This window comes from Haemorhous mexicanus, chromosome 1, assembly GCF_027477595.1.
Source record: "Haemorhous mexicanus isolate bHaeMex1 chromosome 1, bHaeMex1.pri, whole genome shotgun sequence".
Classification (NCBI taxonomy): domain Eukaryota; kingdom Metazoa; phylum Chordata; class Aves; order Passeriformes; family Fringillidae; genus Haemorhous; species Haemorhous mexicanus.
In genome coordinates, this window is record NC_082341.1 from 18068875 (window position 1) to 18213053 (window position 144179).

Below are 144179 nucleotides of genomic sequence, written 5' to 3' on the forward strand. Positions count from 1 at the left end.
CAGAAGGAAGTGTGCAACACTGGAAGGTGAAATTTTGCCACAATATTTACTCTCTTCCTTGTTTAAAGCTGATAAAACCGAACACCTACAAATATCTATGCTTTCCATTGTATAGCATCCAGTGCTGTTGATTTTTATGTACTCAGGGAGAGTTTTCTCACAGTCTGGTGTTTGCATCTATTGACTTTGTAATCTATAGACAGACTCTTAATGAGCAGAAAAGACAAGAATCTCAGAGATAAAGCCTTGGAATAACAGTGGGCCTTTACAGCTTGTCAGTAGGAGAAAGCTCAAACATAAATATCTGATTTACAGAAGTAACACAACTTATTTTGATAGATTACATTGTTTCTGTTTCAAATTACTCTGTCAATCGAGAAGGAGGAGGTTAAGAGGTCATATTTTTTAAAAAAATGCTTGAAAGGGCCCTTTCAGGGGATTTTTCATAAATTTCACCCCCATCATTAATGCTTATTTGTGATATTGCAGAACCTCTACTTTGTCTGACAAACATGCTGATTTTGTGAAATGTTGCTTTACAAATCCCCTCAAGCAGACAGGAACAGGACCAAAGCCCCTACACGTGGACTGTAATGTAGTGATTTGCACCACACAGTAGCTCCTGACATGTCTTCCTCTCATCTTCATTTCAAATTTCATCTTTTTTCCCTCGCTGGGTGAGGCTTTGTTGCTGTTTTGACCTGTTACACTTGGGATCATACAGAAAACCACACCGGCTTTTTAAGCAGAAGTGAGGTCAAGGCTGAGAATCGTCTGTGTTGAAAACTTTTAGACCAGTGGTTAGCCATCAAGAGACGTGGAAGGAGAGAGGTTAGGGTGTAAAGTCTTGAAGCAAAGCGGCTTCAGTGGGGCTCTAGCTTCATTCCTGAGTATCAACTCAAAGCCCTGGGCCAGCCTATCTACTGGAGACCGAGCCTTTTGTCTCTCCCTTGCCCTTTACATGTCACGGCATCCCGCCGCTCTCCTGCCGCCCCGGGGCAGGGGTGGGCTCCGTGGGGATGCGGAGAGCCCCGCTGAGCCTCCGCCGCCGTTCGGGACCCCGAGCGCAGGCGGGGCGCGGGGAGGGCACCGCGGCCCCTCCGGCGGCGTGGGCAGGGCCGGGTGGGCACCGGCGCCTCCTGCTTCGGGCAGAGGCACTGGCCGGCCTGCGGGCGGCTGTGCCCGGAGACGCGGCGCTGGAGGCCCTGGCGGGTCCCTCGTCCGCCCCGTCCAGCGCAGCGCGGCGCCGGTGCCGCGACACGACGGCGCTGAGTCCATCGGCAGCGTGCGATACCAGGAGCGTCCTCCACACGCGTGGGGCGGCGAGCAGCCGCTGCTTGGCCCCGGAGCCAGCCCTGCCCGCTGAGCCTTCGCTTTTCCAAGGACTCGATTCCCCGGCAGCCGGCAACAGGAATAAATTACAAAGCCGCACTTAATGTTAGTGACTCTTTAAATGGAATTTTTCATTCAAACTTTGTCATTAAAATAGAAAGGCCTTTTGGTTGTGACCATACAGGCATAATAAATTGTATATGTTTGCGATACTGAATGAATCTTGCCCATATGCTGCACTGCAAGGCTACATGAATGAAGCATTTACCAAATCAGGCCCACCACATTAAACAGAAAAACAATCTTTATTCATGGTAACTTATCAGTTTCAATTAATCAACCTCAACAATAGAAATTCTGATGTGTTCAAGCAACTTGAAAGCAATAGGTCATCTCCAGGGCAGCCATGTTGTGTCTTTGTGCCTATGGCTTCAAACAAAGCAACATCTCCAATAAATGTACATCCCCACACACAGATGTGTGACTATATCTGTATAAACATCCAGGCGCACTGATGGCCCTGGTGTACACATACGTAGAAGCATTTAGCTTTTTGTCATACAAAAAGTAATTGTTTGTAAAAGTAATTTTTTTTTTTGGAGCTCCACAAGTTTAAACAAAAGAAAAGAAATTTCCATTGGATGACCATCCTTTCAGTTTCTCTGCTGCTATGTGAATAGCATTGTGCAAACCATTCCAATGGTATTGAAAAGGGGTAACCATTGGTTTGATTTGGTTACACGGTTTCGTAAAGAGCTCCCTCCCACTGCCTTAGGGTCTGTGAAAGGTCTGTGACCTGTTTAGAACTGCCAAGTGAAATGTCATGTCGCCCCTCCCAAATGGGAGTATCTGCATTCATTTGATCAGTATAAAAAATGATTGGGGATGGCGAGATCAGGGCTTTTGAATTGCAATTTATAGCAGTTTACAAAAATGCACATTGTTGGAAAAGAAAACGTGGAAGTGTTTCTTTCTAAATTGCATTACCTGTGAAATGTCATTAGTCTTTTTAGGATATTGCATCCTATTTTTTATGATCTCAGAGAGAGACTTAAATGAAGAAGTTGAGTGTTTGCTTGAGATACGAAGACACAGCGCACTACCTACAGCACCTGCTAAGTTTTGCCATCAGCTGCTGGAGGAAATGTTTCCCCATTCCTCTCCAGCTTGCGTCCATAGTTTTGCTGTCATCACTTGGTGGTACCGCGTATTTCATGAGATCTTGTCATTTTAGTGCAATGACACCAGGCTGCTGCTTTCTGGGAGGGTGGTTTGCTCATGTCCAGGGCTCAGCATCATCCTACCTCCCGCCGAGCGCTTTGACCACCGCCGCCTTGTCCGGAGACAAGCGCTCCGCCGAGCCCTTAATTTGTTCATCTTGCTATTGCCCGCACCTGAAAAGAAACAAAACCAAAGCAAACGAAACACAACAGCAAGGGAAAACGAAGGATCTGTTGCACTGATTTAAAACTATCCCTCCTTCAATGTGCCGTCTCTCAAGGCCGTACCCACCGGGGGCTGCGCCCTTAATGCGCCCAGTCCGGTGGCTGGGGCGCGGGAGCGCGGCTCTGGAGGAGCGCCGTGCCCGGGGCTGGGCACCTTCCCTTCCCCGCTCCGTGCCTGTCACAGCCCCCACAGCCCCAGCACTGCCTGGGGAATGTCAGCGCTGCTGGTCACCGCTGGCACGGAAGGGACCGCGCAGGGGGCGGTGGCGGGGCTGTTCTGCGAGCGGTGTGGGACAGAGAAAGGTGCGGGGGAGAGAATAGCGGGGGTACACGGCTGTTTCAGAGGCAAAAGCGAAGGGTGAAGGGGCCCCGGGTCTGCCCGGGACGGCGGGTGCCCTCGAGTGTGCTGGAGCCAGGCCCCGAGGACGGGAGCGGGCAGGGATGCTGGCTGCAGGGCCGACAAACAGCGCAGGGAGCCGAGGGCTGCTCCTTCTCCTCCAGGTGCCGGGTGGAAGGGTGAAGCTCTCCCTCATGACCTCTACTTCTCACCTTGCAGGTGCTCTGCTGCCAGCAGCGCAAGGGGTGGTGGCTTGCTCTGAAAAGGGCACCCCGCACTCCGGGCCGGCTCACCGCGGCCTCGGCCAGCGGCCGGGTCACCCTGGGACTCCTCTTCCCCCGCCCAGACCGAGCTAAACACTGCTTGCCTAAAGGTGACACCTCAGCACCACGGAGAGCCTTGGAGCGGCGCCGCCGGGACGCCAGGCTGCCGTGAGCAGCCCTGGCAGGTCCCCGCTGGCACAGAGCCCTGCGAGGGCACAGTGTGTCCCTGTGTCCTCTTGGGCTGATCCGGACCCCGGGACCAGGGGAGATGGAATGTCCTCGCCACGCAAAAGCTGCGCGTCAAGTTCCGCAACCAAGGAAGTGGTCACGGCACTAAGCCTGCCAGAGTTCAAGAAGGGTTTGGACAATGGTCTCAGGCACATGATGTGATTTTTGGGGTTGCCCTGTTCAGAGCCAGGAGCTGGACTTCTATGACGTTTGTGTGTCCCTTCCAATGCAGTATTTTCTATGATTCTATGACCACGTTGACTGGGTCCGGCACAGATGTTCTTTGTAGCTGTCACCCAAGGCTGAAACGTTAAAACGGGACAGATAAATTACTAGGAGTAAAAGCCTCGAGCGGCTTAATTGGGAAAAGCAGTCCTGGTTCCAACCAATGTCCGTACAATTGCACACTGCAGTCCACCATTATTCGAGCTTCATCTACTATGCACTATATACCACCGTCTCCAAAGGATTGTTGCCCTAGAAACTTGTTTTAAATCTCCAGCTATATATCAACACCTTGTTTTAGCAGTCCTTGGCTGAATTACAGTTACACAGTTTGGCGCTTCTTTCAAATTTCCTCCCATCAGTTTGGCCAAAGAAAGGAATTTTTCTCCTTTAGAAATGAATTGGCTTAATTAGTAAGTAGATTAATGGCAATTGCTGGTGAGTTGGTTTCCAGCAGAGTTTCACCAGAGAGGGTTAATCGGAGTCAGGTCTGGAATCTTTCCCAGAACTGGCTGCCAGCCATTTCCGTCAACCAATCAACCCCGTAAACAAACGCGCCATCCGCTGAAATAGAGTTTATTTCTTACTGTCATCCCCCTGGAGTCATTTCCCCAAACAGCCGCCACCTCGCCATGGGTTGGAAATGGATCGCCCTGAACTCCGGGATTCTAATTTTCAGTGATTTCTCCAAATCTTTGAAGTGTTTCTCCGGCGAAAAAATATTCGTTAGGCGTATCGGCATTCAATAAACAAGTAACCTGCTTCCAGCAGCCTCCAGCTGAGATTTTTCCCTTCTAAGAAGTTTATAATTCGAGGCAAAAGCAGTTAACATAGCAGGGCGATTCAAAACTCTTTTCCAAAATCTCAAACGTGGGGCAAACAAGAAAACATCAGCATTGACTTTGACAACTTTTTCAGCCTTTCCGCTTATTTTTTTTTCTATTCCGATACAACGTATTCATACTTCAGCTTGCAGCTGCATTAGTCTTGCAAAAAAAAAAAAAAAAAAAAAAAATCCCTGCTGAGAAATGCATATAATAGGAAAAACAGATCGGCTGGACAGCAGCGTAATTAATGCCAGAAAGGGCTGAGGCCGGTTTCATAGTTTGTCTTTTGAGGATATCAAGACGAGACCTGGTGAAAAATGACGCATGCTTTAACATTTCAGAAAGCTGGCAACTAGCAGCCCTTGCCCCCCCTCCACCCCTCCTTTTTTTTTAAACTTTATGCCTCTGAACAAAGGGGTCGGCAGAACTAGCTAGGTTGTAATGAGTTCTGTGTCCCTAGCACATTAAGTGCATCATGGAAACATATTGTATCGAAATAGTTTGGAGGAGAATACTGGGGATGAAAGAGAAAGGGTGCTTTGATCAGCTCCCTGGGGTCCTGAGTGCGCGCAGACCGACTTGCAAGGACTTATTCAGCTCCAGCGAGACACACTTACAACGCCATTCAAAGAAATTTGCATATCTGTAATTTATCACATTTGTCCCCAACATTTTTGCAAGGTAAATAAAAGTTGGCTGAATAAAAAATATCAATCATCGCAGGGCGAGGGAGAGAGGGAGCCGGGAGCAGGGCGAAGTGTTTGTTTAACCAGACTCCGTTTGGAAAACTTTTGCTGAACGCGGGGTAAAACGGACCCCGAAGCGTTTTGCAGTTTATTTCAAGGCAGTGACCGCGCTTGTGACTGCAATCGGAGCTCCGCGCCCCGGCCCAGCCCAGCACGGCCCGGCTGGGCCGGTCCTAGACCCCCAGGGCCCGGAGCTCCGGCATTCAGGGCCACCAGCCCCCCCACGCAGCACCGAGCAGCACCCCAGGCCCTCGGACCGCGCCTCGACCCCGCAGGTCCCCGGAGAAAGGGCTGGCAAAGGGGAAACGGGGGAGGTAGAAATGTAACTTCGGAAAGGGCCCCCGCCAAGGCCTTGTTCAGCTTCAGCCGGCGGCGACCGCACCGCCATCGGCATCTTCAACTTGACCTTGGCGAGGGGTCCGCGTCTTCGCCTCATCTGTCACCCGCGCCCGGTGACAGTGATGCATTTCACGCATTGTCGGGGCAGGGCACGGGGAGAGCCGTCGGGGACGGGACGGGCTGGCTGCGGAGCGGGTGCGCTGTGTCCGGGCGGCGGCAGGGAACAAAAGTTATAGCGAGACGTCTGTGCGGCTAATTCAGTGAAAGGCGCGTCCCGGTCCCCCCCGCGGGAAGGTCAGTGTCGCGGGCTGCGCTCCGCCGAGAGGGGGGCCACAGTGCTCCGCGCATCCCCGACCCAGTGCTCCCCACGCCGGCGGGCACTATCGGTCCAGACACGTCCCGAAGGCACCCTGTTTTCCCCCATTTCCCAAAGCAGCCATTCCGAGCCCACCGGCGGCGGTCAGGCGCGGCAGAGGCTCTCCGAGCCACGTTAAGACTACAGGGTGTCTCCCCACTCGCCCCAACGCGCCTCGAGCCGCTTCTCGCTTCAGCGGCAAGGGGCAGCTCCCCGTGGTATCGCCCGAGTGGGGGTCGGAGGTGTCGGATGTCCCCACCTCGCCCGGGGCCGTCCCGCCCGCCGTCCGCTGGGGAGCCGTCCGCCCGGGTCCGCGCCGTAGCTCATGCCAGGGCCATCGTTCTGCCCGGAGCCGGAGAGCGGGAGGCTGGGGCGGTGAGCAGCCGCTCTGAATCGGTCCCGTCCCCCGGTAAACTTGGGGGCCTGTGCAGCCGTCGGGGCGCTCGGCGGAGGTACTTCCCAGAACGGGAAACCGCCTTCATCCGACCGGGAAGTGCGGAGCTCCTCCGCCGAGGAGTCCCCTCTGCCCGGTCCCCTCATCGCGCCCCGGCATGGCAGAGGGCTCGCGGCCCCGTCGGGGAGCTGGCGGCGGATGCTCCCGCCCGTGCGACCCCGCCGCGTTGCCAGTCCTTGGGGAGAGGACAGCCTCCGCCCGGCGGGGCCGGAGGCTCGGGCCGCGCCGTACCAACTGGAAATCCCGGGATGGCGAGGATCAGGGGGACCGGGGTGGCCACGGTCCATCCGGGCGGGGCCGGGCAGGGATGGGAAGAGCCTCTTGACACCCCGGTGCTGTCCTGCGGGGCCCCAGAACGAGACCGACACGGCGGGACCGGGCCGGCCCTGCCTTCTCCAAGCCGCTCGGCGTTCCAGGTTGCGCAGAGCGGGGGCACGGAAAAAGCGGGGTCCGCGCCGATCCGGGGCGGCAGGGGGAGGCTGGGGACGCGGGGACCGGGGCGGGCAGGGAGTAGGCGCTCCCGTGGGCCCCCCGGGCGCCGGCTCCCGGCCGCCCGGTCGGGTATTGCGCCCGCAGACGCAAAGTGGAGCGCTGCCTTGGGAGCCGGCGCCGCAGCCCCAGGGGCCGCCCGGGGGGAGCCCCGCTCCTCCCGGCGTGGCCGCCGCCAGAGGTGGCCCCGGGGCGCGACGCGACGGCTCCTCGCGGGGCCCCCCCCGGGGCCGCCCCTAGTGCGGCGACCGCACAGGGGCGGCGCCGCCCTCGCCCGTGGGGGCTCCCGGCAGACGGGCCCCCTCTTGGAGACCTCCATGCGCAACGCGGGCCGGCGGGCGGGAGAGCCTCGCTGCCGCCGCCCGCTGCCGCTCGCCGGAGCCCCGACGGCGGCGGGTCCTCACCGGGGGCTGCGGCCGGGAGCCGCCCCCGGCCCAGGCCCGCCCCGCCCGCCCCCTCCCGGCCGCGGCGGCGGCGCGGGGAGCGGCGGGGCGCACGTGCGCCCGCGCGGGGTCCGGCCCGCGGCGAGGCGCGCGGCGGCGCGGGTCGCGGGGGCGGCGCGGGGCCGGGGCGGCGGCGCGAGGGGAGCGGCGCGGGAGGCGCGCGGCGGCGAGGGGGGCACGGACACCCCCCCGAGCCGGGATGGACCCCGGGCGCGGCGGCGGCGGCGCGCTCGGCCCCGCCGGGCGGTCTCCGGAGAGGCCAGCGGCGGCCGGGCGCGCCTCGCCTGCAGCCGGAGCCATTCATCCCCCGCCCCTTTGTTCGCCCTGAGAGTAACGCTGTGAATTAAAAGAAATGACAATATTTCGTATCTGCTCGCCCGGCCAGGAGAAGGGCCCTTGAGCCTGGCAAAAATCAGGCGGATCATTCATCGTGCCACCCCGCACCTGTGGGCTTGGCATTGAAAACCCCGCGGACCTCTTCCTATTCAACCTAATTATTCCCCTAAGGCGCACAATGGTTGAAATGGAGCAGGTTGGAGTCTGTTTATTGGTCGTAAATGTTTTTCTGAAGATCTTCTGAATCTCATTGTTAGCTCGTTGTTTGAGGCTGCCCTCTTTCTTTCAGACGAGAGTAGCCTTGGACTTTTCAATTTTCAATCGTAACATCTGCTTAATCGTACGGATCAAAATATGGAGACACAAAACATATGTAATGGTTGATTTGTTAAATCCTGGTAATGAGTTATTAACAAGGGAAAACAATAGGGCAGGATGGTGAGAGCCTTATGGTAACAGAGTCACTTTATGCAACGCCTGACGTTTCCCTTCTTGATAAATGGAACTAAGGTCTGAGCGCCAGGTGATAGCAAGAAAATCAATGTCTTTAGGGGCCGGCACCGAGACTTTTTTTCTATGTGAAAAATTAGGAGACATAAAATTTAATTGGCTGATCAGGGGAAAGCAGTGGTCTTAAGTTTAATTGCCAGTAGGCTTAGCGAGGGAGACAAAACAAGATTTGGGCCTGTTTGTTTGCTTGCATCCCAGCGCCGAGTCCAAGTGTATCGTTGAAAATGTGTTTTATTATAACACATGTCATGCTTTACAGTTCCCATATTGTGTAAAGACAATAGTTAATGGTACATTAAAGACAAGCAAACCATGCCAACACGTCTTGGACACATTGTAAGGGCCTCTCTCTTTGCTAGCTTTAGGCAGCTGCAGTCCAGGACCCAGAAGCACAAAAAGAACAAGTTTGAAATACCAGGTGCATCCGAGAGAACCACGACAGGGATTGATATGTTATAGCCCAGGACATGAACCTAGCAATAAAGATATCATTGCGATTGTTTGCGGCTTCCACGCCATGTAAAGCCGGAGGCGCCGGAGCAGGCTGCTTTCTGGCAGCGGAGGCTCTGCCTCCCCGGGCTCCCCCGGCGCCCTCCGCCAAACCCGAGCACCTGTTGGCCAGACCCCGGCCCCGTCGTGGGAATCGCCTCCCGCCCACGCTTCCAGGTCTCGGCAGCGCGGTTTGTTGTGGAGTTATTTAGGACCATTCCCACCGGCTGCGGGATGCTTTGGAAAGCGGGAGGTTTACCAGGGGACACTCAACTGGTGTTTGTTCGACCTCGCAGCTGGTACTCGGTGCCAGCGAGAGATGCGTGAATGAAAGAGGGATGAGATCCCGGGCTCGGGAGGCTTCACGTCCCGCGCCTCGCAGGGCGCTCACCCGACTGCCGGCAGATGAGAGGCCCTGGGAACCGCGGCGGGACGGGTTCACAGTGCCCACGGCAGCCCCTGCCTGCGCACAGCTCTGCCGAGAAGTCACGCACACCTTCCCATCCCTTTGCTGGCTATGCAGGCGAGCGGTCTGATGCTTCCCTTCCTTTGAGTGGGGGTCTTGTTTTTTGGGTTTTGTTTTTTGCTCTGGTTTTTCAGGTTGGGGTTTTTTGTTGTTTAGGGTTTTTGTTTAGGGTTTAGGGTTTAGGGTTTTGTTTGTGGTTTAGAGTTTTTGTTTTGGTTTGGAGTTTTTTTTATGGAGGATTGTCGGTTTCGGTAATTAAGTTTTCTTTACACCTGGGGCATCACGAGCGATGCTGGTTCCGGAAGCACAGCATCAGCCCGCACACCTAGAATCCGCACCTCCCTCCTGCGAGACTGCGGGAAGCAAACTGCCTGCAAGTGCCTCTAACACTCCCTCCAACCCCAAGCGGGGCTGGAGATTCCCCCCCCCACCCCCGCCCCTTTTGTTCTCTCCTACCCTGCCTTCTAGCTCCCGCCGGGCTGCGGGGAGCGGCGGAGGGAGGCAGGACGGTCCCGGCGCCCGGACGGGCCTCCCCCGCCCCCGGGGCGCCGTCGAGGCAGTGCGGGCGCGGAGGGGTGGCCCCACGGGAGCCGGTGCGGGGTTTCAGGGGGACAGCGGGGGCTCTGGGAGCGGGGCAGGGAGGCGGGGAGCCACTGCCCGCGGGACCTCGGCGGGCAGCGACAGAGGGTGCAGCTCACGGCCGCGGGGAGGAGGGGGCAGGCGGCTGGGAACTGGGGTTGCGTGGCTGTCAGTCACGCCTTCCCCACGCTGGTCCGTACTGCGCCGAGCCGTGCTCCCCCACCAGCAAACCCCCCAAAGCTGCCGCAAAATCTGCGAGCTGCGTTGCGTGAGCCGCCGGGTCCCTCTGGGCCCGGGGACCTGCACAGGCGGGTCCCTCCTGCCCTGTGCGGCGGATTTTGTCGCAGGAGCGCGGCGCTGGGGTGAATGGATGATGAGTCAGTCAAAAGGAGCTGTCAGTCTCTTTGAAGATTGCGTTTAAAGGGACTTGCCAAGTCAAGACGGGAGAGTGACAAGATAGAGACCCTGGTGCTTTACATGCGAAGGCCGGCTCTTCCGCTTCATCTGCACCATACTAAAGGATGTGTTGAAGCATTGAATCACAAAAAAGTGGCACGCCAAAGAAAAGGTGCCACATAACAATGATTGTAGTGTTTTAATTGTGGGGGAATCGCATCACCAAAGCCAATTGAGACGAACGAGGCTATACACAGAAGGAAACGGTACAACACTTCCATAACTTATAATTAAACTGAAGTCCGACTAACATTTGACTTTCTAATGAGTGTAATGAGATTACATGCCTGATGGAAGCATTTGTGAAAAAGCGACTTTCTGTGTTTAATGAGGTCCTAATACAGGACAAGATCGAATTATAGGTCGGCTCTTTTTCTCTCAAAGAGCCCCGTTTAAGTTCAATGACACCGGTACCGCCCGCCTGCCGCCGGACGGGGCGAGGCTTGAGGCCAGTCAGCCCCGCCGCAGCCCAGAATCGCACGAAAAGTCAGGAAATAAATAAGCAGTGACCCACCACCCCCCCCCACCCAGCCCCAGCCCCGGCCCAGCCTCGGCGTGTTTGTGTGTGTAAGTAGCTCCTCTAATTGCTATTGGAATAGATCCATGCCATCCGCGCTAGGGAACTAAATGTGTTTAACTAGGTTAATGCAATTAGCATGCATGCAACATATTGCTCCCACTTTGAGGCAGTTTTGAAAAAAAAAAAAACGAGAAGGAGAGATGTACAGTATATGATGAGTTATAATTATACCTTGGCTCACCCGGGCCGTTCCCATCCGCCTGGGCACCGCGCGGGGACAGCTCTGCTCCGGCCGCGGGCCGGGCTGGGCATCTGGGACTCTGCCGGGGGCTGAGCCGTCGGGGCTGAGCCGCGGGTGCCACGGGAAAATCAGCACCTGCGGCGTCGGGCCGAGCCCCCCGTCCCAGCCCGGGGCCGCCCCCCCGCTCCCGCCGGGAGCACTTGCAGCCCCCGGCCCGACCGGCCCCTGCCGCCCCCACCCCTCGCCCCCGGGCAGGTGCAGCCCAGCCGTCCCTTCCGCAGCCGGGCACGCTGAGCTGGGGCTACCAGAGCGATTCTACCACCAGTTGCACGATGGCTTTGCCATCCCCCTATCCCCCCTCCCCCGCCCCCAGCGGCAGCCCCAGGGCGAGGAGCGCGGGGGCTGTTTCCAAGGCGCGGCCTGTGGGAGAACCGCGGAAGGCTCGGGGCAGCCGGCAGAGCCCCAAGCCTGCCCGGCCCCCAGCCTCGTCCTTCCCTCCCCGGCAACTTTCAGGAACAGCTTTGTGCGGCTCTGGACAGCGCGCCCATTCCCATGGCGGCGCGGTCGGGGGTACAAGGCGGGGGACACACACCCTCGCAAGGTTTGTGTTTGGGGGCTCGGGTCTTCCAGCTGGAAACCACAAGCAGGGCTGAGACACTGAAAGGAGGGGACCTTCTAGATAGACAAAGACATCAGTTGGAAGCACTTCAGGAGAGGACGTCAAAAGGGGTGGAGAGAAGGCGAAAGCGTGTCTCCGCCCGTCCCCGTCCCCCCGGCGCTATAAACGCAGCCCGAGCCGGCGATGGGGCAGAGTGGGGCCAGCATCTGGGCTGAGGGTGTCACTGAGCCTTGGGGCTCACCCCGCCTGGACACCGGTCCAGGCGTTCATTGCAAGGCTTCCTCGGGATGTGGCGGGGCTCTCGGAAGCTGCTTCCCATAAATATACTGCTCCACAACGTACAATTCGGGTTTATTATTAACAAACACAAGGAGAGTCCACGTGCGGCAATAAATTATTTTCACAGGTTCTGACGTATTTCCCCCATTAAAATTAAAAAAAGAAAAAAAAAAAGGTGCTGTTGAAATAAACCTATTGCATATCTTTAAAAAAATCAAGATAAATTATATAAATTATATATTCAAAACAGACGATTCTACCTCATTAACACTACTCCGTAATAAATAGATAAATAAATTTGATTGCCCTTAGAGTCTGAATCTTAAATTACATTTACAATAGAGGTCTCTACATACAGCATGTACAGAGCGGGCGGGGGCGGGGACCACCCGCGCGGCGCCTCACGCCACGTAGTCGAAGGGGGGCTCATTCTCTATGTCGTTGACGGAGGGTTTGTTGTTCACCTTCCGCGGGTCCTCGGGGGTCCACACTTTGGCTGTCCGGATGATGTTTTGTTCCTTGAGCTGCTTTTCATCAGTCCACGACAGCGAGTGACCGGCCAGAGGGGGGAGTCCGTAGTCGGGGTCGCTCGGAGAGGGAGATCCTGGAGGGCAGGAGGGAAAAGGAAGGCAGGGGGTTATTGCTGGGGCCGGCATTCCTGCGGAGCGCGGTGCCGGGCCGCGCCGGGCCGTACCGGGCCGTGCCGTACCGGGCCGTGCCGGCCCGCCACTTACTTGTGCCGCGATGGCAGATGATGATTTTCTTGGGCTGGCTGGGGCTCTCGCTGCTGGCGCTGCGCAGCGGCAGGTCGGACTGCACCAGCTCGCTGAGGAAGTTGATGTAGCCGATGGCCAGGCGCAGCGTGTCCACCTTGGAGAGGCGCTTCTCGTAGGGCAGAGTGGGGATGTGCGAGCGCAGCCCCTCGAAGGCGTCGTTGATGGACTGCATCCGCCGCCGCTCCCGCACGTTGGCGGCCTGACGGAGCTGCTGCAGCTCCGCCTCGGAGCGCACTCGCCGCCGCCGCTTGGCCGAGCCCAGCGCCTGAAGCCGCCCCCCGGGGGACAGCAAGGCCTCGCCCGCCGCCCCGCAGCATTCGTAGGCGAAGCCGGGCGAGGCGGGAGACGGCGGGAAGGCGGCGGCCGGCGCCGGGCAGCGGTAGCCGCCCTCGGGGTCGCCGCCGTCGCGGTAGTACTCCTGCAGCTGCCGGCTGAGGAAATCCACGTCCGGCTCCAGCAGCCCGTCCGCGGCCAGCACGTCCCGCGGAGGCGGCTCGGAGAAAAAGTCCTCCTCGTCGAAGTAGGGGGGCGAGGAGAAGGAGTCCAGCCCCCCGGGGAAGTGCTCCAGCAGCACAGTCTCCATGCTGCTCCCGGGCCCGGCGCGGACGGGACGGGGCAGGGGGGCAGCCCCGCCGGGACGCGCCCGCAGCCGCTGTCGCCGGCTCGCTGGCCGAGCCGCCCCGGCGGTGGCGGTGGCGGGGCCGCCCCCGCCCTGCCCTGCCCTGCCCGCCGCGGTGTGGCGGGAGGCAGGGCCTCGCCGCCGCTCTCCGGGGAGGGGCCGGAGCCGCTGGCGCCGCGGGCCGGCACGCGAGGGGTCTTATAACAACATCCCCGGGCGCGTGCCGCCGGCCGCCGCCGCCAGCCAATCAGGGCGCGCCGGGGGGGGCGGGCCGCCCGCCGGGGGACCCCGCGCGCGGCCGGGGGGCGGCGCCCCGCACCGGGCGGGACCCGACGGAGCCCCCGCCCGGCACCGCCGCGGCCGCTGGCAACGGCGGGCCCCTCACGTCGGGCGAGGGGCCCCGGGGCGCCTCGGCACCTCTCCTCACGAGCCGCTACCGAAGCGCGCCTCTTGGCTTTGACACAGCCTCCCTCTCGGCACCGGGAAGCGTCATCCCTGAGCTTCTCCCGCTCCCCCAGGAGTGCCAGTCCCCGTCGCCAGCAGAGCTGCTGTCAGAGCGGGCATAGAGGGAATCGATGGGGCGGGTTTTTCGTGGCGTTCGAACTGAAGGCAATTCTATCGCAACATCAAGATACATCACGTCAGCTCTCGCTCCCGGCCGTGCATCGATTTTGACCTCATCGGGCCCCGTTGCGTTCTCCCTTTTCCCACTCCCATTGCTCCTCTCCAGACGAGCTCGCTCGGCGGAGGCTCTGTTAATAATTCCCTAACAGACCCTCACTGATTAAAGCCTTAAAAATTCTCACTAGAGTGAAATGGATTACCCGCCAGATTAGGAGAGGATTATCTCTGTCATTAGCGCTGCAATAGTTTGTCCGGCAGAGTCTGTCGAGGTTTATCGAAAGTGACTTTCCAGCGTGCCACCAGCGCGGGCAGAGATCAAACTCCTCGTGGAAACGTACCCGGGTCTATCAGCAGAGCAAGACAGGGCCAGCTCCGGAAAGGTAATAAATGACTGGACTTCAAAGCCGCTGACATCGCCGTGATAAGGGCAGGGAAACGCGTGAGTCACGGGAGGGAACAAAGATCTTTGCAAGAACCACTTGGAAAGTCCCGCCTGCAGACGGCCCACGCGAAAAGAACGAGAAGGAAAGGCGGAGACCTCTGCGCGAAGTCAGGAACGCGCCCACTCGTGGCCGTGGGACTGCTCCCACCGTCCCGGAAAGGGGAAGCTGAGGGAGTGTCCCGTTACAAGGGCGATGCAACAGCAGTGCAATTCCCCGTTCACGTCCACCCAGGGACCTCGGAGGAGACTGGGATGAGTGCGTCCGAACTCCTGTTTCCATTGACGCCCGCCATCCCTCGATCTCTCACCAGGCACCTCTGTCAAGAGCCAGGCTGCTGGATGCACATCCCCGCAGCGCTGCGGGGTGCCCCCGACACTGCCTCTGCCCCAGGCTGAGCCAGCCCCGCTCCAGGGGAGCCTTTCCGCCTCAGGCAGCTGCCCCAGCTTCCTCTACCCCGTCAGCCCTTCGCCCCTCACGCCTGTTTTCTGCACCGGCTGTCCCAAAAACGCCCGCAAGTTTAGATGCGGTCTCACTAGCGTCGAGTGCGGGCAATTATCCCTTCCCTCGGTCCCCTGGGCTGTGATGGTGTTCATACCGCTCAGAACTGCTGCTGGCATTCCGTGCGGCCGGGGCACACGGCTGGCTTCCGTCCAGCTCTCTGCCCGGTGGCCTGGTGGGGCCCGCTCCGAACGGCACCGAGCACGGCGGCCAGGAGGCCCCTCGGCGTTCCCAAATGTAGCTTGGCAGAGGCACCGCTCGCCCTCGGATCACTCTTCCCGAGCAGCCATGTCCCGTTGAGCCGAAGGACCCACCTGGGAGAGCAAACACAGCTTCGGCACCGCACCGACACAGAGATGTTTTCCCTTCCCCGCCCCGGGGCTCCCTGGGTGGTCGCGCTGCCCCCTTACACTGCAAGCATCCCTGTCCCTCCTTTGCCCTCCTCAGTGCTGGCTGGGTTTAATGCCTCGCGACCCCACGGTAGCTGGGTGTGAGGCGCTGGGGGGAGGCTAGGGGCCTGTCGTGGCCAGCCCTTGAGCCTGCTGGTGGGGGTGGAGAGGCCGAGTAGTCCGGGAGAGCCCACGGCCACCCCAGCAGCCCCACAGCCCCAGGAGCCGCCAGTTTATCCACAGCCTGTCCCGCAGTTGTGCTGCTCTGCCGAGGTGTGGTGCCCGATCCGCCCGGCCGCCTCCAGCAGCCCGGGCTTCCAGGCCTGTTCAGAGCTGGGGAACAGGGGCTCAGCTCCCGGTCCCTCTTGTCCCGCTGGGACACACCCGAAAGGGAGCCTGCTCCTTCCCCACCTTGGCCCCACGCAAGGCAGAAGAATCTCCTTTTTCAAGAGCAAATGTGCTTGAGTGCAGCCAGGGAGTGATGGCTACGGGTGAAGCACCATAGCCAGAAGCACAAGTATAAATCTAACATATACCTTACATCCCTCTCAAATCCATGTCACACCTACCACAGAACACACGGAAAATGAAGAATGCAAATCCCCAGCTACACCAAGGTGATTTCGGGGGAATTTCCTGGCCACGGAGCTGGCTCTGTTCCCTCCCTCCCGAGGAGTCATCACCCATGGAGTGGCGAGTCCTTGCTCCTGCCATTCTGGCTGGAGACGGACACTTGAAAGCCGAGGAGCAAACCATGTCGAGTGGCTCCTGACACCCCTGCTCCCGCTCGAGACATGCAGAGCCACATACACCCACCTTGCAAAGTTTCCCCAGGTCAGACAGGCTATGTGCCGCCAGATCCTGAAGGGGAATAACACCCCCAAGCAGGTTCTTTTCCCCAAAACCTCTGCCACCAGCCTTCTCCCAGGGCAGCGTTTTGACTACGTATGTCCCTCTGCTCGAGAGCATGACAAGGCGTCAGGGTATCTCTCGTTAACGCCGTGGTGAAGCATTTCCCGCCAGCCTTACTGAAGGTCTTAAGAGGTAAGAAAGAGGAGAAGAGGATCTCTCTTCTGTTGATCCAAGAGCAGCATATGCCGAGAGAGACTGGGGAGCCCAGTTCATTTACCATGCCAGTCTTTCCCCCTTCCCCAGGGCAGCCGCTGCCTGTTCAGCTCTGGCGCACGGTGGTTCCGCGCAGGCGGGGTAATGCAAATGCCACACTGGGGAGTTGGCACGACACCACCGGGCCACAAAACTCAGACAGGTAGCCTGGGAGGTCAGTCTGTGAGGTCTGTCTGTCCCTGAGAGGCAGCTCCGTCAGAACCGACGGCGAAGGGAGCAAGTTGCAAAGGGAAGCGGAGGAATATTTTGAGAAGCCACTGTTTCCAAATTGTTGGGAGCTCGGAGCTTGTCTTGAAACCGGTCAGACCTAACGGAAAATTTGGGAGCAGTGCCCCAAGGGAGGAAGGCAGTGCAGGGAGAACCCCACGACAGGCACGGCTAGCGCTCTGCCTGTGCGCTGGGGTGCGCAGGAAATGAAACATAGCTCCCCGGCTCCTCAGCGCTCGATGCGGCACCCGGCAGAAGCCGTTCCCTCGCTGCGCCGAACTCAGCCCTCACCCCTGCGGCAGTGATGGCTTTAAAGATGAACGATTCCAGTTTGTATATTTGCCTTTGGGAGATGAGTAACGTCTCCGAAGGAATCGCCTGAGGCGCGGGAACGTTCCTCTCGGGTTGCCCAAGGTATTACAAAAGGAAATCTGCAAAAACCAGGAACGTGTACAAGCGGAACCTGGGCCGCCGCACTGCACTTGAGCCACCACCGCCTGTGTCCCAAACTCCCTTTCAATATTTGTCCAGCACGGATGTCTCACCTGGCCCCGTTTTGGTCTCGGTAAGGACTCCTCCCTGCACCGCTCTCCAGCAATGAAAATGGATGAACAGCGCTTGACACTTCGTTATTTCTATTCACCGAGGGCAGTAACAAGTGTTAAGGGGGAGGGAGAAGGGGGGTGGAAAACACCTTTGGGCACCTTTGGGTGCACGCCAAAAGGCACATCGCCTTTCCCTCAGAGTCAATGACCACACGACAAGTCTAGCTGGCAGCCACCGGTACCGGGACTCGCCAAAGGTCCAGAGACGGGGCGGGACATGGGGCCATGCAGGGCTGCCTGAGGAGTCTGGCCCACCAGCACCCACTCCCGACGCTCCACGGTTCCACGCAAAGCCCCTCGCAGGGGAATAAGGAAAGGGCATGAAATTTGCATTGAAGCGACCCAGAGCACTCTCGGCTCTGACTGCTGGGGTGCTCAGCCCTGTGCACTCCCCCGCGCAGTAAATCGAGCCCAGCGCCACGGAGAGACCACAGAGGCTCTTCTTGTCTAGAGCAAGAAGCGCGCCTGGCCCGCCGCCACCTATCGCTTCCCGCTGATAGAGAGGCTTCTTCTCGAGGTCTCTCGGAACCGGGACGGGAAGCGGGGGCAGTCCCTCACCCCGTAGGGCTTGTGAAGTGCCCGACCTCCTGCCACGCTCTGCCCTTAGCGCTACAGGCTGCCAGATCCGGCTCACTGACTGTCCCAGCACCTGCCGCGGTGAACACGTCGGCCGGGCCCGAGGGTGCGGGTCCTGGCTGGCTTTGCACTCCCCGAGGGTCTGCCCCCATCCCCACGAGCACCTTCGCACGCCCACGTCCGGGCTGTCTTAGCGGCGGGCGCGGCGGTGAGTGTCTCCCTTCGGGCACCCACGCAGGAACACGGCACCGGGCCCTGCTCCTCAGCCCCTCCGCCGGGGATGAGCCGCAGGGCGAGAAGCGGCAGAGCTCGTCCTTGTTCCTTTCCACGTACACGGAGCCCCCGCGGGTGCAGCGTGAGGGGCGCGGCCCAGGGCGGGCAGGACCTGCCAGGCCCCTGCTGCCTCCGAGCGGCCCCAACCCGCAGGTGCCCCGGCTTCTACTGTCTGCCACGTTTCACCCAACAGCTGAGACACGGAAAATGGATAATGGGTGGCGTTAAAGGGGCAGCAGTCCGAGGTGAAGGGAAGACAGAGGTGCGGAGCGAGATCTGTGCCCCGCACACTGCCTTTCAGTCCACAGTCTTGTGAAGTAGCTCCAAAGTTATGTGATATCCCAGAATAACGAATCCTGTTAGCTGAAGCTGAGGCAAAACCCCAGGTCCCCAGAAAGTGCTCAGGTGCTTTTGGTTTCCCATCCAACTCTTATTCCTCTATTTCATGCATAATTTTCCTGACTTCTATTGTTGATCCAATACATGGGGGTCATTCCACAGGCGTGGATAGACAAGTCAGGAGAGCTCCATGCAGGCTCTACCGAATATTCTCAAATCTTCATATCCACACTGTCAGTGTTTGGTTAAACAAGAAATCTGAAGTCCATAAAGTCTCTGTGGAGTAAATTCTGAGTATGATATTTTTTTCCTCAACAGCTCACCTGCTGGGATTCTTTGGCGTGCTGCACTTATTCAGAGTTGCAATGTTTGATTGAGAAAGGAAGCAAGAGTATTTCAAAAGACGCGATCAGAGTTTGCCCAGTATCTGCGCAAATGATATTTACTGGGAAAGGTTTAGTGAGAAAAAAAAGCCCTACTGCAGTTCACGATACAAATTGACACTTTGTTGATCAACTTCTAGGAATTTTTTACCACTGAAAGGATAATTGAAATCACAGTTTCTGTTCAGTGCAACCTTGGGACACTGTGTTTTCATGGTAATAGACTTTTACATAACTTCCCTGGTTTGGAGACGAGGCGAGGAGTCCCGCACGCCAGGCACCAGGCAGAGCTGAGCTGCCAGGTACTGGAGACCCCAAAACACTTTGCAGATACGTCTGCGGGAGCTCGTTTTCTTCCCGCGGGCCAGCAGAACCTCACCAGCCCACAGCACCCCCGGGCTTTGCAGCCCAAGCATCCCCGGAGGCAGGTGCCCAGGACCCGGGCGGATTTCCCGGAGCAGGGACTGGCCCGGAGGGTGCGGAGGGAGCAGAGCAGGCCGTGGCGAGCCCACTCCTTCCCCCTCCACCATGTGAGGCCCATAAATAAGGCGGGGAAAAACTCTCCCCCCTCGGAGCCGCTACCGGGGCGAGCGCGGCGCGGCGGGACGGCGGCCCCACAAAGGCGGCGGGGCGGCCCCGGGCCCTCGCCCGCCCGGCGGAGGAGGCGGCACCTGCAGCCGGGGTCGGCCCGGCTGTGCGCCCTCCCCTCCGAGCCGGTACCTGGGCGCGGGGCTGGTAATGCACCATAGCGGGCTGCCTTTCAGGCTCTTTCAAACCGAGATCGCGGAGGTCACCGTGTCTGCAAACCCCCCTCCTTCGGCCGCTCGGGCCGGGGTGCCAGGGCGGCAAGCTGGAGAGCAGGCACAGCCCATGGGAATCCCAACACTTGTGCCGCCGGCTCCCTCGGCCCGCCCTTCTCCCCCCTCCCCGTCCCGAGGAACCGCTGAATGTATCAAATGAGCTGCAATCGATCTGCGGGCACGGGGGAAAATCAAATTATATGGTGCGGCTGGGCGGTCGCGGCAGGCAAAAGGTGCGGGCGGGCGGCGAGCGGCGGGCGGGCTGCCGGCTTCCCTCCGCCGGAGAGCGGAGGGGCTGCTAGCCCCAGCCGCGCTCCCACAGAGCCCTGCTTGGCTTCTCCTGCCGCTCCCTACAGGGGCCTGAAAGGCGGGGGTTCGCCCCATTCCCGCTAAACGCTGACCCCCGGCCCGCGCCCTCCTGCGCAATGTTCCCCGACGGGCGGAGGTGCGACCGACTACGGCAAAGCACGTGCGGGGGAACGGGATGGGGCGGACCCCAGCGAGGTTGGGCATGAAAGGTCTTCCCTTCTCTTCTGGTGCCAGTTTCAGGTCTCTCCCAGCTCCTCTCCCGGGCCTGGGGCTGGCAAAGGGAATCAGCCCCTCCCGGCATCGCTGCCGCCGGGTCCGTCCCGCACCTGCGGATCCCGGGGCTCGCTGCCCTCGGGACGCACCTCCCCGGCGAGAAGCGAGTAGGGCACCCGCCAGCCTGGACGGGCAGCACCTGCCGAAGCCGCGGGCTGTGAGCAGAGGGGTTTCAGACAGCGAGCTCGTACCTGAGCCCTTTTCTCGCCCCCGAGACGTGCGTACGGGGACGGCTCCTCTTGGGAAAAACCCCGCGCGGGGCCGGCGGTTGTCGGCGGGTCCATGGGAATCTGGCCACTTGTGCCGGCCGCAGCCGGGAGGGGGCTGTGCTTCCTTTACAAAAAGAGACACAATTAAGCAAAATGCTCAATGAACATTATAAATGATGTGCAATCGCCTCGCAGATTGCTTAGCAAATCAAATTATATGGTTGCTCACGGATGATTTCCATGTTCTTTAAAACGCAAACAGGTACTTTCTAATTCGGGGGGGGAGGAGTGTTGGTAGTTTTTTTCCTAGACAAAACAACAACAACAAAAAAGAGCAGCGCTTTAAAATTGCGAAGCAATGCCACACGCTGAAAGGCGACTGTGTGAATATTCACGTTCTCCTTTGTTCGCCCCTGAATTTCACAATAGCCCGGGAAGGGCACGTTCACTGCGCTCTTGTAAATTTACCAATCCTTGACGAAAACCGCCAGGCACCTGCTTGGCAAAGCACAAAACTGCCTACGTTTCCACCAACAATTTACTGTTTCATCAGCTTCTAAATTGACCCGTCAATAGAAGGGCTTAAAGTTAATATCATTTACATCAGCGGAGGTGGCCGGGCTCGAGGCTCCGCCGGCTGCGGAGGCGGCGATGCCGCGGCTGCTGCCCGGCTCTTTCTGCGGGAGCTGTTCAGGTGCGAGCGGCTCGGCCGTGCCCAGCCTGCGGGGCCAGCCGGGGCTGCCCTGCCCAGCCCGGGGCACGGGGAAGCCGGAGGAAAATACAGCCACGGTACACGGGGGATGTCGGGCGGGTGCCGGTTTTGCAGAACAGGGACGGCGCAGTCTCTCCTTTAGGGCAGCGCAGCGGAACGAGACCGCAACAAACCCAACTGGGCCCCGCAGGGAACGGGCTCCTCTAAGGGGCCATGACCGCCCCAGAAGGCGTGGGCAGGCTGGGAGCAGGGGCTGCCTCCCCGGGCTGCCCAGAGCCCCCGGTAAAACTCTCCTCGGTGCCCCCCGCTCATGCCATGCCGTACGGGCTGTGTGGTGTCCTTCCCATTCTCCCGTGGGGAATGCATAAACGGGGCCGCTGGAGGGAAGCAGTATGTAAAAAGCACATTTGGTAAGGAGTCTCTTATCTTCCAAGACACAAAACCACTCAAGAGAAGGGGAAATGGTTCCTTGAGACCGAGTCCTGACAGCACTGCTCTGAGGCAGGATCGCTCATTTGAAACACTACACAAGACTGTCCCCATAAGTGCTAAAGGGTTCGCTGAAACGCAGCAGAGCAGGGCACAGCTGGTGGAGCGCTAGAGACTTGCTTTACGGTGTAGCAAGGGCAGTAAGGCTCCCCAACACCAGCTGGCAGGAGGCTCTGTGATTTGGCATCAATTTTTTACTCCCGACAATTTCCAACAACTAAGAGTCTTATCCCAATGGGAAACAGAGCACTTCTTCATTCTGTTAAGCACCTGTGTTACGTCATCTCTTCCATAAATAAAACCAGCTCTAGATTAAATAGAAAAGAAGCTTTCCAGTCATTGACCCTTTTTGTTGGTTAGAGACTCCATTAATTTTCTATCCTCCTGCCTTGAATTCTTCCTCCCTGGTTTATGCCCATCTGTTCTAATGTGGGTGTTGGTTCCCATGAAAGATCTCAATCTCCGTGGGATCTTTCCTTAGGTCTCTATACACACGTTCCTTCCCAGCTCTCACTTTGCCAGGGCAAGCAAAGAAAGCTCAGGATTGGACTCCTCCTTTCTTTATCACCTTTCCCTGCCCTTTTCTCCATATAAGTTAATCTTCTGGGGTAGCCAGAACTGTAATGGTACACAGCTGTTCAGGAGAGTTCTCACAGCTCCTTGGAGAATGATGTCAGCATTTGCCTTTCTGCCAAAATCCCTCACTTTGTACTGCAAAGGTTGCATTTACCTTTTTCATGGCCGTGTTCCTTCAGTGGCTCATGACCACTTTGTCATTAGCTAGTGACCCAAGGTCTTTTTCCTCCTTTTCCTGGCAAGGACTATCAAGAGACAGCCATAGCACATGTTCTTAACACACATGCCTGTGCCTGAAGTGTGACCTCTTAACACTGGATTTCTTTCCTTCTTTGCCACTTTGATTCTCATAGTCCTAGGCTTCTTCTGATGATTGTTCAAGCCCCTTCCACTGGGATGCCTTTCTTGCTCCATGACTGACAAATATTGTTTACAATCCTTCTTTTGTTCTACAATTCTTCCTGAAAAATTTTATGTTTTGTCCATAAGAGCAGGGGGATTACTATCCTGGGCCATGGCATAGATCCATGTGATGAAGAGTTCTCGATACATTTCCCTCTCTCTCCCTTCCACAAACTTGTCTAATGGCTTTTAAAACTAAAATAATTTTATTTAAAGTATTAGGTACTATTTAGTAGAGCTGAGTTTTGAAATTATGATTCCTGTCTTGGAAAGAGATAAAGCTTAGAGATGCAGGAAAAACCAAAGACTTAAAAGCACCTTAAGAGTCCACATTCCTCAGGAATCTCCCATCAGCTACCACATAGCCTCACAAGGAAATACTCTACATTGTTGATGTTTTTTTGAGTAGTCTTGGGTGAATTATCATGTTAAAACTGTTGTGATGACTTTTGACAAGAGTGGCTGACCTGTTATGGTTGTTCAGTTCCAGGAAAGGACTTCTGTTGCAGATCCCTCAACCCCCACTTCTCAATGCAGTTATGTTTTTGTCCAGCCCAGAGTTAGACATGTTTTGGCTCCCTACTGAGCCCACTGGGTCTCTCCTACATTCTTTGTTGATCACCTGCCTCTCAATATACCAGGAGCCTTGGGGCTGTGTGCCCAGCACCTACAATTTAGGCATTGCAAAACCACATCTCTGCATCCATTTAGCCCTGAGGCTTTTATCTTTGTGGCAAATTATTAACCAAGTCAGGGACACGAAAAACATCTACACAAGGAGATGCTGCATTTCCTTTGGAAGTTGTCCGCACACTGAAAGTACTGTTTTACTCAGCCTGGCAGCTCTTCTCCAGCGTTCGCCTTCCGGGAGGCGTGGGAGAACATTGTTCATCCCACTCTATGAAAAACTTCCTCACAACAGAGATTGTTTTCATGTCTCTTCTGAATGACCTTTTCCTGAGACTAAGCAAATCCATATCCCTTCAAGTGTGCACTTCTAAAACATATTACCATTTCTATGGTGTTTGCTGCTAATTTCCCTGTACCATTTCTTCAAGTGTAGTGTCCAAAGCCGTACTTAGGCTAAGCCTCCCAGTGCCAAGTAGAGCAGAATAATTACCTCAATGTTTTAACCAAAGCACTGCTGTTAGTGTACCCTCAAATGACATGTTTTTTTGCATCTCCTATTTTGCATAGTGCATAGTTCATAACAGCCAGCTGATCCATTCCTGCACTACTGCTGCCTTATCAGTTATTCATTTCACAAATCATGCATTTGATCTGCCTTTTCTCCCAAGATTGCATTTTGTACTTGTCTTATTACAGTGCAGCGTATTGATTTCAGGCAAGCTCTCCAATCTGTGAAGATCAATGTGAGTCCCAGTCCTGTTCTCCAAATCTCCACTCCCAGCCAGTGCTCTCAGGAGTTGAATTAAACACTCTCTTTCCCTGTAGCCTATTTATTGTTGAAAACATTGGAGCTGCAACAGACACCTGCAGGACTCCACTTGGCACGTCCAGCTTTGACAGTGAACTGTGGATGAGCACTTTCACATGATTCAAACATTAGAGGCTCATTTCAATCTCTATTTTATTTAGATCTCATTAAATGGCTTTGTTTATCAGAAGAGTAAAGGCTTTGGACACTAACAGAGTTGACATATATTACGTATATGCCTTTACACACTTGTCTAGTTAGTCCTAAATAAGAACACTGAATTAATTGGAAGTGATATGTTCTTGATTAATCCATGCTGATATGTTTTACTGCCTTCTTATCACTTTCATGCTTACAAATTGATTAATAATTGACTCTCATTATCATGGTATCGCTGATGGATTTATACTTCCCAGGACTCTCTTCTTTGCTTTTTTTAGGCTTGTAAACAAATGCCTCTGGCATCAACATCCTCAAGAAAGTCCCTTAGGGTGTGAGTCCTCATTAACTTCATCCAGTCAGGAGCTGGACACTAATTAGGAGAGGGATTCGGTCCCTCACACAGAGCAATGACATATATGGTCTAGTACAATGTAAAGTACTACATAGTATCCAAAACTTGGGGTTTGCAGATATGACACAGGAGCAAAAGGAGACCTGCACCTTTCTGTGAGCTCAGCTGGAACTCCCATGCAGGCTATCCTTGTGGGATACCTGAGAACATTTAGAACAGGTTTGGGCACCTACATCTATGTTAATGTAACTGTCCTCCTAGGTATAAGGTGTTCATCAATAGTCAAGGGGAAAAGATGGGTACAACAAACCACCCTCAGGAGGCAACTTTTTTAAGGTGGAGTCTGGTGGCCATTGAAGATGCCACTCTTGGTTCACTGGGAACAGAAGGAACAGAAACAATTTACCTGCAGGTTAAAGGACTAATATTTAGGCAGCTACATGTTTCTCAAGGCACTCTGCCGTTCAAATGATTCAAAAGCCTAACAAGAGTTTTGAAGTACTCAAGCACCTTGCACTCAGTCTGGCCCATACTTAGTCTGGCTGATTTTTCAGCACTACTGAAGATATCCCATGTAGGAAGCTAATTACTTCAAATTATTTCTAGACCATCTTTACCTGCTTGTAGGTCACTAACAACTATGAAGAGAACTTGCACTGCTTAAACTTTAGCTGGTGTGTTTTTGTTGATTCAGAGGAATCCAGGGTTTCATAACTCAGCCTACCTACTAAATGCAGAAAACAGCCTTTCACTCACTCTCAGGTGAGGATAACCAGAGGAAAGCTTGTAGGGCACTCTGATCTGTGGCAACAGAGCCACATGCACCCAAGGCAGATGCATGAAGTAGTACAGACTATGAAACTGGAAATTTGCATGAGCTGGGTAACACCTCCCTCCAAATCTACAGACAGGACATTGGTGGCAAGAGATGCCTAACTCAACAATATGCAACAGACATATGCAATAAATTTGGAAAACAGTAAATATCACATCAGATATTAATTTGATATTAATTTAATATTTTGAACAACTTTGTTACCAAAACTCTCAAGACCTTTTCTGGACATAGCAAGTCCCAAAGGTGTGCGAGCACTGCAAATGCCCTGCATGCATACAGTCAGGCTCCTCTGATGTACAAGGTTACTATAATCAATTATAGCTTAATGAATGAATGAATGAATAAATTACATAGAATATGTGTGAGAAAAGGATAGCTTGAGAAAACAGCTTCTCCATCATCTGTGCCTTTATTTGCAAGCTGTCAGAAACCTGCAGGAAAAGTTCCACTGCCAGTATCTTACAGGCTGTTTGATTTAATCCATGCCTCCATCGGCTTCCCAATCAACAGAGCCAGCAAGGAGTTATCAAATCCAAACGAGCTGCTGCAATTTCCCACCGCAGCATGGGGACTGAACCTGAATTACCCTAGGCCACCTGTCCCCCCTCACCACTGCAATGTACAGTAGAGGGATTTAGGCCTTATTTGTAATCTTTTGTCTGCAGCCTTGTTGTTTGGGTGGGGCTGCACCTGTTCATGGCGAGTGGGAATCCCTTAATTATGGCTGTGGGACTGGGCAGTGAGAGCTGGCCCTGCACACTGGCACACAAAGGCTTGGGGCAATGCGTGTGAATTCAGTGCCCTCTTTCTGCCATGCCAGCATTCATTGCAAATCCTCCATAGGGCTTCACGGCTCAGCTGCATTCCCAGGGCTTCTGCCTGGTGTTTCACACACCAGATTGTCCTCTCTTTAGAGGGCAGAGATGCTGTCTCCCTTTATTTTGGATCCCTGGGGACTGCAATTGTTTAGGAATAGCAGCCAAGAGACAATAACACATTTTAAGGTGTATTTTTGGTTATAATATTGCCAGCTTTTTAACTGTTATCAGATGCAAATGGAGTTTACCTGGTAAACATATCCCCATGTCTTTGAAGGGTCGTGTTAGCAATGATAGCTTGAGCCACAAGACACATCCAGGTTACAGCCACTAAGGAGTCCTCAGAGATGCTGTTATCCATGGTGTCAACAGGCTGGGGAATGGACAGAGTGAGAGCAGCCATGCCCAGAGGGACTTTGGGGTGTTGATGGGTGAGAGGCTGGACATGACCCAGCCATGGGCACTCACAGCCCAGAGAGCCAAACCTGCTCTGGGCTGCATCAAAAGCAGCCTGGGCAGCTGGTAAAGGGAGGGGATTCTGCCCTTCTGCTCTGCTTTGGTGAGACCCCACCTGCAGTGCTGCATCCAGCTCTGGGGTTCCCAGCAGAGGAAGGACATGGACCTGTTGGAGCAAGTCCAGAGGAGGCCATGAAGTTTATTAGAGGGACTGAGCACCTGTGAGGAAAGGATAGGAAAATTTGGATTGTTCAGACTGGAAAAGAGAGGACTGACTTAATTGTGACCTTCCAGTACCTAAAGGGAGCCTACAAGAAAGAGGGAGAGAGACTATTTAAAATGGCATGTAGTGCTAGGACAAGAGAGAATGGCTTTAAGTTGAGAGTAGGTTTAAACTAGACTTTATGAAGAAATGATTTACTGTAACAGTAGTAAGGCACTGGAACAGGTTGCCCAGACAAGTTGTGGATTCCCCATCTCTTGATGCATACAAGGTTGACTGGGGCTCAGAGCAACCTGGTGTGGAGAGAGGTGTTCCTGCCCATGACAGGAGGATTGGATCCTTTAGGTCCCTTCCAACCCGAACCATGACTCTACAGTGGGACCTCAGTCTCTTCCTTCACTCACTCCAGTTACCTGCTGAAACCCCTCTCTATGGTGCCTCACTTCAGTGGGTACCTCATTCCCTTTCTCTCCTGCCCTGTGCCTTGAGTCACCGACTTTTGCTCCCTCTTTTCCTTCCCTACCCAAGATCTGTCCCTCTTCATTTCAAAGGTGACTGCCTCTCACCAAATGCTGGCAGAAAAGATGCTGATGGTGCTGCCAGCCTCCACGTTTTAATTCCAGAGACAAACACCACACAGAGCTCTCAAGAATATAAGTTTGTTCCTGGAATGCACTCCGGGGTGGAAGTGTGACCTGTTCAGAAGGAAACTATTATGTTCCTGACTGCAAAAATCGACCAAGTTTCCCTCAAGTGTGAACACAGACATCCTCAAAACTCACCACACCATAGTTTACTCCACCTTTTTCCAGGCCAGCTCTCCAGATTCCCCACGGAAAAAGCAGGCCAGGAGCGGGAGCCTCGGGACTCTGCCGCCACCTCGTGACGCCGCTCGGAGCGGGCCGGGAGCGGCGCTGGGACGGCTCAGCCGCCTGGAGCACCGCGATACGACTGAAACAGCCCCGAAAACGAGACATTTGCTTTCTCCCTAGCTCTCATTGAGAATGGCCTTTCATTTGCTGTGCTGCTGCCCCGTGAGCTGCACGTCTGCGGCCGCAGCCCGGGCTCGGCGATGCCCTTCAGCCGGCCCTGGTTCGGGGCTGGCGCCCGGCAGTGGCAGCCGAGCCCCGCCGCGAGTGACCCCAGGGAAGAGAAATAAAAAAGTGTTTAACTGGGGCTCCCTCCGTCTCGTCACAGCACCTGGACACCCCCTGCTCCCCTCGCTCCTTGGCAGCGTGCAGATGAGGGACCATCCCTCCGCACCTTCTTTGAACCTGCTGTAACAGCCACGAGGATAACTGGGGTTGAGAGCCAGCTGTTGCTGGGCTTATACGACAAATGAGAGATTCAGATGTAAGATTGATAGTAATTAGATTGCCACCTGCTATCGCTTTAATCCGTATCCCGGATTTTTAATTGTTAAGGGGTGGGAGGGGTGGGGGGGGTGTAGTTGGCAAATGAATACATGAGGACTATCTTGCAAGGCAAAAAGCATTAGGATTGTATCCCAGGCATCACAATTAGGGCTGCCCATTTTTTGGTTTAGCCTCCTCTGTGAATTTTGGTCTAATTTTCCAACATTTCCTTCCTGGGTTTTCTAGGACTTCTGCACTCTGTCCTTCCATCCATCCATCCATCTGTTTGTTTGTTTGTATGCAGTAAATTTCACTTTAGGCTTGGACAGCACTTTCCAGTTTGGCTTCCTGACAACCTCCTGCATCAAGTGGCCTACATTCATTGGTGCTGTGTCTAATTTTCATCAGGTTCCTCTCTGAAGCCTATTCCTCCTGGCTGTTACCCAGGTGAGCAGTCTTGCTGCAGTCAGTGATAATAGCTGTCTGTAATTAGTACTTAAACAGATTTGTAGGGTTGGGGCTTACTTCTTCCCCCCTGCTTTGGACAGCATCAATCTACTTTCAAGTCACGCTTCACGAGAAAAAGAGAACACCAAGAATTTTGAAAGGTTTGCTATCAGGTTCCACAAAGGGATATGCTTGGGAGGAACACGTTGGTTTTGTTGAAGAGACACACAAAATAGACTATGATTTGCATAAGGAGCTGAGAGAACTGAATGAGGGGTCGAGGGAAGGGGTTTCATTGACTTCAAAGAGCGTTGGATCAGATTCATGCAGACCATTTGCAACTTCCTTTGATGCACCAGCAAACTGCAGATAACAAGCCTCTCCTCTCTACATGCCCTGTGCGGGGCATTATGTGAAGAAGGACTTTCAGCCTGGCAATGGCACAAGCCACTCTTAGAAGAGAAAGTAGATCATGTAATATCTTTGGGGGAAGCTGTTTTTCCGAGGTGATTGAATGTTGCAGCACGTTTGAAAGCAAACGTGCCCTAGAGGTCACTGCAGAGCAGTCATTTGAGTCGCAATGTGTTTCGAGGGAAAATTGTCAAAACACTTTGGAATATTAGATTTATTTAAGGTGATTTTCAGTAGTAATTGTCCATCTCTCTCCAAAACCACCCAACCATATGCCATACCTCCATAGAGCAGGATCCCAAAACTCTACCCTGTTACCTTTCTCAGGCAGAATGTTGCCTCCTTCATGCCACACCCTCCACCTCATATTCCCATCTACTCCCTCTACCACACCTCACCCTGTGAGGTCCTCCTGCTGTGGAGCAGCCCAGTCTCATCATCCTGCCTGCATCACATCTCCCCAGCATGCACAGGCTGCCCCACTCACCCTGCCATAGTTCCATCAAATAGCTTTATTTGCCTTCCTCCATCCGGAGGAGTGGTTCTGATGGCAGAGAGGGATAGGTCCTTGCAGTGGTTGTCACAGGCTGGGAAGTCACCCCAAGCACAGCTGTACACCTCTGATCAGCTGTAGTTATCTGTGGAGAGGTGCTTAGGGGACTTTGTTAAATACTGTGGTATGGGTGGAGCAGAGGAGTTTTATTGCCTCTTTGGAGAAGTTCATCTGCTTCCTCCAACATTTATCAATTGGCAATTTCTGGCTATTCATGAGGCAGGTGTAGAGCAAAAAGGTGAAATTTTGCAGAAAAGATAAACTGGCACAGAGGTAATAGAAATAAAAATAGCAACAAGATCAAAATAATAAGCCATCATAAGTATTTCTACAGCCCTTTTCGTCTGTACAAGTCAAACAATTTTCAAGAACTAAAAGAATCAAGCCTCTCAGCAGAGCTCATACACCAGAAATATGCAGTTTCTTTCACCTATTGCTTAACTCCTGTCATCCCTGAATTAGGAGAGAGAAGCTGTTCATTGCTCAAGGCAAGGATGCCTCGTGTTTTAGGGTATGAGAGGCTAACTCAAGCTGTAAGACAAGGCAGCATTTAGAGAGTTGGCCACTGCCTTACAAAAAAGCCATGGATCTTTAACACCAAGTGGTCAGGCCCTCAGTTTGACGTCTCAGCTGATAAAACAGGAAAGGTGAAAGCAGGGGCAGAACCAATCTTTTAACAGCTGGCTATAGGAGAAGACAAATTTGTAAACTGAAAGAGGGACAAAGGAAAAACATTTACCCCCCGCTTTTAATAGAGATTCATTCATAAAACTTAAGTGAAGGCTACAAGGTCATAGAAAGTTACATTTTCCAGTTTTGGAAAATGCCCTTCTTACAGACTAAGCCCAGAGGCAGAGGCTGTTTTAGCTATTGCCAAGGAGAAGTGTCATGGAGGCCCCTTTTTTCCTTCTCTGGGGCCTAAGGAAACTCCAGCTAGATATATTGTACATGACTAGTTTTAACAATCTTTGTTCATAATGGATCCAAGCGTGAACCCAAGTGCATTCCCAAGAGGCCCAGGACTAAGAGGTAAAATGTAAAGCCTGAAATAGGGAGGGAACATTTTCTGGGTTGGGATAGGGTCATTCCCGGGGCAGTGAACGTATGCGGGTTCATTTTGCACCTGGTATTCTGATTAACAGTGGGCTCAATCTCCTGAACTTCCCAAGCATGAACACCTGCTTCTATCACTGTTCATATCCTAGCCCTTCACAAGGCTTTCTCCTTCAGTAATCCCAGGAAATGCATAGGCATCCCATGTCTCTGTCACAACTATCCCCAAGAGACTTTCACACCAGGGAGGATTGATCTCAGCTCTCCCATTTCTGAGAGCTCACAGACAGCTCTTCAGCTGACATCCACCAGCTGTGTCATCATCTTTCAGTGCTGACTCCTCTGAAAAGGAAAACACAAATTCTTGTTGTCCCTGACTTCAGCACTTTCCTCTGTGTTGCCTTTGCCGCTCCCATAGAAGTTGGGCAACAGTTGCTGTTCTTTCCTGTTCCTTTTCCTGCTATTACAAGATCCATCTTTTGGTCTGGATCCATCTTTTGATCTTCCACAAATGACACCTGAGCAAAGATGACCCGGTTGTGGTCCACGTTTCTACATCTCATGCATCAGTAGTACAACAGTGCAGCACAGCCCTTGTTTCCTGAATGAAGCAGGCTGTGCAAGAATTCCTTGTGACTTTTTTACCATCTTTCTCCTGACTCCTGTGGCAACTCCTCTGCCCTTGATGAGTTTTTCTGGAAGTCGCCTTGTAAATGTTGTCAAACCGTGTGTACAAAGCAGGCGAGCAGAATGAGCTCAGCCGAGGTTTGCTCTGGCACGGGATCGGACCCCGGAGCCTGCAGGGGATCCAAACCCCGGGGGCTGCAGGGGATCCAAACCCCGGGGGCTGCAGGGACTGGAGCCCCGGGGGCTGCCAGCCGGATCCCCGCAGTCACCCCCCCGGCACAGGCAGGGAGCTGCTGACTCGGACACGGCTGCAGGACCATGTGCTTGCTCATTTTTTGGGCACCAAGGGGAGAGAAGTGATGTGGAGCTAGGAGGGATAAGGCACAAGGTGAGAGTGCGTGGGGTCAAGAAAGCCAGAGCCCAGGGAGGAGGAGCAAGGAAGGATACCAAGGAGCAAGAGAAAAAAATAACATCACAACAAAAGAGAAGACAGTAAAAGGGAGCGCAATAATGGGCATGCATTTCTCTTTCTTCTGCCCCATGGCAAGCTGCCAATCTCTTCCACACAAATTCCTCAGTGCTACTAAAACCAGTCCCCATGGACACACCTGCCTTGAGACAAATTCTTTAAGTCTTGAAAAAATCTGGGCACTTCTTCAATAAAGCGCATTGCTTTTAAACTGCTTTGTCTTTGTGAATTTTGGCAGCAGCTCACACTTGGAGAGCTTTTGAGAACCCTTTCTGTAATCAGATTTCCCTGCCCTGCCCCAGGGGACTGTGGGCGAGTCACTTCCCACAGCTGTCCCTCAGCTTCCAATTCTGTGACGTGTGGCTCACCACTACCTCAAAGGGCTGGGGCGAGGCATCGTTTATGTGTGAAGAGCTGTGGAAGAAATCCATGAGGGTGCAGGGTGCTGAGCAGCACATGACATGTTGTGAGCGTAGTGTTACCATCAGCTCATCACTTGGGTATGGCAGGAGGTGGGGCAGGCCCTGGAGTAAGGTTTAAAACACTTCACTGCCAAGTGCAAAACTCCATAAAGTGAATGAAAGAGGAGGCAGTGGAGTCCTGTCACAGGACTCCCTTCTTTTACGCAGTAGGCCCAAGGTTTAAGACCAGAAAATATGAACATGCTTAGGAGTACCAGCTAAATACTCAGAAAAAAAGAACATCTCCAGTTTTTCCAGTTCCTTCTCATGCAGGCTATCTCCTGAGCCATAAGCTGGAGGTGTTTAGGGGTGGCAAAAATCCTGTATTAGCACTGACAATAGTCTCCCTTCTTTTCCTGTTCTGACCAAAATCAGACTAGGCTGTCCACAAGCATAAAAAAGAGTCCAAATGATTTGCAGCATGGTGCAATAGAAAAGAGCATCACTACAATTCTGTGGATACATGGCTGAAATAATGGGCATTATGATTTCTGCCCATTTCCACACATTCTGATTTTCTTCTGAGTGAAGTTTTTAGTAATATAAGAGTAACCTGCTCCTTCCGTCCTACTTTCTCTCTTTTTTATTCTATAAATTCCAACCAAGCCCTTATCACATTTGCTCTGAGAAAGAGGTCAAGTTTCTCTTTATGAGCCAAGCTGCCTGTGTTGGCTTAGACTTGGTTTTAATTCCATAGCTGGAAAACATATGCTAAGTTTACTTCCTCTTTTTTGGCAATAGACATGCTCTCCCCCCCTAAACAATCAATTACTAAGACAAGTTTTGAAAAAGTAGGGTCTGAAGATACAGATGCTGTCATGAGCCATGCAGAGTCTAATTCTGGCTTGGTTGCCAATTTAATTTGAAGTCTTGAGCAAGCTAATAAATTTTTCTCATCAAGTCTTCCCTCAGCAAAAGAGGGAATAGTTGGTTGCCTTGTAGAGATGCTATAAAGACTAAGAAAGTCATTAAATAGTTTATTTAATATGTAAAAAATCTCTTAACAATTACATCAAAACCTCAATTAGGATTTATAAACAGGCTATTTGAAACCACAATGGAATAAAAAGTATCACCATTGAAACTAATTAATGAAATGACCATGGTATAAACTCCACAGATAAGAAGAATGGAACATAAAGCTGCACTTTCCTGGCAGAGTATATTCCACTCGGAAAAGCAACTGCTCTTTGTTCACTATGGTGGAACAAAGTAATTGCAGACACATGAGGAAATTCTTGTAGCCTATGATACTCCTTGATAATGCCTTCCATTATTATTGGTCTTTATTTTTCGTGATCTTATAACACTTTGGGCCTTTAGTTGGGATCTGTTCTGATGTGGCTGGTACCATAGACACAGAAGAAGATGAAGTGCACTGCCCCAAAGAGCTTTTGGTCAGAGATCCCAAGTGCCCAACAGTTTACATTGCACTGGAAGGCCATGTACCCATTACTCTGATTTTACACACATGCTCAAATTTTCCCCTTTTCCCCTGTTTCACATGAAGCAGAACAAGGCTGCTTATCTCAGTGTCTGACTCCCCCCTCCGTGGGGGCCTCGCTGTGTTTGCTCGGTGACATACCAGTGTAGTGCAGGTCAGGTGCTGCTCTTGGAGCTATGGATCTGCTCATGTGATTATGTATCAGTAACACTGCACAAGCTGAACTGAGGCCTTCCAGGACTCTTTCCTCAGGTCATCCTGCTCCATGAGTGACGAGGCACCAGCTGCTGCTAACTCCTAACATCCAGTTGCATACAAAGATCTTTGTAGGTGTGAAATAAAAGTGCTCTCTGCTCTAGCAAGCTCCCTCTGTGAGCAGTAGGTACTAACTTGCCATTTTACTAAGAGCTGATCTCCACCAACCATGTCCATCCATCCAAGGTACTAAACTGAGTGCGGTTTGCACGTAGGTCTGTGTGGATACTTGTTTTGCCAGCTTCATGGCCTGTTTTGTTTGCATGGCACTTTAATTTGTAAAAGGTGTCAGTGAGACCTGGAATCTCTAGCAGCAGGAAAAACCAGGTATTTTGCCAGTTCTACTTTAGGCCACTTGCAGAAGTGAGGGGTATTTCCATTGGTATCCCAGCCAAATGTCACTCTTCTAAGGCAGGTGCTGGCTTCTTCCACCAGCACTTGGCTGAACACATGGACTCCATGGAAAACCTTCCCCCTTTCTGAGAGAACCCTCTCCTGTTAGGAAACATGAGGAGAGGAGAGAAGGCTGCCTGACTAAAGAATGCCTTTAAGGGTCAAATAACCTTTTCAGTTGCTGTGCAATGGATTTTAAGACAAAGAAACATACAAAGAGTGGATGAAAGTATATCAGGATAAGGAGGCACGTGAATTCAGATAGTGCAAAGACTGTGATTCCTGTACAACCTGTGAAGACCCTTGAGAGCAGAGACCTGAGCAGGCTGGGCATGCACAGCCTAGCCAGAGCAGACAGAAAATACAGTGGGTGATGCAAGGGCAACCCTGAGAGGCAGAGCATGATGCACACAGGCACAATAAGCAGCGTGTTGGTGCTGTTAACAGATACCTCTGATGGCAATGGGACTGTCACCAGCTGAGACACTACATAAAATCAGTAGCATCAAGTGTTGGCTTCACTCATGCTGCCTCACACCTCTGGTGGGCTTTGTGCCATTCTGGTTTTGGTTGGCTGTAGTGATGATTGCTTCTATGATGTTTTTGGATTTGTAGAGTTACGACTTCAGGGAATTGTACAGTTCCCGTCTAGAAAGCAGAGGAGAGTGAAAAACCACAGAGCTCCAAGATGGAAGGAGCAGAAATAAATTCAGTGCAGTAGAGGTCCATTTTCTGAAGACATTAAACAGCTTTAAGACTACACTAGTAAATGAACACACCCTTTTTATCACTGAGGCAACCAAAGTGGGGAGAGTGGAAACAGGCTGTTATAGGTAAAGCCAAATGAGATGTTGCCTAGTAACGCTCAGCAGGGAAGCATTTAAACCCAGCCAGTTTAGTGAATCTGATGTTCTGAGTCAGAGATTATTTTCCCTGGAAAAAATTCTGAAGGAAGGAAAGCTCAGTTGAATAGACATAGGATTTCTTTTGCATTTAGGGCAAAATGTAATGACAATGCTTGAGAGAATGCAGAAGTATTTACAAACTTATACAAGGAAGAACAGACAAGGCATCAAAAGCAACACTTTACCAAGCCTGGTTTTTTCATGCCAATTTATTTCCCACAAATACAGTAAATTCCATACTGATTTTTATTTTTGGATTCTGAAATACATAAGTGATAACAGTAGTCTGCAAATATTACACATATCATTACATTATTATAATATAATTGCTGTAAGAGAAGTTTCTGGAGCAAACCCTATTTCAACTCTGCGATTGGATACAGAATCAAAATAACTGATTAAAAAGAAGAAAGACTTCATGTCTCCACTGGTTCCATTGCCTGAAATAGTTTTAATTGGGTCCTCCTTCAGGACTTTGTGCTTTTATGGGTTCACAGAAAAGTCACTTGGCTCAGCTAAGGGTCTCTCACATCAGGGGGAAAAAAACCCTCTCAGACCTTATTTGAAGATTCATTTTATTTTTGCTTCCCTTTAGAAGGTTATGATGATTTTTTAGAAGTATAAGTCTGTCATGATCAGCCATGTACATGTGTTCCTGAGTGCCACAACTTCTGCTCAGAACAGGCAGTCAGGTTCAGGAGAGCACCTCATTTCAGCAGCCTCAATACAACTAATGTTGATAGCTGCAAATGTGAACTATTGCACAGATTATTTTTTTTTAATTAAAAAATACAATAAGGAGATCAACCCACCACACTAACCATGAAAAGACAGACTGACAAAGAGTTAAAACAAAAATATGTATTTTTTCAACAATGATAACAGCTGGAAAACAAAGCTACTACAGCATAAATACTAAAATTTGAGTTATATATTAAAAGCATGAGTTTTCCACAAGCATGCTGTACGAGCAGAGAAAGAATGTTCTGCAAGCCAGAGAGAGCCACTCCTCACTGACCAGAGCCTGGTTTGAAGTTTAATGAAACGCTGTTGATACAGAACCTCTGCCCAGAAGGTGTGGGTCCATCATCAAACACATGGCCTAGATGGGCGTCACACTACAACAGAAATTAGTATCATTTTATTTTTGTATTGCTGCAAAATGGCAGAATCATTTAGGTTGGGAAAGATTCATAGAGCCCATCTTTGACTGATCACCACCATGGCACTAATTGCTATGTCCAGTGGTTTCTTGAACAAAGAAAGTCACCAGGCATGGTGACTCCACCACCTCCCTCAGCAGTCCATTCCAATGCTTAACAACCCTTTTCATGAAGAAATTCCCCCTGATGTACAGCCTGAACCTCCCTGGTACTGCCTGAGACCATGTTCTCTTGTCCTGTCTCCAGCTGCCTGGGAGAAGAGCCCAACCCCCACCTGGCTGCACCCTCCTTTCAGGCAGTTGTAGAGAGGGATAAGGTCACCCCTGAGCCTCCTCTTCTCCCCCCAGCTCCCTCAGATTCTCCTTATCAGACTTGTGCTCCAGACCCTTCCTCAGCTCCACTGCCCTTCTCTGGACACACTCCAGCACCTCAATGCCCTTCCTGAATTGAGGGACCCAAAACTGGACACAGACCTCAAGGTGTGGCCTCACCAGTGCCGAGCACAGGGTTATGATCACTGCCCTGGTCCTGCTGGCCATACTGGTGCTGATCCAGGCCAGGGTGCCTTTGGCCTTCTTGGCCACCTGGGCACTCTGTGGCTCTTGTTCAGCTGCTGTTGAGCAGCACCCCCAGCACCTTTGCCTCCAGGCATCTTTCCAGCCACTGTGCCCCAGCCTGCAGCTGCAGGGCTTGTTGTGAGCCAAGGGCAGGAGCAGGCCCAGGCACTCGGCCTTGTTGGAGCTCAGAGCTCTGGGCTCTGCCCATCAGTGCAGCCTGTCCAGATCCCCCTGCAGAGCCTTCCTGCCCTCCAGCCAGCTCAGTGTGTCTGCAGGCTGCCTGAGGGTGCCCTGGATCCCCTGGTGTGGATCATTGATAAAGATATTAAACAGAGCTGGTGCCAGCACTGAGCCCTGGGGAGCACCCCTGGTGACCAGAAACCATTGTCACTGCATTATTATCATTGGAATTATGGACCAACAGTATTATTACTGTGCTATCCTGGACTAAGAAACTTCCATGATTAAATCACTGTTGAGTTGTGTGAGTGGGAGAGTCCTGGGGAGTGACAAGGAGTCACATCTTGTCAGTGGGCAAGTATTTGCCCCCAAACAAGCAGATCCCAGGAGAAAAGGGATTATTGCCAGAAAATATAGGAAATAAATGAGAGGATCTAAACATCTCAATATGTCATGAGAATTACAGGTTAATTGTAGGTCACCGTAGGTCATTCTCACAGATCAACTGAGGATTCCCCTCTCAAATTACTGACATGAAAATATTAGACTCAAATTACTGACATGAAAATATTAGACACAGTATAGCTATCAGTGACATTATAAAATTAGGAGGTCTTCAGCTGAGGTACTTGAAGGTGCTTGCTGCATGTGGCTGCAAATGTGAACTCTTCTGAGATAATGGACTGCAGCAAATTTTTGGTACATTTGCAGATATACCTAAGCCTGCTGCAAGCACACTGAAGTACAGCATTAACAATCTTAACAGTTTACAAAAACAGACACACAGAGACATAAAAAAAAAACCCAAATCCAAGATGCAATTCATTAAATTCAATTGCATACTTTTATACCTGAACAGAAGTAAAAAACAGATTCAAGGTTGGGAAGAAATGGTTAAGGGAGGAAGTTGCTTAGAAAAAGAACCTGGGTATTACAGCAGGTTCCAAAATAAATATGTGTTTGTGTAATATGGTCTGTGGAAAGGTTAAAGGTGTAAGGACAGGAACACCATTTCTAACACATCTGAACAGTCTCTAACCCCTGCTTCAGGCTGGACCCAGCTGCAGTGCTGTGTCCAACCTTGCACTCTACTACAAGAAGGAAAAGGGTCAATTGGGAAGGAAGCAAAACAGAGCAACAGGACGGTGAGTGCACTAAAAAGCACTGCATAAAAAGGAACAGTTGAAGGAACTGGAACTTTCTAGTCTAGAAAAGAGATGACTGAGAGAGTCAAAAGATCTAGAAAAAATAGAAGGGTAGCTCCTGTGAAACAAGAGAATCCACAGAAACAGCTGTGGTGATGCAGGGCACAGCTACCACCTTGCAGGGCAAATAGTAACGGCTGCAAATGGCTTCAAGAGCTGGTGTCTCAATCTCTGAATATTTTAAGAACATCTACAGCAAATATTTAGCAAGGCTGAATGAGGAAGAACTGTCCCTGTGATAGGCCAAATGCATGGACCCTATCTCAGAGTCTCTTCTACCATCTCCAGTCACACCTTGCAGCACACCTTGAGTACATTTTCTGTCTAAGCTCCAGCCTTTGGCTATACATACACAATTGCTTTCCCCAGTCACATACTTTTCTTCAGCTCAGACTTGGAAAGAATGGCTCCAGTGACACTGTAATTCTCACTGTTGTATTTAGGTAGATTCATTCATGAGCACAAAGACAACTTATCTGCTAAGTTTTGTGTCTTTTTGTATCATCTCCAAAATTAACATACCTGTTTGCAGACAACTTCAGTTCTTCTTGACCCCAGTGAGTTATCTGGTCGTCTCACAATATTGGTGTTAGTTTCATCTCTGCCACAAGTACCATAAGCCTCAGAAAAAGATGGCCATCCAGTTCCAGAATTGTACTTCTTCTCTGAGCTGTAGTGGAAATCAGATCTTCTTGTTAGTTAATAACAGAGATGTTACAAAAGAGTCTGCTTCTGTTAAAGAACATTGGCTTCTTCCCTCATTCCTGTGTTGTACCAATATTAATATTTGGCACAGTAGAATTTTCTCATTGTCATCAAACTGTGCTGGGAACTCTTTTCCAAAGGGAATTCTCGATCAGTTCACAACAGGAGATTTTGTCTCACTGTTTCTATTTCTGTGTCAGGTTGGTATTTTGTAAAGCTTAGAAAAGGGTTTTTGTCTGACAGCTATGCTATACCAACATTATGTTATAGTGTTTAGCCATTACACCTCCAGAGCTGCAGTTTGAAGCCTGGCTCAATGCAGCAATCTCAGAGAAGAGAGTTTACAAGAAGAAATGAAGAGCAGACAAAGGCTGGGCTGGCCCACCAGACCAGGCTCGTGCCTGATGATGATAGAGGCTTTGTCTTGCAGTCAGCCATCAAGCTGGTTTGGAAAATCAAACAGAGCCTTGCTCAAATCATCAATCAACCAATGACAAATCCTCACAGCACAAAGATCTGCTTTTCCCAAGAGATAATGGCAGCCATAAGAAACAGTACAACAGACTGTCAGCTTGTGGGTGCCTCCTGTTAACATCCAGGGTGACCAACACTGTTTAGCTGCATGTTAAAACCCAGACTGCGTTGGCAAATATGATCAAAAGACATTTTAGGGATTTGGTACAGGAATGAGATAATGCCTTTTGTTTAAAATTGTGCAAGCTTTGACAACAATATGAACCTTCTCTTATCAAAGAGGGACCTAGCGTGAGTTAGAATAAGAAATTAAGATAGGTTCACATACTTCTCAGATTAGTGGTCTGGAGACTCACCACAACCATTTCCTCACGATTCCTCGTGTTTTTTTTTTCCAGTTTCGCAAACCCAATGCGCTTACTGGCATCTAGTGGTGGATGGAGACATCAGCACCACTAGCAGCTCGATCGAGGGGATTGAAAGGTTAGTTACGACAGAATTTAAAACCAAGTATGTAATATACATCATGTTTATTTTGGTGGGTCGTTCACGCGGCGAAGAAAAATCTGAAAATCTTAATTTCAGTGACTTTTAGAAAGATAAGGCAAACAAACTAGACAAAAAGCTTAAAAAAATCCAACCCAAAGAACAGTGCATGAGTCAGCATTTTTATAATCTGTACAGGGCTCTCGTTGAGTAATGCAGCTGTGGAAATAAAAGAGGATTTGCTAGCACAGAATGACCAAAGGTTAGTTTTTGTGTGGGCTGTTGCTTAGTCATTTACATCAACACACAGCCATGAGAAATGTTCTCCTTCCCCTCCTCTCCGCAAAACTGGAGATAAATAGGACACTGCACAGGAGCAGCCTGCTCTGAAGCAAATGCAGTTTGCAGATTCTGTGTTTGTACAACAAGGTCCTCAGGGCTCCAGGCCTGTTTCTTTCTAGCTCAAGAAGGCTCCCTGCTTTCCCTGCCACAAAACCACATGAACACTGTCCCTACCAGCCACCGAGTCCCCAAGAATGGCCTGGAGGACACATATCCATACATGACTTCAGAGCTTCCCTGACATACATCTGTTCTGTTTCTTTTTTATCAAAATTCTCTATTTTTTGACACAGTAATCCTTATGTTTATTCACACATAGATACAAAGATCCTCTTTGAAAACCCACAGAGTCAAGGAAGGTCTTGAACACTGTGTGGGTTTTGCATCTGACCCTGACTCTGTCCCTTACATGCCACTCACAGTACTTAAGTTTACTGTAGATGTTTTCCACTGCTAAAGGAACAATCTTTTGAGCTGTTAAACTAGCTCTCAACAGAAATGGTCTCTGTGTGGTTTTATTAAGAGTAATGTCACTTAGATTCCCTAATAGAAACATTTTAGTACCCAAAAATATTGCTGTTCAAGATCATATTTGTCCTTTGAAGTATTTCACCACTTAATTTATGGATAAATGGACTTTCCCTAAACATATGCATTAGATTAGACCTCGACACACCATTCCTCCAGCACATGTCATTTACTTTGATCCCTGTTTCAGTCGTCCTGGATGGAATCCAGATAATTCTAAAAAGTGCTTTTTGCTGTATGAATCTCAGCTGTAGGTTTATGGTTTGATGAAGGTTTGAGATTTCATTAAAGCACCACAATTTGCTATGTATAAAGGTTAGGGGTTTGTTCCACGTATTTCCAACTCTTTCAAATGTATATTTGGTAGCAGAAGGTATTAAATTCTGATTTAAATGTATACATGCATGTTTCAAAGAAAGGAAGAAATACTTCATGTTTACCTGCAGCTAATGATCTAATGCATTTGAAAAAAACAAAAATTCACAAGAACATTTTTAATGGACTAGGAAAAAATAAATATAATGAATGAAACTCTTATCCAATACCACTTCTCCCCTTCATTGCTTGTGTTCTCCACAGCATAACAACTCCATGGAAAATATATTTTCAGGTGATTTTTCACATTTAATAGTTTCCTTTTTTCCTACAAGATTTTTTTTTTCCTGAAAGTTTGAACTTTTTTGTCTGTGAGGCTTAGCATTATCTTGTGTTGCAAAGAAAAGTGCTTATATTCTCTGAAAGCTGGATAGTGCAAAGGGCAGCCTGACTGTTTGGTTATATTGCTGTTTTGTTACTAGTTTACCAACAGAAGCAATTCCCTCCAGTGTTTGTCTCTCTTCATGTGGGCCTGTCAATATCAATTGTCTAATATAAAAGGGGCCAAAATTGAAGGAAAATCTGAAGGAATGGAAGGAACTCTTCCACAGCTTAGTACTTCACAATTTCTCTAATTTATCTGAATTTTCCAGAGGTGTTTTTAGGTTTTATATTTCTCTTCAGTGCATTTTGTAATGCCGAGCTAACATCAGAAATTAATTCATTTGGACATATTCATTAGCAAACCTCTATGGAAGATAATACATTAAAGCAAATGCATGTTTGCATAACAATAGTTTTCTGCACTTGGCCAAAGGAAAATTAATTGTACACAATTATAATTTAATTGCTTGGTTTAGGTTTATTTTCAATACATCCATTACATTTTCCCCTCCTTTCTTTCTATCCAGATCTCTCGATCCTTAGCATCCCATTTGAAGTTCTGATCTGTGATTCATCCTTTAAGTCAGCCACATTTCATTCAGTTCTCAGTTGGGAATAAATAAGGGCTATTTTCTAGACCAAAAATATGAGAAACTGTCTTTCCTGGTTCAGTTACAGAGAACAGAACACTCTCTGCATATCCTACTCCAAGGCACTCTATTTCCTTTTACTTAGACATTAATGAAGTTGCAGAATATATAGTATTGTAAAGAGCACAGAGGTTAACTGTGCAATCATTTGCAGCCAGGCTTTAAAAAGTAGATGCAACCAAAAAGGCAAGAATAGTGGAATTTAATTTAGGGAACAAGGAGGGAGTGGGGGTGAAGAGAAGGTCTCAGCTGCAGTGTGAGGGACTCAGCAATGAGAACATCACAACAGTAGACAAAGGCAGACCAAGGCCTCTCCCCCCCAGCAGCACGAGTGGCAGAAGATGAGTTTGGAGGAGCACAAGAACAGAGCAAACACACAGTGATACTCATGCATAAATACATGTCTTTTGCAGCAGCTTGTGGCTTAAGGACCTCTTAACCAGAGAATTATTATCAACTAAAAAGAAGTGTGTCAGGAGAAATAGGCAGACTACAGCCTGACAGCTGTGTGCTGGCCACGGGCAAACCCTCATCAGCTCAAGGAAAAGGCATACCATGGATCTGTGTCACCACAGGCATCCTGGAAGACTTACACACAGCACTTGGGCACCCAGGGATTGTTCTTCTGACCAACACTTTCCATGCCATTCATGAAAAGACATTGCCCTTCCTACCACAATCAGTACATGTTAAAGATGCTGTGAAATCCAGAGGATGTTACCTGAAGAGGGGGGCATTGCAGCACACACAGCAGTATATTCCTGATTCTGTGTTATTCAGGTAGATCCCACTGAATGGCTTTTCAAATAGGAAGGAAAAAAGAGAAGTTAATAATGTAGGTCTTTAAAAGCTCACCATCTGGAAGAAGCATGTAGGAATCAGATTCAAAACAGGAGAAAAACCATAAAAAGAAGGCTTTGCAGGGGGGCTTTGAAGAACAAACATTAGCAGCCTGAAAAAATGAAGGGGAGGATGCCTTTGGGCTAGTAGTGAAGACTACCCCCTACCTCCACAAACTTTGAGACCAGTCAGATGCATAAATCATCCAGGTACCAAGGATGGAGTCATGACCTCCAGGAAACTGGTGAAATGTGCAGGATCCCAAAGGCCAGGGCTCTGCTATGGACTGCCACAACATTAAAGCGGCTTTACAAAGAGACTCTCCTCCTTCCTGCATGGTCTGGTACTGGGATCCTTCTTTTACAGATATGGGTTTGGGCACAGATCACATGGTACATGCTCCATGTGTGCAAAAGTCTTGTCTCTGGGCTAGGGACAACCAGCACTCCACCCACAATGCTACATGGCTTCCTTCCCAGAAGGAGGAAACGTGGAGACATGTGGGGTGGGTGATCTGGCACCTGAGGGAGAACCCATCTCCTGAAGAGAGCACTATGTTTAAGATTTCCATGGCTAATCTACATATGGTCATAAAAAGGAGAATACAGGATAAAAATATCTGAGGATCTCCCTGTCCTCTGGACGGGCCTCTACTCCCACCACACAAACAGTTGATCTGGCAGGAAAGTATCCCAGAAAAAACCCCCAATAAAATATGAAAAGAATGCAGAATGTTTTTCATCTGCAAAACAGCCTGGGTCAGAACAAAATCCACCCCGTTCCGTATGTTGAGTCTAACTTTCATCCACAGGAAGGCAGGGGAAATCCTGTGAAGAAACTGAGTGGTGAGAGCTCCCCAGGGCAGGTTTTTCTGTGCCCAGCAGGCAGAGGAGATGGCTCACCCTTGGGCAGCATCAGCCCTTTTGCTCACCGGTTCTGTTCCTTTTTCTCGTGTAACATAGAATTGCTCCGGAGACAATTTTTTTTTCCAGTCTGTAGCAGCAGCTGCTTCAGCTTGTTTAGTGAGGGGGTCTGTGTCTTCAATTAGATATAGAGAGATAATTTAGTAAGATAGCTTACATTCCATTGATGCTTTCCATCATCATCTCAGTTCTCCAAAAGTTTCTATGGGTACAGACAAAGCTCAGAGGGCAGCTCAGAGGCATGAGCAGGGACATGTGCAGGACTTTGCATCTGCTTTCCGTTTGGTGTGCTACATCCAGAGAGCAGCTCCAGCAAACCACTTGGGAAGGCTTGTAAAGGAAATGGGCACCTCTGACCCCAGGTACCACCCACTCTCCCAGCACAGCCCTCTGTCCAGGATAACTGGTTGGTCTGCCAGTGTTCCTCCTTCATGCCTGGATAGCACTAAAAGGTTTGGCAAACCTCTTGGAAACCCTCAGAAACCAGAACTAATGTTCATCTGTGGGCTGCGGAACATGGGCAACTTCCACAGGCCCCAGTGAAAAGTGGTGCTAAGAAGGAGGACTGGAAGAAAGCAGCACCTACAGCCCAAGAGAAATGAGGCCACAGTTAAGTGAGGGACACACAACAGCAGAGCAGAAGTCGCCCATCATGGTGTAAACCTCCAGCAACATGTCCTGTGAGTCTGTACACACCAAGAACACTTGCGGTAAAGAATTAATAGACGGGCTGAAAAACGGGGAGTAAAATAGTTCAATACTCTCCTAATCAAAAAGTCTGAGGTGGGGAACTGCCTCCCAGCCTGTCTCCCATCAGCACGGGATCCTTGATAAACAATCAGCTCCTGAGGAGGAAACACTTGCCTGAATTCATCTCTTGCAAGGCAGAGGTGAGACTGGGGGTGGGGGAGAGGGCAGGGGGAAGTTCATTTGAAAATGATAGTTTAACCAAATAACCTAGAGCTTAGCCTGCCAGTTCAAGACAAAAACCTACAGCATGCTAACGCAGCCCTTCCTAACCGGCCAGAAGACGGCGAGCAGGGGGTCCTTGCCCCCTCCCCATGCGGGTACCTGTGCCTCTGTGCGCAGCGCGGGCGCGGCCGGCGCTCAGCAGCGGGGAGCGCAGCAGGAGGAGCAGGCGGCGGCTCCCGAGCATCCTCCCGAGCGGACGAGCAGCCATAGCGGCGGGGCGGCACCGGGAAAGATTCCGGCTGTGTGTAGTCCCTGCGTTCCACCTAAAGAATCAGACCTCATAAAAGCAATGAGTAAAGCACCCGCTTAAATGCCGATGCAGCATTTGCAGGTAAACATTTCAATCACTTCTTACCGAGAGCAGCTTAAAAATGAACACTCTCTGCGGCCGTAAACGTAACAAAATCCTGTTGAGATATTTGCTTGCAGCTATTCTAGATTGTTTTTAAGAAGAACAGGTCTGGTACTTGCATACAAAAGCGCTCTTGCTGTCCTGGATGCGTGTTACAGGCATTGCTCTTGAGGAACGGCAAAGGAGCTGTGCCATCTGAGGGTTTCCTGCGGTGATTTGCAGTCACAGCTGCCTTGGCTTGGCCTATAAATATACCTGTAATAGGACACGTGTGTTAGTTTGTGTGCCCATCCTTAAAAGGTAGACCTAAACACAAGTTAATTTTCTAGGTTAAGCCTTAATACTACTGTCTGCTTTTCTTCCCATAGTTTCATTTCTGATTTGGAATTAGTTCATCACTTCAGAAGGATGGGGAAGGAAGTGTTTTGATTACATTGGACAACAAAGCTAATAATGACGCTAATAATAAACAAAGCTAATAATAAATTTATTTTAGTCTAATTATTCTAGCCCAATTCTAAAATCAAAGCTAAAAAACACTCATGTGTGATCAGTCCTGTATATACATGTTTGTATTGAACCATCCTTATGCCCAAGACAGAGCTGCCCCGTGGCAGCTGAGTACATCCAACACAGCATCTGATCAGTACCGCGGCTGTAATCACTGCCTCTGCTCGGATCCACAGAGTACTGCAGCAAAGCACGGGTATCAGCGAGGCTCCTCCGTGTGCATTCAGTGTCGGCAGTGGCAGGGGGGAGCAGGGCACACGGCTGATTTATGGCTTTCTCCTCTGTAATAAGACATGGTGGAGTGAAGCCCGAGTACCTGGACAAAACCCCTGGAGATGTGATGCCTGTGAGTCTTCAGGACTGTGATTCAGGGTGTTAGGAGACTAGTGCTGCTGGCAGGGAGGAGAGAGCTTTGCCACCCCACTTTGGTGCTGGCAGAAGGCAGCATCCATGCTATAGGCAGAGGGACAATATTTTTCCATGTTCAGCCATTTTGGCAAGTGATGATCCTGTGATCTTTCAGTGCACTTTCTAGCTAGCCCCTATGGCATCTTATATCAGTCATTTAGCCATGGTTTAGGAGGGAGGTGGAACAGGTTAGGGAGCCTTTGGTGAGGAGAGACCCAATCTGACACTTCCCCAGTTCTGGCAAGTGGCTTAGGGCTAGAAAGTGGTAGCAGGTGATGGTGTCACTCCCTGCTTCTGTCTCTAGCTCAGCTGTAGAAAAGAGGCATTTCCCTCACATTCCTGGTCTTAATCTCACTCAGATGGTGTTTGCTCCTGAGGACGACAGATAATCAATAGAGTTCTCCCTGAATTATCTGAGAAATGAAGGAAGCTGAGAGAAAGTGGTTAGTCCTGAAACTTGCATGTTTTCATGTAATTGACATCGATTTAACTGGTGCTTTTTTTAAAGACAAAATTAAATAAAAAATGAACTGTCAGTATCTTTCTTGCAGGTCTCTGTTACTGGTACCATCCCAAAATGCAGCGGTTTTGAGGCAGTGGGAACTGAACCAACACAGGTCTGCTGCTGTAGCATTTTCCTCAGATTCTGGAGGAGGGAAGTAGGGGTCTGGGGGGCAGTGGGAGCAGAAGAAGTGAAAGGCATCAGGCTCATCAGCCCAAACCTCTTCATCCTCTCAGTTACCCACTTCATTACAAGCCACTCCTTGATTAAAATGAGGGGGGGTGGTGGAAGAGGCAGATCCCATTCATCCCAACAGCTGTGATCCATATTTGAGGTGGTGCATGGCAGAGCAGGAGAAAATCCTCCATTTTCCCCTTCAACAGAAGCCTGACCTGCAGTCATCCAAACCAGCATGACAGGTCTTCCTCAAGTGGAAAACAACCCCCCAGCTGGAGGTAATTCATTTTTCAGATCTTCAGTGCTGAAAAACCAAATCATTGTCCTGTCATGCCTGTAATGTTGCCTCCCATGGTTACAGCACACACCAAGCCGTGTAGCTAGGCAGATATCCGGCCTGCCTTTCTCCCCATAGACTGTTCTGAAAGCCAATTAAACTGTTACTTAATTTTCCTCCTATTTTTTTTTCTCCCTTATGCACAAGAGGAAACATTTAAAAATCTCCCTTAACTACATTATGTAAATTTTCAAGTAAATTCTCCCTGAGATGTAATTCAGCAGCTTTGTTGTTAAAATGTCACCTGTCTCCAGCATGTACACAAGCTGCATCCAGGGAAGGGTCACTCATGCAAAGCACAGTGTCCCATTAGACATGTGTGGATGGGGAGAAGCTCCTCAGCTCCTCCTGTAGTGTGGCTCTGTGCCGAGGCAGCAGCAGCATCACATGTGTGGGCGAAAGCAGAAGGGAAGAGGGAAGCAGTCACAGCCCAGACTATCCTGCTAATATTTATTCAGTCTCCAGCCATTTCCCAGCTCAGGCTCTGCCTGGACTGATGGCTGTGGGGACAAGCAGAGCACCACCAGTAATGTCTGTGCTGGCAGGTACTGAGCACTCAGCCAGGCAACAACGAGTTGCAGAAGTGAAAAACAAAAAACCCTGTTCAAATTCAAACCTCTGCTTAAGCAGCTTTTGTTAATAAAGTCCCTTGACATTATCACGTATGGAAGAAAACACTTGAAAGAAATTGTGGTGGTTTCATTTTGTATGCAATTGGTTTTCCTTTGCTCTCTTTGTCAGACCTAATGTGTGTCCCCTCCTGTGGGGTGGTTCCACTGAAACACGTGGGAGCTCACCATGCAACAATTTATCTTGGACCTGTCATATGTAGGGTGCTGTGTGCCCAGGTGCCCGGGGAGTGAATGAAGGGTCTGACATGAGCCCTTCAGTGGTGGGTTGTATCAGTGGGGGGCTCTGTTTCCTCCACGGAAACCCTCAATGCTTTTGTAGGAGATATGGCAGGAATTCCACATCCTTCCTCAGCAGAGTCTTCTCTCTCCTCTAATAGACTGGATACAGCTCCACAGCCAGCATCTAGCCACTCAGATGTGATGAAACTATGAGCTCCTTGTATATGGAGATACTGTTTCCACATGGAAGCACTATCTAAAGATATGTGGTAGCGCTCTGGTGCTGAATTCCAGTCATGGAAAGGGAATTTGGCAAATTTTATTAGAAGCAGAAGTGTCAAAGTAACTTGGAAAAGGATAGTGCTGGTTTCCTCTGGACTGAATGCAGATCTGAACCTCCCTGAAGCTGATCTATGGATTCTGCTTAGATTCATTTATGGAGCAGCCTGATGTGATTCAGGTCAAAGACATCATCAGAAATAATGAACACACAACTTCTCACTTTGTTTGCTTTATGGTTTAATGTCTCTTTTTGCTAATCGTAAGCTGTAGGATACCTGATTGTTCTAACCTTTGTTTTTGGAAAGTAAGAGGTCATATTTGTGGGCTAGCTTAAGTGGGAGCCTTCTCTTGTAGTCTAAGGGTGGAATTTGAAGAGGACAGAATAGAATAGAATAGTTCCAGTTGGACGAGATCTAGGGGGTTGGTCCACTGTGACAAATGCTTTGAGTGGGATTAGACCAAATGCCCTCCATAGGTCGTGTCCAGCATAAATTATACTAGGATTCTAAATGCTTTGAGAAATTCCTTGCATAACAAGTGAAGGCATGAATTCAAAGTTAAATGGGAATTTGCAATCACTCCTTGATAGAAAACTCAACTCTGCAATTGAACCATTGGTTCAGCTAAAAGTAGACGGGCGGTCTGGTATGGAATATGTGTATCTTCAGGGGCAGCTATTGGGAAGCAACAAATCCAGGCTATTTCCCTGCATTACCCTGTGCATCCCCAATATCATGCCATCCAGTTCCTTGAGCCATGTGGACAGTAATAATACAATAATAATTGTGGACAGTAATAATACAATTCCACAAATTTGTGTGTGATTTCTTATCGCTTTTATCCCAAGGTAGTGAAGAACTGAGATGGTCCTTCCACACAGTACCCAAAGCCTGAACAGAAAATTGAATGAACACTTATTTAGCAGCAATTTTCTGTAGGTTATCTTAATGGATTTATCACCCTGAACTAAGCCCTGACCTTCTGTTCTAGTCTCTCATTACAAACACAGAAAAAGCTAATTCATGATTGCATCATAAAAAAGTAAAATATAAATGATTTAAGAGTACTGCATGCTTCACGCTCAGATTAGGAAAATGCCTCTCCTCCTACAGTGACTTCCCTGATAAGAGAGTTTGCCTTTTTCCCAGAAAATGGGAATTACTGAGGAATGAGGCTCACTAGAACAAGTTTTATTCCCACTCATTCATCTTAGATGTATTTTTAAATTTGGGATTCATGTAAGTGAAGCTGTGAATCTTCCTTTCCTTCTCTCTTAGGTGAGCCCCCAAAGATTTATTTTGTTGGAGAAACTAGCATTCTGTTCTCAAGGCATGAGCTGGTTTTCCATTTCATGAAAATGAAGTTCCTGGTGGCAATCTGGCCCAGCATACCCTGCTCCCACTGGAACAGGAGTTGGGGTTTCTTTTCCAGGACCTATCTGAACAAGGTGCAGAAGTGAAAAAAAAAAAACAACCCTGTTCAAATTCAAACCCCTGCTTAAGCAGCTTTTGTTAATAAAGCCCCTTGACATTACCACGTATGGAAGAAAACACTTGAAAAAAAAATTGAAAAAAATTATCTGAACAACTCTGAACTGAGCAAAACTTTCTCCAGCTTCTTGTGATATAAAATCTGGCCAGATCTGTGGGGACAACCAACTTAATGTGAGAACCTTTGGTGAGGAGCTTTTTAAAAGGCAGAGTGTATTGAGTCAGGGCTGCTGTGGTAGATGTTTTTGTCCATATCTGCTATGTAGGAAGAGGGTAGAGAAAGGATCAGAGCAGGCTCTAGGATTCACATGGACCTCTTGTTTCTACACCATACTGCCATTCATTTAGCAAGAAAAAATTCTGATAGGCCAGGTGCTGCTAGCCCATTTGTTAGTGAATTACTTTATTTTCTGAGTGCCAAGCAAAGATACCTCCCCACCATACCTAATGTCCAGCAGTGTTTCAGTATCAAAACTGAACATGGACCTGACTGAAACCTGTGCTACTCTCTACTACTGAATTTCTGTGATCAGCAAATACACAGCAAGTGGTAACAACACACTGAATCAGTGGCAGCCCCTGGATGAGGCAATGAACAGGTTCCCCTGAGAAGCTGTGGATATCCCATGCCTAGAAGTGTTCAAGTCAGGTTGGATGGTGCTTGGGACAACTTGATCCAGTGGAAGGCGTCCCTGCCCACTGTGGGGGTTGGAATGAGATGATCTTTAGGAGCCTCCCAACTCAAACCATTCTAGGATTCTGTGACTCCCATCCCTCCTCTGTCCCATGGTAACAAATGATACAGAGTCATCCCTGTGTAAATAACTCCAGATTTCTGACCAGAGGTTTTGCTCAGAAGCAGCATCGGACCAGTGTGATCCTTGTCATATGGAACTCTGCATCCTGAGCTCACCCTGCATTTCACATTATTTGTGTTTTAGACCTGAACACACACCACACAGATCTTGCCTTGTGGAATGGGCAGGGAGCTTACTTAGGCACAACATTAAATTTGGCCCAGTGCTGCAAAGTCCTAGTCCCTGTCAGTTCCTGATGCTGTCTTGTCATTGGGAGATCCTGAAGAAATTTAGTACCTGAATAGCCCAATATTTGGGCTTACAGTCCCTGACTTATTTTTGCACATATTTATACCTAGAAGCCAGCCTTTAGTCACTAGTTCTCTCTTTGGTAATGCAGCTCCCATTAATAGCAGGTGAATCTTGGATTAAACCCACTTACATTAGAAGTCTGCAGAAAAAAAACAGTGTAATGAAAAGAAACTGGCACTCACAGCATGTGATTCTTCTGTATGATCTACCCTGGATAAACTGTGTCTTAAGAGTGCCCATTTGTCAGAGAATTCTCCAACTTTGGAAATTAGGTATCATTACCAACATCTGTTATATCTTGGGACACTGTGCAGACCTCCAGTCTTTCATAATATGTTCCCTAATGCCAATTAAAACTAATGACTTGACATTTTGAAAAGCCTTTTGACTCTTTAAAATCTTTTTGACACCTGGCCTTTAAGGAATCTTCTTTCAGACTGTATCACTAAAAGCACCTTGTTCAGAGAAGCTCATACTAAAAAGGAATTAAAAACATGCTATGGTGTGGGGGTTTTTGTTCAAATCCTTCTTATAACTAGGAAGAACTGCTGATCTGTAGAAAATGGTGTGCAGATTTTGAATGGGATAGAGTTAATTTATTTCACAGTAGCTGGTATGGGGCTGTGTTTTGGTTTTGTGCTGGGGACGTTGATAACATGAGGATGTTTGTTACTGCTGAGCAGCCCTTACACAGCACTAAGGCCTTTTCTACTCCTTACTCCACCTGTGAGTGGGCTGGAGTTGCACAAGAACCTGTGGGGGGACAGAGCCAGGATGCTACCCCAAGTGACCAGAGGCATATTCCATAGCCTATAGTATCATGCTCATATATAAAACAGAGGGGAGAAGAAGGAAGGGGGAGAGCATTCATGATGATGGACTTTATGGTGTTGGTGGAGGTCCGCTCCCCGTAGGTGTTTAGAAAAGACTGGACATGGTACTTAGAACCATGGTCTCACTGACTTGGTGGTGTCTGTCAATGGTTGGACTCAGAGATCTCAGAGGTCTGTTCTAACCCAATTGGTTCTGTGATTTTGTTTGTCTTACTGAGTCACTGTTAACATGTGATGGAGCTCTGTTCTCCTGGGGATGGCTGAATACCTGCCTGGCCATGGGAAGTGGTGAATGAATTCCTAGGGTTGCTTTGCTTGCATGTGCAGCTTTTGTTTTACCTATTAAACTGAATTTTCTGATTCTTGCCCCCCACTTACAGAAGGAGTAGTACATGAGAGGCTGTGTGGGGCTGATGGCTGATGTTAAACCACAACAGGATGTAGATGAGAAAACACAAGAGATGAGTATCAGACACAGTAAGATAATCTAGGGATGTCTTCCTGAAACAGTAAGAGAAAGCAAAAAAAAAAAATGGAAACAGCAAGACTGCAAGCTGTGGGAGCAGCAGGCGTTGAGGTCTCTGGTCGGGTGTTTAGCTCAGCCTTTCTTACAACAAAAGAATGAAGTGACTTTGGAGCAGTTTCTGCTTCACAAGAACTTGGCACTGTGTTTTTACAGCAAACTTGCACAATACTGTCACCACAAAAAGGAAAGATGTTACCCTCTGTGGAGCCTTGGGACAGTTTTGTTACTTTTATGCAGCATGGATGAGGGAGTGAAAACCAGCAGCAAACAGCTCTTGCTGAAGAGCTTTTTTTGTCTCTTATTCTAAAATAAGCAAAGAGATCCTGGGGAGCCCAAGGATTTGGTCTGCTGAAGACAGGGTCTGCTGTGCTCACTTGCAAGGTAGGACCAGCATGAGGGGAGCTGGTTGTGGACAGCATTTGAGTAGGTGGGTGTAGCCTGGGCAAAGGGCTGCATGAGTAACAGGATCTGCTGCCTACTCTGATGTGATTGTTCTTCTCATCTTGCTGTATTTCCCCCAGCACCTACCCAACTCCAAATAAGAACTTGCTTCAATTATGCTTTGCACAAGGTTTCCATAGATGGTGTCTTAGCATATCAGTGAAACATCAATGACCTGGAAGAACTAGCTGGTTCATTACCATGCAAATAAGCACACTCTTCATGAAAGAAAACCTTTTACTAGCTCATTGTATCTCCAATACTCCAATTTCTTCCATGTCCTACAAATAACATTTTTATAGGTCAAAGACACATACGTGTGTATATATGGGTTAGGGTTATGTCTCTCTCCTGTAGGTCTCTCTCCCACTGTGTTTCATTCATTCCTGTGCATACTCTACCTGTACGTGCATTCTAAATTCTGCCTGGGTGACAGAGGACAAGGAAGGCCAAATAAAGTTATTCCACTATTTCTGATATGTTTCAGTGTCAGAGACAGTGTTTGTATAAGAGAAAAATAATAAGCTCATTAAGAGGGCTAAACAGCTGTTAATTTATCTGCAAAGATCTATTGTAGTAGCAGTTCTGGAGAGCTGCCCCATGTATGGGACTGGTATCATGTCCCATACACACTGTTGTATTGCAAAGGCCACAGCCAGTGCTAGAGCAGAGTCCTTTGATTGTTTCTCTCTGTGTTATTTGGGAAGAGGTACAGCTGCCTGGGAGGAGAGGAGGTACAGTGTCACAGCTGTAGTGTTAGAGGGTTTGTGTATTGGATGTGCCAGCGGGTGGTTGTAGAGGTGTATCTATGCTATGTGTTTTCATCTCTTTGTAAATGTGTTATTAAATCCCTAGACACACAGAAATCCCCTCAGCTGTGAAGTGCTGAACCTAGCAGAGTACTCTGGAAATGCAGGAATGTATTTGAGCCATGCTCTTTACATTCTCTATACTGGCCATTGTTGGAGATAGTTTACTTTCAAGGACAGACTCCTGGCTTGAGTCTGTCTGTCCATTCTTATGCTTTCTTCCTCTACTTTGCTGTGATGTGTTTGGGCTTTTAATTATATGGGGATCTTTTTTTTCTTTTTTTTTTTTCCAGTCTTTTGAAGGAAAATAGGAAGTGCCAAAGAGTTGTTGGGAGAAAGACCCTTGTATAAACCAGCAAGGTGGCTATGAATATAATAAATGTTTTAGTGCACTTTTCCGTCTTAACTAAGTTGACATACTGGCCAGTAAATGTCTACTGCCTCTGCAGTTTCCATTCTGACACTCTGTGTCGATAATGAGATGGATTTACAGAGAAATGAATCATGTAATAGAAGAGGTGCAGATCCATGCCAAGAAGCTGTTGATGAAATAATGTGTCACCATTCAAAGCCCACATTTAATAATAAAAGACTTGTTTTTCCCTGAAGACAAGTTTAGTGAGAAAAGTAACAGAAAAAATTTCCACTTACATCTGAAAATAAATATGCATTTTGTTCTGAGAGCTCTGGATTCTTCTCAGGACCCAGAGTTAGTCAGCAACAGAGATTTCCTGGAGGAAGAGCTCATTTCAATTTCTACAAGCATGGGAGGGCATGGTTAGAAGGACTGATGTCAAGCCAATGCTCTACTTCAGCAGTGGGTAATCAGAAAGCATTCGAAATGTCCCAAATCTATAAATTACACTGCAATTGTTCCTTGCTAGCATAAAGATAAAATAAGTGTCAGTTAACCTCAGTGTTCCTACTCCTCAGGATCAAGGGCAATAGAAGAGAAGCATGGAGGAGCTGGTACTGCTGCTGCCAGCAATCTGTTCTGCCTCAGCGCCTGCTGGGGGAAGCAGAGTCCACTTCTGCAGTGCGGTGGTTACCAGAAGCACCCCTCAGAAACAGGTCTCAGCCAAAAACTCATCTGCAGAGACTGGAATTACTCCCTTAGCCACAATGGTCCCAGACACACAGAACAAGCAAAAGCAGAGATTTGCAAGGCCAAAGCATTAGACTCTCTCATACCAAAACCTCTACTGGAAGTTGCAATCCCATTGATCTCACCACCACTTTTGTCTGCTGCTTTACTGATTCACATTCATCAGACAGGTAGGAATCGTACCTGACCTTTTATTAACACAGTCCAGATTCGTATTTCTTGATATGCAGATGTGCTATATATGTGCATTGTGCTTTTCAATGCCAAATCAAAACTAAAATTCTTTGTAATGAGTAGTGGGGGCAGCAGGGTGTGTATGTGTGTGCATGTGTGGTCTGTCACTTGCAGATGCCTTGGAAGAGACCATGCGGGAAGCTGAGCAGGGCACTTCATCATCTCTGCACAGTCAATATTAAGCTGGGCAGTTTCCATGAACAGGAGGAAAGTCTTTATGCCAGCTTCTCTCAGAAGCACAGACATGACAGTGAGGATGACTTGGGGGTGCCTCATTCAAATCAGGATCTTCAGTCCCCATCACTGTCCTGGCATAACCATCAACATGCCCTCTCTTTCAAGAAACTGAGCACATCTCAGTTGGTTTTCATTCTGTACAGCTGCTGGCCATGAGGCCATTTCTGTGTCGTTGCCTGGGGGTTACAGCTCTGGAGGAATGAACCTTGTCTCAGTTCTTACCTTTGCTTAAGACAGCTTTTCAGCCTGCAGGAGAGCACCTAATTATGAGGATCTTGTTCTAGGTAGGGTACAGGTTCTACATTTTACAATAGATATTTACGTGTCTAGGCAGTAAAACATAAGAACATTTCTGGAAGTGGGTACTGGAGACCCAGACTATCTTTTTTCCCAAAGGAAAAGCCTAATTGCTACTCCCAAATATTAAGTTGAAGAGGTTGCCCAACTTTTCTGTTTCTGTAGTCTATTAATCCTACACTCTTTTCTGCACGACAGCAGATCTTTAAAAAGGGATGCAGAGTGCTTAGTGGCCAGAACAGATCCTGCAATGAGGTAGCTGCAGACTGTTTTGTTTGTGCTTAGGAAGGCATCAAGCCTGACTCCTTCTGTGTGACTGAGCTGCCCAGTGAACTATTATGTAAAAGGAAATATGAGCCCTTCCCCATCTGCTCCTTAAATGAAGGTAGGCAATCAATTCCCTCAGGCACAACCCAAGCCAAATGGTGTGTGCTGGGCATGTCCTCGGAATACTCACCCAGCTGAGCCCTGTAGAAATGTTTAAACATTTTGCTTCCTGATTCAGTTCTGGAATGAACTGAATGTGAGCTGAGCTGCTCTTATCAAGGGTGGGGGGACTCTTCACCAGGCCATGGACACAATTACAGGTCTCTGATTAACATAAAATAAAAAAGTGTGGCATTTCTTGACGTACTTGACAAATAAAGTGCAGTTTTCAAAGTAACCATTCTAGATTGAAGTGTTTATATTCTACCTAGATCTTAATGCTGACATCCAAGTGCATTACAATTTTGAAGTGGCAGAACTCAGTACAAAGTTCAAAACTGTGAAAGACATAAAATATTTTTGGATCCTGCATTTCTGGATCATCAAATTCTGCATTATGCAATGCAGGGTATAATATTTGGTTTTATTTATTTAGATAATTATTTTATGTAAAGTGAGCTTGTATACCTAGAAATTTCCCAATTTTTATTTTGAAAAACTGCATTTTGTCTGGTTTTTTCATATTGATTTTTATTAGAAACAACAGAAATTGCTTTCTTTTCAAGACCTCCTCAAACACAGTAAGTCATACTTTAACATTATGGTTCCAATACAAAATAATGAAATTCCAGTGTAAGAAAACTATAGAAAATGATAGCTAGCAGGAAATTAATTCTTATTTTACTTCAATTTACTGGACTTTCAAAGTTGTGGGTTTCTATACCCAATCATACCTGTCAGTGAGAGCATATGACCTTCCATCAGTCTCCTACCTGCTACATAGCAATGATAAGAAACACATCCTCACTTTTCTCTCAGTTCTGCCAGCACATCCTGCATTTTGTTTCCAGATTTCATTTTCATTCTGATGTCTAGAGGACTGCTGAACATAAGGTTAAAAAAAAAAATGAACATGAGGCCATATAAGCAAATTTACAACATAAATTTAGATAAAATGTTCCCCTAAGGGCTACCAGGAAATCAGGCTGCATGTCAGAGGAGGAAGGAGAGGGAGTGGTGGGATCATGCTCATGAGCAGTAATGAATACAACAGATACAAACCTCCTCCTCAACCAAAGCAGTCAAGGCAAGTGACTGTGCTTATACAAACATTAAAAAGCTAAAATAATACAGACCCATTTTTTAAAATCACATTTTTGGTAGGCAGGAAGTAAATGCCTTGTTGTAGGTGTTCTGGTCTTCTGAAATTTAGTTCTGTTAGGCCTGCACTGGCCTAACTGCTGTACAGTACACTCTCTCAGTTTTCCACAGTAAACTCAATTGATAGTGGTGCTCTCTGAAATACTCCAGTACATCCCTGACAGTTTCACCAGGAAGTGCTTCCCAGAGTGTTCTAGCCAGTACCTTACCTCTCTTAAAAGCGCCGCTACTCTTCAGCAGCACCACGTTACCCGGGGCTGCAAGAAATACAAATTCCCTGCCTAAAACTGCTGCCTTCTCAGAGTCCATTTTATCTTCAAGTCAAAAATAAAGAACTTAAACAGACCACAAGCACTAACTTATCAATCATCTGTCTTTTCTGTGCCAGGACAAACAGTATATACTTTCATCCAGAGTATCTTATTATCTGTAAATATTAACTCTGCCAAGTTCTAAGAAATATAAATGGATTTTTTTTTTTCAGAGGCTGAAAGTATACTGTTATTGTAGTTCTAGTTCTCAGTTCTCGGGTTATTTCACACAAGAATTGTCCAGTTGTTTTTAAGTGTCTTGTCATTTCATTAGATGTCACATTTTTTTGCTTTATGGACATGAAATTCCTATAAGTGTGCATGGGATTTGAAGGAAAATTAAAAAGAAAAAGAATATACTGTTTTGGAATTTAACCTATTTAATAAATGTTGTAATGTTAGCATACACCAAATATTATTGATTACCAAATTTTAATCTGTAGTTTTGCAATTTAGTCTTCAAATACTACCAAAAAATTAACAACATTTCTAAGCACTGAAGCTAGATATCAAAACCTCATTCAATTAAACCTTTAAGACAACATACCAGATACACTTTTTTTTGATAGTTGGATATGAACCCTCTCATGTTTCATAAATACAGCACTGCAAACATAATTAAAATATTTATTTTGGTGATATTCATCAAGATTATTAAATGAGTTTGTATTGATCAGCCTTTGTAGTTCCTTGTTTTAGCAAACAGCCTGGTTCAAACATTAGATCTACAACATAGTCTTGAGGAGGAAGCAGAAACCCTTTGGGAGAGTATTCAACCAATTTAACTTCATTCCAACATCTGTTATACTTGCCACGAACTAAACTACAGCCAATGCCGATTCTGTCGGCTATCACCTAAAAAAGAAAGAAAAAGTAGTTAATTGTAGTTAATTCATGTAGCCTCTGTGATAAACAGCAAGGCCCAGTGATGCTTAAAAAAACAAAACCAACACCTGGAAGGCCTAGAACTTTCTTGAAACATACTTTATAAATTTCTCAAGTGTTCCAAACTTCAAACCTTTATTGTTGGTTTTGCATAGAAAGAGTAGGCTTTTAAATGTTATTTCTCACATATCCTATGTACAGCATGAAAAACATTCATTTTAACTCTTTTCAAACACTGATATGGTTATCAGCCCGTCCTTCAGATCTCAAATGAAGTGCAACACCCACAGTACCCAGAAATGTTTTTTGTCTACTTGGAAACTTACTTCTGAATAACATTTTGAAGTATATTCAAACAATGAGGCGTAGGCATACTGCACACATATAGCTATATGAAATATTAAGTGTAAAAAGCTAACATTTTTATCAGTGTAAGTTTAGGACTGTTGCTTCACTCCGAAGCACACTCCTTGCTTTTCAGCCCTGGAAATGTGGGAAGCAATGAAATGTGAGGCAAGTGTCTGCTAGATGAAACACCTGCCCTTCCTCTGGGCTGCACTATCACAGACAGACCTATAATGGTTTCCAGCTACCAAACTGCTTTTTCAACACACATCTGCTGTGAAGGAATGAAATTCTGCAAGATTTTTAACTTGTTACGAATGGACAGATACCCATTGCTTAGAGTGCTGTGGCTTTAAGAGAGATGACCTGTCCCTACAAAAGTTTCTTAGGACAGTGGAGCATAATTAATTCACACCCTCAGAATGTCATAAAATAAGTTGGAAACTTTATCGCCCTATGGATACCATAAATTTAGGGTTGTACACTTTCTCCTGTGTACTATTTCCTAGGTTCTTCCTTCTTAATGTGCTAGGCCCTTGATTCTCTGTTTCTTTCCATTCAAGAAAGAGAAAAATCCAGCCAAGGAAAAAGGATGGGGCAGATAACCAGGCTGCACCAGTACATCCTCATACAAAGAAAGAAGAAATAAAACTTCCCAGTTTCTTCTAAGAAACTAGAACATAGAAGCTGTTATATACTATCACAGAATCCTGGATAGATACCAAATAAAAAGTTGTCTCAACAAGTTTACATTTGCTGCACGGAAAAAGAAGGAAGCTGCATAATTCAATATTTTGCAGTTTACAGAAAATGTAAAATGTTTTGACTCCAAATCAAATACTTTGGCTTTTTGCCATTTATCAAGTATTCTGCTGATATCACTTAAGACAATTTAATGACAACAAGAATGTTTACAGAAAGAAGCGATGCTGGCTTTCATTCACTGGGAAATCAGCTTTGCTGTCAAAAAATTATGAAACTGTATACAAAAGATTTTACATGAATATAAATAATGTATCAAACTGATGCAAATATACTTTAGCTTAGATTATCCATTTAACAACAATATGGTATGTTGCAAAATAAATGATAATGTACCTTGAAAAGTAAAGCTCTGTGATAGAACGTCCCTCTTTTGATTGTCCCGATAGGCACAATGTTGCTTTTCAGGTCAAATTCTATTTCACTCATGTCAAGTTCCCAGCAGAAATTATGTAGTTCCTCTTTTTCAATAGTGCCACCCATCTTTTCTGCAACAAACCTGTTCCAAATGCATACTGGGATCAATTACATCTATAATTCCTCTTGTATTTATTGCAAAAATGTAGCACAATAAAATGTATACAAGCAAGAAGTGAATTACCTTTAAGACTGTTATACTTTTTATACTTTTGCCTAATTAATTTTTTAAATTCAGTAATTGATATTTTTAATATGCTTACTGATAAATACAGATAACCGTAACTCAGGTCATTCATATTTGTCACAGACCTAAATCAAGGTGCAAAAGCAGAGATTCTGGAGAGCTGTAGTACAGGCTCAAAGTCATCAGAAGAAGTCATCAATAACAGTGTAATTACTGAAGAAGTAATTACAGAAACTGATGATCATGTTTACAGGTAACAGATTAGGTGAGTTACATATTTCTCTCTCTAGACCTATCATTTGTTGGAAATACTAATAAAGGCATGAGAATATGTATGACAAAAATAAAGCCATAGGTAATGGTCCCAACATAGAAAAGCAGCTGTATTTATTGAAGGTACTTACCTTCTATGTGTGCTTTCTTATACTGAAGCCAATATTTTGGGGGTGAGCGGTATTTATCCATTTAAACAAATGGCTCAGAAACAGATCAGAACTCACTGTCAGTGCAAGCTCTGCCAAAAACACGTCTTTTGGGGGACTGTGCACACACAGGACCAAGCCCTGGTTTGTAAGTCTCCCCCCCCCCCCCCCACAGAGACACAGACACACACAGACACACACACACCCCTTAATCTCCCCTGTGCAGGTCAGTGTATGTAAAGACCTTTGTTCCCCTCAGTGTCTCAGCCACAGGCACAAGGGTTATTGAGGTCTCTCACTCTGGACTAGATGTTGCAGAGCTGACATGAAAATCATAAGCCATTGCTTCCAACAGGGAGCTAACCTGCATCCCCTCCTCTGCAGAAGCAGTAAATGTGTTCCTCTGCCCAGCACAAGCAAGGCAACATCTGAGGCCTCACTTTTCAAAATTTAGAGTTGAGGAAGCTTTGGTTGCAATAGCACGGGCACAGGGAGCTATCACCAAGCGTGTCAGACAGGGTATCTTGAAGCTGGGAATTACTGGGTGAAGCTGAGAGAGTGTGGGGCAGCACAGCAGTCCCTTGTGCTGTGTGTGCCCATGGCCAGCCCTCAACAAAGAGAGCAAGGCTGCCCCAGCCAGCTGTGTTTGTTCCAAAGGAGTCATCCAGCATTTCTGATGTCCCCTCATTTAGCCTGACCTCCTCCCCAATGAGCACAGGAGGAACTCCAGCCAGGCTGCCAGGCTGCTGAGGGATGCTGCAGCTGCCTTCTCCCCCACTCCCTATTCAACACATGCTATTCAGGCAGGTGCCTAAAATGGAACACAGACAGAAAAATCCCCACGGAAAACATTCTACTTGAATTTCCCATGATTGTTTCACTGGGTTGTGTGTCTGCAAGTACTTCACTGGTGTGTTAGAAGAGTGGATTTATAAGACAATTTTATGGATTCCACCTTGAGGAAGGCAGCATGATTTATACACAGCTGGATAGTTAAGGATGAATATCTGTCCTGTCAAATTCTGCAATCAATGGAAAATTCATTCCTCATATCACATTAGATGACTTCATTAAAAATGAGAGTTAGTAAAAGTAACAAATTTTATGAAAGTAAGTGGGATCTGATGCCAAACTCTCCAGATTCAGGAGGCAGCCCGGAAACTGCCAAGACATAAAGGTTAAACTATGGAGAAGATGAAAACAGACACACTGCTTGGAGGTGACAGTGATTGGTGCCCAGGCTGAGCAGTCAGTGCAACCAATGAATCACACGTTGATACCAACAGTCTGTACAAGCACTATTGCAATATTCTGGCACTATTAAATCATCAGAATGTTAATTACAAGAGCACTTAAAAGCTATATTAGAAAACTTGTATTATGCTTTTGGCTCAATAGAAAACAAAATACAACAGAGTTGCGGTCCCAAGGGGTTCCAAAACCAAGTAGGCAGGAAAATTGTAGGAGAACAGACATGATACATGTCACTTGCAACCATCCTATTAGGTTTGGGTTCTAACCATGTTTTTAGGCTTTGCAAAACCTGGAACTTTGGGGCTCCTTGATTATGTAGACGCTATATGCAGCTGATGTGTTCACTGGAAAGAATCAGTACAGATGTGTAAATGTGAAAAATAACCTGAAATTGTCTATGAGAATATTTTTTTTAAATGAGAAATTGATACTCTTTTGTTGCAAGTGATACTTTATTTTAAAATATATTAAATTAATTGCAACAAAATTAGAAACAAGAAGCTTAAAATCTAAATTTGTCAGCAGTCTGGAATCCAAAGCTGATTTGGATTCCACTTAAGCCCAGGAAAATAACTATTTTGAAAAAGTTGACTTAGGATAAGAAAACAGTTATTTTACCAGTTCAGCTTATGGAAATATGATTTGGTACTCACTGTGCAAGAGCCACAACCTGTTCCCGGGTAGAACTTAGTGGTAGAATTGTTTTGGAAGCATCATTAATGTAATCCATTAAAACGAAGTCAGGTGGTGGTAGCCAATGGGAATTTTCTAGCTTTATTTCCTCCAGGATTGTAGATGTAATTCGAGTAACTTCTGTTGGTTTTTGCTCCTCTTTTTTCCCTTTCCCTTTTCTTACATAGAAAAAAAAAATACACTTATCTAGAATACTGTATCCTCTAAAGTTCAAATTCAAACACATCAGTTCTCCAACAGGACATTTAGACAAATTGACTAGGGAGAGGTGGAAGGTAGGAGACATCTTTTCTCTTGATAACAAATATCCAAAATCTACAAAGCTGTAGAGAACACTTGTGGAACATGCCCACAGGAGGTGGTTAGGAACAAATGCCACTAGCTCCATATTAACATTGTTGTCAATTCTCATTTTATTTTTAGTTAATGGCTCTGATATGCCTTTCCCACGTATGGATTACATAGAGGAGGAGCCACTTACTTACCTACTATATACATATAGGGCATATTTTTAGTTACGGTTTAGTTTTGTATGGATATGAACTAAAAACCACAAACTCCAATGATTTTTTACTTGATAAAAATCTGGTCTTCAAATAAAGGAAAAAATGGTATCAAAAGCACAGCTCAAATCTTGACAGAACTTTCCAAAAGACAGCCTCTGTACTTGCAAGTTCAGGTACTTCAAGCATTATGCAAACTACAGCATGGCTTGTCAGAGAAAGATTTTACAATAATTCTGTGGTTCTGCTGGCTCTTTTTCAATGCACATGCTTCATATTTTCCTAATGCTCAGGATCTGAAAAATGGCTAAACAGGCATCTTAAGCACCCAGCAGAAGTATAAATGAAATGACTGTTCTGCTTAAATTAAATACTGTGCATTTCACAAGTTATGCAGCAACTATAAAATCATTATCTTACCAGAGGTATTATTAAGCTTTATACAATCAGACAGTTTAGGATCTTTCATTTGTGGGAACACATGAAACTAGTGTTTTGTAAGCATTGTGTCCTTTTTCAGTGTAGATCCTGAAAATTTTTACTGTGAAATACAGCAAAAGTTCTTTATTTTATTTTATAGTTCTGGTTCATTTTTTAAAATATGCAATACTTCTGGTGATCTTGGAAGGAAAAAGAAAAAAAAGAAATAAAGGACCATTAGTCTACATGGCTCCAAGACACACTATCACTATTGCATGCTCTTCAAATTATTCTTAAAATTTATACTATGAATAGCACTCTTAAGATGGAAGGCATTGAACAAAGCAAAAGGGCATACATCATTATCAGTAGTTGAATTCAAGCAATTTGTCTTCAGAATACTTTGCAAACTTTTCTTTAACCTATTGAGATTTACCATATTCACAAAGAGCCCTTTAAATAGGTGTCACAAAGCACATTATTTTAGAATGGTAACCAATTAAGATTTAATCTTCAAATTATAGAAAATTCACCACCCTCTTAAATAAACTGTTCTGGTTATTAATTACACTTACGCTTGGAAAAAAGCAGACAAACAGTTTTCTTTATCTAATTTGACTCTATCTAACTATATCCAGAGAACCTTATAATGTTAGATTAAATAGCTATCTACTTATCAATTTATCCATTTATTCATTATGGTTAAAAATACTGTGTTTAAAAAATCTTGATTTATTCCCAACTCTCTGGTGTCCAGTTTAGGATGTTTTCAAGAGAACAACATTTACAAACGCTATAATTCTTGTTTCTCTGCCATTTTCCCTTTTTCCCCTTCTTCCCTTCTATCCTTCCAGTACTTTCTTTTCTCTATGAGAAGTGCACCATTAAATTACAGTGCTATAGGAGAATTTGTTTCCTATTCTTATCTATTCAAATTACTCTAGAATCACACTTATTCTCTTCCTTTCCAATTTTCAGGAACAAAACACCTGAGAGAGGTGAGTTTGAACAGTGATTTGTTTGGATTTCTTGCTGCTGCTTTTTTCTCTCAGGTATGACTGTGTTGTGTTCCTTGGTGGAATAGCTGATTTATGATTGTCTTCCACACTTGCCTCTGTCTTACTCCTCAGCTCTTCAGTTCATCATATTTGTCTAATCCTTATCTCATAAGGAACTGTGGAGCTGCTGTCTTACAGCTCAGTGCTATAAAATAACCAGTAACCTCTACAGGAGACTTCTACTGCCCTTTTTTCTTGCCCTCTTTTTTAATCCCCATTTTCTTGCCAGTGGGAATTGTGACATCAGAAAAAAATCACTCTCATTTCTCAGAGCTGTCTTCCTAGTCACGAGACTACTTGCAGTGAAAGCAGAGGAATATTGCAAAGGAGAGCTCATGGCACTTTAATAGTCTCCAAGCTGTTTCTGATTCTTTGCAACTTTAGTACGAGAGTCCAACAGGTCACCAGAGCATCAGCTGGAGGAAGAAGGCAGTCAATACAATATTCTACCATCAAAAAGCAGCCATGACACCTCTGTTCTTTCCCATTTTGCATAGCCTAAATGCCCTGGTTCTCTTTTGAAAAGGAGCAAATGAGCATTGGGGAGTGTTTCCTTAAGTGCAGTACTGAAACATAGGAGGGAATAAATACACATTTATTAGTCTACATTAAATACAATCTTTTAGCCCAGTCAATGTGTATATCAGATATGAAACTGCCAGATTAAAAATGTTGCTGTCAATGAAAATATATGTCAAACTATCAACTAGGCACTTCCTCACATCTAATTCAAACATTTCCAGCAGACTATTACAACTGCCCTTTCTCTTGGCTTTCAACTATGGTTTATATAAAGTAGTATCACTTTTTCAAAACAATGGTTTTAAACAGTGTTCAGGAGTACTTTGCAAAATGCTGATGAACAGAAACATATGATCAAAGGAAAAAATACGTTGGAAAAAGTCTAAGCATGTTTGAGACTTGGAATCAGCTACTGACCTTCAAGTAACTCCCATATATCTCAGAAATTAATAATAATAATGATGTATGAATTATGGATTCAAAATGAATGACAATGGGGTTATAAATCATAGAACTTGATCATGACATTCAAAAGCAATTATTTCATACTTGAAGAAAGGAGTCCTTGTACCCCTGCAAGGTTTACTATGGGAAATTGAGTCAGGCATTTATTTTTTCCCAAAGAAAATTTTTTGCTTTTCAAAGGAGTTATGGTTCCAAACAGAGCAGTCATTTACACTGCAAGTGATATAAATTACATTAGAGAGCAACTATCCAAGTGTATCCTCATCACACACTGTAATAAACAAATATATTATCTTGTCAGAACAGGTCTCCCATCTCCTGAGACTATACAAACTGGCCTATGACTCTAGAGCATCTTCCAAAGTGAAGGAACTCCCCAATGGCACAGAGAAAAAATAACTGGGGCTCAGTATCTCCCCTTGCCTCTGCTCTCTTTGACTAAACTGGCAGAGGCACAGTGGGTCATGAGCAGGGCACGCGGGGCAGCAGGAGGACCTGGGAGGGGGCATGAACTGGGACAGGCCTCCTAAGGCACTCAAGCTGCTGTATCTACTCTGGTGCATCCTGAAACAGGAACCTTCCACAATGCAATTTATACAATCCATTTCAGGTATCCACTATAAAATGATTTACACTGAATTTCAGAAGTGCTTGCAGTCCAAATAACTAGTCAAATGGTAATGTCTGCCTTGTAAGTCAATAACTTTTGGACAGACTAGTCTGACAATTTGGGTCCTGATTTAAGTCAAAACCTCAAAGATTCACAGTCAGTAGCTATTATCTGTCAGTAATTTGCATGTCTGTTCTAAACAAATTGATATAATTCAAACATACTCAAATATAACTCAAAGTATAATACTTTAAGCCTTTTTCTCTAGTGCTGCTTTTGCTGAGTGAAATACCATTGTCCAGGTAACTTCTGATTTTCCTCTATTGGAGATACCACTGAATTACTGAGATCAAAAGTAGGTTTCAGTTTTGTCTTGATTTTCTTACTGCACATTTCATTTCTCAAGTGCAGATGCAATCATACACAGAAATATATAAGCAGTGTCAGAAATCAGCCATTATCTCTGTCAATAATACACCTGTACAGACAGTAGGGTATCAGTTCATGAAGGAGCTCCACAATAAAAATTGGAAACACAGTACATCAGCTCCTACAACAGACACACCACTTCTCCTTTTTCTCCAGCCCTGCAGCACTCAACATTTCCATCACCGACTAGAACTCACAACCCTTAGCCATTGCCAAGGCTCCCTTTACCATAAAGAAAGGAAAATTAGGAAGTCAAGCCTGGGACCCACAGAAACCAGCATGATAAATAGACACCTCACTAAGTTAGCTAACAGAAAAGGCAAGGACAGTTGTAGGTTGTATCACATTCCTATCAAGGACTAGAGACCATTCCACTGATGGCAAGGAGGTTCCATTTGGACTGCTTTTGCATTCCCCTTGAATCAGGCATGTACACCTGCCAGTGCAGAAGGCACTGTTTTGGTCACGATTGTGCTGCTGTTTTACAGGAAGGACAGTTGGGAGACCATGGCTCAGTTTCCTTCCACAGGAACAAACTGCAGGTCAAGTATTTTATATTAGACAAGGACTAAAAGCCTGGTCTTAGCGAGAGTGAGGAGAGTTAAGTACCTGAACAGCTCAAGTAAAACACCCTGTTCATTACACCTCATCGTTAGTGATCAGCTACAACAAACCACAAAGAGACTGCTAAACCCCAAATGTCTTGTGGTCAGCTCTCTGCAGGTGTGAGGGATAGACTCAAATCCTCTTTCTGTAAAAGAAGGAAATTAATTTTCCGCTACATGAGTAGAGGTTCTGATCTACTTGGTATGAAGAGACAGACTGCAGCACTGTACCTAGTGTATTGTATGGATCAGGACAAGTGCTGCAAGAGTGAAGCATTTTTAGGCTAGTTGCCTAAAAATTTAGGACAGCTCTGAGCACACCCTTCTCAGCTTTTAGTCATCTGTCAACTGCACTGGAAGAGATTTAATCTAGAAATAAGGAGGCCTGTAGGCAGTGTAGGAACATTTTATGGGTTTAGCTTCTAAAGTGAGAAGGAACTTCTACTGTAATTTCCCTGTGTCTTGGTTGTTAAGTAGTAAAATACCAGTATTTCACTGCTTCCAAGGGATAATGAAGAAAAAAAAGAGCAAATAAGTGTGAGCTGTTCAAATACAGCATGGAAAGAGAGGAAGAATAATCACTAAGAAACACAAAGGAATATTACTGCAAATAGGAGATGAAAGAAAGACTCCAAAAATATATTTAACATTGTGTTTAGGTATTTGAACTCCATTCAGAAACTATCTGTCACTATTTTCTCAAACTTCTATTTCTAGTGTTACAGCAATAACACAGCATTGACAACTAGTAAATCTGAGAACCATACCTTGATTTTTCTTTGCTGCTTCTTCCTGAAACAGATGGTGATACTTCTTGTACTTCTACAACACTGAAACAGAATAAGATATTTTTGCATTTGTTTGCAGAGTTAATATTTGCATGTGAAGCTATGAAAACAGAGTTTGGATTTTAAAGGACAATAAATACATTCATAGGTGTTATATAAGTGAAAGAAATAACATAACTACTAAAAACCAGACATTAATTCAGGGATCAAAAATAAAGTATGGAATCACAGAATGACAGAATATGCTGAGTTGGAAGGGACCCATCAAGATCATCATATCCAACTCCTGGCTCTGCACAGAACCATCCCCAAGAGTCATGCCATGGGCCTGATAGCATTGTCCAAATCCTTCTTGAACTCTGTAAGGCTTGGTGCTGTCATCACTTCCCTGGGCAGCTGTTCCAGTGCTCAACCACCCTCTGGGGGAAGAACCTTTTCCTAATATCCAACCTAAACCTCCCCTGACACAACCTCAGGCCACTCCCTTGGCTTCTGTCACTGGTCACCACAGAGAACATAACAGTGCCTGACCCTCCTCTTGCACTCATGAGGAAGCTGTGCCATAAGATCTCCCCTCAGTCTCCTCCAGGCTGAACAGACCAAGTGACCTCAGCCACTCTTCACACGGCTTCCCCTCAAGGCCTTTCACCATCCTTGTGGCCCTCCTTAAATGGTGTCTAATAGTTTAATATTTTGCTTACACTGTGGCACTCAAAGCTGCCCCCAGCACTTGAGGTGAGGCCGCCCCAGAGCAGAGCAGAGCGGGACAATGCCCTCCCTTGCCCTGCTGGCCATGCTGTGCCTGATGTCCCCCAGGACAGGGTTGGCCCTCCTGGCTGCCAGGGCACTGCTGGCTCATGTTCAACTTGCCATGGACCAGGACCCCCAGGTCCCTTTCCATGGCTTTGCTTTCCAGCCTCTCATTCCCCAGTCTGTCTGTACATCCAGGGTTGCCCCATCCCAGGTGCAGAATCCAGCACTTTCCCTTGTTGAGCTTCAATGGTTGGTGATTGCTCAGCCCGCTAATTTGCTGAGGTCTCTGTGGGGCCTTTCAGCCTTTGAGGGAGTGAACGGCTCCTGCCAATTTTGTATCATCTGTGAACTTGCTTAGTCTCCCTTCCAGCCCTGGTCCAAGTCATTGATGAAGCTGTTGAAGAGCACAGGGCCGAGGATGGAGCCCTGTGGAGCCCCACTAGTGACAGGTCACCAGTCTGATGTCACTTCATTCTCTGTTAACCTTTGTGCCTGAGCCAGGAGCCAGCTGCTCACCCATCACATGATGTATTTATCCAGCTCTGAGCTGGACATCTTGTGCAGAAGGACTCTGTGAGAGACAGCATTGAAAGCTTTACTGAAATCCAAAAATCTCGTTACACAAACAGGCTCCCCTTGATCAACCCCATGGGTTACCTTGTCACAAAAGGAAATCAGGTTGGATGAGCAGGACTTTCCTCTCATGAAGTTGCCCTGGCTGTGACCAATGACTGTGTTGGCTCTAAGGTGTTTTTCAATACCTGCCAGAATAATCTTCGCCATACCTTTACCAGGCACTGGTGAAGTGAAACTAACAGGCCTGTAATATCTGGGATCCCTCTTTACACACTGCTTGAAAATCAGGACATTCACTAGCTTCCAGTCAGCTGGGACTTCTCTGTATTCCCAAGACTGCTCAAAAATCATCGAGAGAGGTTGTACAATAACATCGTCCAGCTCTTCAGGATTCCTGAATGAATCCCACTAGGCCCCATAGATTTTTAGGGATCCAGCCAGAGTAGCAGATCCTGCACAATTTCAGGGTTGACTGGGAGTTGATCATTCTTGCAGTCATGGTCCTCCAGCTAAGGGTACCTGTTGGTCCATCATCCTTGTTGAAGACAGAGGCAAAGAATGTGTTGTTAAACACCTCTGCCTGGTCTCTGTCCCTATTTGTGAGAAGACTATCCTCATCCTGTAATGGGATATTGTTTTTACACTGCCTGTTGCCATTAATATATTTGAAAAAACTCTTTTTCTTGTCCCCCACAGTTCTGGCTGGCTTCAACTCCAGCCAACCTTTGGCCACATGAATTTTCTCCCTACCGTGGCCATCAGAGGCTCTGTGTTTTTCCCGTGTCACCTGACCTTGCTTCCACTGGGCATACACCTTCCTTTTCCTCCTTATTTTTAAGAGAAGATTCCTGTTCAACCAAGATGGCCTTCTGCCTTGTATGCTTGACTTCTGACATTTGGGAATTGCCTGCTCTTGTGCCCTCATGAGGTGATGTTGAAAAAGTGACTAGAACTGATGGATGCCAGCATTTGCAAAAACTTTTTCCCAGGAGATCTTACTCACTAATTCCCTGAGCAGTCTGAGGTCTGCTCTCCTCAGGTCCAGAGTCGAGGTATTTGCATTTTTCCTTCTGTTAACAGAGATTTTAAACTTGATCTCTTCATGGTCACTACGGCCAAAATGGCTTCCAATTTCCACTTGCTCACAAGATCCACCCTGTTGACAAGGAGTAGATCAAGGAGGGCATCTTTCTAAGCCTGTTCCATAAAGTTGTCATTCAGGCTTTTAGGGATCTTCTGGCCCAGATTGTACCAGCTGTGTGATGCTCCCAGTTAATTTCTGGCAAGTTGAAGTCTCCCATAGGGACAAGGGCAGTTGACTTGGAAGAGTCCCTCAGTTCTTTAAGGATAATTTGTCATTGTCCTGTCCAGGAGGTCTGTAGTGGACTCCCACGATGGCATCTGCATTAGTTGTTTGTCCCTTGATTCTTATCCAGAGGCTCTTGCCTGTGCCATTGGCAGCTGTGAGCTCCATACATTCCACCCCTTCTATTCCATACAGTGGCACCCCTGCACCTCTCCTGCCCTGCCTGTCCCTCCTGAAGAGCCTGGAACCATCCAACAGGGCACTCCAGGCACAGGACCCATCCCACCAGGTTTCACTTCTGCCAGCAATGTCAAAACTCTGGGACTGGGCCAAAGCCTGGATTCCCCTTGTTTGTCCCTCTTGCTGGGTGCATTAGTGTGGGCACATTTCAGGCGTGGTACATTGTAGCCAACACCTCCTGAGGCAGATTGAGGGATCCTGTCAGTGCTCCTCATGTACTGACACCCCATCCCATCACTCATCACTGTCCAACCTGGCTTTATCTCCTTCCCCCTTCCAGGCTGGTTTAAAGTTCTGCCAATGAGCCCTACCAGTTCCTGTGCTAGAACTCTTTTTCTTCTGAGAATGCCCAATGATGAACACAAAAGTAACTGGGGAGTAAGGCTGCTGCCAATGTGCAAAAAGCAAGAAGCTGTATCAAAAACAAAGAATGAAGACCTGATAGTTAAAGACAGCTTGAGGGATCAACAAAGAGCATGGAAGTCTAATTTGTCACAGATATTCCCAGACTTTACGGTGTCATATACAAGCTTAAAAGGGAAGCTAATGATACTGTAACCCAAATATGTGATGTGTTGACAGAGAAGAAGTTTTTGGACTTGCAAAATGTTGGTAGAGCGATCTTTGATCTGTGAGACTGTTTACAGGAAATGGCTCCCAGTTAAACAAGCCCAATACCAATTTCCTGCATTCAAATCTAAGAAGATTTGTTAGGCTGGCTTCAACTTAAACAGAGAAGAAATGCCCACAGGTTCTTTATCAAGCCTGAAAGCTTAATGCTTGGCTTTGTCCCACCCCTTGGAATGATGTGCTTAAAATTCCATGCATTTGTCTGTACAAGAGGACCATCAAATCATAGCTTTCATTGTCGAATGTTGACATTCAGCTCAGATGACATAATTATTACAGCAGATGACAAGTTTTGTTATAACTAATAAAACACTGGGTGTCCCATATCAGTAATCAAAGAGAGTTAAATGAATGAGTCTTCAAGGCTAAGATAAATAAAGCAACTCAGCTGAATAAGCTATTTTCCAAATTCTTATTTTATAAAATACAAACGTTTTGCCTCCTAGGACATAAAAGCACTGTGCTGGGAATAAAATAGACGTCTCTATTTATATATGTGTGTGTGTGGATAGATAGATAGATAGATAGATAGATAGATAGATAGATAGATAGATAGAATGAAGTTTGTACTGGAAACAGTGAAAACCATTAAAAAGATGAGCTATTACAACAAATACTAATAGATCTAACATGACTCACCTTTCTCGGGGTTTAGCATTAATGAAGATTATTGCCCGACGGTCAGTAAGCTCTTGCTTGCTTAGTTCTTCCAAAGACAAAAATTTCCCTCCATGTTTTACCTGCAAGAAAATTAGCATAAAATACAAGGGTTTCTGCTTAGTTAAAGATGCAGAGAAAAAAATCTATTTAAAAGATAACTAAACAGTAATTTAAAATTCCTAATCCTAAACCAAAGACTGTGTTAGAACTTATAAAGCTATTCAAAATATCTGAAATTATTTTCCTCTCAATTTGCATTGTCTTAATAATTTTTTCTTAGAAAAGATTGCTCATAAATATTTTAGCTTGTAGTTATTGGATGGAAGCATCCCAAATTGTTCCAGAATAAAGAAATGCTCCTGCCTCTGAAGGCTTTATGACATAGGATGGAATTTTCAAAAGCAACTAAGTGCTTTAGGAGCAGGTATTTCACTGATTGTCAGTAAGACTGGTATTTCTAATTTTTCTGAGTATTTTGAAAAGTCCTTCTCAGATTTAATTGAGCACAGCACTAATAAGTGATACTGGAGTCAGACTTTATACACAAACACTTATTTTGTGAGAGAAAGGGTCATGACCGAGTTTAAAATATGAACTCTTTGCTTCCTTATGTGAAAATTAACAAACAAAACGTCCATAGGTCATACAATGTCAAGTTAGCATTAAGTATAGTGCAGGGAAAGAGACCAGAAGAACTAAAGTTTGAGAAAGGATCTGGAAGGGTCTGAACAGCTCAGATAGGATTGAGAAGATCACAGCTAGTGAATACCATGAAGATGATTTCATCCATTAAGAAAGATAATCAAAAGAGATCTGTATAACAGCTGTGAAATTTCAGGACAAGAAAACAAAGTATTTTCTGTAGCCAGAATTTGGCTGTTGTTACAGTACTGTTTTGAAATTAAGAGGAAAATGTTACTCTTTCTAAACAGAGTAATTTGTTTAGAATAGCTTACCTGACCACAATCATAGAAGCCATTAGTAATGATATTACTTGGTGATAAATATCCCATCCGGCTGTACTTTTGGGAAAGATTATTATCAAGTAGCTTTTCCAGAGCAGCTTCACTAAACTTATTTTTACGCTTTGTTGACAGATTAATTTCTTCTAGGATGTCTAAAGCACTGATAAATAAAATACAAAGGCTAATTAATCATTAAATACTAATTAAATGTTGTTATACAGCTCAGAGTTAGTTTTCAGCATTACCAAGGCCAAGATATATTCACTTCCAAGTGCTGGTCCTGTGCCCTCTGGGCCAGCAAGGAGTGGCTGTGCTGCACAGAATTCCTTCTCTAGGGAAGGAAAACAGTGCTCAAAAGCAAAAGCAATTCCTTTAGGTAGTTTAATGCTACCTAAAGAAATGCAGACAGGGTGCCACAACCTTTTATCTAGAAGGATGTCACAGAGCACTATAGAGAACTTGGGAGAAAAAACATGTAAAAGGAATAATGATCAGAGCTGACCATATGATACAGTCCAGGCAACCTCTCTCCCTCTCTCTCTCTTTTCAGCTGCAAGGCAATTTGCAGATTCAGTTGTGCATTATGCAATGTGTGACTCCTTCTGGTCTAGCATTGTTACAGTGTTTGGGGGAGCTCAGCTGGCAGACATTTGCTAAACATGAACAAGCATGGAAAGTCAAGGACACAAGAAGTTGTATCAACACCACCAGAATGGCAGGATTTTTGCAGTATAGACATAGAAACAAATAGTCACATGGAGACATGGGAGGACAGGAATTAATTTCCTGAGCTTTTTCTGGTGCTGAGATCCACAAATTGACAACTTTTGACCTGAAAAACTTAGGAAAACATCACTAAGAAAATAAAGGAAACTGAATCAGGAAAACATTGCATACTGCAGTTCTAAGACTGTTCAGGAATGAAAAAAAACACCAGGAAAAAAGAATTATATATTCTCATGTGTGTGTAAGAGTACATATTCAAATATCTGTGTGTGACTATGCACACATGCAGATACTCCTAATGTGCCAAGGAATCAATTTATATATACTATATATATATATATATATATATAAATTTTTTTTTTTTTTTTTTTTTTTTTTTTTTTTTTTTTTTGTGAACTAGATGTCCTCAGCTGTGGACATCTACAATGTAGACTTCTGAAGGGATGAATTCAGATGAATTCCAGAGAAAAGTTTTTCAGGCAAGGCAAATGACATCCTTTTCTTATAGAAGAGAGAAGTGGGAGAAGATAGTGGAAGAGCAGTTCAAGCTGTGTATCTACAGCATCTTGCAGATAATCAGCAAGTAACACAGGGAATTTTAAAGGGGAAAGTGAATAAAGGCAGGCAGGTAAAATGTGTACAGCAGGGTCTAAATCAAATGACATTACAGACACAAGTACCCTCATATGGAAGAAAGATAAGCCAAAACCAGACAAATAAAATGGCTACACCAAAAATTCCATGAAGAGTTGAAAAGCAAAAAAAATGCCAGAAGTCAAACAGAAATGGAAACACTGACACTTTCAACAAAATAGAAAAAGTAAGGGACAAACCTGAAAGATGAACAGGCAAAGTGAGACACAACTATTCAGGGACTGAAGCAAAAATGAATGTTTTACATGCTACAAGAAAGAGAGGAAAATGTACATCTATTACTCAATGTGGGAAGAAAACTCATAACAGATGGTACAGAAAGACTGAAGTGTCTGATACCTTTTTTTGCTTCAGTTTTCATAGAAAGGTTTCAAGCAGATGCCTGGCAGTAATATTAACAAGGAGGTGGAGGTAGAAACAATAATCTTAAAATGTCTAGGATAAGTTGAGGAGACATGGTTAGCAGTCCCTGAGGACACTTACCTCATACACTCTATTAATTTGCAAAAGCAAGATTGGAACTATTTATAATTGTATTGGAAAACTCTAGGCTAGATGGATGGAGAGTGGAGAAGGGCAAAGATACTATCTAGTTTTGAAAAAACCATGAACAAGGAATTTATAATGGAGATCATTCAGCCAAATTTCAGTGTCCGAAGAACACTAAAACAAATTATTAAACCATCAGTAAGCAAGCAACAAGAGATGAGAAATAGCCATTACATATTTGTCAAGAATCAATCATGAAAAGTCAATCTAATCCTTGCTGCAATAGGGTAATTGACTCAACATATAGGCAGAAGAAGTAGATGTGAGATATGAGCTGAATTTGAGATACGTTTTGACTTTTATAAGTCTTTTCACTTATTCCTACTTGGATACTCATGAGCAGGTCAGGAAAATATGATCGACATGAAAATAACATGAAGTAGTGCCTGACTAGTTGAAACACTATGCTTCATGCATTATTATCAATAATACGCTGTCAAACTTGAAGGACATTTAAATTGGAGTCCTGCTTGGATACTGTCAAAAAAAAGGGATTAACTAAGAACAGTGCCATATGCAGGATAGAGAAAATAATTACTGAGCTTCATTTGATGGTGGTACGACCTCCCCCAAAGTACTTCATCCAGACTGGGAGATGGTACTTCAAAATGGCATAAAAAATTAGAGAAATTCAGAGATGTGTGATGAAATGATACAAACAAAACTTGTCTAACATTTTTACTTTGTCATGAAAAAGAAACAAAAGGGACGTGAAAAATGAGAAAATTCAGTGAGTTAAATTGCTATAAAAAGTGGTTATTCAATCTCACTGAAAGCAGGACAACGTGATTTGTTTTAGGGGATATTTAAAACTGAGAAACCCCTTCTAAGTGTAAGGATATTCCAGCACTGGAACAGGTTTCCTCAGAAAAGTTGTCAAACTCCAGCAGGATCAGTATTTACCCAAATTTATCCAAGCTAAAATATGTCAGTGTACCTTATTCAGGCTCACACTAGGATAGATGGATAATATCACCTTTGAGGTCCTCTCCTGGTCTGAATTTCTGAGAGTCTCTGAAATTCCCTCATAGATGGATTTAAAGGATCTGTGCAGTCTCCAGAGAAGTGCCCAGCAGAGGGAGCAGGGCAATTACAAATATTTTAATTTAACAGTAACTAAAGAGTTCCTTGTCTGAGGAGTCCTGTGTCATAATTCTTATAACTTAAACCAGCTTTTGCAATTCAGATATTAATATATGGACCTGTGAGTTCCTAAGAAAGAATAAAGCAGGGCCACTTTTCCATGACACTTCAGCACACCTGCAGTTAACCACAGCTTTAAAATCAAATCTAGCCTGTGTGTAGTAAGTACAATTTACTGTATATTAAACTTAGTCTTTATTTCACTTTCAAATGCATGGGGCACTGTAGTCCCTAATATTGACTGATAGAAGTTATCTTCAAGATAAAGCCAAATTCAGCCACAGAAGCAAATGTTTTATAATTCTAGACAGTTCTCTCAACAGGCTTATATTTTGTCAGAAGATTCTGTTCCTTAAAATCAATACCATTTCACCTGTAACATCTGTGGTGCAAAAGTAGTTTCAGCTTATCAGAAAGCTTTGTTATTCTGCTATAAATATGCAAAGATTGACTTAAATGGAGTTCTCTCATCAAAAATTGTCTTTGACTTTTGATATTATTTCTACTCACCCTAGCCTGCACAGTCCAACTGCAGTTACTTCATCACTTCCACAGACCATAACAGCCCAACAGGCATTTCTTCTGACTTCTTCATTCCTAGAATGCAGCAATTCAACGAGTGGTCCCAGCCCGCCTACATTTCTTAACTATTAAAAAAGTGAAAACATTGCCATACATATTTCATCTATTCCAGCAAGAGCAGCTTGTGAAATTCACCTCCCAAAACATTCAAGCTTTGTAGAAAAGCTACACTGGGCTGAAAAAAGGTAATTTATGGGGATTTTGTGTTTCTGTGAAGTCTGCATAGGCTGGAGCTTTTAAGTGGTACAAGGCAGTCATCCCTTCTGGCTCTGCCCTGCTTTCCAGTTATTAGGCTGCACTGTGGAACCCAAAGAGACTGTGCAACCCAAGACTGCCACAGAGACTTACACAGCTTTTTCTGTGTTCTGGTGCCTCCTAGCAGCTAATTTACATCACAATACATTTGAATTTGTATTGTATGTATGACAATCTTATTAACATCCTATTCTCTTGTGTGATACAGTATCTTTCCTATACATGCTGGAGGAAATATTGCTCATTTGGATTTCCGAAGAGAAAGACATTTTAAGGACACTGAAAGAGGTAGATTAATTATCTGTGCCCCTTATTCATGTCCTAATTAATATCCTTGACCCATGAGAAAGCCTTAGCTTATTATTTATGAATGCACATAGCATCATTCTTATTTATGAGAAGAAAATACTATGACCAATTCATAAACAGAAAAGAGTTCAACTAGCTGGATGTCACTGATCAAAGGATTAATTATATTTTGAGTTTTGTCTGAAATACATTTACTCCATGCACATCCAGTATCTCATTAATCAAGGTCAGACATTGCCGTTCAGGCCTTGAAAATGGGCAACAGAACACTGAGGGAGAGTAAAGAGGACTGAACTTCCCATCTTCAAAGTTGAGCTGGCAGTCGCAGCTGAAAGAAATCTTGATGTTTAATGCTCCTAAATATACAGATCAAGATATAGCCCTAGTTAAAGCTCACTGAAGTCACTGAAAAGCTGCAAAGCATCAATTTGGTGCAAGCAAACACAGTCATGAAAATTCAAGTTAGAGAAAGCTCTTTCCAAAATCTCCTAAAAAACTGAGCTATATTTAGCAGAACAAATATCACAAAAATAAGTAACTACATAGAAAGCTCAGGACTTCTAGGTCAGACACAACAGATTCTTGGTTAATTAACTCCCACCTCAGATGTAGAAACATCATCAATAAACACAACCTCAGTTTTACCTCAGCTCGTGCATTAGCATCACAAGCAAAGGCAGCCACGGCGAAGGCTGCTTTGCTCTGCACTTGGCTGTTGGTTGAGTGCAGTGGCCCCACAAGGGCACTCATGATGCCATGGCTCTGGATACTGGCACGGGAGGGCTCTTGCAGGGACAGATTTGTGAGCACTACAATGGCATTGGAAATGGCTCCATCCCTCTGGGCCTTCAAGGTGTTTATTAATGGCACAATTCCTTCAGCCTGAGCTACAACACTAGCAAAATGAAAAAAGGGGAAAAAAAATTGTTATTTTTTCTTCTTCATATACTGTTTTTATCACCTAAACTAGTTTTACAATTCAAGGTTTACATATATACAGAAGTAGGCATCTGTATATATAAATGTGTGTTTGTGAGATTTCTGTATGACTCACGATGAGAAGTTCAAAAGGCAGAGCCATAGACAGACCAAACTTCTGGATTCTTTAACTTACAAGGACATGAATTCTTTCTGAGGTATTGAACAAGTCAATTAAATCCTGCATATTTTCAAAGGTGCAGAATTCTGTATCTTTAGTTCCAGGCAAACGCTTCTTACCACCTCTCCCCATAATCATTCTTGCACTACTAATGAGGTTTATAGTGAACAGAGTATCCAGATCATCTAGTCTATTAACAGCAGATCCAGTTTACATATTCCCTCTGTTACGAGATGATACTGCATCCACGGCTGAAGGGTGCTGCCCCTCAGCTGGGCTGGAATAAATGCTCCCATGGACAAGTCTTAAGATAGACGTGCAAAATAGTCAATTATTTTATTGTTATTTCAATATATGTTAATGTTATTTAAAATAATATTGAGGAAGATGGTCGGGATTTTTTTCTAAGGAGAACCACATAGATTTAGGTTAGTGAAAGTCAAGGGGAAAAAATAGCTGAAGAAGTATTATTAATGAAATAGCAACTTTGAGCACGAGACAGAAGAAGGTGTAAGGAGCTGTAATATTAGAGGATATATAATTTTACTTAAGGCTAATCTGTTTGTTAAACAAAAGTTGGCAATATTGTTAGCAATGGGAATGCACAGATGGTAAGTTGAATTTTCACTGCAACTGCTTTTTATACCCTCTATTAGTACATGTTGTCTACATCAAAACCATAAAAAATCTTCAAAAAAAGAGTTTACACTTTTTATAAGTTCTGCAGAATTTCTGTGAACACAGTAAAAAAAGACATCTCTGTTTGAATATCCTTTACTGTAACAGTACCTTACCAAAATTTGATTAATATTTGGATAACTTTCACAGTTACAAAATAAACCAAGATTAGAAGTATCACATATAAAAGAAACCACTATACTACCAAAGACTGTTGGCATTGATAACAAACAAAAAAAACCCATGAGGAAAGCTCAGTCACACTTTTATGCAAACAGGACAGAAAGTAGAATACATGCCAACCTGTGCCACTAATGATAATTACTAAAATAATACGTGGGCAACATGATGTAGGTCTTACTGTGAACTCATCTTAGTGCAAGTATCTCCACCTGGTCAGAGAGGGGGATACAGATGCTCCTGAGCATACCTGGAATGAACAAGCAGAGCCTAATGGGGCTTGTTACTCTCATCTCTGCCTCAGGTGCAAGGCAGTAGCAGCTCACAAGCAGTGCTGGAGCACGGATCTAACAATATCTGGTAGGCAGACAATAGTTACTTGTTTAGAAAACCATGGAAAAAGCAGCAATCCAGGGACTGAAGGTGCAGCATTAAGATACAGGGTCAGTTTGGTGTTGCCTAATTAACCCTCTTGGAGCACCAGTAGCTTTAATGTAAACACTTTGGTCTCTATTCAGAAGTAAATCCCATGTTTTCAGATGTCCCACACTGCACCCCTCTGTCTTCCTTCAAGTAGCTGGATTTCCCTTTGTGTCCTCCTTCCCCCTTCCTACCTGACCAGATCAAGAGGAGCTGAAAATGTTTTATGTGTTGTGTGGCTTTTTTTTCCTGTGGTTGTTTTGGGCTTTTTACTTAGGTAAGGCCACTACACTTATTTGGTTAATACTGTCTTATCTTACCCATGAAAATTTTATCCAAATTTTCAGCTTCAGGACAGTTGTAGCTCTATCTGGGCTGCTGTATGTGAAGAAATTCTGGACATGCTGATTGCACATGTAAGAATGAGCTGTACACCACATGTATCACAGGCGTGCTGGAAAACATCACATTAACAGCACGTGTAACAATGCCATGGAGTACCTGCTGGAACAGCTTGGGTGAGACCCACCTTACACACTCAGCTGCACACAGTGAGTGTCCATGAGCTATCAGATTTACTGCATCATGCAGTGCATAGACACACACTTCACCCAGGAAGGAAAAAAACCAAAACCAAAATCAAGCTGTTTCTTCTTTACAATGGATACACAGAAATTCCAGGATTTATGGGACAGATTCACTACTCATAAAATGCAGCACTGCATCTCACAGGTATAGTATATCTAATGTTTCTGCAGTAAGTACAGGACTTACTATTCCCATATTACACCCAAGAATACACATATTCTCCCACAGGATCTCCTAGTAAAGATACAGTCCCTAACAGACTGGCTACAGAATGATACACAGCACTGAATGACGTAGCTCACATCATAAGCAGATTTACTATAATTTCCATAAAACCAGCAAGTACACAAGCACTTAACAAAAGAGCAAGGTGACGGCTCCTCATGAGCTCAGACCTGACCTCAGCAAGGTACAGAGCACAGCCAATTTTCTCAAGTGCCACTCAACTTCAAAAAGGTTGAGAACCACTGATTTAGAAGATCATACATATTTATTTTATCCTGCATTCTACTTCTGCGCAGACTCGTTTTGAATCCCAGTTTCATGCACATCGTTTAATCAAGTAGCACATCTGAGCACAAGGCAAAAAGAATTTGTTTGAAGTGACAATGGCTGGTAACAAGAGTTGAAGGTAACCAATACCTTTGAGAATAAGTTTTTAAGAGGGCATGAACATTTGAGGACAGTGCTGTGTCCTGGTAATAGAGATGCACACAGAAGAAGGAGAATGGGGAATAGTTCCATAGTTCCATAGTTCCACAGTTCCACTCCTACTCCACAGGCCTCTGGAGAACACAGAAACAGCACTGTCACCCTGGGCCACAGAACCTGACCTCAGAAGGGAGCTGAGAGAAGGAACATGGCTAAGTTTAAGGTGCCACAACACTAAGTATGGAGGTCCTTGTTCCTTTTATCTTGGGCAGAGACATGCACTGTGTAATTTTTTTATTATGAGCCAACAAAAGTTAGAAAATGCTTTTACCAGCTCTGTCTTTGCTTAATGCAGATCAGCACTAGACTCTCCCTGCCTCCAGAGCACTCTCCTTCAGACACATACTACTGAGACTGTGCAATTTATCAGTGCTTCCACTACAGAACTATATCTTCAAGGAAGAAGTGAGCCTTGGTTTAGCTGAAAAGAAATATACACTTTTTGATGTGGAGGAGGAGTAAATTAAATAAATTCACAAGCTTTTTCCTCCATGTTTTGTATATATTCAAAGTACATACTTTCCTAAACAAGAAGAAAAGAGGTTAGGGAAAAGGAAAGAAGACAACAACAAGAAAAAAAAAAAAAAAAAAAAGGGGGATGGTGCATCTGTCACATCATCTTTTTTTTCCTCAAAAGTGGAAGCTGCCTATCTGAACTACAAACAGGAAGAAAAAAAATATAAGACTGGAGTAGGAATTGCAGAGTTTGAATTAAAGTTAAAATAAATGAAATGTTAATAATTATAAGCATATATTATGATCCTTACAATGCCTAGCCTAAAAGGGTTAGGCATTTACCTTACTCAAGCTACACACAGTTCAGGTACCCTAAGGAGCCTAAGCATGCTCTTTAGTGAAACAGTAAAATTCTGATCACAACTGGATTCAAATTACTGTATTCAAGAATAGCTAAAATATTTTTTCACCTGTCAGTGGGAACACAAATATTAAAAGGTTACATAATAAATATTTAATTTATTAATTTTAAATATACATTGTAGTGTTAAGACATTTTCTTGAAAATTCTCTAAAAGGTAACATAAGACTCAAAAAATAAATGCTGAGAGACTGAGGATAAACAAAGATTTCTTTACTGATTTTACTGCAAAAATAAATTAAAATTTGACAACAAAATCATTACCAAAAACTTCACAATACAAACTTTTTTTTAACAGACATTTTGGAGATGTGTATGAATGTCATTGAAGTGAGTATTTTGTTGCTTTAGTTGTCTGCAGCGCAAGAGGAAAGCTCAGATATTGGGAGTGTGTTGTGAAAGCAATCAGCAGTAAAAAATTTGATGAAAATTCTGCGGGATTTTTATACTTCATTTTACTTTTAGTATTAAAAGCACTCTGCAGCAAGAACCACCTCTTTGTTGGCATCACAGAAGCATAAAAGCTCTGGTCTGTGACCAAACCTTCTAGCCATGGCAAGAAAAATAACAGATTATTTACTTAGAGCATCAGGAATGGTCCAGGTAGCTTTTCTTCACGAAGAGAAAGTCTAGCCTAAGGAAGAAAGCAACTAAAGAGTGTTCAAAGAGCTGCCAGAAAACACGAAGATTGCCCCTCAAACCCCCAAGCTAAACAACCTCTGGGGGAGGGGACAGAGAGGAGAAGAGCTATACAGCTTGACACCACTGTTTACTCAGGATTGTACTAAATTTACACTAGTGAGACTGACACTTCATAAAAATGGTAAAGTATGTTTGGTTTTGTTTCTTCTACCATGACTGAACATAAACTGGTTTAAAATCAATTACATTTTTATTCACTTCTATGCTGTTTACTCCCCCCACTCCTGACTGAGGATTTAACACAATTTCTGCTCAGAAAAATTCAAATTTTTCCTCCTCACTGGACTTCATTTTTTTTCAAATGTGTTTGCAACTGCATGTTTAATTTCTGTGCAAAATTACTGTGATTGTGTGTGAGGTGCTTAGCTAGCCATTTATGCCTGTGCATAGCTCATTTTCATACATAATTGCATGTAAATTATGCACAAGAATTATGCATCTAATTACACACATTTTTTAAAATCAACTCTATCTGTGTTAAATCGTATGACTTCTTTTTCACGCAAGGCATTTTTGATCCAGCTCTCTTATGCAATTTCTGTCTGAGAAAGAATATCATATCCAGAAGTTTGAAAAAGCGTCAAGAAATAGCTTCCTTTTTTATTCCTTAAATGTATTCATATTCTTCATTAGCCTTGTTATGCCATCAGAATAATCACATCCAATAAATGTCTTCTGCACTTATCAAAAATTTCACTTTGTGATTTAATTATTTTCAAAAGCAATTGACTGTTGTAAATAGTCACTCGTATTTTATTTAAAGACTAATATTACTTCAGTTTTCTTCACTAGACAAGGGAGATTAATGTCAGTATGTTTATTCTGAGTAAGGGAATCTAGCTCAAGAGACGCTGATCTGCAATCTGGGGGCCCTTTGTGCTCCAATAAAAATATTGATGATATCAACAAACCATATTAATTTTTCATTTCAGGAACTGAAGCCTCTATTCCTATTTTCTAATGACAAGTATCTTGTTAAAACTGTAACAAAACCAAAACTCAATAAACCTCATAGTCTGGATGCAATAAAAGCTTAAACTCTCTGGGTTAGCAGAGACTGTAATACCTGACTTTCATTTAGCAATTCACAGAGATCTTCTAATGTCTATCATTGAACTCATCTGACAAAGTTACACAGATCTCAGTTCTAAAACTGTAGTATACCTGACTTAAAATATTACAGGAGCATTGGTAATGAACTATCTGTTCGTGATGCCTGAGACTTTCAGTTAGAATATTTGCAACCTTTGTAAAGAATTTCTGGTATTTCCACTATTACGTGGAAGGCTTAAAATTCAACAATAGAAAACCTTTTTGCTCCTGAAAGATCCCGTGGTTCTTCCTTGGAAGCACCAGCTGAGAAAGGATAAAAGAGCTGTGCCAAGTCAGTCTCTACACACAGTACTTTGGATTGTGAACTTGAGCTTTCACTTCTGGATAACTCTTTTCTGGACAACTGTGAACATATCTCAAAGGGCAGCTGTCTGTTTTGCCTTGCTACAAGCTCAAGCTTTTATGATTATTTAGGGTGCAGAAATTTATGCTTTTAGCCTTCTCTCTTTAAATTACATCTCTAAGAAAATACACATATATGACTATGTTACAATAAAATTCCTAAATTTGTAGGTAAAATGTTAAGGTTACTTGTGAAACCCTATGTTAACCAGATGACAGTCCAAGTGGCCAACATGCCATAGTCAGTGCACAGGTTAAATCACAGCAGGGCAGAATTAAGCTTGCAAGGTCAGTCATAACCCTGAAATTTCCTTACAGAAAAATCTCCTTAGTTCAAATACACAACTTCACACTTTAAATAAACAAATAAACAACATCACTTACTTTAACTTAAGGAAGTTAAAATATACACCTTAATAATTTAATTTAGAAATCTACTACAAAAAAAATGTGCATACAAAAGCACCAATACATTTGTCTGTAATATTTACTTAGATGTAGAATAACCCTTGCCACTTTTAATTCATAAAAAGCATAATTTATCACTGAATGACATTTCAAGGATACACACTCAAGAGTAATCATGGTACTTGTGCCTCTACACAAAAGAAAGTTTTCTCTCCCGAGCTTAGGAGTCTCCATCCAGGAAGAAAAGGTTTTCACCTGATCCCACAGAAATCCATCATGGGAAGTTACAGGTGACAACAAACATGCTCTAAGTGAAATGCCAGCCATCCACAGCTAAGATAAACAGTGATCATACTGCAAGGATTTGAAAGTAGGGTTGTACAAACAGGCCAAAACATTCGGCAGTATCTACAAGGAGCAAAATTTCTATGTAGTTCTCATCATCCCAGATCAGAAGTGTTTTGTGTTCTGCCTGAAACTATTTTGGACCTACTTAGGTTTCCATGCACTTTAGGATGTGGACATAAGATCTGTGTTAGATAGAGATAAATGTTCTATATTGGTCTTTGCCTTGAATATAACCCCAAAGTTAAAAACCACCACCACCACCACCACCACCACCACCACCAAAAAAAAAAAAAAAAAAAACAAAAACATCCAGGAGAATGCATAACAATTTTTTTTTTTTTTGGTGCAAGTCTACTGGGAAGAAAATAGACAGTGTCTGAGCCTACAGAAGGGCTTTCCCATGCAGCCACACCTTCCCAATCTAAGAGAAAAACACAACAGCTGGCTGTATGAAAGGTTTTTGACTGCCAGCAGGGCACAGACCCATGTCTGTGGGTGTGTATCAGTCATCTAAATGTGATGTTAAAGTCTTAATGGGAACCTGTTTCTGAGTGACATCCCAGGCACAGGACTTAGCTTTTCGGCCAAGGCAGAAATTTGACATAAAACATTTTGCAGTTTTCAAAGGAAGTCAGGATGTAACTTGCAGGGAAAAGCTTGTGAGCTCTTAGGTAATAGGTAATGACTTTGTTGTTCTTTGGTTTTTGTTTGTTTGTTTTTTTAAATACAGTTCCTCCCACAATATGTATATAGAGTAAGAGAAAGGAAAAAGAAGAACCTGTTGGTGGCCTGAAATAACTGTATTTTACAGAGTGTAGACGTGGATGCTAACGTAAAAAAGTAACAGCACAACCCAAAAACCTCAAAAACACCCCTTTACCTTGCAGCACATTAGCTCAAAAATATAATTCTGTCACTAGGGGTCAGTATTAAAGCATATTACTGCTACACAATACAGTCAGCATTCTATTGTTGATTTCTTCCTTCAGAAAAACGAACTTATGTCATAAAGAACTAAAACCACTAAAAAAGACAAAACCTAGGGTGGACCATCACCTTTTTATGCTATTAAATTATGTTCCTGTTCTCAAAAATTACCATATATATTCATGCAAATGTATTATCTTACATAATATCAACACTTTAATATTTAGGTGAATTAGGTTCTATTGACAGTCTTGAAAGATAAAAGCTATTACTAAGTTTCCCATTTGCTAATAGAGAAGATTACTACCTTGTGATATTACTACTTAATGGTAGCAATCCCTACTTCCTAATAATAACAATATTTGGAATGTAAAAAAACCTGGAAGTTCCTCAAATTTTTTCCTTGACAGCCATGCTCATCTTATAAACAATAAAAAAATCTATTGTGTACTGAAAATCTCAGTTGAAAAAGATGAGACACTCTCACTACAGGTGAAACAGATTAAGGATGTATTTTGAGTCATTAGATCAGTGTATGAATTTCAGTTTGGAATAATAGATATAACACCCACTAAAGTCAAGGGAACAACGCAACTTTTTCCTCACTGGGCACTGTCCATAACCAATGAGCTCCCAACCTCTGCTCCTATCCCAAACTGCTCTCAAATCTTGACAATCTTGATACATTTCAGAAAGCATACATTCAGATGCTGCACCAATGCCTGGAACTGCCTATATGGATATAACCTTTGTGAATTCAAATAGGTTCTCTGATTCCTGTGAATTTAGGCATTAGAAAATTAAATAACATCAAGCTTGCTGACTTTGTAAATTTTGGGATGATACTTTACTATCTTGAATCCAGATACAAAACAGAATTTTGTCACCTGGCACTTATTGTAAATCCCAGGAGAAATATTTTGTCATTTACCACAACTTTCTGCAGCCCTTGGTACAGCTGAAGAAAAACCATCCTTTTCCTTCCTCCCTCATACCAAATTCTAACTGAATGCTATAAATTTTGATGTTAAAATAAAAAATTGAGGACAAATATTATTGAGGCTTAAAATTAGTTTTCATGTTCAGCACAAAGTTCTAAATTTCAGAGCATATGTTTTCCTTTAGTGGCAAATCCATTAGGTGCCCAGAATTCAGACATTGCCAGATTTATGAAGGCAGCTATTAGAAATGGCATTTGTGCTACGACAATACTGAAGGAAAGAGCTGGTCAAATTCATGTCTGACTAACTGGTATACGTGAGAGCTTATTTCTATGTGCTACTTCTCATATCATATTTATATTTAACATGATTATCTAATCCTAAATACATGAAAAGCGAAAATAATTGATTATACTTTAAATGAGAAAAAATAGGCAGAGGCTGAGGTAAGCCATTTGTTCCAGGATTAGATGTGTGGCACACAATCACTTATTTTCCTGCCCAACAGATGACGCTGCTGTTTCTTTGTTCGTGTGCAATTGTTCAATTTGTGCATCACATCCGTTACTGGAGTGACTGCACCCACACTGCCCGGTGCCTGGACACAGCAAAACCAGAGAGCTTCAGGATTCTTTAAATGGCATTCTGCTGTCCAAATAACTGCTTTCAATAAAGCAAGTTGTTGCTCTGTATTAAAAAAATGTGATAGAAAAGATGGATGCAAATACCCAACTAAGCATAATTCTCCTTTTTTCCAGAAGATGACCACAGAAACAAATTCTGACATATCTATCAAGGATGACCTCAGAGCTATGCACACAGTAACATAAGACATTAGGATAAGCACGTGATATTTTAAACTGCAATGTACTTTGCAATTTCATTTTTACTGAGCCTAGTTATTAACAAAGATTTATCATCAATATTGATCAGCATTAAAACTCTGTCCTTATGGTAAAATTCTTATAAAAGCATATTCTGAGGATGTCAGTCTGTAATCTAAGGAGGCATTTGACCACCATATTTTTTCCTATGTGCTATTGAAGTGGGACACAACATCAGCTCTGCAGCAAAAACTTAAATGCTGAAACATTTTAGAAGTTATTTAGATTAATGGTTATGTTTTCTGGTAGAGATCCTATTTAAAATCCATGTTCTCCAGTAAACCTGAAAACTCAAACCACTTGTATGGGACTCATGTCCTCTTCTGCTCTAGATTTTTTGTTAAAACACACCGGGAAGCAGAGTAATTCAATAATTTATTTATTTTTGCCAAATCGTGGTTGCTTGAGGACTTGTGTCAAATGACAAGCTGGTCTCCGTCCCGTTCATCGTGAACAGGTGTTCTAATTACCAAACCTCCACCGAATTTGACACCGTTATTAGTTGTCTCAGCAGAGGAACAAAGGCTTGATTGGGTAGGGGTATAAAACTAGCCTTTCATTGCTGTGGGGAAGCACCTAAAGGTCAAGGTTAATATACATTAGTGGGGGGTAGTATTGCCCATTGCCTACGCTGTTCTTGTGCTATTAATCAATGAAAGACTTTATCATTATGAGCTACCTATGGTGGGAGTTTTAATTACACGATTGCTTTAAATTACATATTTTTTTCTGTATTATATGAAAAGCTGGGAGCACTTTTTGATACTCTTAACAAGAACAACAGATCTCCAGCAAAAATAGAAATGTCTTGTACTCATTTTATATCCTCAAACGTATACCTCAAACGAAATAAAAGGGCAAGGTACACATTCTTCAATCAACATAATACAGAAAAATGTTTATGAAATGAAATACAGCAGAATGCATGCATACGAGTTCAACAAGGTTGAATATTTGACTGGCCAGTAAAAAGTGAAAGCACTTACAGCAAATAGTCTTCCCCATCACTGGACCCATTTTGTTCTTGCTACATAAGGTCCACCTGCTGCTACTACCTTTCTGATTTTATATTCTTGAAGGGTTTATAACAAGAATCTAATACATTAATGATAAAAGGGCACTAGTCTCATCAGTTTCTTTTGAGATCAGAATATTGTCAACATAATCACACAGCGAAGTCACATTATTATAAAAGTGCATCAGCATCTCCATTATTTATACACTTATTTTCAGTGGTCTACAGGACATACAAATGAAACATTCTAGTATGAAATATGATTATGGTAACTCAATATGGAATGAATTTTCTCCAAACTATTTTTTTTCCTATTATGTGAATGTAAAATAAATATGGGCCTGATAGTCAGTCAGTGAGCTGGAACTATACCAATTTGTATCAGCTAAGAGTTCAACACTATATATTCATTTATAGATCCTAGTCACACTCAGACCCTTCTGTGACTTATTAAGGGTTTTGATTTAGAAATGAAGCTTTGAAGTAATTATATAGTCACATGGAATTCATCCAATATACATATTTAATGTAAATTATTGCTTCCTGATTTTCACAGAAGGCCTCTGATTAGATTATCTGGTGCTTCCATATTGTACTTGAAGCTGGATTGCAAGGAGAGAGAAGTATATGTAAGCCACCTTTACAATTTCCTGACTCTGCCCAGCAAGAAACAAATACAGACTTCATTATAATGCAAAGGAACAGAGACAGCTATTTTCCTGCCTGAGGTCTCAGAGAATTGTTCCAGCAGTTGAGCTAAACAATGTCCTGACTATCTCCTTAGCAAAAGAAATGGAATGAGTTGGCATAAGCTGCTATACCAACTCAAAACTCTCCAGAGATCCCCCTTTCACAATGTGAAACCTCAAAGGGCTGCGCTACGAAAACCAGCTGTAGCAGAGCTGAAAGTTTGACCTCTGGACTCCAGCACTGTGCTCGTTTTATGTGTGTGTGACTCCCACTGACACCAACTGAAGAGTCCAGCACATGAGGAGAGCAGAATATCAGACAAAAAAAAAATGTACTATGTGAATCTGAGAACAGAGTATTATTCTCTTGTGTCAAATTATTGCTCCATCTGGTAACATTAAGTGAATACGAGTGACTATTAGAGCTGAATCAATAAATTGAAACAATTTGTTTTGTGATTTACTTTACTTTTTCACTTCAAAGAATGCCTGTGACTCTATTATATCTTCTTTAAGTATATTCCAAGAAACTTTGAAGGATTTTTTGTTTGTTTGTTTGTTTGTAAATTACATGTGATTGCTCATATACATCACACTGCTCTGTTATTCTTCTCTGTACAGGACTTCTAATTGAGTTGGGATAAAAGAATGCTGCAGCTGACAGTAGAATTTAGTTCATATAATTGTTTTGGAACATATAGTGAGCCAACCATTGTTACCTTTGTTAGTAATTTTGGATTCTGAAGGTACACTTCTTTTCTTTCAGAGAATGCATTACAAGCATTCTCTATTACTTGGGAAATAATTAAAAAAAGGAAGAGCAAAACAATGCCAATATTCAGGACATCTATCTCCCTCAAAGAATGGATTTAGATCAGTCAAAAAAGTTGTATGAACCATCAAGTTTTAAGACATATCAAAGATTTTGGATTTAAAAAAAAACTCCATATCAAATGCTTTAGACTATAAGGCATATTTTGCTCATATGTTCTCTTCAAAACGTGATTTACAGCTCTGCTTTCATTACATCTGCTTCAGACCTTTCCTTGATTATGCTAACGTTAGTAGAGATGGCACAACTCTTGTAACACTGATGAGAACCTAGCTATTCCAGGTGACTCATAAGCACCAAAAAGTGCCTTACAGTCAAATTCAAACAGACCTGCCTTGTAGCATAAGAACAAGATGAGGCATTCTTTAAAAATCAAAATATTAACACTTCAGGTAAGTGTTTAAAATAATAATTTATTATTGCAGACTCACCTTGCATTTCTAAGATTGGCTGTTGTCAAATTAGCTAATGCTGTCACTACAGCTTCTTTTAGCTCTTCATTATCATTGCTTAGCAACTTTACTAGCTGAGGAATCCCTTTGAAAGAAATAATTATATATATGAACATTTAAATAAGCCATGGCAATCAGCAAAATTGTAATATTCTCCTTATAAAGAGAAAAAACACAAATTCATATTTCATCCTTTCCCACCATACTTACCCTGGAGTCCAAGGACACATTTACTGTCTATATTCTCACACATGACAGAAATGGCTTGGGAAGCAGCAACTTTAACTCCATCATTGTTAGTTTCCAAAAGGCTTAGGAGAAATTTCTCAACCTCTTCCCAATGTAAGATTTTTCGTATTTCAGCTATAAATGAGAAATAACAATAGCATTAATCTGCATTTGTTTTCCAAATCAGTGAAAGGACATTAATTTGATTTCATTTAGTTGTTGGAAATATTTTGGTAACAGAGGCACCAGCCACTAAGAAATATGCACAAAGGACCTGAGCCAAATCTCATCACAGAACATCCTGAGTTGGAAGGGATGCGCAAGGATCATCCAAAATCCAGCTCCTGGATTAGGCTTCATTGAACTCTGAACCAAGCCCAAATAATGACTATTAAACACAGTATAAACATACACAGCCCAACAGAATGCAAAGTTTGTTCTCTGCAAGACTTTAAAACCACAGAGTGCACACAGGCTTGATGGAAACAGCTTTTCCAATGCAACAGATCATACTTATTCAGAATCGTGCTGAACTTCAGTTTATGCTAACCAAGTCCAAATGCATAAAACTGGAAAACATTCCAGTAAATGTACAATAGAACTTGGTGAAATACCACTCAATGTATTAAAATAGACAAAAACAAGTAAGGAGCATTACAAAGAAAATTTTCTGTCCACTTTGCAGAGAACTTGGATTTTGTAGTTTAGCACAGTGTTCACTGCTGACCTACACTGCACTGACTGGCAGCAGCTGCGGAAGGAGAGATGCTCCTTCCTCTGCACAAGTAACAGCACACAGCACCCATATCTACAGACATCTCTATGTAGATACCAATAAACTGATAAACTCCCTCATCTCAAAACTGATGAGATCAGAAATGCAGGTGTTTCTTAGAAAGATCCCTGAAAAAAACTTCCTCATGCAGAAAGGCACTGCAGAGCACAGAAACTCTTCAAGGAGAGTCAATAAACATTTAACTATATGCATAACTTAAACCAGACTAATTACATGCTGGAAGTTATATCTACATAGTAGAATTTGGAATGTATTAAAGAATTTCAGGAACTGAGAAGTCAATGGGACTTCAAAATATTTAGAAATTTTACCAATGCATGCTACCATTATGAGGGATCACTCCCTTCTTTGGATTGCTGTCTCCCCCCAAAAAAATTAAAGGGAAAAAAATATTTTAAGTATTATTTTAGATAAATCTGAATCTGTAGTGAATAAAAGTAAACAAACACAAGCCCACAAAGTCAATGAAAGGCAAGTTTGATCAAAAATGTAATTAGAGCAGAAATGACTCAAAGCATGGACATGAGACAGGCCTAGATGATTTCTCCTCTTTAGCTCAGTTTTAAACTCCTTTAGAAGCCTCAGACACACAAATGAAATCTCAAAACAAAGATGAAAAAATAAAAGAGAGAGGATTTTAAGTGTCAGCAGAACTTTGGCCACAACCTTGATGCATATCAGCCAGCTCTCAAGAGAAGGCCTCAATTGGGATGAGAGACTGTTTTGACAAGTTGTCAAGTGTGTCACTGGCCTGTTGCTTGCTAAGGCAGTCCATACTCCCTAATAATGATCTCTAGTTCTTCATGCCTCAGTAACTTTTTTATTGTACAGCTAGTTACTTATTTGTTTACAGATTTTCTTTAAAATTATTCTTGCTTTTAAAAGCAGCTATGATGATGGGTAAGCATTTATTTTAAAGATAATTTATGCCTATATTAAATAATAATATGAATAAATAATTTGAATGAGTGAAAATAGTAATTAAAATATTTTAAACAGAAAAATAATTTTACAATAATAAAGTCATTTTGAAATCGAACTTATGATAAAGAGTATGGTTGTATATTTAGGCAGTTAGATCAATGAAAATTATTAATATTTCGATATCCAAGTGCCAATTCTACCTAAGGGATGAACATTTTCTTCTGATCCTCTCTCTGTATGAGTTGTTTCCTTTGTGTCCTTTACTACAGACTAGAAAGATTGCACAACTGAAAAGCATAGTTTATACTGAAGTACTTTGTATGTCAGTGCCAACACCAATTTTACAGTGATTAATTTCTTGACCCCTAAGTGATTTGAATACATTGATTTAACATGAAGGAAAATAAAGCACACACAACTAAAAGAGTTTGGAGTATCTACCATTCTGTCCAGATTTTAACGCATTGACCCCGTGGTGAGACAACCTTAATTTTTCAATATATTTTCCTATTTCCCCCTCTTACCCCAAAATCATGATCTGACTTCTACTAAGTACTTTTCAGGTCACTGTCATCACCTTATGTAATTATTTATACCAATTTCAAATGAAAAAAGTTAATGTTAAATAGTATCATGACCTCTCACTGATCTTGAGTTAACTCAGATAAACAAAGATCAGTTTTATGAAATGCCCTTGTTATTCAGGCCACAGAGCATCTTTGGTGTGCTTCCCTTTGAGCATGAGATGCACTGAGATTCACAAAGAATGTGGAGAGCTTCAAATCAGAAGTTTGGCAGAGCAAGAGTGATCATCACTTTCTCCATATACTCCACAGCATTTTGTTGTTGCTGATGTGTCTGGCATTGTCAGGGGAAAATCAGGCTCTTCTTAATCAACAGTCTATATAATCCACTCACAGACATTCAATAATTTATAGCATTAGATTACAATTTAATATTCTGAAATGACTGCATTATTTGGTGGGCAAGGCAGGAATCACAGTACAACTCACCAGGGTAATTCTCAGCAAACAAAACAAAATAATCAATAAATTAATATAATATATTCAAAATTATGTTACAGAACAACAAAAATTCAGGGACAAAGGCATAATGATTATGTATAGAAATATGATCCATTTTAATGTACTTAAGCAGAGAAGCATCCTAAAGATGGTATTTAAAGTTGCATATCATCTTTATACCATGTAATTTATTCTGATACTGAGAATAACTCTTAAGGGATATATATATCTTATAACAACAACACCAAGTTTCAAGAGTCCCTTTCCAAAGAGTTGAAAGAGACATAAACAAAACTGCTTGCGATGATCACATCTATCAGGGAAAAAAAACCTAATCCAAAACCAAATTCCATCTGTCAACAATAATTTCAAAACCCGATACTGCTGTATGCTCAGCTGCCAGAATTAAAAAAAAAACAAAAAAACAACCAGCTAGATACATGTTCTGTCATGGCAGAAGTAGGTTTTTCATGCCAATGAAAAGCAGTATTTTTATACCCAAGTAGACAGGAAATGTTGGTAAATTACAACCATGATTATCAAACCTGAAGAATGGGGGTATAGGTATTGCAAATTTAATGAAAAAGTCACTACAGAACTGAGAGCTGTGTTGTATTATACTGGATTCACATCAAAGCAAGTAGTAGTACTGTATATATTAGTATTGCATTTTGGATAGGCTGTTTAGTATGCTTACAACCACAATCCAATCACAAACCAAGAACTGAAAATATTTCTGTTTTCTTTTTGCACTTGGGTTGTTTCTTATAATGGCCTTTTCTTTTCACTGCAAGGCTGACTTTAGACCAGTACACTAGGTAGCTGAAAAATTGTCAGTGCTTTTGGGGACTACACTGAGCAGCAAGTTTACTGGACCGTGTTTTCTACTACACCAGGACATGAAGTTTCCTGTTGTCTATCTGGGTGTCACCAAAATTCCACAGCACAAATATTTTAAATCTCCTTTTGATGTATTTTCCCAGCTTGCTGCATTCATACTAACTGTCATAGGCTGAAGAAGAGAGCAAACCTTTATAATGAAACCTCATTGACTCCATTTGTAAAGAAGCATGACAAGAAGATGCATCTTCACTGACGGTAACATCCCATGATATAAGATCACAGGCAGTACTGTAATATATTATGTGTGGTTCTTGCAACCGTGCTTTAAAAATGTGCTCAGACATGCTTCTACTAACAGCTGCTAAAATATTAGGCCACAAAAACTGAAAAAAAAGTGTGAAAAAGGAAAAGGAGGCTACGCTTATTTGAAAATAAATATGATAAAAGAGGAAGATGCAGTAGAAAGCAGTGGGAGCAAATATAAATCTGCTTAGCATACAACTTACAAGCCTGTCACAGGACTATAAAAATGATACTGACAGTCCTAAGTAGCGTAATAAAATAACAACACAGGAAAATACACAAAGAAAATACTGACATAAGAAGGTCCCTTCCTGTCTTTGATACCTGAACATTAATGAAAACAATTTTCAGTGACTTGCCAAGCTTCTAACAGATAATGACAAAAGCAAAGAAAAACCCACAGAATACTTGGACACTCCTTCTGTGTATCATTTTCAATCCAAATAATTACAAATATTCAGGATATCAAACTAAGCAAGGTGAGAAAAGAATCAGAAAGATAGCATGGGGAGAGACTAAAGGAGGTCTGAAATATGGCAGAAAGGAGAGATTATTTTATCCATGTATTTAATTAAATGACCCATTTTTAAAATACACATAAAGCCATGATTCAACCACAAGGTGCCAGAATTATGAATGAAATATTTAAATTCTACTGTCATAAAAATCCCTTGACAGAAATAAAATCTATAGTCAGAAGTATGTCATTAGTTGCATTGCATTTTGTTATACAACACTACTTGGCACATGTTGCAACTCAGTAGCCAATGTACAGAAGAAATTTCAAATGTAATTTGATTAAAAGAGCATCCTTGTGGGCATAAATGATGAGCATGTTCTGCCTAATTCAGAATTCCTCAGTGAATTAAAGAAAAGTATATAAAAAAGAACTATAGGATGAATAATTATAAAAAGATTACAATGAAACTATTTAACTCCCCTGGGAATATTAATCTGCAAGCCATTTGAAAGGTTTCCTTTCATGCCTCTGTTAAAGGAATTTGTATTTGAAATTGCCTGACATTTAGAAGAGCAGTTGAATGCAAAAGGAAGTCAGCTTGCAATGAAGTCTTAACAGATAAAGGCAGAAGCAGTGCCAGCAAAGGTGGCTTAAGAGGGCAGTCAGCTGGCATCACTAAACAAAAGACAGGGATCATATTTTCAGAGCTCCATTTTCCTTTGATGAAGCATTTTACAAGAACATATTAAAATAAAATAATAAAAAAATTGAAAATAAACTGAGGCAAAAAATGCTAGGAGATTATATCTATATATAATCTCCTAGCATCCAATTGCTGCTGTGATTGGTGAGACTCATCACTGTAATTAATTCTTGCCAGTGCTTTCCTCAACACAAGTACTACCCTCAATCTGAGAAGATAGCCTCATTCTGGATAAAAATTTACTTCATAAACAATTTCATGTCCATGGATTATTGAAAAGTCACATACAGTCATAAGCTGCCTTGGTAATTGCCTTTGCTGCATTCTTCTGAATATCAGGAACAGTAGAGACTTCTAAAAATGAAATTAGTTTTTTAAGGCCTCCTGTCAGCTGAATCTGCTGCAGAGTATGCACATCTTCGAGGCAATTTCCCAACACAGCAAGAGTTTCAATATGCAGATCACTGAGTTCCTAAAAAAAATTTAAAAAGCAAAAAAACCCAAACAATCTTGAAATGAGGACTAAAATATCTTAGGCTTTTAAGTTTGTAGGATAATTGTTGCAACTTTCTTTTGGACAGTTTATTCATACTGCAAAGTACATATTTAAAAATACATATTTTCATATCATTTATTTCATGATGACTTAGGATTCAACACAATTTATTAAAAATAGTAAAACCCCCAGAAGTTTTTAATTTACATCAAAGTAGGCTAGACAGGTACTGACAATGGGCTTGTGATCTTAAAAAACTTCACTAATATCTCTATGCATTATATTTCCCATTGTGACACCTGAACTGCTTAGATACAATTTAAGCCATTATATAAAGTAAACTCAATTCAAAAATTGAATAATAAACACTTTGGGAAATGTCATTGCTTCTTTTCTTAGTAAGCTAGATATCCTAGCTTATCCTATTTCTATCAAAGTTCCCTCCAAGTAAGTAACTCTTTGTTCTTATATTTCTCTTCCATAAAATAAGTATTATTTCTCATTAGTCATACAAACATCAGCACCAAGAACAAAACGACTTTTAAGGCAAGTAAACCGTACATTGTTTTCCAGTATATTCAGAAGGCAATCTAATCCCTTATTTTCTTCCAGTAATATCCTGGTTTCCCTGTCTTTGCTAATTACTTCTAAGGTTTGAAGGGCCAACGACTGAATGACCGGATATTCAGATTCCAGTAGTCCCAGCAAGGGTGGAATTACATTCAGTTCCCGAACTGCAGCACGGTTTTGAAAATCCTGCAGTAAAATATTCCAACAAAGAATGTTAGTGATAGAGAATATAACAATACATCAATTTTTCACTTTGCAGAAAGAACAACAAAAATCTAATTTCAGACATTAAAAAATGAGTCAATACTGCAGAGCTTCCAGTTCTGCAAACTTCTTTCTTTTAAGCTAAGAATCAAACTGAATATAATCAAGCCCCAAATTCTAGGGGTTTTTTGCATGACTGAAGTACTCACCACAAAATCTAGTCCTGTATAAAAAAGCCTATTCACTCTTGATTTTACCATGTTTGCCTCAACATAAATGTTTCTTTGAGCAAAGTTTTTAAATTTAGTTTCACCATTTTTATTTACCTCAGTGGGAGGAAAACAGTTTTTTGCACTCTGCTGTGGTTGCCTGGTTATATCTTCTTTTGTTTTAGTAATTATAAAATGACAATATAAAATTTCAACTTTAAACAGTGAATGTGCAGCTTAATAAAAAGACAGTAGTTGATTATATTAAAAAAGAAAATAAATAAATAAATTACAATTTGCTTTTAAATAGCTTATTGCACATGTGCAGCATGCAATTATCCTTATCAATATAAGCAAGCACCAGGTGCAGTTATCCAGATATACCCTGCAACAAAGACAGCGAGATAGTAAAAAAGGAGAAAGAGTAAAATGTGATTCTGAATAGACATGCTCTGATGCCCCAAAAGAGATAGAGTTATAAACTGAATTCATTACTGAATTGATTCGCTTAAGCCATGGGAAAGAACTGCCATACAAATGCACCATTCTTTTGCTAAGCAGCATATGGATGACATTAGTGGAAGTAGCCAATAACTAATCTATTCCTCCCAGTATGGAAAGTAGCTGTTGACAGCATTCACCTATCGTTAAAAAGATGTTCCAAATTGTGCTATGGACTTGCCGGTCAAAACAAGAAACAATGCAATTGGTAGTTCTTTAATTTACAGGGCAATTCCAACCTTTTGGATAGACAGATTACAACTCTCATTACTAAGATTAACATTTTTCAACTAAGACAGAAGGCAAATTATTATTTAGTTTTAAAAATCTGAACCTCATACTGATTTTACTTTTACTGCAGTACAGCACAGACAACTGCATTAAGTTCAACAGAATTAAAAAGCAGCTCTATTCATAACTAATTTAACATTTAGGGACTCAGGTACAAGGACTCAATGTTTTAAAAACATTCATGAACACGGTGGAGTAAAGGAAGCAAATATTTTAAAATTACTAACCCCATAGAGAATGTCAGGGGTAGGGGTGCAAATGCTTTTCTGCCTCTGAAGTTTAACACAATAAACAAGAGCAAACTTTACCTGTACCAAAAGGTAGATACACTCAAGTGAATTCTTCGTAACATCAGGATCAGGGCTATCTAGCAGTCTGATAAGTGGTTCTAACCCACCTTGCTCAAATATTTTTACTTTAGTAGTATAGTCAACAGCCATATATGCTAAACAAAGAGTAGCAAACTCATGGATAACTACATCTTCTGTGGGGAAAAAAAAATAAACATTTTGATTAAGTTTTATTCAGCACAGAATATTTTCACTAATTCAGTAGTGAATTAGTTTTAATTTAAAGCACTATTTGAATAAACAATAGCTGTTAACCATACCCAGTATGTCCATAAACATCTTGTTCCATCTGTACAACACAAAACACTACTCAGTGAGCTACAGAGCTACTCCTATAAAAGCACTTACCTATTTAACATGTACTAGGAAAAATCACGTTACAGGGTAGATTTTATTAAATTGTCTGATAAAATGACAATCATAAATTATTTCTGACTGTACTTTTGCACAAGGAATGAATACTATAAGGTACCTTCTGGAACCAGCTGTGATATAAGTGAATTTGTGACATCCAGTTCCCTCAGTAACTTCCTCGCATCATCTACAATGAAGAAAATACAAATATCAAGTTGTTTGTTTGGCAGTGGTGGCTGAGTAAAGAAACAGAATCTGCTCCAAACAAAATGTACTTATGGTTATTCCCTGAGTGACAAAAAGACCTGACTGGGAAAGACACACAACTTAAGTTAGGCCAAGATCACAATGGGCCCAGGAAAAAAAGCAGAGACTTTTCAAGTTGCAGATGACATTCTGTGACATTTGATACACATGAAGTTCCTCTATATTTCATTGAAACTTTATTCAAAATACTTGCATCTAGCAAGTACTGATTAAATATTGTATGATTTTAGCTGCCAAAGAAGTCATACCCTGATAGTTAAAATTATTTGTGGTTAAAATTATCAAATTAAAAGCAATCCTTCTGTTATTTAGTTTTCAACCCATCACTTTGCAATTTTATGCTGATGCCAGCCCACACAGCAAATGGAAAACATGAATTACACAGGTCTTACTAAAATCACAGTAAAGTCTTTCAGATTGCATTTCTAATGTTGTCAATGGCAAAGTAGCAAAACCTCAACCCTTGGATAGAAAAATCAAGTAATATTTTTTGGGACAGACTTAATGTGATTCTACAGGGCTGTGTTGTTATTATCAACATATTCAACATGTTGAAATGTGAGAAAAAAAAAAGGTATGAGTTTAATTTACTTTTAAATAAAAAACCAATTAAGATGTGAATATAAATGGGAGATATTTGTTCATTCAAATCCATGTTTGTGCAGCACCACTGACAATATGCTAATGCTGAATTAAAAATAATCTATGAGGGCAAGGTCCAGTGCAGCATAACAAGCAGGTAGCAGCTGATGAAAAGACTTAGAGAGGGGTTGGGATATCCTCATGGAAGACAACTGGGTAAGACATTCACAAATTAAGATCTGTTTAATTACATTAATCAGATATAGGTCTATAAAGCACTATAAAATAACAGCCACTGAAACTCAACCTTACATCACTTTATTCTGGGCCATTAATATAGGATTTTTTCACATGAACAACTTCTTGTTTTGATGACCACACACTGAAAAATAGTAAAACCTCAAGACTCTTACTATTAGAAGCCATGATGCCAAATACCATGACAGCATTTCTGCGTACAAGCAGATCTTCATGTGAGAGGAGCTTATACAGATGTTCCAGTGCTCCAAGACCAAGAAGTGTCACTTTGTTTTCATCACCTGAAAAGGAACTGGGTTAAAAGCCCAAAAAAAAGGCAAGCAACCTCACAGTTCTAATGAATCAAGGTAAAATCACTATGAATCTTTTATTGAACAGTGGAACCAAAGAACAGAGGCCTGGCAGCTCCTTTGAAGATCATCTGATTTACACCCCTAATAAATACGTGTCAAATAGTTTCAAGGATTAATAGTATCTCAGATTAACTCACATTTTTCAAGCAAAGGATGCTTCTGTCTATTGGACACTCCACTCATTTGTTGGAGACAAATGGAAGTGGAAGTACAAAGGAAAGCTTCCTACTTAGCAAAGTACAGGTGAACAGTATCAGGTAAATACTGTACACCTGATAAAATTTAAGTGAATACGCATTTTATTTTCCTCCTCTCTTGCCTCCCAATTGCATTTTCCTCAACATAACAGTTCAAAGATTCTGTGAATCTTTACTATCCCTCAAGAGAAGCAACTACCAGGATTTGTATCCTTAATTTCTACTGAGATTTCTACCACCTGAGAATGAAGTGCTTTATAGTTGAATAGGTGCTGGACATGCAAAGAACAGTGGAGTTTAGTGTGATTACAACCTTCTGTTCCTGCTCACACAAAACACACACAAACCCCAAGAAACAAAAATCCCAATACTACTCCTATTCTCAGTTCCCACAACATCTTTATAATTCATTTTCTAATGAACCATGCCTGCCCTTCCTAGCTACAAGTGAGAAATGTGAGAGGAAACTGGAGATCTATGCTCATTCTCAGGCCAAGACATGATTAAACTGAGGAGGCATTATTTATTATGGGACTTTATTTACTAGCAACACTCCAGAAAAATAGATTAACTGCAATTAATTAACTGAAAACAATCCCTTCTCTTGTGCCACACCACAAACTTACAGTCTAGTCTTCTGGAAGATTACAGGAATATCTACCTTAATAATTTAAAGGATTGTTCTTTTAAACACAAAAGACATAACACATGTATCCTTCTGCAGTGTGACATATTTTGCTGTGGACAGGAGGGAAGGAGCCAGCAAGAGTTTATGGTTCATAGCTGTCTCCCAACAGTCCACATTCTCTCTTCACATATTCAGAATCTGATCTCATGCCCGCAACCAAACTTGCCATATTAAGCAGAATGTAAATATCTTCCAGAACCCAGTGACCCCTAGCCAGCTGTCAAAGACTTCAGCTATTCTCACAATTTCATCAGTGCTGGTAATTTACATCAGTAAAATAATCAGCACATAAATGCATAATTTTTAAAGAAAACATAAATTAAATGGAAATTAAAATTAAACCAGATTAATCAGAGCAAGAATACCACCAGTGTACACCAATGTGAGTGACTAACATTGAATAACATGGAATAAGTAGGAGACAACTTAGGAAATTACGTGCTACATAAATTTGAGCCTTTGTTATACAGTTGTTTGTCTCCTGAGCACCTTGAACATGATGTTTAGCTATAGATTATACAGGGGCCTTTGGAAGATTTAGAATACTGGAGACTTGCTAGATTCCCAACTCATACAGAAATATGCTTGATAAAGGAGGCTGAGCAGCCTCCAATGAATCACCTGCACAGAAATACTGACAACAACTTTGTGTCAAAAGGCTAAGTGGTTCTTGTCATTTAAAACTGAAGATTAAAATTACTACACTGGTACAGACATTTCAAATTCCAACATAAAAAAGTCTTTCTCAACTGCAGATCTGTTGCTTATAAAAACCTGTATCTATCTTATATTTAAAATGAGCTCTATTAAACAGTAAATATAAAATTCTCCAACAAAATTATAAAAGGTTCCTTCATGCAAACTACAAGACATCTTTATTACTGCAACTACAGGTTGGATAGACATTTCAAACCCCCCCCCCCCCCAAATGTCAACAGATGCCTTTGAGGAGAAAGTAAGATTTCAATGCTAGGGAATGAAACAATTGTGAACTACTATCAAAATCTAAGCAGGGCAAAACAAAGCTTATTGCAAAAATACCAACCTTTTGATGCAAATTTATATAGAGCATCACATGCTTTGGCCAAAACTTCATTTTCAGGAGAACTAAGCATTAGCACAACTGTTGCTGGTGTTTTGCTTTCAATCAATAAAGGATCAAACTAAAAACAAAACAAAAAAAAAGGGAAAAAAAAGTTTGATTTATACTGAGTCTTCCTGTGTGGTGCAGTAGACTCCCACATTTCTTTCAAAATAAAATGAAATCTTGTTTGATATCTACACTGAATTAGAAATATTAATGAGTTGCTGTTTCCTTGGAAAAGTCCAATTTTTTTTAATAACACTTAGAGTCATTGTTGAAAAATTAGAAAGAATAATTGACTTCTAAATAAATACAACCATGATTTCATCACATATGAAGATTTGGGGAAAACCTTCATGCTTCCCTGCAAATCTAGAAAGTTTTCAAGGTAACAAGCTATGTAGTTGTTATACATGTAAGAGCATTCTGAGACTTCAGAACAAGACATGAGAAGTTTTTTTGAGCAGCTGTACAAAGAGCCTGTGGACTCAGCAGGTGTACAAGGAAGAGGATTTTGTTACTCTGTGGCAATATCACTCTGTGGCTGCTTAAAAAATAAAAGAACACTTTCTGTGCCTTTGTCAGCTCAGTTCACCAGCTCACCATGATCCTGTACTAGATGAAGTACTTCCAAGATATAATTCCTGCTCACCCAGCTAGAAATGATACAAAGGTTTCATTTCCATTTCTGAGCTCTCTCATGCAGAAAGAAATCTTCCAACAAATCAGACAGTTTTCACCCTCTTAATAGACTCCTTAGGACTAACATCACTTGAGCAAGGGAACCATCTAAAAAAGCCTTTTGTTTCCTAAGAAGACTCAAGAAATTCTGATAATTCTATTCATTAAAAAGTTTTAAGCTTCCTTGAATTTAAAGTAATTGGTTAGCATGGTTTCTATCCTCACCCTTCAGACCTATACAGTATCTGTGTTACATACAGAGTCAGCTACATGACAACTGCAGTCATGCAGTTTCTCAAAAACAATGTATTTATCTTTAAAATATAGCAGATTGTAAGACAGCAATACAAATTAATTTAAAATATTATTACAATATCTATACACATATATATTTACGAATGTCAATAATTTGATTTACTTCATTAAAAAATCTTCTAATAGCTACATAAGAGACACATGTATAATATTTATACATTGATTTAATATCAAAGTCAGAATTGCATTGCTCCATTTTCAGCATTTCTCATGTTTACAAGTAATGGTATAAACCCCAACTCAATGAAAATTCCTAGGATTTAATGACAGGTTGGCACATGAGCTCAGTAAAATTAGTCTAATCTCTACCCATTTGATTAGACATTACATTTGCTATTACTGCATGCAATATCCAATAGGCACTTTCCTATTAAAAGCACTTTTGTGCATAAAATGGAGCAGAAACAGTCACTGAAATCAATGTATCTTTAAGAATCAGAGGCCTGAGAACTGAGTGATTGAGGAATAATTTCTTTACTGTGTGGTGACTGAGCACTGGAACAGGTTGCCCAGAGAGGCTGTGGAGTCTCCCTCACTGGAAATACCCAAAAACCATCTGGATACAATCCTGTGCAATGTGCTCTAGGATGACCCTGCAGGGAGGTTGGACAAGATGACTGCTGGGGTCCCTTCCAACCTGACCCATTCTGTGATTTGCTGGGAGGTAATGTTGTTCATCAAAACTATCATAGAACTGCTTATGACTTCTCCTTATCATTATGTCAGCATAGCTAGTGTTCCACCTTTTTTTTTTAATCCAAGGCTTGCAGCTAAATCTTCATACATTATTGCAGACTCTTCCTGTATTTTGCACATACAGGACATTATGTGCTAGAATAATATAGTTGAAGTTACAAACCTTGAATTAGACACAGAAATTTAACAAATTTATAAGCAACAACATTTCCATCATTTAGTTTGTATTAAGAAAATAGCAAGTTAAATGAAAAAGAAAGCTACAACATGTCTTTGATCTTGACTTTTGTGTACATTTGACCTCAAAGCCATTAGCAACTGAAGAGCATTTGGTGTTTGGTTTTGGTTTGGGATTTTTTTGGGTTTTTTGGTTTCTGTTAGGGGTTTTTATTTTGTTTTTGATAGGGATTTTTTTTGGGGGGGGGTGTTTTGTTTTTCGTGCTTTGGGGTCTTTTTTTACTTCCATCAACTTCATTTAGTTGAAATTGAATGTAATAAAAAATATGTTTCCAGTCAGACCAAAGACCCACCTAGTCCCGCATTCCGTTCTGACCAGGGCCAAGTAATAGGTGTGGGCAAGCAGACTATTAAATTTTACTTATGTTCCCTCTCAGATACCAGCTCTGCAACCTAGAGAACTGGACAGCCTAGGGATTTTACCTCTGTGTTCAAAAAGTCCAGGAAAAACTTCCTACATAATTTTTGAAGCCATCTGTATTTTAACACCCTTAACATTCTGAGACACAAGTATCACAGTTAAAGACTCATAAAATAACTGTGCCTCTTCTGTGTTTTAAAAATACCACCTGATAATTTTATTTATCCTCCACAGTTCCTTCACTATAAGAAAAGGTGAAATAAATTATACTCATTTGCTTTCCCTGTATATTCATAATTTTGTAAGTTTCTATGATATTCCTCTTCACAGTGATTCCTTCTGAAAACAAAGAAACCTACTTGTAGCAGGCTGAATTGTGAATGGAAAGGCTCCACACCTACTCCCTTTGATCTTTCCTAAAACAGAAGCCACCCTGTCTGTTCTTGTTCTTTCTTAGTTCATTCTTTGTTCATTCTGCTGTCTTTCTATAGTTCAGCTCTACCTTTTTGGGATGGGAACACCAGAACAGTTAATGGCACTCATGTGCATGTACAGGGCATTTGCTAGTAACACAATGTCTTATTTCTGGAATTTGAAATTTTGTACTTATTCACTTTCTCCTACTTAAGAACTGGATGCCATTGTCATGAAAATATCCACATTCATTCTGACACACTGGATGACACAGCTGCAGAATAAAAACCCCATGACTGGCAACTTTTCCCCATTACGAAATCTGAACAATAACTTGTTTTCTCACCTTTCCTTCCTATTTTATAATCAGACATTATTGCTAGGAGAGTAATTTCTTTTTACCCATTCATGTTTATGAGAGTGAAAAGCCTGGTCTGAAAACTTTTGGAAAAGCTAAGCAACTGTATCAATCAGAACACCATTATCCATTTGCTCACTTCCTCTACACAAGCACTATTGATTCTTCCCCATTACTATCATATTTATCTATGGGTTTGGTTTTGTTTTTTTCAAGAACTATTTCTATCAATTGACACAGCACAGAAGAAAAACTTCATGTAATTATTGCTGTATTTCCTCTTAAAAACGAAATTTTCTACCAGCCATTCTTCTAGTACCACATTTTCAGATGTTAGCTATTTTTCATTTAGCACAAGACCTTGGCAAACACTATTTATTCGTACTTGGGCAATTTTATCACATTTATTTTAGTGATTACCACATTGCTTTGTCTTTTGACACAAAAATAAGTAATTTCACTTTTCTTTCATGACTGCAATCACCTAATAGTGTTTTTAATAGCAAGAAGTTTCTTGCATCTAGGCAATTTGAAAAAGCTTTACTGCTGTTTTTTGTATCTTTGCTAGTTCTCTCCCAAAATATTTTGATGCAGGGTGACAGTGCTTTTACTTCTCATTTGGGAGTGGAAGCGTTTTTTTGTTTTCCCATTTGAATGAAAATCCCACTTTTTGAAGAATGTATTTATCTGCTCATTATTCTATTGTTTAATCATGCTGTTTTTTTCTTTTTTTTTAATCCCTTAAATTTGATTTAAGGTCAGTTTTAACCTTTCACCTCTCATAGAATCTTCAGAAGTCCCTTTTTCTTTACCTAGAAAAACAGATTTAGTAGATACCTGGATATGCTAATTATTTCAGTTCTGTGAGTGTCTTATCTCCTGTACTAACAATAAATCCCAAGATATTCCACAGAATCACAAATAGTTGGTATTAGAAGGCACCTCCAAAGATAATCTGGTCCAACTGCTCTGTTCAGAGCAGGGTGAGCTAGAGCTCAGACCTAGTGCACAGTCTGATTTTGAGTAACCCCAAGGATGGAGACTCTATAAGCTCTCTGGACAACCTATGCCACACTCCATCATTGTTAAGGTAAAAAAGGAATTTTTTTTTCTTATGCTTAAATGGAAACCTCCTGCATTTCCATTTGTGCCTACTGCCTCTCATCTTTTCACAGGGTGACAATGAGAAGAGCCTGGCCTGATTTCTTTACTTCTTTCCATCAGCAAGTTTTACACTGACAAGACCCCTCCAAACCTTCTCTCAAGACCAAGCAGTCCCAACTGTCAGTCTCTCCTCCTAAGACAAATGCTCCAAGACTTTGCTCCTGTAAGGCCTTGTCTCTCTTGTACCAGAGAACACAGAACAGGACACAGCGCTCCAGGTGTGGTCTCACCAATACTGAGTGAAACACAAGAGTTCCCCTCTCTCAGGTTGCTGGCAACACTCTGCCTAATGCCCAGGATTTTGTTAGCTTTCTTTGTCCCAAGTTCCCATTTCTGGTGCATGTCCACCAGAATCACCAGGTTCTTTCCTGTAAAGCTGCTTTCCAGCTGGTCTTCACCCAATCTGCACCGGATATTCTTCCCCCAGGTGCAGGACTTGGCCATTTCCCTTTATTGAACTTAATTAAATTCCCAATTTCCTATTTCTCTATTGGAAAATGTTGAGGTCCCCCTGAATGGCTGCACAACCATCTGGTCTGTCAATCACTCCTCTTGATTTTGTATCTTCCGCAAAGTTGCTGGGTGTGCACTCTGTCCCATCATTCAGGTCACTAAGGAAGAGGTTGAACAGTATCTGCTCCAGGATCAGCCCCTGGAGCACAACATGTGTGCCTGACCTCTAACAGGATCTCATGCTGCTGATTACAACCTTCTGAGCCTGTCAGTTCAGCTACCTTTTGGTTCATTCACACTGTCTGTCTATCTTGTCGGTACTTCGCCAGTTTAACTATGAGGATGTTACAAGAGGCAGTATTGAAAGCTTCACTAAAGTCAAGTCAAATTAATATTTAGACATTAATCAAAAGAAGGTGTTTATGTGGAGACAATTTCAGGAGCTGACTGTGCCAATTCATCATTTCATTTTTTTTCAACATCAGTCTTGTGAATGAAGCCTTTTTCAAAAATACTCAGGTATCTGTAGCTTTCTTTAAGTGATAACACTTCAGTATTTTCTCTAGGGATAATCTAAGGCTCCCCTTTCAATGTCCATGACCTAGCTGATGATCAAATAATTGTATTGTCTAGACCAAACTTAATGTAGATATCATGTGAAAAGTTCCTATCAATCTATGTCAAAGCTAGCATATTTTATCTGCTTGAATTACTGTCTTAGGTCATTCATATAGAGATAGAGGCCCAAAGCAATATTTTTCCTCTTGGAGACCTATTCTCAGAACAGAGAATACTAAAAGATAATTTAGAAAAGAGAGTGAAAACAGAGTCCTCAGGAATACTTTCTGAAACATATAAGCAGTGGCTAGGCTAAGAGATGTGTTTCCCACCTGTTCCTAGAAATCTATAAAAAATTAGTGGTCATCTGCAGTACCATATATTCTCAGAGCATTCCACATGCACAAAGGCCTTCTTTTATAAGCCCGTCTACATTATCTCTAGGCTTCTTTTCTTGGACTTGACATTTTCATAAACAGATTATCAATCACAAGATAATAGCTAATACATCTTTTATTTTGTCTGCATCTCATTTCCTGCCATCTGAAACACCCAGGTGAAATTTAAAGTTTTCAGATTTGATTTTACGCAATCATTATGAACAAAATTCTTATTATGGTAAGATTTTCTTCATTAATAGTTAAAATTATCTATTTTCATGTTTAATACTGTCCTGATATGCAACATTTCTCTTGCTACAACTGTCAGAATAGACATGCTAGCCTGAAGTACAATAAGGGTAAAAACTAAGCCAAAAGCTGTACGTGCCATCTGGAATTCACTCTTTCTAATTCATTCCTTTTGATAGTTTTACTGACTTTTTCTGTGTATTCACAGGTTATTATAGTACCTAGCATGCTGTACCACCGTTTTCTCTACAAAATCTCATTGTATATTTTGGATATAGAAATTGTTGGGCTGTATCTACTGATTTTCTAGCTATTTACTGAAGAAGTCAACTTTAATCACTTCAGCTCATCTGTATGACTTAAATGTGTTGCCATGCCTTTCAAACCTTTTCTTTGGCTACAAAGATACTTAGTCTTAATTTCTCAGGCCTGTTTGAATTTGATTCCCCCCATATAAGTTTTTTGTGATTCCTGGTTTTCTAGGTTATTTTATACAGATAGAAGTTATGTTGAGGTTTTATGCAATGTACTTGCATAAGGATTTATTAATGATTGAAGGTTATGCATCACATTTGTAATATTCACCTTTCCACAGAACAGCTGGGTAAACCTGATGTCAACTGCTATGTCTCAGTGACATCCTGACTATTGGATATTACTGTCTCAGTCAAAAATATATATGCTTATTTAATATTGAAACTGCAATGTAGTTTTTGCTAACTTTTCTGTGACCTTTAAAAAAGCCCTTGCAGTACAACTCTTTACACATAAATCCACTGGGTTTTTTAAAACAGTGTAAAGAACTTGGCATTTAGTGGGACTCATTGAGGGAGTAGGACTCCCTCTGTGGGATTCATTGAGGTCCCCATTTTCATTAATTTGGTTGTTAATTGACACAGAGTTTATACTGTACTTTTTTCAATGTTTCTGTATTTCCTCTATTTCTTTCTGAAGAAAACAAATAAACTTTAAAAAATAGTTATGTTTTGAACAATTCTCTTTTTGGGGGCCTCTTCATACCTTGTGAATTTATAGAAACTCCTGAAAAGTATGCTAATGTCAGACCCTTAACCTCCACCTTTTGAAAAAAAACCTTTCACTATCACTATTATTCTATATTTGGCTTCAGCTCTTGTACTTTTCACTGTACTTCCAATGATAACAGAAAAACCTAAACTGCCTCTTAAGAGTGTATATATTTGTAAAACAGACAAGAGTATGTAGTATTATTCAAAATATTTGTCAAATTTTGTATTCAGTAAAAAACCACAGATCCATCTAGGCTTTTAACTCTTTCATCCTTAAAGAAAGAGAATGTATTCACAGTTGAAAAGACAGGCAGATTTCAGGTTGCTCTTCTCCACTCTCCTTTGATTTTTGTGAAGAGAAAGCTAACACTGTTCTTCAAATAAAAAGAAGCCTGGATTGTTTCATACATAACTGTTTGCAATGCCTGCCAAGGACAACAATCTCTACAAAGAACTACACATGCCCAGTCACTCTGGTTTGTATGCTGTCCAAGAAAAGCAGAAACAGAGACATCTTTAAAAGCCATTTTTAGAATAATGTGGGTAAACTAGGAGAATAAGGAACTATGTAAGGATGGTAGAGCTGGGCCTGTAATTGTGTAATGTTTATTTTATGGCACATAGCAGTTTATAAACTTACCACATCCTTGGGTGGAGACTCTGTTTCCTTCTTTGCTTTTTTACCCATTCTAAAAACAAACAAACAAACAAAAATAAGAGCAGGCAAACAAACTCCCTTCTGTGTTTTAGGAACCAGTTTCCAGTGATTCAGGGAACCTTTTAAGACAGACTTTCTTATTCATTTGACCCACCAAATCAGTCTGAAAATTTCTTTGACATAGTAATTTCTATAGAGAAAGTAGTCCCTCTTTCTAACATTTGTACACATTTGGTAAAATACATCTGTCAACAACATAAATAGCTAAAGAGGTCTCAGACAGCACAGGCTCAGGTTGTAATGTGGTACAAATGCACAGAATATCCCTTTCTGTAAATTAGTTTTATCTGCATCTATAAATCATATATGAACTTGAAATTCCTTTTACGGCATTTCCCCATCTTTGTCTATACATTCTATGTTGGCAAACATTCCATATAACTGCAGAATGTACAAATAAGTTCTACCTTGAAAACATGGTTCAAATACAATTTGAATTCTCTGTTCATATTTCACAGGAGACAAAAATCAGATCTGCAGGTATTAAGAAACAGTTCTGCAAAGTATAAATGTAACTGATTTTTAAAAGTTACATGTATTTACACAAAGACCAGCTTGTCTTATTAATTTTTCTTTTTCTTTTTGTATTAGCACACATGCACATAACCAAGAAGACCTCCTCAGCTGCATCTAATAGCAGCTTCTGAAGCATATGGATGTACTACCTCACGGGGATCTTATTCCATGTAGCTTGCAAAACTTCAGCAGAGCCTTCCAGTTAAGGTACAGGCAAAAGTAAAGGGCAACCTGAGCCACTAGCATTAGGTATGCATAGAACATAACCCAAGTTATGCCAAACGTAGGTTTGCTTTAACACTGTGTAAAAGTGAAATGTGCACCATTAGTACCCCTTGTTAATTCCTCGGTCAGTTCTCAAAGGAAGACCACACATTCACCCTCAGCCAGAGTTTACTGAGAGCCTACCTCTGGTATAAGAGATTATTTTCTAGTGCAACATGAGCTGTAGCCTGGCTGCTTATTAGTTGTTTTTAACAAAACTTTGGAGCTCTTCTTGAATTTTCCAGATACTGCTCCTCTACCAATTTCTGTAAATAAATTGTAACACGGCACTAACGAAAGCAGTTGATAAAGCACACCCTAAAAAGAGACCTGAAATTTCAAACTTCATAGGTAGGTCACTAATTACAGTTTTGAGAGGAAAATCCACACGGCCAAAGACTTTTCAGCTCCAATCTGCTTTACCCTTTTGCATCTGTACACACACACACGTATTAAACACACACACAGATTCAGTGTTCCAGAAAGCACAGCTTTGGCCAGAGACAAATTAATTTATATAAGAAAAAGCATAAGGACAATTTACTGACAGTATATTCAACAGGTGTGAAGGACATACTACCTTCTGATTTATGCAGTCACTGTAGAAATTAAGAATCATGCACACATGCAAGAATCAGATTTAGATGGACATTCAGGAAATCTGTGTTATTTAAATCGTGCTAAATCCTGGTATGGAGATATGGACACATACTCAGTATCATTCAGTTCAGCTCAATTCATTTCAGATATAAATTAAGCTGCAGTCATAAAAGGCAATTTTAATTCTGAGTGAGTTTAATTAACTTTAAACTAACTAATTTTAAAAGTTAATTAATGTAAAATTATTTATAATGTTTTATAATTAATGTTCTCAGATTCATATTATATATATTTCAAGACCAAGAATAACTGAGGCTTTTAATGGAAAATATTTCTTCACTCTTTATAAATACATCCAATTTCTGAGCATATTTTAAAGAAACTTTTACATATTTCTAAGTGTTCATAAATATTTGTTTCCTTAAAAAAATTCATTTAAAAAAAAGCAGTGTGATCTGTATCAACAAGCAGAGAGAACAGGTCGACTACTGTTGGTTATGCCCCTCAGTCTATTTCTTTGATGCAGTTACTAATCCAGGTTCCAATACATTCTGCCATCAAATATTGGTGTGAGCTTTGTTTCCACAAACCTCTCTGTATTCAGTGGTCATTCTCTGACTTGAGGGAATGATGGACACGGAATTCTTTGGCTTACTGATAATTAGAAATGTGTCTTCTGCATTGAACTGTAATTATCACAGACAATCAATGTGTACAGGTATTGAAAGGCTACTGACCCATAAAAGAGCTTCTTTATTCAAATCCCTTTCTCTCCAAGATAGCTGCCTGCTATCTTTTTCTCAGTAGGTTCTCAGTTTACCAATCTAAATATTTAGAATTTGGAAAACAATTGTAGTAGGGCCTAAATTTTTATATCTATCAAATGCTGGCTTAATGTTCTCGGTAAAAGTTATTTTAAAAATTAAAATTATTCACTAGTAATTACATGTACGTGTAATTAAATTAATTAATTTCTAGACAAACTTGCTGCTCATGGCTTGGATGGGTTAACATTTTGCCCAGAGGAGACTCAGGGGGCCCTTACTGCTCTCTGCAACTTCCTGAAAGGAGGGTGCACCAAGGTGGGGGCTGGTCTCTTCTTCCACATAACAAGCAATACAGCAAGAGAAAATGGCCTCAGGTTGTGCCAGGGTTGGTTTAGACTGGATATTAGGAAATAATTCTTCACCAAAAGGGTTGTAAGCAGTGGAACAGGCTGCCCAGGGAAGTGCTTGAGCCACCAGACCTGGAGGTATTAAGACATTTGGTGCTTAGGGACATGGCTTAGTAGAGGGCTGGGCAGTGTTAGGTTAACAGTTGGACTTGTTCTTAAAGGTCTGTTCCAAACGAAATGAATCTATGTTTCTAAATTTTAAAGACAAAATAAATTCTCATTTGAGTAATATCCTCTACTTCATGTCCTGCACATTTCTAGAATCATAGGAGCATGCCTTTTCTACATATGTTTTTTGAGATTAAAGGGTTGATTGTTTTAAATCATGTAGAGCTAGAGGTAATAAAGTACTTTGACCTAACAGATGTAGCCAATACATAGCCAAGCAATCCATGAAGTTATCATTCTATGCTACTTCCTGTCCTTCACCTGGAATTTATTGCCTCAGTGGTAGACAACCTAGCCTGCTTTTCTTTCTCCGACCCAGTTTTAGTGCAGTGGTGCAATCAAGTGGTGTCTCTCAAGCAGCAGGACAGTCATTATGTCTAACTAAATCCTCATTCCAAAACCACAATTCCCAAAGCACTCCCTCAGCTCTGGCTATTCTTAGTGCCTTAGCTCAGTAGGCACTTCCCTGTTTCACTCTGAACTTCATTAGCTTTCCCCCAGGACCAGAACCCCTCCAATGTGAGCATCCTAAGTTAAACCCATATCCAGAATCTGAGTAGTGTCCATTAAACTAAGTAAACTAAGTATCAGCACTAAAGTTGATCACTCTGCTTGATAATTGATGGAGATCTAGTCAACATATTCAATAGCTCTTAAGGCAGATTCATCTTAAAGGAGGTATCTAAAGTGGAATAGCGCCTTAAAAATAACTACTTTTTCCTTGGACCAAGACCAGAGTCTGGAGTTGTTAGCTCATGTATTTATATTGACATCTAAGTTTGTGAGCTAAGTTTATTATCCCATTTCTCCACATGAATCCACATGCCAGGCTAGGTCTGGCAGACATTACCATAGCAGACTGAACACTAGCAGAACCAGGCATATGAGGAAACACAGCCACCTTGACTTTTTTGCAATAGCTGCAGGAACAGGCACATCTCCAGTAATATCTCTATGACCAGAACATTCTGCCTGTGAGTGGAAAATGATTTTGCAGACGGCCACAAATGCAGATTTTTTGGTTCAAAGTGGAAGCCTCTAACTTCTTAACTATTTTATCAGGAACTGGCATCTCTGCCATGTCAAATAAAATACAGAAAATTTATAATTTATTTAGTTTTTGAAAGAGTTGCTGCGGTTGTCTGCTCAGAGAAGCAGACTCCAAGTACTAGATCATAAGATAATGATGGCCCTGATCCCTGTACTTATTTATTTTTACTGTGATGCTCTAATGTGAATAGTTGCTTTTCTCAGTGCGAATAGTTTCTTAGATTGAAAATTTGAGATACCCACTTATTTCTAGTCACTACACTTTTTATTTTTTAAAAACATGAGATGACAGCTAGCAAGTGAGCTTTAACAAAGAATCTATAAATTGTACTTTGAAATATGAGGAAAGATTTCTGATTGTTTTTCTGTTTGAAATATCGAAGTCTTATAAATACTTTCTTTACCCTATTAGACTCCTGTTACATTCACTTAAAGAATAGTATTTCCTGGGTTTAAATCAGAAAATGCACTCAGAAAACATTTCCTGCTCCATTTGCATCTTCTGTTTTCTACAACCTTAAATAACAGCTGCAACAACCTAAGACCCTGAACACACTGCGAGAGCCAAGTCAAAGAACAGAAATAAGTCAGAGGCTCTGCCAGCAGTGGAACTTACCTCTTAGTCAGGGAATCAAAGGTGTGTGCTGAGAGCAATTACCCCTGTGGAAAAGCAGTGCAAGGAGAAGGATTTAGAAATAGCTTCTAATCAGCTGTTTATTACATGATCCACTTTCAAATTAACAGTCCAATACTTTAAGATAGTCTCAGTCCGTGTTACTACAACCTAGCCACAATTTTCAGGTTCTTACTGAAAATTATGCACAAGTGAGATTCTTTTTGCCTTACAGGTCATAATTTCATAATGTCAATTTAGTTGAGCAAATTTAATTGAAGTATAGCTGCTTATTTTTGTCTCAGATAAACTATTTTTTTTTCTTGTGATAACAGCAAAAATTGCCTATAAATCAGTCATTATCATTGATTATTTTGACTGATTTTTGTATGGACCTTCTAGTACTGCTCCCCTCCAATGGAATCAAAAGATAATCATATCATCAGCAGACAATCTCACTCTGTTCTTGAGTCCATAAAACAATAAGTCCTCTGTATACCAACTTAAAAATCCTCATCCTTCTCAGATAGCTTCCTCTTAATTAAGAGAATAATGTGGAATAGTCTTGAAACTCCTTTCCTTCTCCCAAATTCTCCTTTCATCTTTTTGTCTGCCCAACTCCTTAAATATGGATCAACAGACTTCCCTTTCCCTGTGTTGTCATGACAGTGCAAGCATTACCACACTATTAAAAAACTTGGATTCATATAATAAGAGAGTTAAAAAGAGATAGCGGGTCCAAGTTAATATTCAGATCCTGCAGATATAGATATTTGTGCCATATGAAAACAATACATTATATGGAAGACCAATTAAGTCAAGGCCTTTGAATTTGCCCACTGTTTTATCTGCGTGCATGTGTATATTTGTTGAAAAAATGATGAGGAAGTTCCACCTGAATATGAGGAAAAGCTTCTTTACTCTGCAGGTGATCAAGCACTGGAACAGATTGTCCAGAGAGGGTGTGGAGTCTCCCTCACTGGAGAGATTTAAGAACCATCTGGATGCAATCCTGTGCAATGTGCTCTGGGATGGCCCTGCTTGAGCAGGGAGGTTGGACCAGATGACCACAGTGGCCCCTTCCAACCTGACCCACCCTGTGATTCTGTGAATAAGAACAGTCTTCCACATGGCTGATCAGTATCCAGCCTCCAGAATGACAACAGACAAATGTTTCTGATAAATGCCTGAAACTAATCCCGAAAGTCAGATTTCTTCCATCTGTTACAGGGTTTCTATTTCCCTAAAGTACCAAGGTTTAGATCTCCTTAAGTTTTTATGTTCTTCCTAACAATAGTAGCTATTTTTACTGTCCACATAAACGCCTAATCCTTTTACTCCTCATTCTTAGACATGCTACAGCATATATCCAATTGTCAAGTGTCCTGTATAAGGAACTACTCCTTAGATTTAAAAATACGTAAATAGTTTAAATGTGTTATTCAATCCAACACAATAACCCTTCCTTCTTGTATTACAACTTTAGTTACCAGATGCCTTGACTTGATCTTTTCTACCTTCCTTTATAAGTCACTGTACATTCTGATTTACCTTCTTTCTAAGCTGTCTTAATTATTTTTTTCCATATAGCTTTTCCAGACATGTATGTTTCCTGTCTCAGAGTCCCTCTGTGACTGTTAAACCTTTCTCAGATATGATGTACCTAATGAGAAATACTGTAATCAATTCTAGAACACTACTGACTATCCACATATGGTAAATAGCTCATTTTCTCAGTTGATCACAATTAATTTAGATTTACTACTGAAGAGAATATTGTTCCAAGCATTCCTGACATAAATTACACTGCTTTAATCAACAAGTTTCATTTGCCATGGTGTTACTAGTTCACCCAACGGCAGAAGAGCTCTCAGAAGTTTCTACAAGTCTTCTTTAGTTGAAACAAATTATTTTAATATCACCAGAATATTTTTATTTTTCTACGTTGTTCCTAATTTCTAAATTATAATGAACATATTAAATTACATCAGACTTAGGATCTAACCTTGGAGAATCCAAGTTATGACAAGATGAATCAAGGAGATTTTCGTGTGTGATTCTAAATGTCTGAGATGCATAGTGAAATCCTTCATCCCATGAGAAACAGACTAAAGAAAAATGGACTTAATCTAAACCAAATGAGAGACAGTAGCTACACAACCATTATCTGAGCTATAATAGCCGGACACTTCCCATTCAGAAGGCAAAGATGGTCTCACTCAGGAAGAAGTACTAGTAAAAAACTAAAGACACTCCTAAGATTTTAGCCAGCTGTGACAATCTACATGAATGCTTCCTCCTGTCAGTTTCATGGGGACATCGGGGGAAAGGGCCATTCTGAATGAGTGGACTTGGCCCTCCCTCCATCACAGCCACTGTATCATGTTAATCCCACCTATCACACTATATCTTAAAAACCTTAAACATTTTTTCCCATCTCTTTCATTAAGAAGTTGTCTAAAAAAAGATGTTCAATTATTTCAATTATTTCTTTGCTGGCATGTATAAAAATATTATTTATAGTAAATATTTATACAATACAATATATATATTTACTATATTCTATGCATAACATATAGTATATTATATAGATTCCACATATATTTACATATATAGAATCAGAATACATTTAGAATCCTAGAATGGTTTGGTTGAGGATCATCTTATTCCAACCCTGCTGCCATGGGCAAGGACACCTTCCACTAGATAAGGTAGCTCAAACCCCCATCCAACCAGGCCTTGAACACTTCCAGTGATGGACCCACAACTTCTCTGGACAACTTCTTCCAATGTCTCACCATCCTCTGAGTGACTATGTAACCTAAACCTACTCTCAGATTTTTAAAGCCATTCCCCTACGCCCGATCCCTACATGTCCTTGTAAAAAGTCCCTCCCCAGCTCTCCTGTGAGCTCATTTTAGGTACTGGAAGGTGCTCTAAGGTCTCCCCAGAGCTTCCTCCAGGCTGAAAACCACCAACTCTCTCAGCCTATCTGCATAGGACAGGTACTCCAGCCCTCTGATCATGCCCTTCCTCTATCTGAAGGTAACAAACATTTCATTTTGTTAGCCTAAAGAATTCTACTTTTCTCAAAAAAATTATTCCTTATTTCCCACACATACTCATAGAATATGCTGGGTTGGAAGGGACCCATCAGAATCATCAAGTCCAACTCCAGGACCTGCAGAGCACCATCCCCGAAAGTCACACCATGTGCCTGAGAGTCCAAACGCTTCTTGAACTCTGTCAGGCTTGGTGCTGTGACCACTTCCCTGGGGGGGCTGTTCCAGTGCTCAGCCACCCTCTGGGTGAAGAAATTTGTCCTAAAAAATCTCCCTTCACACACCTCGAGACCATTCCCTCAGGTCATGTCATTGGACACCACAGAGAAGAGATCAGTGCCTGACCTTCCACTTCTCCCTGGGAAGGTGGGGGGAGGGAAGGTTTCTCTTTGTCTCCTTCAGGCTGAACAAGAGGAGTGATCTCAGCTGCTTCTCACATGGCTTCCTCTCCAGACTTTCACCATTCTCATGGGCCTCCTTTGGACACTCTAACAGTTTAATGTCATTTTTATATCGTGGCACCCAGAACTGCCCCCAGCACTCGAGGTGAGGCTGCCCCAGTGCAGGGCAGAGCAGGACAATCCCCTCCCTTGCCCTGCTGGCCATGCTGTGCCTGATGCCTCCCAGGACAAGGCTGGCCCTCCTGGCTGCCAGGATACTGCTGGCTCAAGTTCCTGCTTGCCATGGACCAGGACCCCCAGGTCCCTTTCCTGTGCATACATCCAGGGTTGTCCCGTCCCCAACACTTGACCTTGTTAAATTTCACATGACTGGTAATTGCCCAATCCTCTAATTAGTCAAGATCTTTACCCAGGGCCTCTTTTAATGCAAATAACTGAAGAAACATGTATCTAAATTCAACCAGAATGTTTAAAGACTTATCTACAGAAAAAGATGCTCAAAAAAGGGGCCTCGTAAACTTTCTGAAGACACATGCTGTTGAGTGAAGTGTTCAGGTTGCTTTAGAAAGAAAAACCATGTCTCAGGAGCACATTATTCATTGGATAATGTTTTAATAAAAATTGTAAAACATTATAATAATTGTATCTTATAGTGAAGTTTTATAATTATTCAGGTTTTTAACAAATAAAAGCCCTAGATGAAACACAAAAAGAATGTTTATCCTCCTCTCTATTTCAATTCATAATACACATATAATACATATTATTATATAATATTATCCATAACAAATTTTTCATATGTATGTATATTACATATATAGTAGGCTCTGTCTATTTTAAGGATGCAAAACTGCAACCTTAATCAAAGGAATTCTCACACTGCACATACTGAAATCCTATGTTCTTTCCTTTCTTGGTAAAAAAGTTTACCACTGCAAATATGTAGTTTATGCATGTACAAGCAAAAGAGCAAGAAGAGACATGGCCATATGTCACCATCTGGCTAACGAAAGTACAGTTGAAGAGTATGAAGTATTTTTCAGAAAATGAAGTTATTTTTAACAGTACAAATAGGCTCTGAAAAATGGCTGTGATGCAACATAGCAAAGACAACAAAAGAGTTTCTGCAGGCTGTAAAGGGGACTCAAAAAAAAAAAAAAGACAGTAACCACAAAACACACACACACACACACACACACACACACACACACACATGAATTATGAGTAAAGAACACCATAACATAAGTAGAACCCCAGGAAATGAGATATACTCTAAGTTTAGCCCTTACTTTTCCAAGACCCAGTAAGAATATAGGGATATGGAAACTGCTTCCATTAATAATTTTATCTTCAAAGAAATGTATTGGCTGTTTCCTTTTCTGAATTTTTGCTTTAGAAAGATCATCCTCATAAGCTTTTTTTAAGTCCTTTTGAAAACATGGATGACCTCTGCTGAACATCCCAGATGAAGCCTCTCCTGCCATGTACAAAAGTGTACTCATACTTCTTTGTCGACACGGGAAACATCTCAGATGTGTTACTATCACGTTCATGATTTTGATGGTTGTGTCTGCAAGGGTAGCCCTATTGTTTCATTTTAACTGCTCATTTACTGGGCTCTATTATGTATGCAGTAAAAAGAAAAAAAAAAGACATTTGTTGCAGCTTAAGACAAATATGCAGGTAGCAGATTTGCAAACCTAAGGACAGCAGTGGACATATAAACCCATGTTGGCATTCATTGTGTTAGAGGAATATTAGATAATCAGAAAATGGCAACACGATAAAAATCACAAAAATGAAAGAAGTTAAAAAAGGAAATGTTGCTTTCATCAATAAATGTGAAAGTGATCTTGCTCACTGTCAATGAACAATAGAAAGCAGATGTCTTTACCTTGCATAAGTATCAGACTATCTCATATAGATGATAATTTCAGATAACCGAAAAGATTTTAAGAGTTCTGAACTACAGACAATGCTTCTCTACCAGCTGATCCATATTTTGCTTTGAGATTGCCATCTACAAAAGTCCCAAAACCTTTGAAATTTTAATAAATGAGGTGAGGTTTTCCCCCTAATCGTCTAATCACCTGTTACTGTTCTTCTAGAGAAAGCTTCTGTATCCAATTGGGTTTTTTTTTAATTTCTTATCTCCAATCCATAGAATTTTCGATTTCATACCTTTCATGTTACTGTCACACAGAAATTCCATGTCTCACCTGAAGTGAACTGTTATTTTTCTTTTTCCATATTATCGATCTAGATTTTTAAATGAAATTCTTTTTCCTCTACCATCTAAGTTTCCTTATGGCGGGTCTTTCCTTACTGCAGTTTCTTGCTTCCCAATTCACATCTAAAAATACTGGTACAGTTATCTGCTGAATGTGTCCACCCGTTGCTGACACCAGCACCTAAACTCCCAGTTTCTAGTATGATATAGTGTGAGGAGCCCTTCAGTGCAGGATAGTCTCTGTCTGGGTTTAAATTTTATTTATGTTCATACTGATACACTTCAGCTGTTATTAAACACTACAATTTCAATATAAATCTTGCAGTTGTCACTGCCATTCTTAAAGGAGTAGATACCCTTATCATGCAGACAGTAAGTTTTTTGTGGGCTTTTTGGCTGTGGTTGGAGGAAACTTCAATGTATGCCTTTAAGAATTATAGAGTCTTAGAATGATGGTTGGACGGTGATCTTGACAATTATCTAATTCCAATCCCCCTGCTGTGGGCAGGGCACACTTTCCACAAGACCGGGTTTCTCAGAGCCCCATCCAACGTGGCCTTGAGCACCTCCAGGGATGGGGCATCCCCAGCTTCCCTGGGCAACCTGTTCCAGTGCCTCACCACCCTCTCAGTCAAGATTTTTTTCCCAAGATCTAATCTAAACCTACTCTCTTTCAATTCAAACCCATTCCCCCTTATCCTGTCAGTACATGCCCTCATAAATAGTCTTGCTCCATCCTTTCTCTAAGTTCTCCTCTGGTACGTGGAAGGATGATATTAAAAAAAAAAAACAAAACCAACCAACCAAACAAAAAAAACCAAAATAAAAAACAAAAACAACATCAACCAAAAAAAAAGAAAAAAGAAAAAATTAAAAAAAAACCCCAAAAAAACCCAAAAAAACCCCCAGAAAACAAACAAAAAAAAAAACCCCAAAAAACCCAAGAACAAGCAAACAAAAAACCCCCCAACTTTTAAAACTTTAACTTACTTTGAAGGTCTACAGACAGTAGCCCTCAGTTCACCGGCAAGCGCCGAGGAGCCAGACCCACCGGGAGCCGGGTACGGCCTGAGGGCTCTGGCCGGTAACGCGCCGCCCGCCCGATACCGCCGATGCTGCCCCGGCACCACCGCCACCCGGGCGCTGTACCGGTGATTTGTGCTCACTGCCCCGAGCCCCGTTGCCCTCAGCACCGCCAACGCTCCCCGGCCTTGCCCCGCAGCCAGCGCAGCGCCCGCGCCCCCCGCGCCGCCCGGGGGCGATCGCGCAGCGCCGCCCGCGCCGCTGTTTCGGTTTCGGCGTTGCCGGGAGACGGCGGCGGCCGCGCCTGAGGGAGGCCGGGCCTGAGGGAGCCAGGCCCGCCGCCCCCGCGCCTCCTTCCTTCCCTCCGCTCTGCCGCTTGTGCCTGGGCAACCGCTTCGAGCGTTTCGTGTGAATGCCCAGAAGCCTACGGGGAAGCGTTTCGCCGTGACACATGCGTTTAATCCATTTCTTCACCGTTTATCCCGACTCCGAAGTGCTGGTGACGCTGCTTTGAGGGAAACTTCAAGTCGCTAGTGCTGATGGGCCCTGGGTAATGATGGAAAAAGGAAACAGTTATTTCTGCAGACTAAAGGAAAAGGCTGCTTACTCACCCAGACACAATTTTTGAAAATTAACCAACATGCGCAATCTGTCTAAAATTTGTCTATTTTCAGAGCCTTCATGGGGGAAAAAAAAAAAAAAAGTGGAAGCCAGCGGTTTTTAGGAGAAATGGGAAAAACCCCTCCACGAGGTAGAGCACGGCTCAGGCAAAGCTCTGGCAGAGCCCCGTGGGCAGAGCATCAGCCCAGAGACACAGCAGGGCCCGAGGGGCGACCTCCTCTCTGCTCTGCTCTCGGCTGGTGGCGGAGGAGGTGGTGCCATGTGGAGAATTGTGCTAGTCTCAGAACAATAATTCGTTCCAGTGCTCTCTTTTGCCAGCCAGGGTTGTTCTGGAAGGAATCCTAAGCTGAATTCTGAAATCAAATAACATTTTCTATTTGAAACACAGCATAATTGCCATCAGTAGCTGCAGGAGTAACAGAATCCAGGCAAATATAATCATTTGGGGGCCTCAAAGTCAGATAGTAATAGGTAAAGAAACTACAGCTGCTACCATCTCTCTCCTGTGATTCCTTTTAATCACAAATATCATTGCTTTCTCCCCAGATTTCTTACAAGGTTACACTGCAAGTATAAATTTAGTTCTATTTCTGTAAGCCATATCATTCTGTTGAGATCATGGCAGAAACATGTCCTGGCCTCATACTATGACAAATGTGTACCATCATAACAGAAAAGTCAGTGGGTCATTTTCAACCATAGGCTAGACACATGAGAAGGCATCTCCTTCCACTTTTAACATCATAACTCCTATAGAAAATTTATGGAGATTTAAAGTCATCTTCCTTGGAAAGCAGCTGCCATGACAAGTCAAGAACAATTAATACTGACTGGTACCTCTGGAGACAGAGGAAATCACACTTTGTTTTCACAAACTTTGTGACTGACTGACTGACTGACTGACTGACTGACTGACTCCATAAAGCCTGACCAATGGATGTCTCAGGTTTACAATGGTTAGTAGAGTCTCATCCTGGCAGGAGAGGAAGCAAAACTTTTGGTAGAGGCAAGTCACCAGCTTCCCTAACTTCTTCATGGACTTTTGTCTAAACAGTCAGGCACCACAGTGACAGGTACGCACTATAAATACAAGAGATGAATGTAAATAGTGAAGGCAAAAATTTGGGTTTAACTCTGTGCTGGGTGTGGCTGGGCTGCAGATATTTTTCTTCATAGCAGCTTGTATGTTGCCACGTTGTAGGTTTGTGACCAAAACTGAGCTAATTACACTCTTGCTAAGCAATGCTTGCACAATGTCAAGGCCACCTCTGTTTCTCTCACTGCCCTGCCAGGGGATAGGCTGGGGGTGGGCCGGAGTTTGGGAAGGGGACACAGCTGGGAGAGCTGACCCCAACTGACCAAGGGGTGATTTTATGCCTGATCACATTAGGCTCAGCAATAAAGCTGGAGGGTGGTCTTCCTAAAGTAGCTGTTGCTTGGGGACTGGCTGGGCACTTGCCTGCTGGTGGGAGGTGCTAAGTCTTTGCAGATCATTGGGGTTTTTAAAAAATTTTTCTTCATTTATTACTCAGTTTTTATCTTGAGCCATTTGTTGTTTTCTCACTTCTCTTTTTCTAATTCTGTCCTGCATCCTGCTGTGGGTGTGGAGATACAGCGATCAAGCAGCCCACTGGTATGTAGAGATCTTCTTATCCCAAACACAATATCAATTACTGGGAAAGCTTGTCTTTTTCCTGTCATCAATAATGGTAGTTCTTATTGCTATCTCAAACATGATTCTGGCCAACTGCTAGCTGGTTAGATATTTTCCTTATTTCATATGAATGATCACTTAAAAGATATACAGATGCAGAGTCCATGTGGAAGAGGAGGGACATGGTAATCAGGTGCATGTTCTCCCTGTGTTTCAATACACTCACATGGAACCATGGGCTCAGTTGTCCTTGAAGACTAAAGGGTCTTCTACAGGTAGGAAAAGCACAGGTACTCTCAGACTCGTAGCCAGGACTTTTCACAAATTTTGTGAAGAGTGTGAGTCTGTTCTGTGAAACAGAAAGGAAGATGGACAACAGCAGATGACCTGGAGAAAGTCAAGCCTGCAGAGACAGAATGAAGACTTGCTGGTTTTATTTTCATCTGTGTTTGCCATGAGAAGTGGCAATCAAACACTGTGTGACAGACATATAATTGCAGCACTTTTACCTGTGTTTTGGCAAAATTATACAAATATATAAAGAAAAATATCTTTAAATTTAGTTTTGTGATAATTTTCTGAATGTGTCATTGATTAACAACTTACTAATAAGGAAGCAAAAGGAGAGGACAAATGAGAACAGCTACAAAATGCCATGAGGGCAGAGAGTCAGAAATTACAGAATCCACAGAATACTAGAATATTCTGAATTGAAGGGGATTCACAAGGATCATTGAGTCCAACTATTGACCCTGAACAAGACAGCTCCCAGAACAACAGCATGGGCCTAAGAGCATTGTCCAAACACTTCTTAAGCTCCATATTTTATTGAAATATAGTTTATTCTAATGCTAAAAAAATATACAAACCAAAATAATACATATTGCATTAAAGACAGGAGATTATGAAATAAAAGAACTTCCTAGAGAGTCAATACCAAATAGAGTGAAAAACTCTATAACTACAAGAGCTTCATTAACTACACATTTTAATGAAATTTTGTGACTAAACTTTTGCTAAAGCCATTATAGAATTTGTGTGCTGTCCTACAAGGGGACAGGGCCAATCAGTTTGATTAATTTGAAGGTTCTGAAAAAAAAAACCCTCAAGTATGAATTAGAAACATATTTGAAAGAATATTGGAGAACAACATCTTAAAGCATTTTAAATTATTAATTTCGAAAGGGATTTAAATGAATAAGCTACTGCCAAATCAAAGTACTTGTTGAATTTAAGTGTTGGAAATTTGCATGTTGAAGTGTTCAAAATTATCTTCCTGCTTTTACTGGAAGTGCCACTGGGGGAGTCATTTCTCATTTCCTGAAACATCAGAAGTAGAATTACTATTTGCTGCAGTGCTTGACTGAAATAATACTTTTTTCCATTAAAAAAAATCATAATTTATGCTTTAAGAAATACCTGATGACATGCAGTACAAACAATCTTGTCATATAACATGTTTTATATCAGTCTCAAAAGACACTTAAAAGGAACTTTCCTTTTCTGACAAGAAGCAGCTGGCTTAAGGAGTGATGAATTTACAACACATCATCTTGGCATTTCAGTTTTCTGTATTACTTCACACATTAAATTACTCAATATCAATGTAAATGGACCTCTTTCTCTAGGGGAAAAAAAAAAAAGAACTCAAAACGGAGAACAAGCCTTTCCTTCTTTCAATTTGCAAGTGAGATTTGTAAGTCTTCATTTTTCATAGGCACCCTGCCTGAACAAGTGTATGGTATGGGAGTATTGAAAAATGTTCCCCCAAAGTAGTTGTATTCTCTTCTATAAAACAATACAATTAAATTAATGAATTATAACTTTTAGCAAATAGCACAGCACTATCATTTAGAAACTGACGACCTGCAGCCACACCTTGTACCTAGTGCTGGTCATGATATGTCATATCATATCACACTTGTGTATGTGTGTACTTCATAGCTTGAGACTCTCAGAAAGGGACAGGTGGTTCAGCAGTGAAAGCTTTAAGAGAGGAGTTGTGACCACAGAACTTTCTGTGTAATCTTGAATAAACTGCATAAAATGAAAACAATTTAGTTATTTAACAGAAATGACCAAATTCTTTAGTATTTCTATAGGTGAATTTCTGCCTATGAAACTGGGGACTTCTGAAGTTTACATCATACACAGTGTTTTGAGACGAAATTTTGCTCAAAAATTGTTGCTGCAGCACATAAACATTACAAAATCAGGAAAGAGATGCTTGAGTGGTAGCTGAGAAATCAGTATGTGGCACACATATTCCTTAAGGCATATGTGTCCCAAGAAAATGAGAGTCACCATGACTATCACATTTTTTTGTAAATGTAGGTTAGGGGTGACCACTGTAAGCTTATATAAATGAACATATACAAGTGTGGTTTTTATCTAAAGTGGTATTTGAAAACTGTGGATATTATCAGAGATGTTGAAGGATGACTGCAAGGAGTGACTGAAGGAAGGGAAGAAACTGAAGAAATTTTTGACCTTCTATCTAACACAGATCAGATAATTCTGCCTAAATATTTTCACATCTCTTAGCAAATATATTTTAAACCTTGTTTTCCCAAGACGTAGATCCTTTTAAAGGCTAAACTGAATCAGTTCTCAGAGATACTGTGAAGTGTCATCCTGGACAGATTGTTTGATATTGGGTGTTCTCAGAGACCGCAATCTCCTGTGCCAATGAAGAAATACACAGATTGTGTTTAAAAAACCCAAGACTTTTCTTGCCCAAATTTCAATGTACAGCTTCATTCTTCAAAGATGAAATATTCTGTTGTGTCCTCAGGACAAATTTTGCTGCATTGTTTCCATTCTTGTAGCAGCACCAATCCTCTGAAGCCTTGCCAAAGGCTGTGTTTCAGCAAGGCATTGCTGTTTTCTGTTCTTATCTTGCATTTGAGGGCTAGAGTCGCAAAATACAGTTTAATGAATATTTTTAAGTTTATTCAATACTGCACCATTCAAAATGAAAATTATTCTTTATCCAAGTCTATCTCTTTTAATTATAGATATAGAATTCTCAGAATTTGAGGGTTTGGTCCCTTTCTTTTTCTCCCTATGTTTCTTTCAGATTCATAGGGGAAATTGAGCAATTTTTTCACTTTTCTTCAGTTGCTCTTCATAAATCTACTCTGTAATTTACACAACTCTCTCAACTCAAAAAACCAGTACAGAGTACACAATTACAGTTGCATTTTATTTTTTCCTACTGTGCAACTTTTAAAATCTTAAGGCAAAATATCACTGCAGCTGAGAGGAAAAAAATCCCCTGTATAGGGTTTGTTTTGTTTAATCCTGAAAACAGAAAAGAAATAAACATTTTAAAGGTTGAGGTTATGCACATGAGTCATAAAAATAAATTTTCCTTAGAAAGATACTAGTTTGGATGAAAGTCCTATTGTGTTGTTTTTTTTTTTTTAACTGGAAATTCCCTTTATGTCTAGAAATTGGGTTCAGAAGCAAATCCAATATTTTTTAAAATATTATAAGTTATCAATCTATACATTACTTTTAATTATTCTTTCTTACATTCTTTACTTTTACCTAGGATACATCTCTCTGTTGTCCTTTCTGATGTTAAGTTTTGAGAGTATGTCAATAGCCTGTTACTATTGCAAAAATTCAGATACCTGTATTTAGGGATATCTAAATATCTTCAAGCTGCTTTCTTCCCTTTTCCCATCACAGTCAGTTAGTGGAACTTTTGTAAGATTCAGTGCACCTATTTGTTCCCACAACCTACAAACACTTGTTTTAGAGTGCTTTTGCCAGACTCCCACCAGAATGAGAGCCCAGCATCTTGCTGGCCAACTGCTTAAAGAATAGGTAACTTGGAAGGAGCCAGCACTGCTGCCTCTGAAGCCTGGTTGCAGTGCCAGGCCTTACTGTTAGAATATTGTCATTCACATTTTCAATTAGAAAATTATTTCAATTTTTCACATTTTCAATCTAGATATAGATCTAGAGCTATCAGGCAAGCTCTTCTTATATTTTTGCTCCTAAAAATGCTAGACAAAGTGGAAGATGAGCACAAAAAGATAAGCTGTGGTTTAGTCAGTCACCTTGAACTGCATGGAAATAAATGAGATTCTTGTTTTTACTTAAAATTTTTTTGAATTTCATATATTTCCTGTGCTGATTACTATCCAGTTTTTGGTTTGGCATTGTTTGTTTTGAAAATTATCTTGGCATATTGTCAGCCTACCAAAAATGCTCCATATTTCTGGATGTTAAAAATTGGTCATCAGCCCAGTCATTTTAGGTGTTTGTAGGGGTGCGTTCAGAAGTTTTGGTAGGATTTCTGCACAGAATTGTTTCAGAGCTGGATTTAGTTTAGGATATTGAATAAGATGCTAACTAACATTTCTTGCAACACAGCCCTCCTTTGTTTTCTGGTTTTCCTGTGTTCAGTTAGGTATCATTGGGTCTGGCACTCCCTTCGACTCGAGAAGAATTGCAATTTTTGTACTTGCTCATTCCTAACTTCTAAGTAGTTATGTACTAATTAATGCACCTTTTGCTATGCTTAAATTGGACTAGGACTAAATGCTGTGTGGTTTTGCAAAATCACTGTTTTCCAGAACAGCAATAATTCAAAGTCAGTTGCTTTACATGGCTCATTTATAGAGCAGAGCAGAAACTTTTCAAAGAACTTGGGAAGTTCAGGAGGCTTGAGGATATGGTTTCCAGTGCAGAGAGTAATGGTATTGAAAAAGGCTTTTAGATATATAATTGTGTTTTGTTGCCTGCCTTATGATCAGTGAGATACACAAATGACTATACCCAGATGGAATAAGGTCTGTCTTTGTGTACCCTAGGATCTTGTTCTTTTCACCATTCACATTCAGGAACTGTCTTGCAGAATTAAAGCAGGAGTGAGAAGGGGAAGGATGCAAGCCTGAGAGTTCATGGGTTTTAGTTCCTGACACAAGACACATGAGGCTGAGCACACTCAAACCAGGGTACTCAAGGGTACTCAGAAGCATTCCCTTTTTTTTTTTTTTTTTTTAGCTCTTCTTATAAAGATGACTGATTTGAAGATGTGTTGGATTTATGATTATTTGCTTTCTAAACATTTAAATCTGTACACTAGCACTGCTTTTCATTGCTTGCTGGTTTATTGTGGTGGTGTGTTAAACTAAGGAGGTAGGGGAGAAGCTTGCTTCCTTGCAAAGGGAAATTAGATTTTAAAAGCATTTACAAAAGAATGGCTGGTGTCTGCTTGCAGACTTGCTGGCATATTTTAAATTTGGCCTTCATAAAATTCTATTGGAAATTTTTTAGTCTATTGATACTGTGTGTATTTAATAGCTTCCCTCATCAAATTAAACAAAAATTATGTGACTGTTTTTTCTTGTTCAGCCCAACTTTTGAGACATTTTTGGCTGCAAAAGCCGGTCATGCAGCCCATGCAGTTAAGCAATGGGTTAACTGTTTCCTTGTGACAGTTCCTCAGTTGCTATAGATTAGCAGAGCTGACTTCAGCAGAACCAGATCTATTTCCAGCAGCTCAGGATATGGTCTCTTGAGCTATATTACAATTAAACAAACTTGTTCAATTAGCAACAATTACTTTTGACAGTGAAAGGATAATAGAGGATTTTGCTTACAGGTGTCTCCCTTTGATCTCAGTCCATTGAACCATTTAATGATTCTGTTTTGTTTGGTGCTGCAAGCTATCAACTAGACAAAAAAAAATTAGTTCTATCATTTTCAAAGGACTTTGCCATGTGATGTTCATGACTAAATCTATTTGTGTGTGACTTAGGAGGCAGTAGCAGCAAGAAGAGCTGCAGAGAAAAGCAGCAAAATGAGAAGACATGCAAGGTGCACAGAGGAGGCTGAAATGGATTGCTTGATGACAAAGCTGGAGCATGAACAGCCAGAGAAATAAATCAAGGAATGGTTTTGCTTGTTCTGTTTGATTTTCCTATATTTGTGCAGGGGGCAGGGTCATATGCTTAGGATTACAGCTAATGTGCCTTTCAAACAAAAAAAGCCATTCTCTGGGGTTTATATTTTCTGTTCTCCGAACTCATGAATTCAATGTTGAAGTCATTAGCAATTTATAGGAGAAGATAAATCTCCCTTCAGGTCTCCCTGACTGGACCTGAAGAATCTAGATGCAATATTTCCCCAAATGACAGCTTGATGCCAATCCTTATCTCTAGCTACCACAGCCTGGTTGCATGCTATATTAAAAAAGAAGGCTGAGAGTAACATAGTTACTGAAGACCAACACAGACATACTGACATTCTTTAGAACAAGTATTTTATATTAGGCAGACTTACAGATAGCTACAACTTTTTTTTTTAAATTTTCAGGAATACTCCATGCCCATGTCTGCTGTCTTAATTCACTGTCACAAATAGTAAATCTGTGCATAGTAAGTCATAATGAATCGTGCTTATTACCAATTAGTATCTGATAGAATTTCAAGTTTATTAGGAAATTGAAACCACTGGTAAGGATTTATATATTCATATAAATTACATTTAGCATTATTCATAATATTCAGTTCTGTCTTTCCCAGAATAATATGAAAACCCTATCACAATGATTAACTATATGTGTTTCTGTTATTATTCTGACAGGTTTATCAGAACAGTGTATTTCAGATTTCTGTAAATTATAATAAGATATGACAGCCAGGCTAGATAAGAAAGGATAAACATCTTTGAGAAGGAAAATTGAAATAGTTATATATTGTATTTGGTAAGACAGAGATCTCATTAGAAAGAAAGATGGGGAAAAAATATAACCATTGCAAGGCCATAGACAATTTTAACAACAGATTCTACTTATTTTCCACTTGGCAACCATTATATTAGCTATGGCATAGGGCGATCAAATGTGAGTAGAAAACAGGAAGTTCTTTCACGTTGCAGGAGACTGTAATGGGTATTGCAAACAAACCTAGTCATTTTTATTTGTCCCTTTCATTGTGCTAATGAGACTCTCTTGCTTATAAAAGGGCTTCACTTGGCTATTCAGCTTTCTGCCAGTTTAGAAATTGGCTAGTACTATATAGTTGTATTGTATGTTTTAGCACCTGTTGTTATGGTCATTACTCAGGGATAGTGACAATTGCCCTTTGGTCTTCTGTACACGTTGTTCTTTCCAGCCTCTCTATGGCGTATTGTTTTTCGGGCTCTGAACCTGTCATCTTCCCAGCCTGAATAATTTTCTCACTGTAGGACAGTTAGTGTCTCATCAGTCAAATACTTCACTCTGGAAGTGATTTATTCAAAACCATGGGGTTTTACAAAACTATCCAGATCACTTTCCTGAATGACACAAATGATACCATTACTAAATATAATACTGAGGGATTTATTGCACTGTCTGCTTAATAATAAACTGCAAGTTCTGTGCACTGCATGGTATCAGATATCGGTGCTTTCCATCCTGTTTATTTCAGTACCTGTGAGAATGCTGTGTGAGGCCAGGGGGCAGAGGGAGCACTGAGTGATGGGCTAACATGCAGCTGGGAAACTGGGCAGCGCCCAGAGAGCACATTCCCTAGCAGGACCTCTGTGAGCAGAAGGCTCCATTAAGATGGCATGGGCTTGTAACAGCTTCATTCCTGCTCCATGATCTCATGTACCAAATCAAAGGATCTGTGTAAGTGCTGAATACATGTGTGTGTTGGATCCCCAGCTGCAAGAGAAGGCCAGGCAGGAGCCAACTGTGGGAGCCCTGCAAGCCGTGTGAAATACTTGGCAGGTCTGAAATCTAAATTCAGTTATGTAATGGATGTGATTATCATGGACTAGCATCTTGTACATTCACTCACATCTTTTGGATAAAAGAGATAGAAGGCTGTAACCGCATTGTGCTTATTATGCCAGAAGCAATATATAGCAAGAAAATGAACACCATCAGATATTTTCAATTTCTCTGCTAAGGAAGGAAAGAATATGGCAATAATATCCCAAAAAAAGGTAGAGACTGTTATAACAAGGCACCTAAATCCAGAAAAGAATCCTTTACTTAAATAAAATGAGAGGTTACACTTCCTGTCAGAATGCTTTTATGAAGCTCATCATAGCTGTCAAGTTCAATCTGTAATTAATATATTGTGCTGAATAGTGATTGTGTGGATGCATTGGGGGTGTTTTGGTGGATTTAATATGCAGATATTTTGACCAATGTAGACAGTATTATTAACAATTTTTCCCACAGTTATATTCACAGAGTTATGCAGTTATTTATGGTCTAGGACCTCATAGTTGTCAGGTGGACAAGGATTTCTACAGTTTTGATTAACACTACATTCATTTTTTTTAAAACACTAAGTTTGTAGTCCTTCTTCTCCACATTATTTTGAACTTTCCAGTGCAGAGTTTCAAGCAAAAAGATGACCAAAAATATGGGAAGTTAGCAACACTCCCTTCCTTTGTGAAGAGAATCCAATCCACATCTCAGTTCCAATCAGTGGCTTGACCTATGTTGGCTGTGTAGTTTGAGGTCCAGCCACAAATGTTTCTAACTTCCCATTAGGTAGAGAGTTCATTGAAATCCTAATTTATTAGTTGCATTACTAATCTTCCCTTACTGAAGCTGCTGTTTTTCAGACCACTTTAAAAATGAGGATTTTGTTTTTCTGTGTTGATCTGTCCTGAATTTATTTCTTCTCTTTTGGTATGGAATAATATAAACCAAACATAAGTTTTTAGACAGCTGATTGTCTATCGAAAATGGACAGAGGCAGTACAAAAGGAGATATCATTATTTGTAGTTTTTATCCAAAAGACATGAAAAATACAGGGTTGTTGTCTAGAAACTACTTCCACTTTCTCTAAGAACATTATAGTCACATAGTTGGAGAAAAGTATTCCATAATTTGTAGCTTGATAACCAGCTTGACAATTCTTTAAAATCATGGTCTAAACACACTCCAAAAGAATGGAATGAGTGTGAGAAACAAACAAAATGTAGATATTTCCAGGAAAATATAACCATATTTGTATCATATATATTTAGGGGTTATAACTGATTACCAGGTCTGGCTGTTAGTTGGCAGAGCACGTGATATGTGCTCAAGGACAAAATTTGTGGGTCTGGAGAGGATTATAGGTTAAGCCAATGATTGCAGGGACCAGACTCTCTGAAAGCACTTTCCATTCCAGCATGCCAAGCACTGATACACCCAACATTTGAAACTGAAGACTTGATGGTGATTTTTTTCCCATTGAAATCCTTACAATTTTCTTTTAGTAATTTCAGTGTATTTTGTTAAATTATTTCCTTTGTTATTCTCTTATTTTGCAAGTTACGTACAAACTGGGGACTAGGGCCTCCAGTTTAGTTGCCTGTATTTGAAGGTACACCGTATCTTTTCAGACATCCCAGAGGATCTCAGGAATCCTCAGGTAGCTGCCAAATGTAGTGTGTGATTAGTTCTCTCTCTATAGTGCCCAGACAGAGGCCATGGTGGGTTTGCAAGAAACTAGGACATCTCAGAGATCACCAGGTGTCTGTGTACAAATATGTGAATCAGACCTTTGTGATGGACTTTATTTTGCAGAATTGTGCATTTATATAGAGCACAATATCCTACAGTCTTCTCCAAAAACACAACCATCAAAATGCCTAAAGAATACTGGACTGAAATTTAACTTAGATTAATTAAAAGCCTTTGCAGTATTTTTATTGTTGTTACCTAGACTTGCCAAAAAGGTGCCTGATCTGTGGGAACTCATATACTTTGAAAAACTGCTGGGATTATTTATATTGTTATCTAGACCCATGTAATTATTTAATTGAATGTAATTTCTGACGTAGCATATTCTGCATATTCCCTAATCTTCTAATCTGTATCACATCATTTTAAAGAAATCTGCTGACAAACATCACAACCCTTCCAGTTATGCCTCATCTGGCACCTTCTTCAAAAAATCTCAATAATTGAACTCTGTGCACAAGAATGTGGAAGGCTGGAAGGCATTCATGCACCAGTTCAGTGGACTGGTCACGGCCTACGATTTGCCGTGCAGATCTGCCAGCGCAAGCAGAACCTAGTGGCAGAATCTGACAAATGGGCAAGCAAATCTGCTGTGCTGTGGGGGAGAGATAAGCAATGTTGTGATGAGACACAAAAACGCAGTAATGTCAGAATTGTGGTCAGGGAATACCATAACCACTGTATCTTGTCTATACTCAGTGGAGGGGGGGTGGGCAGGAAGGAATATGTATAACAGATGGCCTGAAAGCAGCAGTTTTGAATTAATCAGGATGGAGGATTATAAGGATCTAGATGACAGATTTAGTGTATAGATGCAGATATAGAAGCTAGGTATGAGAAGTATTACTGTGGTAGGAGTAGCAGGCCATGCACATAGGCTTAGAATTTTGTTGGAAAGGACTGTTGGAGGTCACCACCTACAGCCCCTTGCTCAAAGCAGAATCAGCTTTCAGGTTGCTGTGAGTAGTCCTGCTGAAGTCTGAGTATCTTCAGGGATGGATTCCTGCTCTTTCTGGGCAGCCTGTTCCTGTTCTTTAGTATTCTCACAGAGGAATTTTTTTCTGTATCCACTCAGAATTCCCTTAATTTTAACCTGACTGTTGTCTTTTCCTTGTGCAGCTCTGAGAAGAGTCTGGTTTCATCTTTCCTGTAAACCCAGTTAGGCAGTTGAAAGCAGAAACTGGATTCCCACTTAGTCATCTCTCCTCCAGACTGAGCAAACCCAGATACCTCAGCTTCTTCTTGTATGTTGTGTTTCTGGTCTCTTAAACATCCTGGTGTCTGTCTGCAGGACTTGGTCTTGTGTTGTTCTTGTACTGTGGTTGCCAAAATTGGACTTGAGTGTCAAATAGAGGGGCCCACTCACTTCTGCAAGCCAGGAGGCCGTGCTGCTGCTCATGCAGCTCTATGGCATCAGCACTGCTGTTGCACTGACAGCCAGAGCCTGGAAACAGGGAAGACACAGAGAAGACATCTTTGTAACCCTAGTTTCTGAGAACCATTAAAAAAACCCAGATCCCATTAGGGCCCTTTTATATCTATCAGGACGTTGGATAACTCATTTAAAAAGACAACTGAGAGTTGTCCTAGCATGGGTGAGTTACCTAAATTGTCTAAAGGAAACTGTAACTGCTGTGCTCAAGGATAATATGTGGTGGTTCATCAATTGGTTTTTTGCTAACAGAACCTGAAGTTTTGGGAATTCACCAAGGTATACAATGCAAGGACATTATGAAGTCTGAATAGTAAGAGAAAAGTTATACAAACCAATAAAAACAGTGAATTTCATATCCAGTGAAACAATAAAAAGCAGTAGGTATTTTAAATCCAGTTTATCTAAAGTCTAGTGTATGAAAATTCAGTTGGTCCATCCATGAAGAAAGAAGAAACTAAAAAGCTAAAAAGAAACAAATATTTTGTTCTCTAAAATTCTCCATAAAATGATGTAACAACTTTATCTGTAAATATTATGACTGGAGATTATTCTCCAGATATGAGGAGATGAATGTAAAATATGTGAGTAGCACAGTATAACTAATGGTGTTTATTTTTACAGGATTCAGGCAAGAATCATATATATTAGGTTTGTTTTCCATTTACAGTGCTATTGTGAAATTGTTGAATGTCTCTTGAAAGATGCAGAGGACCCTCAGTTTCCACTGTTGGATTTTGACTTTAACTTCACTATATATTTTAAAGGACTATGTGAACTCTTAAGATGCTTAGTGTATTGAAATAAACGTGTCTTAAAATATTGCTCTTTTTCAATACAAAACAGATGGTGCAGATCCCTGATGTAACTTAATCTAAAGCGGCCTTGGTCTTTGTCTGTAGTTCCGTCATAATTTATTTTCTTTTGTACCTCGATTCTATTGCAGACTGAAATCACAAGGCAGAAGTCAGAGGTATGTGGAAACCTTCATTTCCACTTTTTATTTCCTGACCAGCAATACTTGGTTGAATCTTTTGTGTTCCCTTTTGACAAGTATCATGAAGGATCTCTCTTGGGCTTTACATCAGATCAATTTTAGGCTCCTTCATGACTTCTTTCTTCATTTAGTATTTGCAATCTACAACAGCAGAAGTTGCTGTGCTGCTAGGTGGCAACCTTCTGGTTCTGTGAGATGCACTAGTACCAGCTCTGGAAGTATATGACTCTGAATTTTTTTAAGTTGTTTTAGTTCTGATTAATGCTAGCATAAAATCAGAATTAGACCGGCAGAATTATGGTGGATTTGAGTTCACTTATGTATTTATTTCTATTTCAGTGACTCCACTTTTAATTCTGGGTGATATACCAAGCTAAAAAAAAAACCCATGCAAAATTTAATCTGATATATAGAACATTAATAAAATAAAACTGCATTTGCAGGATTTAAATAAACCATCAGTAAAATCTGCATGGTGGAATTTAAGTCTTAACTAAGCAGAGATATGAAAACCAATGTCCTCAACCCATTTCAGGGTCTCTATGATGGCAAGTCTCTCCCTGCTTGCAACCCTACTGTCTGTAGTGCCATACAGTTAAAGCAACAGAGATGAGCAGGGGAAAAAATTGTGATAACATGGCATTTACTTTTTCACAGGTATTTTTCTAAAATACCTGTCCTCTGGTTTTCATGACAGAGGCTACTGTCTAATGACAAAGAGCTCTCTACTATGCCCACATTAGTGAGTAATTTGGGGCAATAAAAGGAAGAGTTATTGAGCTGAACAGTTCTGAGGCCTGCACATCTACATGATGTGCTGTCCAGGGGTTTTACTGTGCAGCAGTTCAAAGTCAGACTGCCAAACCAACCAATCATCATGACCACAGAAAACTCTCTGAGGCTGTGTCTAAGTTAGCAGATTGTGTGCAGCAGGAAAAGCAGGCCTGCAAAGGGAAGTAGCTGGTGCTGAGTACCACACCCTATGTGTTTCAGAGGGTGTATTTCAAATTGAATCTCATCTGATCTTATACACTGAATGTCCATTAATGGCTGCAGTGCCCTAGGTGAAACTGAGGTACATTTTCTAGTTTAGTTTCACCTACAAGGAATACAGTTTAGGCTCTCTGAGACTCCTCTGCAGTGCGAATCAAAGAGTGGGGCAGCCAGGAGATCTGCTTCAAACACACACTTTTGATGGAACTGATTCACTGCAATGAATCTCACTGACTCTGGAGCAGCAAGAACTGTTACAGCCTCATGTGTCCCCAGCAGGGCTGAAGTGAAACTGCGGGCCATATGGAGCACCACCACCAGGTTAAACATCCCTGAAAGGAAACCCAGTTAGCATAAGCACTGTTCTGTGGACTGCACCAGTGTGCAGGAATTCCATTGCCTCAAAACACAGCACTAATAGAGATGGAGTTGTAGCCTGGATTTTGTGGCAGAACATTCAATTCTTCTTGGCATCTAAAATGGAACTGAAGCAGACGAAGCCTGTGCACTGGGACTTGGGAGGAAAGGATGAGAAGGATTTCTGGAGATGGGTTTGAAAATTAATCTGTGTGCAGACAACCCAGTGACAACCCAGTGCCTTGACACAGCCCCTAGGCATTTAATGAGATCATACACCATGAATTTTTCCCTCTGTAGAATAACACTGGTGGAAGAACTTCCTGGATTTCTGAGCCCCTTCTAGCCTGAAAGAATAGGAGCAGTGTCTCCTGGAAACAGGGCAGTGCTTCATTCCAGAATTCTGGGTACAGGGGTGTTTTTATTTTGTTTGGTTGTTTGGTTGCTTTTGTTTTGTTTTGTTTTGTTTTGGGGTTGGTTTTTTTTGAAAACACAGTTGCCATTAGGTAAAGATTCAATATGAAGGTTCTTCAGCTACAGGTGGGAGAAGGTCGCAGGTGTGTAATGGCCTGCAGCTGAAGTCTAAACAGGTGGCTTTGTATTTAAGGACTATTATAGCTGTTATGAAGAAGACAAAAGTCTTTAATTACAAATTCGTTTTCTTAGATAACCTGAAAAAGTCCTATTACAAACCACACTCACTTTGGCGTTTTTTAAAGTGTTCCTCTATCATTCTTTACATACTATAGTTTGTTCCAACAAAATATAACTGGTCCTAAGAATAAGTCAATAACCATAATATTCACCTCACAGGCAAAAGAAAGACTTTTAATGTATCTAAAGCGAATATTAAAATTTAATGCATTATACTTTTTAGCTAAGTAATGTCATGAGTAAATTGGAATGTGTTCATGTTCTGGGCCTTCTATGAGACATCAGGACAATCCACTAGAAGACTATTTATAATTATGGAAAGCGATAGGCAAAGACAACTGTTGTAGTGTCAGTAATGATTAGTAAGTTGCTCTAATTTTATCTAACTGCATTTTCTTGATTTTCAGGTAGTTTTTTGAAGCTTAATCTTCAAGTACCAAGCATGTTGTTCATCAGATCATATTCCCAGTGATTCCACTGAAACCAATCAAGACTAAGTTTTATTTAACTTTGAACATTTTGGAAACTAAATTTGCAATCATTAAGAACTGTTTTAAAAATACAATGATTTTTGATCCATGCTGCTATTCAGAAAGTCTTTATTTTACGAACTTGCATCTCAAAACTTAAGAATGGTTTTCAAAAATGCTGTAGCTCAAACAGGATTTTTTTAATAGTTAATTCTATCTCTTTAAGTATTTTGTTTTATTTGATATGAATCTACACACCTGCCCTAATGTTTTCTATGTAATAATTTTGTTTTCTTCTTTAGTGGCATAGACCTGACCCATTAAACGACAGCATTCACTCTGTTTGAAATAGAGCAAAGAATTTTTGTACTAGTATTAATTTGGGACAAGAGTATGCACAGAAGTGCTAAAGCCAGAAACAAAAGTTCTTCAAAACCATAATCATATAGACACTTGATTTGCTTACATACAGTGCTTTATAAATAGTTTTTAATAGATATCCTATTGTATTTCCTGTGTAAATTAATGGCCATATATCTGTTGATTTATGGAATTTCAGGATTAGATCTAAGTACTAAGGTAATTATAACAAACACATGTAGGCTTACAGTAAAACAAAGAAAATTCTAATCTGTTGATTGAAACATTATGGCAAGTGTTTAACCAGCTTGCTTATTAATAGCTGTCAGCTAACAAACACCACTTTAATTAGTTTAATCAAGAACCTTATTTGAAGAAGTGATAGCTGAAATTGTCAAGTGCTGTACAAGCTGAATATGCCAGAGCTCTCCTGGTCAACCAGAATGTGAGTGAGGTCAGGCCAAGCAAATCTCTGATGTATAAGGTATACTGTTTTTTATTTCTTTGTTTGTTTTTTACCCCTCCCTCTTCATTCTCTCAGAGAATTGAACCTGGCCCAACTTCCTCCTAATCTTGCTCATTAACTTCTTAATAGAAAAAAATGTCCTCTATCTGTATTGAACTGTCTTTTTGGAGAGGCAGACGCTCTTCAGGTGCTGGAGTGCTAAGGAATGAGCAGCTTCTGTACAATAGAAATGGTGTTTATGTGCATACACAGCAGTGTCTCTGTGTACGTAGGGCAGATATTTTCAGGGGGGCTACAGGAGAGATGGATATGCATGTGCTGCACATCCTGGCCTATTTAATGGTGCAGGAAGCAAGGAAGGAGGGATAATCTGCACTTAAAACAATGTGACAGAGACGAAAGAGAACAACGTTTGGGATCACCAGGGTAGGATGAATTTCAGAAGCTTTTATCTTTGATGAAATGTTGCTTTAATTGTTTCTCTTTGAAATGTGTCTCATTTCTGATGGCTGTTTGGGAGGAGAAGTAGCAATGTTCAGCGCTTAATGCATTGGATGGAGAGATCTGGGATTTATCTGTCTCTGATTCCCTGTGTGATCTCCAGTTAATCATTTCCTCTCCCTGTCTCAGTTTCCTTATCTGTAAAGTGGAGTTAATAATCCTTTCTATCACCCAGTGCATAGTGAAGTTAGACAATTCAATTAATAGTTGTAAAACTAATTTAGCTGCTGGGGCAGAAAATGATAAAAAATGTAAGGAATGATTCATAAATGTGGTAAGCTATCACTGTCCAAATCTGAGGAACAAATGTCCTGCTTCATATTTTTACCAAATTCTGCTAGCTTACTTGCATCACCATTTGTCTTTCTCTTTACTTAACATCTTTATATTAATGTAAGCAAAATGTTTTCATATGGAGTATTATATTAGCTAACTGCTAATATCAATCAAGATTAAAGGTATAGGCCATATGCTACCTCAGTAGAACACCAGTGATTGTAAGTTCCTAGTTGAGACCCACTGAGCTATTGGGTGAATTTGGCTCAGTCTTTGGTGTGGTTTTGTTTTTGTTTTGTTTTTGATTGTTTTTTTAGCCAAATAAAATATAATCAGACCATGGAATACAAATAGTGTTTCACACTGTACTAATTTAGTATATTTTGATTTTCCATTGTAATTACCATACATCCTGAAGACTATCAGAGACATTAATCTAGCTTAAAGCTTTCTCTTTACTAGCTAGCTGTACAGGCTTCCACAGAAGTAAATAAAAATCCACTGTGTCCTTAGATGATTGTTTCCCTACATGCAATTGTGTGTATAGGAGGAAGGCTAAAAGCAAATTGTTCTCTTAGCTGCCTGGCTTCGAAATGCATGATGCAATAAAGAGCAATAAGGGGTATACTTGTGGAAGTAGACCTTGTTGAAATTTTAAGGCTTTACAAAAAGATTAAGATATTGCAGGGATGTGAGGGATGAGAACACAGAATCATAGAATCACAGAATCATGATGATTATATGAATATGCTGAGTTGGAAGAGACCCATTAGGATTATTGAGTGCAGCTGCTGGCCCTGCACAGGACACTCCAAGAATCACACCATGTGCCTGACAGCATTGTCCAAAGACTTCTTGAACTTCTTGAACTTCTTCAGGCTTTGTGCTGTGACCACTTCCCTGGGGAGCTGTTCCAGTGCTCAGCCAACCTCTAGGTGAAGAACTTTTCCTGATATCCAACCTAAACCTCCCCTAACTCAGCTTCAGGTCACTCCCTCAGGTCCTGCCACTGGTCCTGTCACTCTTCACAAGAGTGAAGAGATCAGTGTCTGCCCCTCCTGTTCTCCTTGTGAGGATGTTGAAGACCACAGTGAGATCTCCCCTCAGTCTCCTTCAGGCTGAACAGACCAAGTAGCCTCAGCCACTCCTTTTAAGGCTTCCCCTACGGACTCTTCACCATGGCTCTCCTTTGGGCACTCTCTAACAGCTTTATATTGTGGTGCCCAAAAAGAGCTCTTCAAAATGCTGGGAGAACAGATTGCAAAAGCTGTGATAAAAACCATTATTGAAACTTCCCCCCACCAAAAATTTATCAGTTATTATCTGTGACACTTTTCCTGAATATTATGCTGCTTCATGACATCAGCATCAACACCAGCAGTCCCTGTCTACCTCTCTGGTCTACACTGGCAGTACATGAATGTCTCCTGATGGAAATGAGGGTTGCTGGATCTGCTCCTCCTTGCTTTCGAGGCTGATTTCGGCTGATATTAGCTCCAGGCTCAGCAAATGATACTTTGTTGGAACACAGAGTGAGATGCAGCCTCTCATGCATGAAACATCAACTGAAGTGGCCAAGATACAAAAACTGCCATGACCGGATCTAAGACTTGAGTGTGCCTCCCACATTTCAAGCTGAAGGATGAGCTTGGGGCAAGAGCTTGAAGTCCCCAGTGAACGAGACTTGCATCATTCCTGAGCTTTGAGTGACTAGGGCAGAAAGAGCAGAGATCATGGGGGATGGCAGGGGAAGTCAAGCTCTTGCATATATCCAACACTTACAGTATTAGGAGAAGGAAGTAGGGCAATATATGTTCCTAGTATGGTGGTACAATGTTGGTTTTGTCTACAGCAAATGGGTAAACAACATTTCAAGTAACTAATTCACTGTGCTGTGAGCGTTGTGCCCTTTAGGTCAGCAGATGACTGTGAGGCAGGGCAGAGATCAGCACAGTTGTCATGGTCAACTGATACTTTCTGTTATAGATTTTTTTTTTTTCTGTTATAGATTTTTTTTTAATCTCCTGTTACTTGTAGCTTTGCACATCCCCAGCATTTGTGGCTAAAAATGTCCATCTTGCATAGAGAGGAAAATTGACTGAATATTTTTTTTTCTTATAAGATTTGTAAATTCTTATAAACTCACAGATTGCTCATGTCCAGTAGAGAAATTTGCATTTTGAAACTAAAATATGTGCAAATTCCACCTTCCTTAGGGTAGTCACATGTCTGACAGCTCCCAGGATTGCCAAGACTTCACAAGAGCATCTTTGCAACCTAAGGACTCAGAAACAAAGTTGAACTTTCTTTATGTTGAGCTATACTTTGGAAGAGGTGAAGCTGAACTTGAAACTGATTGTGTCCTATGTGAAATCCATTGATACAAACATTAATAACAAAACACATGCAGTTCTGGCTTAAGAAGTACTGAGAGCTGAGAGTATTTTACTAGGGTGCTTGTAGAGTGACTGCAAGCTTGCCCTGTGCTTGTACAATTTCCCAGGCATGTATCTCATCAGTGGACAAAGATAATGAGCCAGAAAAGCACAGTGCAATAGGAAAGTATGAACCAAAAAAAGCCAACAGAACAACCAAGAGGCAAGTGGGAGGCTGGCAGTCGAAACCATTACAAAAGTGGTGCAAATATGCCTGCAAATGTTTTTTCTTTAATTAAATAAATATTTCATGACAAACAGTATGTTCAGAAAATCTCCACTCAGTCCTATAAATAACATTCCAAGTCAGGATGACTTTTGAGCCTCTTCTCTCTACCCAGGGGCTTCTTTCTCTCAGATTATATCTGGTTAGTTGAGGCAGTAACTGCACTTTTGAGATAGACAGATACAAGAAGAGTGAGCACCTGCATTCCAGTATAATTGTGCAAATTGGGTTGGGGTGATGCCCTCAAAGTTCTGTACCAATAGAGACTATTCCATACAATGCCTATATGACCCCAAATACCAATTAAACTATAAGTTCTCCAAAATGCTGTGAGGTTTGGGGGATTTTTCACCCTTGAAAAAACACTCTAGATAACACTATGGTTACCCATCTAAAAAGGTGCATGATCACCCGCTGAAGTATAAAAATAAAGTGAACGTTTTCAAAGTCATAAAATAGAAGCATTTGGAACAAAAGTAATTAAAAAGACAGCCAGTACACTTCCTGTGAGGAAATTAATTTCTCTTGTTTGTATCATTGACCTCCTGTCCTTACTGTTCCCTGTAAGAGGAGCCAAATGCCAGATGCCTAATAGTGTTACTCTTTCTAGGTTGCCTCAAACAAATCTTTCCCCACGTGTTGTTTATTGTGGTTTGGTTTTTTAAGCAGGCTCATCTTTCTTCATAGCCAGAACTGACAGTTTCCAGTGGCTCTTTTATAGCTGATATAAAGGTAGGGCTTTGGAAGAACTTCATCTCTAACTTTGGGTGGCAACAGCAAGAGGTCAGACCAAGTCATCCTAACCTTCTCTCATGTCCCACTGAGAGGAAACAGAAATTTTCCAAGCATGGTCCAACTGTCCTGCTATAATGATAATTAGATCTTCAGTGCTTAGAAAGGAGTCCAGATGACTAGTTCAGATGAAGAAATCTTCTGAGTTACAAAAAACATCCTCTATTGAAATTAAAATCTCCCTGTCCTTCACTATTCATTAAGTTTTAGTATCAATGTGCTTCTAAACATAAAAGCAAAGCTTTTGGAGAATAACAACTGAGGAGAGGGAGAGGGGAGGGGAGGAGAGGGAGAGGAGAGGGAGAGGAGAGGGAGAGGAGAGGGAGAGGAGAGGGAGAGGAGAGGGAGAGGAGAGGAGAGGGAGAGGAGAGGGAGAGGAGAGGAGAGGGAGAGGAGAGGAGAGGGAGAGGAGAGGAGAGGGAGAGGAGAGGGAGAGGAGAGGGAGAGGAGAGGAGAGGAGAGGGAGAGGAGAGGAGAGGGAGAGGAGAGGAGAGGAGAGGGAGAGGAGAGGAGAGGAGAGGAGAGGAGAGGAGAGGAGAGGAGAGGAGAGGAGAGGAGAGGGAGAGGAGAGGAGAGGGAGAGGAGAGGGAGAGGAGAGGGAGAGGAGAGGAGAGGAGAGGAGAGGAGAGGAGAGGAGAGGAGAGGAGAGGAGAGGAGAGGAGAGGAGAGGAGAGGAGAGGAGAGGAGAGGAGAGGAGAGGAGAGGAGAGGAGAGGAGAGGAGAGGAGAGGAGAGGAGAGGAGAGGAGAGGAGAGGAGAGGAGAGGAGAGGAGAGGAGAGGAGAGGAGAGGAGAGGAGAGGAGAGGAGAGGAGAGGAGAGGAGAGGAGAGGAGAGGAGAGGAGAGGAGAGGAGAGGAGAGGAGGACTTGAGGGAAGTGATGAAAAGATAACAGGTTTATTTGACTTATTAAAAGCAACTGCATTTCTTTAGAAAATTTACTTGCAAAGTACTAGGTGAACTCAGAACACTATCAGAAAATATATATGAAATTATGCATTTCAGTATATGAAAAATAAAGTATTATAAGCTTCCCTGAGCATTTATTTTCTATATCCAAAAAAACCCGTAACAATGCAGGAAAACTAGCATAATTTTCTAAATATAATGGAAACTCTAAAATTGTTTCAAGAATTCATTAAATGAGATCTTAAATATTTGCTTTGATGAGCAAAGAAAAAAGTTGAACTTACTTTTTTGGCATTTCTCTTTGGTACAGCTACTGTTTGCATTTCAACCAATGTCTTGAAAGTGGCAATTCACTGCAATAATTTAATCTCAAGAAAGCACAATTTAACCTGGTACCAGAAAAACTATTGAGCATTATTATAAGCTATTAAAAAATATCTGTGATATGAAGAATAAGATATTCAGTTCTGTATGAAGTTAATGGTGAGCCCAGGTGTACAAATTTAACAATGATTTGAGATTAATTTCCCTTTACATTTTCTTTGCTTTTGCGATATTCATTATCCAACCAAGATTTAAAGAGACCACTAAAATATTTAGAATCATCAAAATTTCATACCAATTTGTGACATAAATGTAAGTTGAAGATGTGCTTCAGATGCTTGGGTTTTATCTCTTGATTATTCAGGTTCATTAGTTAGTCGAATTACAGAAATGTCATTGAAGTCACCTTGTAAATGTCAAGCTGAATGTCAGCTGACAGCTGAAATGCTGACATTACTGAAATGCTTCATATGAGGGCACTTTTTGTCACAATAAAAATGTTTCCTGTCCACTGAGACAGCTGTGACTCAATGG

The 144179-nt window shown here is 42.3% G+C and overlaps 3 protein-coding genes across 3 annotated transcripts; all 3 read right to left on the reverse strand.

The window, feature by feature from the left end:
- Positions 1-12023: 12023 nt before the first annotated feature.
- PTF1A (pancreas associated transcription factor 1a) lies at positions 12024-13393 on the reverse strand. The gene is made up of 2 exons (XM_059869751.1): positions 12713-13393; positions 12024-12582 (listed from the first exon to the last, which is right to left on the reverse strand). Exons 1-2 carry the CDS (start codon positions 13335-13337, stop codon positions 12380-12382), a joined length of 828 nt encoding a protein of 275 aa, XP_059725734.1. The 5' UTR covers positions 13338-13393; the 3' UTR covers positions 12024-12379.
- A 22074-nt stretch (positions 13394-35467) lies between these two features.
- MSRB2 (methionine sulfoxide reductase B2) lies at positions 35468-45544 on the reverse strand. Its single transcript, XM_059869762.1, has 6 exons — positions 45345-45544; positions 45089-45252; positions 44026-44132; positions 42976-43052; positions 38893-39040; positions 35468-36383 (listed from the first exon to the last, which is right to left on the reverse strand). The coding sequence occupies exons 2-6, from the start codon at positions 45195-45197 to the stop codon at positions 36276-36278; spliced, it is 549 nt and encodes a 182-aa protein (XP_059725745.1). The 5' UTR covers positions 45198-45252; positions 45345-45544; the 3' UTR covers positions 35468-36275.
- A 12203-nt stretch (positions 45545-57747) lies between these two features.
- On the reverse strand, positions 57748-109574 carry ARMC3 (armadillo repeat containing 3). Its single transcript, XM_059869777.1, has 17 exons — positions 109527-109574; positions 101954-102071; positions 99826-99951; positions 98682-98750; positions 98168-98343; positions 96646-96840; positions 95877-96060; positions 90517-90669; positions 90286-90391; positions 77746-77995; positions 76465-76601; positions 72874-73042; positions 71897-71997; positions 67732-67794; positions 62313-62510; positions 59716-59878; positions 57748-58242 (listed from the first exon to the last, which is right to left on the reverse strand). The coding sequence occupies exons 1-17, from the start codon at positions 109572-109574 to the stop codon at positions 58042-58044; spliced, it is 2457 nt and encodes an 818-aa protein (XP_059725760.1). The 3' UTR covers positions 57748-58041.
- Between the last annotated feature and the right edge of the window lie 34605 nt (positions 109575-144179).

Bases quoted from the DNA above. Each gene is read 5' to 3' on its own strand.
- PTF1A (XM_059869751.1), bottom strand. From the start codon at position 13,337: ATGGAGACTGTGCTGCTGGAGCACTTCCCCGGGGGGCTGGACTCCTTC. The intron at 12,583-12,712 runs GTAAGTGGCGGG...CCTGCCCTCCAG, and splicing joins CATCTGCCATCGCGGCACAA to GATCTCCCTCTCCGAGCGAC.
- ARMC3 (XM_059869777.1), bottom strand. From the start codon at position 109,574: ATGGGTAAAAAAGCAAAGAAGGAAACAGAGTCTCCACCCAAGGATGTG. The intron at 99,952-101,953 runs GTTGGTATTTTT...GTTCCTTTTCAG, and splicing joins ATATAAATTTGCATCAAAAG to GTGATGAAAACAAAGTGACA. The intron at 76,602-77,745 runs GTAAAACTGAGG...CTTTTTTAATAG, and splicing joins ATGCTAATGCACGAGCTGAG to TTAAGAAATGTAGGCGGGCT.
- MSRB2 (XM_059869762.1), bottom strand. From the start codon at position 45,197: ATGGCTGCTCGTCCGCTCGGGAGGATGCTCGGGAGCCGCCGCCTGCTC. The intron at 43,053-44,025 runs GTGAGCAAAAGG...CTATTTGAAAAG, and splicing joins GAGAAAAAGGAACAGAACCG to CCATTCAGTGGGATCTACCT. The intron at 39,041-42,975 runs GTAACATCCTCT...TTTCCACTACAG, and splicing joins TGCAATGCCCCCCTCTTCAG to CTCAGAGAAGAAGTACAATT.